The sequence below is a fragment of the Zea mays genome, chromosome 3 (assembly GCF_902167145.1).
Source record: "Zea mays cultivar B73 chromosome 3, Zm-B73-REFERENCE-NAM-5.0, whole genome shotgun sequence".
Lineage (NCBI taxonomy): Eukaryota > Viridiplantae > Streptophyta > Magnoliopsida > Poales > Poaceae > Zea > Zea mays.
The window spans coordinates 211,761,040-211,905,218 of NC_050098.1; the positions used below are offsets into that span (position 1 = coordinate 211,761,040).

The window sequence follows — 144,179 nt, forward strand, 5'->3', positions numbered from 1 at the left end:
AGTCAGCAATGAAGTCTGCCAACGCTTGGGACTGAATCGAAGATCTATGCACATAATCAATACAAAATTCATTGAGTTCCGCAGCCCATTTTCCAACCCTTCCAGTAGCTTCTCTATTTCTCATAATATCCTTCAATGGTTGTGAAGAAGGAACAATTATATTGTATGCTTGAAAATAGTGTCGAAGCTTCCTGGAGGCCATCAAAATGGCATACAGCACCTTCTCCAATTCTGTGTAATTTTTCTTTGATAAACTAAGAACTTCGGATACAAAGTATATTAGGGCTTGCTTTTTGACTTGGCCTTCAAGCTTCTCTTGGACAAGTGCTGCACTTACCGCTGAGTGCGAAGCTGCCACATATAACAACAGAGGAGCCCCTAGCGTTGGTGGAGTTAGTGTTGTTAGGTCTATCAAATATTGCTTCAGCTCTTCGAAGGCTCTCTGCTGCACTGGTCCCTATTGGAAAACTTCGGCTGACTTCAACACTTCGAAAAATGGTAAATTTCTCTCTGCTGATCTAGATATGAATCTATTGAGAGATGCTAGTCTTCCTGTCAATCTTTGAGCCCCCTTCTTTGTACTTGGTGGTTCCATTCAAAGGATAGCTTCGATTTTATTTGGATTAGCCTCAATCCCTTTTGTTGAAACTAGGCAGCCAAGAAATTTTCCTTTCTTTACTCCAAAGACACATTTTTCTGGATTCAACTTTAAACCGGCATGTCTAAAATTAGCGAAGGTCTCCTGCAGATCAGCAATGTGATTTTCTTGCCTTGTGCTTTTTACAATGATATCATCAACATAAGTTAGCACATTTCTGCCTATCTGAGAATGAAGAACATTCGCTGTCATTCTGCTGAAGTTTCCTCCAGCATTCTTGAGCCCCTCAGGCATCCGAAGGTAACAATATGTTCCACTAGGGGTTATGAAGCTGGTTTTTGACTCATCCTCCTTCATCCAAATTTGATGATATCCTGAATAACAATCTAGCAAACTCATAAGCTCTGATGAAGTTGCTGCATCAACTAGGGAATCTATCCTTGGCAATGGAAACTCGTCCTTCGGACAGGCCTTGTTGAGATCAGTAAAATCAATACACATCCTCCATTTACCATTGGCCTTTTTTTACCATAACAGTGTTAGCCAGCCATTATGGGTATTTTACCTCTCTGATAACTCTGGCACTGAGGAGTCTTTTCACTTCATTCCGAGCACCTTCGGCCTTATCAGCAGACATCTTCTGAAGCCTCTGCTTTCTAGGTCTGAAAGATGGATCAACATTGAGCGAGTGTTCAATAACATCCCTATTGACTCCGTAAAGATCATTAGCTGACCATTCAAAAACATCTTTGTTGTTGAACAAAAACCTTATCAAGGTTTTCTCCTGTTCTTCGGACAGTTGAGATCCCAATAACACCTTCTGCTCTGCTATGTCATCGCATAAGAGCATGGGCTTTGGCTGATCGGCCGAAGCAGCTTTCTCCCTTCTGAACTTGTATTGCTCACAAGCTTCAGCTCCATCTATGTTATGGATTGCTTTTGAGTCTGTCCAGTTTTCTTCGTCCCTTCTGGCAGCTTCCTGACTTCCATGAATAGCAATGGGCCCTTGGTTCGAAGGTATCTTCATGCAAAGATATGCTGGATGAAGAATTGCTTCGAAGGCATTGAGAGTACCACGACCAATAATTGCATTGTAAGGGTATTCCATGTCAACAATGTAAAACACAACTTGTTCAGTCCTTGTGTTGTTGATAAATCCGAAGGTTACTAGCATTGTGATTTTGCCGAGTGCTACAATCTGCCTTCCTCCGAAGCCACAAAGGGGATGTGTGGCATCATGGATCTTGTCTTCGGGCTCTTGCATCTGTCTGAAGGCCTTGTCGAATATTATATCAGCCGCACTGCCTGTATCAACCAAAACATTGTGGACCAGAAATCCTTTGATCACACAAGAGATAACCATAGCATCATTGTGCGGGTAATCCTTGAGCTAAAGATCCTCTTGAGAGAAGGTAATTGGTATGTGAGACCATCTTGACTTGATGAAGGGTCCTTGCACCCCTACGTGTTGTACTCTTCTCTGTGCCTCCTTCTTCTGATTCTTGTTGGCCAGCTCTGAGCATGAACCGCCTGTTATCGGGAGAATTAGCTTCGGAGCCGAAGCAGTTCCAGCTTGGTTCTTGAGCGAAGCCATCAGCTCAAAAAGTGGAAGTGAGTTCACCGGAGGTGGGCGCCAATGTTGGGATTGTTCTCAAATGCTATGAATTAAGAACAAGGCAACATAAAATGTTAAATGTCAAAGCCCTTCATCCGCTGAAGCATTATTTCCCTGAGGATTTCATGAGCTTCGGACGAAGGTCATAGATGATAAACTACGAAGGTCTTACCTTCGTAGTCAGAAGTAAAATAATGCGAAATAAAATATGAAGTATAAAACGTTAAAGAATATTGAGAATGGATAACATCATTTACTCATTTTACAATATAAACTGAGATATTAAAACATGATGTTTGATTACATTTATACCTTTGCCTTGACAAAGAACAATAATTCCAGAGTAATGCGTTAGCAGTTACAGGATTGCGTGAACAGTAAAGGAATACTGTTCACTATTTATAGGCACAGGACACAGCCTGTAAGGAGTTACAATCATACCCCTTATAAAAGTCTACAACAATGACTCAGACCCTTATGGACTAAAAGGTCATTCTATCTTTAAGTCGGTTCGATCCTTCATCTTCGGATACGCTATAACATGAAGCTTCATGAGTGGTAGCTTCGGCATCACGTATAAGCAGCTTTTGCCGAAGCTGTTTCTTCCTGCAGGACCTTCGGCGATGAAGCATGGTCCCAACACCCGACTTGTGGCCAAAGGATACTCCCAAGTCGAAGGTTTGGATTTCGGTGAAACCTATGCACCCGTAGCTAGGCTTGAGTCAATTCGTATATTATTGGCCTATGCTACTTACCATGGCTTCAAGCTCTATCAAATGGACGTGAAGAGTGCCTTCCTCAACGGACCAATCAAGGAAGAGGTCTATGTTGAGCAACCTCCCGGCTTTAAAGGTAGTGAGTACCATAACCATGTCTATAGACTCTCTAAGGCGCTTTATGGGCTCAAGCAAGCCCCAAGAGCATGGTATGAATGCCTTAGAGATTTCCTTATCACTAATGGATTCAAAGTCGGAAAGGCCGATCCTACACTCTTTACCAAAACACTTGAAAATGATTTGTTTGTATGCCAAATTTATGTTGATGATATCATATTTGGGTCTACTAACGAATCTACATGTGAAGAATTTAGTAGGATCATGACACAAAAATTCGAGATGTCTATGATAGGGGAGTTAAAGTACTTCTTGGGATTTCAAGTGAAGCAACTCCAAGAAGGCACCTTCATTAGCCAAACGAAGTATACTCAAGACATTTTAAACAAGTTTGGGATGAAGGATGCCAAGCCCATCAAGACACCCATGGGAACCAATGGGCATCTCAACCTCGACACGGAAGGTAAATCCGTAGATCAAAAGGTATACCGGTCGATGATAGGTTCCTTACTCTATCTATGTGCATCTCGACCGGACATTATGCTTTTCGTATGTATGTGTGCAAGATTCCAAGCTGACCCTAAGGAAGCTCACCTTACGGCCATAAAACGAATCTTGAGATATTTGGCTTATACTCCTAAGTTTGGGCTTTGGTATCCTAGGGGATCCACATTTGATTTAATTGGTTATTCCGATGCCGATTGGGCGGGGTGTAAAATTAATAGAAAGAGCACATCGGGGACTTATCAGTTCTTGGGAAGATCCTTGGTGTCTTGGGCTTCAAAGAAGCAAAATTCCGTAGCTCTTTCTACCGCCGAAGCCAAAGTACATTGCCGCAGGCCATTGTTGCGCGCAACTACTTTGGATGAGGCAAACCCTTAGGGACTACGGTTACAAATTAACCAAAGTTCCTCTTCTATGTGATAATGAGAGTGCAATCCGCATGGCGGATAATCCCGTTGAGCATAGCCGCACTAAACACATAGCCATTCGGTATCATTTTCTAAGGGATCACCAACAAAAGGGAAATATCGAGATTGCTTATATTAACACTAAAGATCAATTAGCCGATATCTTTACCAAGCCACTAGATGAACAAACTTTTAACAAACTTAGGCATGAGCTAAATATTCTTGATTCTAGGGATTTCTTTTGATGTCTTGCATACATAGCTCATAAATATACCTTTGATCATATCTCTTTCATGTGCTATGACTAATGTGTTTTCAAGTGAATTTCAAAACAAGTCATAGGTGTATTGAAAGGGAATTGGAGTCTTCGGCGAAGACAAAGGCTTCCACTCCGCTCCATAACTCATCCTTCGTCGTCGCTCCAAGCCATTTCTCCAACGTTGGTTAATCTTTACTCGTATTTTATTTGCCAAAGGGGAGAAAGTAGTAACAAGGGCTCTAATGATTCCGTTTTTGGCGATTTATGCCAAAGGGGGAGAGAGCATGAGCCCAAAGCAAAAGGACCGCACCACCACCAATTTCAAAAATTTTAGTCTTTCAATTGTTTTTAAAGAAGGATTTTCAAATTGGTATCTTATTTGTGATGTAATTTCAAACTAGTATACCCTCTTCAAAATTAACATCAAAACCCTCTTGAACACTAAGAGGAGGAATTTATTGAGGGGGAGTTTTGTTAAGTCAAAGGAAAAAGCATTTGAAACAAGGGGAGAAGATTTCAAATCTCGAAAATGCTTCTCAAACTTTTATTCATTTACCTTTTACTATTTGCAAAAAGAACTTTGAAAAGGATTTACAAAAGAATTTGCAAAAACAAAACAAGTGGTGTAAGCGTGGTCCAAAATGTTAAAATTAAAGAAACAATCCATGCGTATCTTACAAGTATTTATATTGGCTCAATTCTAAGTAACCTTTGCACTTACATTATGCAAACTAGTTCAATTATGCACTTCTATATTTGCTTTGGTTTGTGTTGGCATCAATCACCAAAAAGGGGGAGATTGAAAGGGAATTAGGCATACACCCATTTCCTAAATGATTTTGGTGGTTGAATTGCCCAACACAAATAATTGGACTAACTAGTTTGCTCTAGCCTATAAGTCATACAGGTGCCAAAGGTTCACAACAAGCCAATAAAAAGACCAAGAAAAGGGTTCAACAAAAAGAGCAAGGGATAACCGAAGTGTGCCCTGGTATGGCGCACCGGACTGTCCGGTGCACCAGGGGACTCCAAGCTAAACTTCGCACCTTCGGGAAATCTCAGAGGTGCTTCGCTATAATTTACCGGACTGTCCGGTGCTCCAGGGGAGAGCGACTCTGAACTCGTCAGCTTCGGGAATCCGCTCCGCTATAATTCACCAGACATGTCCGATGCACACCAGACTGTCCGGTGAGCCAGCGGAGCAACGACTACTTCGCGCCAACGGTCGACTGCAACGCATTAAATGCGCGCCAGCGCAAGCAGAGGAGCAGAGCACGCGCGGGTGGCACACCGGACAGTCTACAGGACTTGTCCGGTGCACCACCGGACAGCCAGGCGGGCCCATAAGTCAGAGCTCCAACGGTCGGAACCCAACGGCCTGGTGACGTGGCTGGCGCACCGGACAGTGTCCGGTGGCGCACCGGACTGTCCGGTGCGCCATGCGACAGCAGCCTCCACCAAACGGCTAGTTTGGTGGTTGGGGTTATAAATACCCCCAACCACCCCACATTCAAGTCATCCAAGTTTTCCACCTTCCAACTACTTACAAGAGCTCTAGCATTCAATTCTAAACACACCCAAGTGATCAAGTCCTCTCCCAATTCCACAAAAGCTTTAGTGTTAAGTGAGAGTGATTTGTTGTGTTCTTTTGAAGTCTTGCGCTTGGATTGCTTCCTTCTTTCATTCTTTCTTGCGATCATCTCATTTGTAAGCAAGGCAAGAGACACCAATTGTGTGGTGGTCCTTGCGGGAAGTTTGGTTCCCAATTGATTTGAGAAGAGAAGCTCACTCGATCCGAGGGACCGTTTGAGAGAGGGAAAGGGTTGAAAGAGACCCGGTCTTTGTGACCACCTCAACGGGGAGTAGGTTTGCAAAAACCGAACCTCGGTAAAACAAATCCGTGTGTCACACTCTTTATTCGCTTGCGATTTGTTTTGCACCCTCTCTGGGACTCGATTATATTTCTAACGACTAACCCGGCTTGTAGTTGTGATTAAGTTTATAAATTTCAGATTCGCCCTATTCACCCCCCTCTAGGCGACTTTCAGGCCCCATATAAGACTTTTTTCATCAATTATGACGCGTTGTGTAGGTATTTATGTAACTTTCTATAATGATTTATGTGTTGCGTGATTCCTATCATCCAATTTTTGGGTGTATGCAGTGGGAACGAAAATGTTATTCAAAATCTGCGCGCATGCAATGGAGACTCCCATGACTTGACATAATTTTTGGATCTACATAGAAAATAGGAACCGCATGCAGGCGCATGGTGGTTGTCATATTTTTTGGATCTGCCATAAAAATAGAACCGCAGGCATGTGTCGGGTGGGGGGACGCGTGTGCATGCATATTCGTGGTGGGGGGACGACATACAATCACGTACATATTTTTATACCTGTCTATGCCAACATCAATATGTTATAAACAACTTTCACGTTGGATCATTATTTTACACTCATAACTGCGGATTTTCATGCTCAAAACTGAAGTTTTTACGCTCGAACATGGATATGTGTACACGAGTGAACCGCATGTCAAAATTTTTACACGGTGTACCGAATTACATAAATTTCTACATGGGTACCATAATTAGTATCAGTATATATAACATAAACTGGTTCTAACGAGCCTAGCTGCATGGGTGTTGAAGTGTTCCTATGTGTCGGGTGTGATAATTAGGGGTACCTAGATTATCCCTCTAATAACACACTCAGGAGAGGTTAAGACATAACCCCCGAAGGAAAGAGGCCAAGACACCTCCTAACCCAAGGCCCCTCCCCGAGGGTCTCCAGCCTCAGGCAAATCTCCTCCTCGCCCGAAGTCACCACCGCTCCGTCCGCCTCGCCCGAGCCGATTCCAGGTAGATAGGACAAAGGCACCCGAAGGCTGGTGGGGGACACTCACATTTAATGCGCATACCTACTATACGCAAAGGCTCAGAAGCAAAGTGAATACAAGACCGCGGTCATGTCCAGCGTAACAGCATGATTACGCTCCTGCCACTGTGCATGCACGCCGCCATCCATCTCCCCTAATGGGACATCTAATACGACAGGAGAAGCAGACCGAACCTCGGGCGCAAATCTCCGCCTCGCCCAACGCTGGGCTCGTCCTCGGGCACAATCTCCGTCTTGCCCGACGATGAGCTCAGTCTCGGGTGATGTCTTCGCCTCGCTCGAGCTCGGTTTCGGCTACCTGCCCACCGTGAATCCCGCAGGCGACCACTCCGCCAACTGTGGTGCACATCAGGGAAGGCTCGGCCATCGCCTCGGAAGACTTTTGCCTCGCTCGAGTAGGGCTCTGACCTCTGACCTCGATAATCGCAATAAAGGAATCACAATGTCACCCGGCACAGGGACGCTGACACACCCCGTTAGCAGGGTTTTACCCACACCAAAGCCCTGTTACAACAACTACGGTATGGGCAACCCCTCTCCTGGGGGCTTAGGCGTACGACCAACCCCTCGGCCTCGCCCTTGGCTCTCAGCAGGAAATCATCAAGCACATGTCAACAACGCAATACACTGTCATGTCACTTACAGGACGCCAAGACATCTCCCTTGGGAATACAACGGTCCCGGGCTTTACAGCATACATCTCCTAGGTGTATAAATAGGGTATTGGTAGTTCTTCCGAGGGGCAAGCGAACACTCAGTAGTTTTCCTCCAAGTCTTTCGGTATTGGCACTTGCCTCAATCAGTTCTAGGGACCCAGGGACTTCCCTCTCCCGCTATGCTTGTAATCCCTACTACAGGCATCCCGGTGCAAGTAATATAAGTCTCATTCCCCTTTGCTGGAAGTAGGGCCTTGCATTGCCCGAACCAGTATAAACCGCTTGTGTCAACTCACACACCATCTAGATTCTGGGCACGCGATATCATTTTACTAGCTGGTTAGGATCGTTAGTTCGAACACCGACACTATGTTTATAGAGGAAATTAATTATTTAAATGAGTTTTTTTTGTTTCCACGCATGACGAGAAGGATCAAGGTTGCGCACCATGAGATCTAAATACACGCGCCCGCACTAGGGGTGGACCCACGTATTAATCATAACTGATTTAGGAGAGATTTTTATTTTTCCTACGGTGCATATAATTTTTACTACATCTATTTATGCTAACATCCACACCTTTTTACGACAACTTCATCACAGTCTTATAGTCGTCTGATCCATATTTCCTTTATCTACATGTTCAAGTTATTTACGACATCTGCAACAAGTATTCATGTCTCTTTTCGATTCCACCCCAGAAATCACATTCAAGGCATTTCGTTTTTTGCAACTTGTAAGGAAAATGACCCCGGGCCATATAGCTCAATAGGTTTTGGTGTTTGAAGATCAACATAACCTGTGGACTAATGTATTTCCCAAGTATTTGTGTGTTGTAGTTCACAGGATGCGAAGTGGATTGGACTGAGGCTCTAAGGATGTAACACCTCAAAGAAGACATTATAAGACTCATAGAAGACATTACAAAGTAATATTGAAGACACTTTATACATGCCAAGAGTCCAACACATCAAGAAGTAGATGTGGGATACAAAGCTACAAAACAAAAGTGAATTGATAAAGTCGAGAGGAAGGGCTGACTGAATTGGAAGTGTTTCACAACATCAAATCTATTCAAACTGACATGGCTTCAACCCTGAGATGTAGACAATTTTATAAGCTTTCCAAAAAGTCCAAGATCATCAAAATCGGAGTTCGGAGCTAAAAGTTATGTCCACAATACGAAGTCGGAATTGCTGAAAAACTGCACTAGCATATGGGATGTCCGGTGCACACTGGCCTGTCCGGTGTGCCAAATTTACTCAAACTGATATAACTTCAACTCGGGGATGTAGAGAATTTCATAAGCTTTCCAAAAAGTACAAGATCATCGAAATCGGAGTTCGGAGCTAAAAGTTATGGCCAAAATACGACAAGCGGACATGAGCTGTCCGGTGCACATCGGACCGTCCGGTGCGCCATGTCCGGTGCGCCATCTTCGGAAGCTCCAACGGCTACTTTTAACGGCTAGTACACGTAGCATGTCCGGTGCACCACCGGACAGTCCGGTTCACGTGTCCGGTGTGCCACAGAAAGCTGCAGAACTGCTTTTCCAACGGCTATATTTGAGTTGGGGCCTATATATACTTCACCCAACCGGCCATTTGAAGGTGTGGGAGCCCAAGCAACATACCAAGGCATATAATGCACATTTTCAAGAGCTCAAACACCCAAGTGCTTAATAGAATCACTCGGTGATTAGCGTAGGTGCTTTGCGAAGTGCTTAGGTTAGTTAGACCGCTTTAGCGCTTGCTCTAGGTGAACCCTAGATTGTTGAGTGAGTTTAGACAAACCTCACAACCCCTCGGCTCTTGCGTGAGTCATTGTAATTGTACCGAGTGGGGCAAGAGTCTTGCGAGACTGTGACAACCGCGTTTGTGTCACGGCCGCCACCGTGTACCGGAGGGAACGAGGCCCGTGGCGTTTCGGCCGGAAGCTCGATAGTGGAGACGGCGGGGAGCGTCCGAGAGGAGCCAGAAGCGGAGCACCACTTGCGCGTGGAGAAGGCCCGCGGCTCTCTACGGAGTTACTCGACCGAGGTGCTTGGCCCTCGTGTGGGCTTCCCTTTGCGTAGGGGCACCAACGAGGATTAGTCAGGACCTTGCGCGGTTCCGAATACCTCGGTAAAAATATCGGCGTCATCCACGAGAGTTTGCTTCTCTACTTTGCTCTTTAAGTTTCCGCATTTATATTAAGCATTTAAGTTTCAATCTTGTATTCATACTTATCTAGTGTAGATTGAAACTTAGCCTTTGCGGTAGAGATAGCAACACTTAGACAAAACCTAGTTTGCACATTCTAGTTTGATTATTGGCATAGGTTTTGCTCTAGGGATTTAATTGTGGCCTAGTTTAGTAAAAGTTTTAAAAGTCCTAATTCACCCCCCCTCTTAGGCTTCACCCATTTCCTTCAATTGGTATTAGAGCCTGGTTTTGGCTCATTTGAAACGCTTTAGCTTCACCGCTAAAAGAGCCGACGCTTTTTAGAGGAAGGGATGGATACCCATAGGCCACCACACTTCGACGGCACTAACTTCCCATATTATAGTGCTAGAATGGCTTGTTACCTAGAGGCCGTTGATCTAGGTGTTTGGAGAGTCACTCGTGACGGGATGAAACCCCCCAAGAAACCCGAGAAACCCACCGCGAGTGAGGAAAAAGAAATTCATTTAAATGCTAGAGCCAAAAAATGCTTGTATGAATCTCTTAGCATGGATATTTTTAATCAAGTATTTACCTTAAAAACTGCTAATAAGATTTGGTTAAAATTGCATGAGCTCCATGACGGCACATTAAATGTCCGTGAGCAAAAACATTGCCTAGTCTTAAATGAGTATAATATTTTTGCTATGAGAGATGATGAGCTTGTTAGAGACATGTATTCTCGTTTAAATCTAATCATCAATGAGCTCAACTCTATTGGCATAAATAAGCTAGGTGATGCGGACATTGTGAGGAAGATTATCTCCCTGCTACCATAACGAAGATATGGGAGCATCATCAGCATCCTTCACAACATGGAGGACTTGAGTAACATGACCCCGACCATTGTAATTGGGAAAATCGCGTCTTTTGAGATGTCACGAAAAATGTGTCGGGGAGAGGAGCCAACTTCCTCAAGGCCATATGCTTTTGCATGTGATGAAAGGAAGGGCAAAAAGAAGGCCCCCACTCCAAGTTCCTCGAGTGAAGAAGAGGAAGAAGAAGAAAGTGATGATGATGAAGATAATCAACCATGCACATTATCCTCCGAGGACGAAGAAACAATCCGACGCGTCGGAAAGGTAATAGGGATGATCCGCAAGATTAATCTAATGGGTGTGCCCCTGCAGGTCGAAGATATTCTCTTTAACATTGACAGGAAAAAGCAAAGAAAGAGAGGATGCTTCACATGTGGGGAGAAGGGCCACTTCAGGGACAACTGTCCAACTATTGCCAAACCCAAAAAGGAGAGGAGCAAAGGCAAGGCGCTAACAAGTGTCAGAACTTGGGATGATTCTTCAAGTGAAGATGACCTCCAAGAACGCGCAGCCATCGGTCCTCATCACGCTCATCACGATCATCACACAAATGCCTTATGGCAAAAGGTAAAATGAGCATTCCATCCTCTAGTGATGATAGTAGTAGTGATGATGATGGTGAGGGAAAGCCCTCTGTAGATGAACTTGCGGAAGCCGTTAAATTTTTCCAGGATGTTTGCACTAAGCAAAAAGCTCAACTTAAAACTTTGAAAAATAAGTTGATTAGCTCCCAAAATGATTACAAAGGATTGCTAGAAAAATTTGAAACTTTTGCAAACCTAAATTGTGAGCTGTCAACTAAAATTGAGCTATTAGAGTCGAGTGCTCCATCCACTGCTACTGATGATGGTCTGGTTAAAAAGGATGAAAAACTTAAGGCTAAGTTAGCTAGCTCCCAAGAAGCTATTGAAAATTTGCTAAAGAAAATGGAAATTCTTAGCATACACAATAATGAGCTAACTACTAAGCTAGAGAACATCGGTAGCACCCCAACAGCTTCTACTTCTTGCTTTGATTTAATTGATGATTCTAACCCCTGCAACCAAGTTTTTGTTGAGAATATTGTTGTAGAAACATGTTCGGATGAGGTTGCAAAGGAAAATGAACAATTAAGGTAGGAAGTGGCTCGCCTTGGCAAGGCTTTGTATGACAAGAAAGGCAAAGCCAAACAAAACCGACCTCCACAGGATAACACCACTGCGGGAGTGAACAAGCCTATGGAGGGAGAAACTGTGATTTGTAGGGTATGCCACATGGAAGGCCATAAGTCTTTTCAATGCAAGGCAACGACCGAGGATAAACAAAGGCAAAAGCTCAAGCAAAAGCCATCAAGCAAAATCTCCAACACCTACATCAAAAAGGTTGACAAAAAGGTTGCTACACCATATTTGATCAAGAAGAAAAAGAATGGAAAGGTGATAGCAATCAAGGCCAACAAGCAAGCCAACAAAGGAAAGGGGGCCAAACGCATCTGGGTGCCAAAGGAAATAATTTCAACTATGAAAAGCACCAAGAAGGTTTGGATCCTGAAAGGGAAGTGAGTGGACCGAAGGTCAACGGGAAAATTGGAGACTTGGCAAAGTTAGGATGTATATCATGGGATACATCACATTGTATCAAGTTTATTGCCAAGAGGGTTAGTAGATACTTTGGACCCAAATTTCCCCACCCATGACTAAGGTAACTAGATTTATTGTATTCCTTATTTTTAGATATGCGTATCTATTTTCTTGTATCTAGTTTTACCTCTCATGCCTAGTATTACAATTTGTACTTACTTTTTCTTAAACGCATGCATACTAGGTAAATCACATGGTAGGACTGCTTGTTTTCAATTCATACACTTAAGCAAACCTACACGGTTTAAAATGTGTATTTAAGCACGGCATAGCTTCTTTATCACTCCATAGTAAATGATACATCAATTAATAATTTTAAATGCTACAGGTAAAACACTCATATTCTACAAGTTGTATCATTTAACTTATATGTGCCAAAGTTCGGATTATAGATAATTTGCCCCTCTTGATATCAAATCAAAGTGCATGTCTCCTACAAGTATTCAAAACTTGTATGCACAAATCCAGGGGGAGGTTACTCTATAATCTAAGACTTTGAGACTAACACCTTTTCAAGTCTATTTTTATGTGATAGTCTCATTGTAAGGAAAATGAAGTCCCCGGAGAATGACAACAATCTTCCACTGCAAAATCTCCAAGAACTTTCATGTCTCACAAGCCTGCCAATGGTTTTCAATTGGTCCGCCATTGACTTTCGATTGGTATCTTTGAGACTACATTAAGTATCATTTACATGTCTTCTCCAATATTTGATTAGATTATATTTCATATCTTATACTTCCCATGTTGCTATAAATGTGTATACTATTAACTCATATTTTGTTACCTATGCATAAGGGAAGTTAGTCTATTCAAATTATGTCTTGCACCTCTATTTCTCACATGCTTTTTCCTAAGTAGAAGATCTCTGTCAGGGGGAGTTTTTCTTCGTCTCTAAAGGGGGAGAAAATTCTTTCTAAAGGAGAACACTCATTTAGGGGGAGTAATCTTTTAGTGCTTCTATTGATATTAATTGATAATTCTTTAGAGAGGGCAAGTCTTATTTGCTTCCTATATGCTTTTAATGTCTTCCTTTTCGGTGGTTGATGCCAAAGGGGGAGAAGTTGTAGGGACCAAAACAATGAAAATGTTATCAAACACCAAACACCACCAAATTAAAATTTTGATCTTTCAAGTGGTTTTTGCATTTTGGACTAAAATAGGAAGTAAGTGAATTATGGAGTTAGGGGGGGGGCTTAAGTCCATAATCTCACTCTATGGGGACAATCATGCATCCTAGCAAGTAGATTGCATATTTTCATTCAAATGTTTGTTATATTTGCTTGTTTTGGTTGTGTTGTCATCAATCACCAAAAAGGGGGAGATTGTAAGGAAAATGACCCCGGGTCATTTAGCTCAATAGGTTTTGGTGTTTGATGATCAACATAACATGTGGACTAATGTATTTCCCAAGTATTTGTGTGTTGTAGTTCACAGGATGCGAAGTGGATTGGACTGAGGCTCTAAGGATGTAACACCTCAAAGAAGACATTATAAGACTCATAGAAGACATTACAAAGTAATATTGAAGACACTTTATACATGCTAAGAGTCCAACACATCAAGAAGTAGAAGTGAGATACAAAGCTACAAAACAAAAGTGAAGTTGATAAAGTTGAGAGGAAGGGCTGACTGAATTGGAAGTGTTTCACAACATCAAATCTATTCAAACTGACATGGCTTCAACTCTGAGATGTAGACAATTTTATAAGCTTTCCAAAAAGTCCAAGATCATCAAAATCGGAGTTCGGAGCTAAAAGTTATGCCCACAATACGAAGTCGGAATTGCTGAAAAACTGCACTAGCATATGGGATGTCCGGTGCACACTGGCCTGTCCGGTGTGCCAAATTTACTCAAACTGATATACCTTCAACTCTGGGATGTAGAGAATTTCATAAGCTTTCCAAAAAGTACAAGATCATCGAAATCGGAGTTCGGAGCTAAAAGTTATGGCCAAAATACGACAAGCGGACATGGACTGTCCGGTGCACACCGGACCGTCCGGTGCGCCATCTTCGGAAGCTCCAACGGCTACTTTTAACGGCTAGTACACGTGGCATGTCCGGTGCACCTGTCTGGTGCGCCACAGAAAGCTGCAGAACTGCTTTCCAACGGCTATATTTCAGTTGGGGCCTATATATACTTCACCCAACCAGCCATTTGAAGGTGTGGGAGCCCAAGCAACATACGAAGGCATATAGTGCACATTTCCAAGAGCTCAAACACCCAAATGCTTAATAGAATCACTCGGTGATTAGCGTAGGTGCTTTACGAAGTGCTTAGGTTAGTTAGACCGCTTTAGCGCTTGCTCTAGGTGAACCCTAGATTGTTGAGTGAGTTTAGACAAACCTCACAACCCCTCGGCTCTTGCGTGAGTCGTTGTAATTGTACCGAGTGGGGCGAGAGTCTTGCGAGACCGTGACAACCGCGTTTGTGTCACGGCCGCCAACGTGTACCGGAGGGAACGAGGCCCGCGGCGTTTCGGCTGGAAGCTCGATAGTGGAGACGGCGGGGAGCATCCGAGAGGAGCCGGAAGCGGAGCACCACTTGCGTGTGGAGAAGGCCCGCGGCTCTCTACGGAGTTACTCGACCGAGGTGCTTGGCCCTCGTGTGGGCTTCTCTTTGCGTAGGGGCACCAACGAGGATTAGTCGGGACCTTGCGCGGTTCCGAATACCTCGGTAAAAATATCGGCGTCATCCACGAGAGTTTGCTTCTCTACTTTGCTCTTTAAGTTTCCGCATTTATATTAAGAATTTAAGTTTCAATCTTGTATTCATACTTATCTAGTGTAGATTGAAACTTAGCCTTTGCGGTAGAGATAACAACACTTAGACAAAACCTAGTTTGCACATTCTAGTTTGATTATTGGCATAGGTTTTGCTCTAGAGATTTAATTGTGGCCTAGTTTAGTAAAAGTTTTAGAAGTCCTAATTCACCCCCCTCTTAGGTGTCACCCGTTTCCTTCACAACTACTCCCACAAATCACGGTAATCACTAGGATATCATTAAATCTCGTGCACGACCTGGTAGGATCTAGCAGAATTATAGCAATTTAAACTTATCGAAAATAACTGGTCACATAATTTATGGCGCATGCACATGACCAAGTGAGATCTGGCGCATGACCTGGGTGGCATTGGTCTAGACTGGTCGGGTGGGATCTGGCGCATGACCGGCCAAGACTTCCTATAATTATTGACAGCTTATGCCTCCCAATATCCCCTATACACACACACACCAAAATACCCTTCTCATACACACACAAATAGATATCTACAAATAAATATATATCATGTTTAAACAACAACATAATAATCAATCATATTTTTTTCTAATTATTTTTTCTAGCAGCACGAGAAGTTGTTTTTTATGTGTATGATTACTGTATTGGTGATGCAACATAGTATATTTTTATTCTGACCTCTATTTGTGTATGTGTATATAGTAAGGGTATTTAGTCTATATACAACTAAAATCATATCTGAGATATGTGCATTATAGCATTGACCTTGGGCACTTTGACGAGTTGTGCGGCTCATATGAGTATTTTGGTGAAACCATACATTAAGGCACGCATTTTTGCAAATATCTCGTGTTTGACGTGCAATTTTGCCCCATACACACGCACGGAAATGGCAGGTCACATCACATCGACCTAGACGACCCTATTCTAAACCTCTAAAACTAATTGTTAGCCATCTAATAATTTGTTAGTTAGTTTTATTTAGGTTGAGGCAGCTAACCACTAATGATTATTTAAGAGGTATGACTATCAATTAATTAGTCCATTAGCTGATTAGTGGTAAACCTCTCAGACAATTTTAGCCACTAACTATTAGTTTAGAAGTTTAGAACATGACCCTAGCTAATGCACTAGCACACGATCAAAACATGAAAGCACGATCACGATACCAACGCGCGTTGGCACAAACACTAGGGCTTGGTGGTGTCTGTTGGCGCCGATCCGGGCACCAATCACTGTGTTGAGAACCTGCAGTGGTGCTCTCTGCATAAGCGCGGACGGTACACGACCTGTCGCAGGGCTCGGGTTCCCTACCTGACGGGCGGGACGGTCCGCGCGTGCGCTGGGGCGGCGGAGTTCGCCGGCGGCGCCTGAATCTCGCTCCTGGGAGGGATCCCGTAGGGGAGGAGAGATCCTAGGCTTCGTCTAGGGTCGGTAGGCCACCCTAGACACCTCTAATCGACGTAGAGCCGAAGATAAGCGAAGAATTTGGGGTAGGGAAAGACTAACCTAGAGCTAAACTAGAACTACTCCTAATGTATAAGTAAAATAAGAAATAGACTTGATTTGATCGATTGTTGAGGGTTCAATCCGCTGTAGACCTTCATCTATATAAAGGGGGAGGTCTGGATCCGCTACAAATTGTTTGTCGAGCTATTCCCGCAGTTTTAGCTAACAAATCCCGTGAGAAACTCGGAACCCTAACTGACTCTACGACCGTCCGGCAGTGCATTTCTGGTGCTCAACATATGCTCCACTGCCTTTTGGTGGAGGTTGACGAACCAAAAGCATATGAACTAAGCTTGATGCAAGCCACCGGCTTTTTCAATCCAATATGGAGATCATTCAATAGAGCCCCAATGCATAAAGGCTGTTTAGGACTGCATCTTTCTCGGTCGTGACCATTTGATCAATGAATCAAAAGGAATAGAATGGAGGTGCCCACTAGCCTGAATAGACAAAGGGAATATGCATGTACCATGGGTTCATCGTCGTACTATTCCATATTTGAACAGGACAATACATCGATGATGAGTAGGTGGGTGGGAAGCATCCTTGCATGACAAGATGAACAGACGATGCTTGTTGCGTCGTCTTTCGGACCGTTTTACTCGGCCATTTTGTTTTAGTGGGTGACCGGGGTTTCTTTGTTGGCTGATCGCATAGAACGACCTTCTTGCCAGCATATTTGGCTAGCAATTGATCGAATGTAGGGTCGGCTTTTACCAGCCGACCATGTGCGTCATGTTGGCTTTGCCCTTGCGTCTCTATCCTTGCTTTGTGTGGACGCTGACGCCTTTGGCCATGAGCGGACTATCTGGCTGAGTCAGCCGGACCGTCTGTCTGAGCACCAGACCGTCCGCACGTAGGTGTCGGACCGTCTGCGATGCTCGGGTCAGGTTGCCGTGCTCGACTCCTCAATTGAGTCTGCCCCCCGACGCCTCCGGACTTGCTAGTCTTCTTGTCCGGAGCCTTCCGAGCAATCTCTTGTGATATATTTGACGTGCGAGGATCGCTAATGACGATGTTTTCGCCTTTGCCTTTATCGGCCACTTCGGGCCGAATCAATACCTCTTTGCATGTGGGTTCTATGATATTGACAGTAAATGGTTGCGTGTCCACTTGCATCTCCTGAAAAGCCAACCGACCCTCATTTATGGCCGATCATTGGTGGCATGGGAAAAAGAATTATGCCACTTACAATAAGCACGCCTCTTTAATTCTTCCATAGGAGGAATAGTATGAGTTAATTTAGTGTTGCCATTTTTAGTAGTTCGTCAAATATCCTATCGCATTTGGCAACATTAAAGGTAAATTTAATCTATTCTTACCGATTCTTTCGAACCAGCTGTAAGGAAGAACATGTAGAAGATTTGGCCTTTGTTGGCCAAATAAACTCAGCGGTATATACATCTGCAGATTCATCATCTGAATTATCACGCTCTACTAGATGTACAGTACGGGTGACCGATTTTGATGTCTATTTAAATCGGCTTTCACAGGATAAAGCCCACTGATGTAGCTGAGCTATTAAAAAGAACTGGGTCCCATCTAATTTGTCTCTTAAGTAGGATAACAACCTATTAAAAGCGGCCCTGCTAGCTCTTTGTCCGCGACATGGATCCAAAAGCATCGGTTTCTAGTGTCCCAGAACCTCCGGATATAATCGTTAACCGATTCTTCGCATCCCTGTCAGACCGAAGCTAAATCAGCTAGCCCTAATTCATATTCCCGGAAAAGAAATGTTCATGAAATTTACTCTCTAGATCATTCCAGGAATTAATGGAATTAGGAGACAGGACGACGTACCATGCAAAAGCGGTACCAGTAAGGGATAAAGAAAATAAACGAACACGAAATGCTTCCCCATCGGCCAATTCGCCTAGGTGTGCTAGGAATTGGCATATATGTTCGTGTGTGCTTCTCCCATTTTCACCAAAAAAATTAGAAAACTCTGGTATCCTTGCCCCTTGTGGATATGGGAAAATGTCAAACCGGTGATCATATGGCTTCTGATATGATTGCCCCACTCTAGCTACACTAACTCCGAGCCTACCTCGAAATAGTTCAGCCATCTCTTCCCTAATTTTATCCATCGCGATCGCTGTCAAACCACCGGACCCTAGGCTGTGGGGTTCATTCGGTTGGGCATTGTTATGCCGACCTTCTTGTCGTGACTGATCGATAATGTTGATCGGCCTGTGATCGTATGGTGTGTTGTGGTTTAAATATGTAGGAGGCGGAACGTACTGTTGTTGTGATGTGTAATAATTTGGTGCGTAGTGTGCGACAGTAGGTTCTGCGTATGCGTATCCGGTCTGTACGATGGTACATCCGAACTGGCTGGTTGTGTTCGCTATTATTGGGGCACCATGCAATAGCCCTGGTGCGGTCCCGGACTGTCCGGTAGGGAAAGCCGGACGGTCTGCGTAAGGGCCGGACTGTCCGGGCAAAAGCTTGGACGGTCCGACCGTGTCCAGGGGTGCCGATTTGCCAAACAGGGATGGCAGTGGTGGTATTTTCTCTGGATATGAGTTCATCGGCATACCATATAATGGCTGGGGCTGCGAATCCCCATTTGTCGCCGATGTATTAGACATAGATATCTTGTTACTAGTTTCATATGATGGAAAACTAGAAGCAACAGACTTCTCCAACGTACACATTAATTTTCTAATTGATTCTTCTAACCCTCCAATCTGTTGTTTCATTTGATTCTGCTGATGATCTACATACTGTTTAATAGATTGAATGTCGTCGGGTTTACTTACGTTGGGGGTTTGAAGCGGAGATAGAAGAGATGCGACATCGGTCTCTCCATGTTTGACAACTTTCTTGTGGCGACCCACCGTGTATTGTGATAAGAATTTCTCCTTCGCTTGACACATGTAGTCCTCGTATTGCTGTTGTTCATTGGTCGTCGGACTATCAACAACCGGCTTCAGCATATTGTCTGGGGAGATATCGATGTGATCTTTAGAATCGGCCATTTGAGGGCCTGATTTTTAGTATATCTAGACACCTTTCCCAGCGGAGTCGCCAAAAATTGTGTTGGCACCGATCCGGATACCAATCACTGCGTTGAGAACCGGCGACGGTGCTCTATGCACAGGTGCAGACGGTCCGCAACCTGGCGCAGGGCTCGGATTCCTTGCCTGACGGGTCGGACGGTCTACGCGTGGAGGCCGGACGGTCAGCTCATGCGCAGGGGCAGCGGAGTTCGCCGGCGGCGCCTGAATCTCGCTCTCAGGAGGAACTCGTCGGGGAGGAGAGATCCTAGGCTTCGTCTAGGGTCGACAGACCACCCTAGACACCTCTAATCGATGTAGAGCCAAAGAGAAGCGGAGAATTTGGGGTAGGGAAAGACTAACCTAGAGCTAAACTAGAACTAAATAAAATAAGAAATAGACTTGATTTGATCGATTGTTGGGGGTTCAATCGACCGTAACCCTTCATCTATATAAAGGGCGAGGTCTGGATCCGCTACAAGTTGTTTCCCGAGCTAATCCCACGGTTTTAGCTAACAAATCTGGTAAGAAACTTGGAACCCTAACTGACTCTGCGCACGCGCGGACCGTCCGTGCCACCACCGCAGACCGTCCGGCCTCAGGGCCAGACCGTTTGACAGTGCATTTCTGGTGCTCAACAGTGTCGATGCTATTTGTTTGCCCAAACGCTTCAAGCCAAGGGCGAACCTTGGGACTACATAGGTCCAAGTGAGGGCTAAGCTCTCATTTATTTCTCCATTGTAATTAGTAGAGTCTAGATTTTCACTGTAAAATATTTTTCCCAATCTAATTTAGATGCTTTTGCTTTGACATGGTAGTTAGTGCTCATCTGGGTCCACCATGCTTCCAGCTACCAACTACCGCCACTGCCGACTTGCTACATGACGGTTCAGGCAAGTTCTGGTCACTTCAAGGTTGGGCCTAGCAAAGAAACTCCTGGTCAATGTGAAGCCACGTGACTTCCGTACCATACTTTCTCTAGATCGCCCGTCAGCTCAAAGCCTCAAACAGGTAGTCCACACACACCCCGCACAATTGCACGGGCATGGGCGTCTGAGATCTGACCAGTTAAAACTAGATGACTTTATAATCTAGAACGGAGAAGGCGCGAGAGGTAAAGATCCAAGCTACGTGTAAACACCATAAAATATTGATTTCAAAGATTAACAAGAGTTCTCCCGATTTTTGGATAATCATGTTTTCTAAATAAGAGATTAGAAGTCAGATTCTCCTATAAGCATTATCTTTGGTTGAATTTTATAAAGATTTAACCTAAAAAGAAGATTATAACGATATGTTTTTTAAATATGGTCTTAAAAGATGAGGAACAAATCTGACATGTTTATACTTCGTGTTTTTAAAATAAATAATAAATCATTAGCTTGGGTTAAAGTTTATTGTCTTACAAGAGAAGAGGGCATTATTAATTTGATCAACTTTAGGTTTGAATTTTGGCAATGAATTACAAATTAGAAACTCTGAAAAAAAAACCTATGGTCTTAAAAGATGAGGAGCACAAAGGATGTTACGATGAGGTTCGTGAGAGGTCTAAGTCGTCGTCTCCTAGTCAATTATGGTTGATGGATCATCGTCTTCGTATGATATAATTATATAGCTATTTTATATAGAACTCTTATTATATAGTAATAATGTGACATTCGTTTCTGTACCATGAGTTATTATATATGTGAGATTTGATCCTAGCACACATTTGATTCGCGCCTGAGTTTGCCCTTTAAATCTGGTTGTAACACTATGTCAGCAGTGTAGCGCACGCACGAGCAGAGAATTCGTTTTCGGACTTGCATCTGCAGTACACACATGTACGACTCCACTCTCTACACCCAGACGACTGACCACGACTCCTGGTTGCCTTTTGAAGGTAAGATCAACCGAGCTCAATCCAACGTCGTCCGATGTATTCGTCGCGAGCAAGACAGCAAACTAAAAACCTTGGAGGACACAAAAGCTTGCTAAACGTATGTACGCTGGTAGAAGCTGCACAAAAGGCACAACAACCTGTGCTGGTCAAACAGAACCGATCGAAGCTGGCGGGCGGCGACGGCTAAATGGTTGATGCAATCACAAAGCATTAGCTGTGCCCTAAGACCTAAGAAGGTATTGAGTCAAAGCACTAGACTTGGAGATGATATAAAGTATGTATAGACGCGCTGTCCCCTAGATCTTGCATCAGCATAGCACTTCGCGCGACTAGTCAAGTTGAACTGCAACATGTGTTCGCGGAGTGGCAAGTGGAGTGCACCATTACAAGTTGGAGTACAATTAACGAAAAGGACGACTTCTTGTTACAAAAGAGCGACAAAGGAAGAAACTTCGCGCACCTCCATTCTCGACAGATGCTAGCAAAACGAGCATGCCAGATGAGCAGAAGAAACACTTTCGCCGTAGCACAAGCACAGTCTCACCCAACATCGTACAACCTCTTCATTCCTTGAGACTTGACAGTCGAGAGTGAGAAACGAACATCCCTAGCTTTAGAACCAGGATGAAAGGGCGACGAGCCAAGGCAAGAAGAACAGTTGCGGCCTCACCAAGACGTTGAAGAACGCCTGCGACCTTGCCAAGATGCTGAAGGAGCAGAAGGCGATGTTGTACATCATACGTCGATGCATCGTCTGCCACCGTGACTCCATGGGTGATGATTAGTGATTGACACGTCTTTCAATTTGTTCTCGTCAGAGATTCGTTCTTCCAATGTAGGATTAGAAATTCTTTGGTGTACATGGAGTTGAGTTTTAGTTCATTTCATGCCCTTTCGCTAGTTCAAGCTCATAACTAATACTCTCTGCATTTTAGATTACATGTTATTCTATATTTTTAGGTACACATAATTTTTATATGCTATTTCTAGGTATACTAACATATTAGCCCATGCGTTGCTATGGGCACGACATGTTTAAGGACCGAGATTTTTTGTTGTGTACTTCCACACCAAACCAATTTAAGCTTAAGTAAAGACTCTTTTGCAACTGAAGTACAAAATTATTGCAAGATAATGCAATTATGCACAACAATATATAAGTATCACACGACACATGATACCCAAAATAAAAATGTCCACATTGCGATGAAAACGAAACGAATCACATAGCTATGTTCAGGATCTTTATAGTTGTTGTCAAGATCAACTGCATTAACATCTTCCACCTTATATATGTTGTCAAGACCAATTATGTTATAAGTTTTCATAGGATCGGGGACTATGTTTCTCTCAAAATAAATTATGTAACAATAAACAAGTCCTGTAAACCTAAAATGTATTACACATTGCACCAAAATTATAACCAGAACTGCCCCATTTCGGTAAGCAAACAAACCTGCAACATCCTTGCTACAAGAAAAGTGAAGTATATCACCGGTCCAGTAATGCAAAGAAGCTGCCATTGAGAGGTCCTCATCATTGTGGTAGTCAAGATCAGAGCATTCTATTGAGTTGCATGTTGACATAGCATTCTCCACCAAATAATTTTGAGACATGTCAAGCCAGCTGCAAGTCTGCAACCTGTTGATACAACATCTGACACGCAAGAAAAATATGTGATATGATTCTCAAGAACCGATACCACCTAGAAGGAAGATAAATGCTCGTCTGAATAACTGATAATGCCCGATCAAATTTGAAACGACCTAGATTTTGTAAAATTAAAACTCTCTTGCTATTTTGCGATAGTCCCAAGATATACTTCGATATCACAGGTATCCATCTTTCGACTGATCACAAAGCCACACTGAAAGGGAATTAGGCTTACATTTATTTCCTAATTGATTTTGGTGGTTGAATTGCCCAACACAAATAATTGGACTAACTAGTTTGCTCTAGTCTATAAATTATACAGGTGTCAAAGGTTCACACTTAGCCAATAAAAAGACCAAGAAATGGGTTCAACAAAAAAAAGCAAAGGAATAACCGAAGGCTGCCCTGGTCTGGCGCACCGGACTGTCCGGTGTGCCACCGGACAGTGTCCGGTGCACCAGGGGACTCCAAGCCAAACTTCGCACCTTCGGGAATTTTCAGAGGCGTTTCGCTATAATTCACCGGACATGTCCGGTGCTCCAGGGGAGAGCGACTCTGAACTCGCCAGCTTCGGATTTCCGCTCCGCTATAATTCACCGGACATGTCCGGTGCACACCGGACTGTCCGGTGAGCCAGCGGAGCAACGACTACTTCGCGCCAACGGTCACCTGCAGAAGCAATTAATGCGCGCCAGAGCGCGCAGAAGTCAGGCACGCGCGAAGTGGCGCACCGGACACTCTACAGTACATGTCTGGTGTGCCACCGGACATCCAGGCGGGCCCAGCAGTCAGAGCTCCAACGGTCGGAACCCAACGGCCTGGTGACGTGGCTGGCGCACCGGACACTGTCCGGTGTGCACCGGACTGTTCGGTGCACCATGCGACAGACAGCCTCCACCAAACGGCTAGTTTGGTGGTTGGGGTTATAAATACCCCCAACCACCTCACATTCAAGTCATCCAAGTTTTCCACCTTCCAACTACTTACAAGAGCTAGGCATTCAATACAAGACACACCCAAGTGATCAAATCCTCTCCCAATTCCACAAAAGCATTAATGTTAAGTGAGAGTGATTTTTTCTGTTCTTTTGAGCTCTTGCGCTTGGATTGCTTTCTTCTTTCTCATTCTTTCTTGAGATCAATACTCACTTGTAACCGAGGCAAGAGACACCAATTGTGTGGTGGTCCTTGCAGGGAAGTTTTGTTCCCGGTTGATTTGAGAAGAGAAAGCTCACTCGGTCCGAGGGACCGTTTGAGAGAGGGAAGGGGTTGAAAAAGACCCGGCCTTTGTGGCCTCCTCAACGGGGAGTAGGTTTGCGAAAACCGAACCTCGGTAAAACAAATCCGCGTGTCACACTCTTTATTCACTTGCGATTTGTTTTGCACTCTCTCTCGCGGACTCGATTATATTTCTAACGCTAACTCGGCTTGTAGTTGTGATTAACTTTGTAAATTTCAGTTTCGCCCTATTCACCCCCCCCCCCTCTAGGAGACTTTCAATTGGTATCAAAGCCCAGTGCTTCATTAGAGCCTAACCGCTCGAAGTGATGTCGGGAGAACTCGCCAAGAAGGAGATGGAGACCGGCGACAAGCCCACTACAAGCCACGGGAAAGCTTCATCGGAAGAGTCCCGCAACAAGGGGAAGGGGAAGGAGAAGAAAGCTTCTTCCCACAAGTCGCATCGGAGTGGCGACAAGAAAAAGAAGATGAGGAAGGTGGTCTACTACGAGACCGATACTTCATCACCTTCCACATCCGGCTCCGACGTGCCCTCCATAACTTCTAAGCGCCATGAGCGTAAGAAGTTTAGTAAGATCCCCTTACGCTATCCTCACATTCCTAAACATACGCCTTTACTTTCCGTCCCATTAGGCAAACCACCAACGTTTGATGGTGAAGATTATGCTAGGTGGAGTGATTTAATGCGATTTCGTCTAACCTCACTCCACAAAAGTATATGGGATGTCGTTGAGTTTGGTGTACAGGTACCATCCTTAGGGGATGAGGATTATGATGAGGACGAGGTGGCCCAAATCGAACACTTCAACTCCCAAGCCACAACTATACTCCTCGCCTCTCTAAGTCGAGAGGAGTATAACAAGGTGCAAGGATTAAAGAGCGCCAAGGAAGTTTGGGACGTGCTCAAGACCGCGCACGAGGGAGATGAGCTAACCAAGATCACCAAGCGGGAGACGATCGAGGGGGAGCTCGGTCGCTTCCGGCTTCGCAAAGGGGAAGAGCCACAAGACATGTACAACCGGCTCAAAACCTTGGTGAACCAAGTGCGCAACCTCGGGAGCAAAAAGTGGGATGACCACGAGATGGTTAAGGTTATTCTTAGATCACTTATTTTCCTTAACCCTACTCAAGTTCAATTAATTCGTGGTAATCCTAGATATACACTAATGACTCCCGAGGAAGTAATCGGGAATTTTGTGAGCTTTGAGTACATGATCAAGGGCTCAAAGAAAATTAATGAGCTAGATGATCCCTCCACATCTGAAGCACAACCGGTCGCATTTAAGGCGACGGAGGAGAAGGAGGAGGAGTCTACACCAAGTAGACAACCAATCGATGCCTCAAAGCTCGACAACGAGGAAATGTCGCTCGTCATCAAGAGCTTCCGCCAAATCCTCAAGCAAAGGAGGGGGAAAGATTACAAGCCCCGCTCCAAGAAGGTTTGCTACAAGTGTGGTAAGCCTGGTCACTTTATAGCAAAATGTCCTATTTCTAGTGACAGTGACAGGGGCGACGACAAGAAGGGGAGAAGAAAGGAGAAGAAGAAATACTACAAGAAGAAGGGTGGCGACGCCCACGTATGTCGCGAGTGGGACTCGGACGAGAGCTCCTCCGACTCCTCCTCCGACGAGGACGCCGCCAACATCGCCATCAACAAAGGCCTTCTCTTCCCCAACGTCGGCCACAAGTGCCTCATGGCAAAGGACGGCAAAAAGAAGAAGGTTAAATCTAAATCATCCACTAAATATGAGTCCTCTAGTGATGATAATGCTAGTGATGAGGAAGATAATTTACGTACCTGTCGGGGACCATAATTAGGGGTACCCTCAAGGCTCCTAATTCTCAGCTGGTAACCCCCATCAGCATAAAGCTGCAAAGGCCTGATGGGTGCGATTAAGTCAGGGATCAGTCCATTCGAGCGACTCGATCACGCCTCGCCCGAGCCTAGCCTCGGACAAGGGCAGCCGACCCCGGAGGATTTCCGTCTCGCCCGAGGCCCCCCTCCAACGGCGAACATATTTCCGGCTCGCCCGAGGCCCAGCCTTCGCTAAGAAGCAACCCTGACCAAATCGCCGCACCAACCGACCAAATCGCAGGAGCATTTAATGCAAAGGTGGCCTGACACCTTTATCCTGACGCGCGCCCCCAGCCGGCAGAGCCGAAGTGACCGTCGTCACTTCGCCGCTCCACTGACCGACCTGACAGAAGGACAGCGCCGCCTGCGCCACTCCGACTGCGGTGCCACTTGACATAGTGAAACTGACAGGCAGTCAGGCCCTGCCGAAGGCATCATAGGAAGCTCCGCTTCGCCCGACCTAGGGCTCGGACTCGGGCTAAGTCCCGGAAGACGGCGAACTCCGCTCCGCCCGACCCAGGGCTCGGACTTGGGCTAAGTCCCGGAAGACGGTGAACTCCGCTCCGCCCGACCCAGGGCTCGGACTCGGGCTAAGTCCCAGAAGACGGTGAACTCCGGTCCGCCCGACCCAGGGCTCGGACTCGGGCTAAGTCCCGGAAGACGGTGAACTCCGCTCCGCCCGACCCAGGGCTCGGACTCGGGCTAAGTCCCGGAAGACGGTGAACTCCGCTCCGCCTGACCCAGGGCTCGGACTCGGGCTAAGTCCCAGAAGACGGCGAACTCCGCTCCGCCTGACCTAGGGCTCGGACTTGGGCTCAGCCCCAGAAGACGACGAAGTCTGCTCCGCCCGACCCAGGGTTCAGACTTGGGCTCACCCTAAAAGACGACGAACTCCGCCTCGCCCGACCCAGGGGCTCGGACTCAACCTCGACCACGGAAGACAGACTCGACCTCGGCTTCGGAGGAGCTTCCACATCGCCCAACCTAGGGCGCAGACCAGCCACGTCAACAGGAGGCGCCATCATCACCCTACCCTGAGCTGACTCGGGCCGCAGGGAACAAGACCGGCGTCCCATCTGGCTAGCTCCGCCAGATAGGCAATGATGGCGCCCCGCGTACTCTGTGACGACGGCGGCTCTCAGCCCCCTTACGGAAGCAAGAGGACGTCAGCAAGGACTCAACCGCTCCGACAGCTGTCCCTCCGCCAGGCTCCATCGCTCCTCTGACGGCCACGACATCACACCAGCTGGGTGCCAAAATCTCTCTGGCTGCCACAACGGCATGTACTTAGGGCGCTAGCTCTCCTCCGCTAGACACATAGCACTCTGCTACACCCCCCATTGTACATCTGGATCCTCTCCTTACGCCTATAAAAGGAAGGACCAGGGCCCTCTTAGAGAAGTTTGGCCGCGCGGGGACGAGGACGAGACAGGCGCTCGCTTGAAGCCGCTCGCTCCCTCTCCCGCGTGGACGCTTGTAACCCCCTACTGCAAGCGCACCCGACCTGGGCGCGGGACGAACACGAAGGCCGCGGGATTCCCACCTCTCTCACGCCGGTCTCCGGCCGCCTCGCTCTCCCCCTTTCGCGCTCGCCCTCGCGCTCGACCCATCTGGGCTGGGGCACGCGGCGACATTCACTCGTCGGCCCAGGGACCCCCCGTTCTCGAAACGCCGACAGTTGGCGCGCCAGGTAGGGGCCTACTGCGTGTTGACGAACAGCTTCCCGTCAAGCTCCAGATGGGCAGTCTCCAGCAACCTCTCCAACTCGGGACGGTGCTCCGTTTCGGGAGTCTTGAGTTCATGTCCCTCGACGGCAGCTACGACATGATACTCCTTCCACCACCGCGCGACAACGACAATGGCGGCCAACAGCCCGCCCGCCGGCGGCGGAATCAACGACGTCTTCCCCGCATGGTGGAAGAACAACCTTCGAGCTCATCCCGCCCTCTTCCCCGCCGACGGAGGGGAAGGCAGGGCAACCAAGGCCAAGCAGGAGGCAGGGCCTCGTCGGCTGTCGAGCGAGTCGACAGCGCCGGCACCCCAACGGGGGGCGCACCGGGTATCGACTTCGCGCCTGAGACGAAGACGAGCGTCGTCTCCCCGCAACACGTCAATCCCGAGCAAGCGGACGACGCCAGCACGCTCGCGGAAAGCTTACTGGACGTAACCCTCGTACCTGAGACGACGGTGCAGTCAGTCCCCGACGTGACTTTATCGCCGCTCGTCGACCAAGAGGTACCGACCGATTCCCATCCCACGTCATTTGGATTCAGCCTCAACCCGCCTAGCAACCTCGCTTTGGCGGGCGCTCTCGTAGAGGCGAGTCCAAACCCTCTGGGGTTTCGCATGCGGTCGCCTTGGGACCGGCTGACGGACGTCTCGACCTACGGGCCCTCTGGGTCCGAGGAAGACGACGAGCCCAACATCTGTTGGGATTTCTCTGGACTTGGCAACCCCAGTGCCATGCGGGACTTCATGACCGCATGTGACTACTGCCTCTCCGACTGTTCCGACGATAGCCGCAGCCTCGGCGACGAGGACTGCGGCCCAAGCCGCGAATGTTTCCATGTCGATCTAGGGGGTCCCTCCGAAGGAAATCATCTCGGCATGTCGGAGGATGGTGATCTCCCTAGGCCGGTGCCCCGCGTTGACATCCCACGGGAGCTAGCTGTGGTCCCCGTTCAGGCAGGGGGCCATGACCCACAGCTCGAGCAAATCCGCGGGGTGCAGGCCAGGCTCGACGAGGGAGCAGGGGCGCTTGAACCGATCCGCCGGGACGTCGAGCAGGCATGGGCGGGCCAACCCCGGTCGGAGAAATACGTCATCTGCCCCAGGGTTTCCAGCACCGCGTCGCCGACGACGTCAGGGTCAGGCCGCCACCCGCATCTAGTGGGGTCGGCCAGAACCTGGCTGCAGCAGCGATGCTTCTCCGCGCTATGCCGGAGCCATCAACCACCGAGGGCCGGCGAATCCAGGGGGAGCTCAAGAATCTCCTGGAAGGCGCCACGGTCTGATGGGCCGAGAGCTCTGCCTCTCGAAGGCAGGGGTACCCCTCGGAACCTCATGCCGCGACTTACCGATTCATGCGGGAAGCCTCGGTCTACACCGGGCGCACGCGCAACACCGCGCCTGCGGCCCCGGGCCGCCTCGGCAACGAACACCATCGCCGCGACCGTCGGGCCCACCTCGACGAGAGGGTGCACCGAGGGTACCACCCCAGGCGTGGGGGACGCTACGACAGCGGAGAGGATCGGAGCCCCTCGCCCGAACCACCTGGTCCGCAGGCCTTCAGCCGGGCCATCCGACGGGCGCCGTTCCCGACCCGGTTCCGACCCCCGACTACTATCACAAAGTACTCGGGGGAGACGAGACCGGAACTGTGGCTCGCGGACTACCGTCTGGCCTGCCAACTGGGTGGAACGGACGATGACAACCTCATCATCCGCAACCTCCCCCTGTTCCTCTCCGACACCGCTCGCGCCTGGTTGGAGCACCTGCCTCCGGGGCAGATCTCCAACTGGGACGACCTAGTCCAAGCTTTCGCCGGCAATTTCCAGGGCACGTACGTGCGCCCTGGGAATTCCTGGGACCTCCAGAGCTGCCGGCAGCAGCCGGGAGAGTCTCTCCGGGACTACATCCGGCGATTCTCGAAGCAGCGCACCGAGCTGCCCAACATCACCGACTCGGATGTCATCGGCGCGTTCCTCGCCGACACCACCTGCCACGACCTGGTGAGCAAGTTGGGTCGCAAGACCCCCACCAGGGCGAGCGAGCTGATGGACATCGCCACCAAGTTCGCCTCCGGCCAGGAAGCGGTCGAGGCTATCTTCCGAAAGGACAAGCAGCCCCAGGGCCGCCCATCAGAAGATGCTCCCGAGGCGTCGACTCAGCGCGGCGCCAAGAAGAAAGGCAAGAAGAAGTCGCAAGCGAAACGTGACGCCGCCGACGCGGACCTTGTCGCCGCCGCCGAGCACAAGAACCCTCGGAAACCCCCCGGAGGTGCCAACCTCTTCGACAAGATGCTCAAGGAGCCGTGCCCCTATCACCACGGGCCTGTCAAGCACACCCTTGAGGAGTGTGTCATGCTTCGGCGCCACTTCCACAGGGCCGGGCCACCCGGAAGGGTGGCAGGGCCCACGACAACGACAAGAAGGAAGATCACCAAGCAGGAGAGTTCCCCGAGGTCCGCGACTGCTTCATGATCTACGGTGGGCAAGCGGCGAATGCCTCGACTCGGCACCGCAAGCAAGAGCGCCGGGAGGTCTACTCGGTGAAGGTGGCGGCGCCAGTCTACCTAGACTGGTCCGACAAGCCCATCACCTTCGACCAAGCCGACCACCCCGACCACGTGCCGAGCCCGGGGAAATACCTGCTCGTCGTCGACCCCGTCATCGGCGACGTCAGGCTCACCAAGGTCCTTATGGACGGAGGCAGCAGCCTCAACATCATCTACGCCGAGACCCTCGGGCTCCTGCGTGTCGATCTGTCCTCCGTCCGAGCAGGCGCTGCGCCCTTCCATGGGATCATTCCCGGGAAGCGCGTCCAGCCCCTCGGACAACTCGACCTTCCCGTCTGCTTCGGAACACCCTCCAACTTTCGAAGGGAGACCCTGACGTTCGAGGTGGTCGGGTTCCAAGGAACCTACCACGCGGTACTGGGAAGACCATGCTACGCGAAGTTTATGGCCGTCCCCAACTACACCTACCTGAAGCTCAAGATGCCGGGCCCCAACGGGGTCATCACCGTCGGCCCCACGTACAAACACGTGTTCGAACGCGACGTGGAGTGCGTGGAGTACGCCGAGGCCCTCGCCGAGTCCGAGGCCCTCATCGCCGACCTGGAAAGCCTCTCTAAGGAGGTGCCAGACGTGAAACGTCATGCCGGCAACTTCGAGCCAGTGGAGATGGTTAAGGTCGTCCCCCTCGACCCCAGTGGCGACGCCTCCAAGCAGATCCGGATTGGCTCCGGGCTCGATCCCAAATAGGAAGCAGTGCTCGTCGACTTTCTCCGCGCGAACGCCGACGTCTTTGCGTGGAGTCCCTCGGACATGCCCGGCATACCAGGGATGTCGCCGAGCACTCGCTGGATATTCGAGCCGGAGCCCGACCCGTCAAGCAGCCTCTGCGCCGATTCGACGAGGAGAAGCGCATAACCATAGGTGAGGAGATCCACAAGCTAATGGCGACAGGGTTCATCAAAGAGGTATTTCATCCCGAATGGCTTGCCAACCCTGTGCTTGTGAGAAAGAAAGGGGGGGAAATGGCGGATGTGTGTAGACTACACTGGTCTCAACAAAGCATGTCCGAAGGTTCCCTACCCTCTGCCTCGCATCGATCAAATCGTGGATTCCACTGCTGGGTGCGAAACCCTGTCTTTCCTCGATGCCTACTTAGGGTATCATCAAATCAGGATGAAAGAGTCCGACCAGCTCGCGACTTCTTTCATCACACCCTTCGGCATGTACTGCTATGTCACCATGCCGTTCGGCTTGAGGAATGCGGGTGCGACGTACCAGCGGTGCACGAACCATGTGTTCGGCGAACACATTGGCCGCACGGTCGAGGCCTACGTCGATGACATCGTAGTCAAGACGAGGAAAGCTTCCGACCTCCTTTTCGACCTTGAAGTGACATTCCGATGTCTCAAGGCGAAAGGCATCAAGCTCAATCCCGAGAAGTGTGTCTTCAGGGTGCCCCGAGGCATGCTCTTGGGGTTCATCGTCTCCGAGCGGGGCATCGAAGCCAACCCGGAGAAGATCGCAGCCATCACCAGCATGGGGCCCATCAAGGACTTGAAAGGCGTACAGAGGGTTATGGGATGTTTCGCGGCTCTGAGCCGCTTCATCTCACGCCTCGGCGAAAGAGGTCTACCTCTGTATCGCCTCTTAAGGAAGGCCGAGTGCTTCACTTGGACCCCTGAGGCCGAAGAAGCTCTCGGGAACCTGAAGGCGCTCCTCACAAAGGCGCCTATCTTGGTGCCTCCAGCTGCCGGAGAAGCCCTCTTGGTCTACGTCGCCGCGACCACTCAGGTGGTTAGCGCCGCGATTGTGGTCGAGAGGCAAGAAGAGGGGCATGCATTGCCCGTTCAGAGGCCAGTTTACTTCGTCAGCGAGGTACTGTCCGAAACCAAGATCCGCTACCCACAAGTTCAGAAGCTGCTGTATGCATTGATCCTGACATGGCGGAAGTTGCGACACTACTTCGAGTCCCATCCGGTAACTGTGGTGTCATCCTTCCCCTGGGGGAGATCATCCAGTGCCGAGAGGCCTCGGGTAGGATTGCAAAGTGGGCGGTGGAAATCATGGGCGAGACAATCTCGTTCGCCCCTCGGAAGGCCATCAAGTCCCAGGTTTTGGTGGACTTCATGGCCGAATGGGTCGACACCCAGCTACCGACGGCTCCGATCCAACCGGAGCTCTGGACCATGTTTTTCGATGGGTCGTTGATGAAGACGGGAGCCGGCGCAGGCCTACTCTTCATCTCGCCCCTCGGGAAACACCTACGCTATGTGCTACGCCTCCATTTCCCGGCGTCCAACAATGTGGCTGAGTATGAGGCTCTGGTCAACGGGTTGCGGATCGCCATTGAGCTAGGGGTCCGGCGCCTCGACGCCCGCGGTGACTCGCAGCTCGTCATCGACCAAGTCATGAAGAACTCCCACTGCCGCGACCCGAAGATGGAGGCCTACTGCGATGAGGTTCGGCGCTTGGAGGACAAGTTCTATGGGCTCGAGCTCAACCACATCGCTCGGCGCTACAACGAGACTGCGGACGAGCTGGCTAAAATAGCCTCGGGGCGAACAACGGTTCCCTCAGACGTCTTCTCCCGGGATCTGCATCAACCCTCCGTCAAGATCGACAACACGCCCGAGCCTGAGGCGCCCTCGGCCCAGTCCGAGGTACCCTCGGCCCAGCCCGAGGTATCCTCGGCATAGCCCGAGGCACCCTCAGCTCAGCCCGAGGCGCCCTCGGTTCAGCCCGAGGTACCCTCGGCCCCCGAGGGTGAGGCACTGCGCGTCGAGGAGGAGCGAAGCGGGGTCACGCCTGATCGAAACTGGCAGACCCCGTACCTGCAATATCTCCACCAAGGAGAGCTACACCTCGACCGAGCCGAGGCTCGGCGGGTGGCGTGGCGCGCCAAGTCGTTCGTCTTGCTGGGCGATGAGAAGGAGCTCTACCACCGCAGCCCCTCTGGCATCCTCCAGCGATGCATCTCCGCCGCTGAAGGTCAGGAACTCCTGCGAGAGATACACTCGGGGGCTTGCAGCCATCACGCAGCGCCTCGAGCCCTTGTCGGGAATGCTTTCCGACAAGGCTTCTACTGGCCGACGGCGGTGGCCGACGCCACTAGAATTGTCCGCACCTGCGAAGGGTGTCAATTCTACGCGAGGCAAACCCACCTGCCCGCTCAGGCTCTGCAGACGATACCCATCACCTGGCCTTTCGATGTGTGGGGTCTGGATCTCGTCGGCCCCTTGCAGAAGGCACCCAGGGGCTACACGCACCTGCTGGTCACCATCGACAAATTCTCCAAGTGGATCGAGGTCCGACCTCTGAACAGCATCAGGTCCGAGCAGGCGGTGGCGTTCTTCACCAACATCATCCATCGCTTCGGGGTCCCAAACTCCATCATCACCGACAACGGCACCCAGTTCACCGGCAGAAAGTTCTTGGACTTCTGCGAGGATCACCACATCCGGGTGGACTGGGCCGCCGTGGCTCATCCCATGTCAAATGGGCAAGTAGAGCGTGCCAACGGCATGATTCTACAAGGGCTCAAGCCTCGGATCTACAACGACCTCAACAAGTTCGGCAGGCGATGGATGAAGGAACTCCCCTCGGTGGTCTGGAGCCTGAGGACAACGCCGAGCCGGGCCACGGGCTTCACGCCGTTCTTCCTAGTCTACGGGGCCGAGGTCGTCTTGCCCACAGACCTGGAATACGGCTCCCCGAGGACGAGGGCCTACAGCGATCAAAGCAACCAAGCTAGCCAAGAAGACTCGCTGGACCAGCTGGAGGAGGCTCGGGACAAGGCCTTACTACACTCGGCGCGGTACCAGCAGTCCCTGCGACGCTACCACGGCCGAGGGGTCCGGTCCCGAGACCTCCAGGTGGGCGACCTGGTGCTTCGGCTGCGACAAGACGCCCGAGGGAGGCACAAGCTCACGCCCCCCTAGGAGGGACCGTTCGTCATCGCCAAGGTTCTGAAGCCCGGAACGTACAAGCTGGCCAACAGTCAAGGCGAGGTCTACGGCAACGCTTGGAACATCCAACAGCTACGTCGCTTCTACCCTTAAGATGTTTTCAAGTTGTTCATATACCTCGCAACCACGCAAAGTTTAGTCATCAAGGAAGGATCGGCCTCGCCTCGGCAAAGCCCGACCCTCCCTCGGGGGCTAAAAGGGGGGGAACCCCCTCTGCGTCGAAATTTTCCTCGAAGAAAGATCTTTTCTGCCAGAATATCTTTCGTGCTTTTTGACTACTTCGAAAAGTGGATCCTGAAAACGACGGAGTACACGTAAGCAGCCAAGGCTGACCGAGCCGAGGGACTCCTACGCCTCCGGGATACGGATACCTCACTCATCACCTTCTGCGATAAGTAACTCGCGTTCGGATAAGTGATTCCGCAGACCGAACAAGTCTTCACGTTCGGAAGCTCTTCTGCCGAAGCGATCCTTCGAGCCTTCTCGACTGCGTCGGTGACAGAGCCCCATGGACGGGTAAGAGTGCGCGTAAGCGGCAAGGCCGACCGAGCCGAGGGACTCCTACGCCTCCGGGATATGGATACCTCACTCGTCACCTTCCGCGAGAAGCAACTCTCGCTCGCACAAACATCCCTGTTACCGACAAAAAAGTCCAGATACTCGAAACAAGAGGAAAAGAGACGCAGCTTTACAACACAGCGAGGGTGTGTTTTGGCCTCGGCGGCCGCAGGAAACACACGCTACAAGACAATCTGATCCTGCAGGCTCGGGTCTTGACGCTGGAAGGGGGCAGCAGCACCCTCGGCATCGACGACACCTTCGGCGAGGTCCGACCTAGCCTCGGACGGCGACGCGATCCGAGGGTCTCCACTCTAAAGGACGACGTCATCGCCACGCCCGGGCAATCGCTGCCAGGGTCTTCTCCGGGAATCCGGCCCGAGCAGGCGGCTCGGCCGGTCACCCCGGGGCCTCGGCCAACCGTCCTCCAAGGACGTCAGCCCGACCCGAGGCCTCGGCTGGTCAACTCCGGCGTCGGTCCCGCTAACGGACGACCCGGCTAGGCTCCGGCCAACCAGGTTTCCTTTTCGAGCCAACTCTGCCCCTGTTCATGCTGATACCGCTACCCCTGGCCTCGGCTCATCGAAGAGCGGCCAAGGGGTCCCTTTAACTAAGCTAGAGAAGCCTCGGACAACAAGGCCGACTGAGCCGAGGGACTCCTACGCCTCCGGGATACGGATACCTCACTCGTCACCTTTACACGGGGCGACTCACGCTTGGTGAAGTGGTTCAGATAACCAACAGGCGAGTCTTAGTGCTCGAAAATAAGGAAAAAACACGGCTCCATGCCAAAATTACATACATGTTCAGGCCTCGACAGCCACAACGAACAAAAACACTAGCATTCAAAGTGCCATTACAAACGGAACTCCGATTCCACCTCCGCAGGTACGAACAACCCCACTCGATGGGGGTGCTGCGGAGCAACAGAAGACCGACGAACGGCGCGCCGTCGCCCGCTCCAGCAGCGGCGACGACGACGACTTCTGCTCCGGGGGGCCGAACAGCGGCAGCACTGACCTCAGGGCGGATGCTGCTGCCAAGAGGCCCCCGCCCATGCCCAAACTCGTGAGGCAAGGACGGGCAGAAGGCCGTAGAGTTGGAGGTCGGTCCGTGGGCGGCCCTGGCTATCTCGTCGGCGGAAGAACCTCTTCCAGCTGCCGTGGCAGACGCCGGCGCGGGGAGCGGCTCCGAAGCCACTCGCGTCCGAGAGCCAGGCACACTGCAGCTGCCGGCGCCACGGACGATGACCGCCCTTCCCTCTGATCACTGAGGGAAGGAGCGGGCCACCGCCCACGCAGGGGCCAACCCCAACTCGGCACACTCCCCTCCCCAGCCCTGGTGATGAAAATCCTTGAGGCTGAGGGAGGGGCAGAGGCCGCAGCCCGGCTCGCTTTCCCCCACCATCAAACTAGAGGTCACCATCTTGGGTGACCGCCGGCGGAGGGGTGCAGCCGGGCTGCATGATGAAAATCCTTGAAGCCGAACGATGGCTGAAAGGTACCAACTCCCACGGAGTTGTGTTCCTCCAACGATGAGGAGGGAAGACGGCGGGTATCCCCCATCCGGGGGCTTGGAAGGTGGAAAGACACGATGCATAAGGGAGCGCGAAGACATGGTCGCCTTCCAAAGGGGGTCACCCTCCTTTTAAAGGCGACTCTCCCTACTTGCGCCCCCAACCGTCGCGGGCTGAGTCTTCTCCAACACACTCCAAGGTCCTCCCCTGTGGCGCGGGGGCTGGGTCCCACACGTCATGCAAACCGGCTCAGAGCAGAAGAAGCCAAACCGCCGTGCGCGGTGCGCACAACCGCCCAGCGGTTACAAGTGACCCTCCACTTTTGCCCAGACCAACGGGCAAAAGGGGCGGGCAGCCATGTAGGCGGCATGCAACCGCGCCAAGTGGGCGCGCTTCTCCGACTCCCAACACGCCCAGCATGGAGGCCCAGGCCCACGCGTCATGCAACCGGCACGCCGAATGCTTCGTGCATGCAACTGCATCGCCACTTGCGCCACCACCGCGCCTCCTCGACTGCAGAACCAATACCGCGACTCGAGGCGACCCAGCGCACGACCCAGCAGCGCCAGCCTGGCGCGGCGGTCAGTGCGGCCAAAAATGGGCCGACAGTAATGCCGGTGGCAGGCGGGCAGGAGCAGCAATTACGTCGTCAGCCAAGCTCACGTCCCATCCGGGGGCAGCGAGAGAACCCTCTCTCACGGTGTGAAGACAACGCGCCCGTGTCCCGTTCCTCGAACGGCTCGCGCATGCGCAACGGCCGCCCCGCCAACCACTCGCCCCGTCGCATTAACTCCGCGGCGGGACAGGCGGCGCCTCTGGCAGGAGAAGCAGGCGACGCTTCACCTTCGCCATAATAACCGCGTCAAAAAAGGTACGCCGCGTCGTTCGATTTCGTATCCTTTTCCTTTTTCCTCTGTCCCTCTCTTGCAACAGGGACCGGGAAAGGGGGATACCCCGAAAAGGATCCTTCCCCGTGAAGGAACCAGGCTCCGAGCCTCCCTACTGATCAGAGGTTCGAAGGCTGGCCCCCGGAAGGGTTCGACAGCCGCCTCAGATCACGTGGGCCCTACACCCACTACTGGTCAGAGGTTCGAAGGCCGGCCCCTCGGAAGGGTTCCACGGCCGCCTCAGGCTACTCGGGCTCCGCGCCCATTACTGATCAGGGGTTCAAAGGCTGGCCCCCGAAGGGTTCACAGCCGCCTCAGACGCCGAGCGAGGGATGACCACGGGTACGTTCGATACATAACCAAGGCTCGGGCTACGCTCCCGAGGTACCCTAGGACATTTCCGAGACCAGCGAGAACGATCTTGTAACGGAATCCCATCAGAGGGAGGCATCGAGCCCTCGGACCCCGTCGCCAGGGGACCGGGTCCGGCAGATCACCCGCAGGTACTTTTGGGCGTGCCTCTGGGCCCCTAGCCGACCCCTAACGAACGGGGCACGGACGTCCACTCGGATTACCCGCTTGCAGCTCACCGGAGACACCATGTTCGGCACCCATCGAGGGCAATATGGCGCTTTCCCCCCCTCCTCCTTGCGGAAAGGCGACGCAGGGGCGTATGTAAAAAAGTCGAGTCTGTCCCTGATCGCCCTCTCGCCCTGTGCAGAGGCTCGGGGGCTGCTCTCGCAAACCCGGCTCCGACCGAACCGTTGACAGCGTCAACATACCAGCTCGAGAACTTGGGACCTGACCGTACACCCGGGCTACGACCAGCTCGCATGAGGGAACAACCAGACCAGCCGAAGCATTACGCGAGGCATTAAGACCTCGAAGGAGTGAAACCACTCCTCCGAGGCCTCGGGGGCTACACCCGGCGGGTGCGCTCGCGCGCACCCACCGGAACAAAACGCAACCGAGAAAGGCTGGTCCCCTTGCAAAAAAGTGCGACGAGAGCCTCCAAGCGAGTGCTAACACTCCCTTCGAGGCTCGGGGGCTACTGTCGGGGACCATAATTAGGGGTACCCTCAAGGCTCCTAATTCTCAGCTCGTAACCCCCATCAGCATAAAGCTGCAAAGGCCTGATGGGTGCGATTAAGTCAGGGATCAGTCCATTCGAGCGACTCGATCACGCCTCGCCCGAGCCTAGCCTCGGACAAGGGCAGCCGACCCTGGAGGATTTCCGTCTCGCCCGAGGCCCCCCTCCAACGGCGAACATATTTCCGGCTCGCCCGAGGCCCAGCCTTCGCTAAGAAGCAACACTGACCAAATCGCCGCACCAACCGACCAAATCGCAGGAGCATTTAATGCAAAGGTGGCCTGACACCTTTATCCTGACGCGCGCCCCCCAGCCGGCAGAGCCGAAGTGACCGCCGTCACTTCGCCGCTCCACTGACCGACCTGACAGAAGGACAGCGCCGCCTGCGCCACTCTGACTGCGGTGCCACTTGACAGAGTGAAACTGACAGGCAGTCAGGCCCTGCCGAAGGCATCATAGGAAGCTCCGCTTCGCCAGACCTAGGGCTCGGACTCGGGCTAAGTCCCGGAAGACGGCGAACTCCGCTCCGCCCGACCCAGGGCTCGGACTCGGGCTAAGTCCTGGAAGACGGTGAACTCCGCTCCGCCCGACCCAGGGCTCGGACTCGGGCTAAGTCCCGGAAGACGGCGAACTCCGGTCCGCCCGACCCAGGGCTCGGACTCGGGCTAAGTCCCGGAAGACGGTGAACTCCGCTCCGCCCGACCTAGGGCTCGGACTCGGGCTAAGTCCCGGAAGACGGTGAACTCCACTCCGCCCGACCCAGGGCTTGGACTCGGGCTAAGTCCCGGAAGACGGCGAACTCCGCTCCGCCCGACCCAGGGCTCGGACTTGGGCTCATCCCCAGAAGACGACGAACTCTGCTCCGCCCGACCCAGGGTTCGGACTTGGGCTCATCCCTAAAAGACGACGAACTCCGCCTCGCCCGACCCAGGGGCTCGGACTCAACCACGGAAGACAGACTCGACCTCGGCTTCGGAGGAGCTTCCACATTGCCCAACCTAGCAGACCAGCCACGTCAATAGGAGGCGCCATCATCACCATACCCCGAGCTGACTCGGGCCGCAGGGAACAAGACCGGCGTCCCATCTGGCTAGCTCCGCCAGATAGGCAATGATGGCGCCCCACGTACTCTGTGACGACGGCGGCTCTCAGCCCCCTTACGGAAGCAAGAGGACGTCAGCAAGGACTCAACCGCTCCGACAGCTGTCCCTCCGCCAGGCTCCATCGCTCCTCCGACGGCCACGACATCACACCAGCTGGGTGCCAAAATCTCTCCGGCTGCCACAACGGCATGTACTTAGGGCGCTAGCTCTCCTCCGCTAGACACGTAGCACTCTGTTACACCCCCCATTGTACATCTGGATCCTCTCCTTATGCCTATAAAAGGAAGGACCAGGGCCCTCTTAGAGAAGGTTGGCCGCGCGGGGACGAGGACGAGACAGGCGCTCGCTTGAAGCCGCTCGCTCCCTCTCCCGTGTGGACGCTTGTAACCCCCTACTGCAAGCGCACCCGACCTGGGCGCGGGACGAACACGAAGGCCGCGGGATTCCCACTTCTCTCACGCCGGTCTCCGGCCGCCTCGCTCTCCCCCTTTCGCGCTCGCCCTCGCGCTCGACCCATCTGGGCTGGGGCACGCGGCGACATTCACTCGTCGGCCCAGGGACCCCCCGGTCTCGAAACGCCGACAGTGCCCTTTTTGCCAACCTAAGCATGCAACAAAAGTAAAAATTAAATGAATTAATTAGTGCCATCCATGAGAAGGATGACCTCTTGGACACCCAAGAGGACTTCCTAATCAAGGAAAACAAAAAGCATGTTAAGGTTAAAAATGCTTATGCTCTAGAAGTTGAAAAATGTGAGAAATTAACTAGTGAGCTAAGCACTTGCCATGAGATCATTGACAACCTTAGAAATGAAAATGCTAGTTTAAATGCTAAGGTTGATTCAAATGTTTGTGATGTTTCAATTCCCAATCTTAGAAATAATAATGATGATTTGCTTGCTAAGATTGAAGAATTAAACATTTCTCTTGCTAGCCTTAGAAATGAAAATGAAAAATTAATTACAAAGGCTAAAGAACTAGATGTTTGCAATGTTACAATTTCTGATCTTAGAGATAAAAATGACATATTGTGTGCTAAGATTGTTGAACTTAATTCTTGCAAACCCTCTACATCCACCACTGAGCATGTCACTATTTGCACTAGATGTAGAGATGTTGATATTGATACTATTCATGATCATATGGTATTAAATAAGCAACAAAATGATCATATAGCAAGATTAGATGCTAAAATTGTCGAGCATGAACTTGAAAATGAAAAATTTAAATTTGCTCGTAGTATGCTTTATAGTGGGAGACGCCCTGGCATCAAGGATGGCATTGGCTTCCAAAAGGGGGACAATGTCAAACTTAGTGCCCCTCCTAAGAAATTGTCCAACTTTGTTAAGGGCAAGGCTCCCATGCCTCAGGATAACGAGGGTTACATTTTATACCCTGCCGGTTATCCTGAGAGAAAAATTAGGAGAATTCACTCTAGGAAGTCTCACTCTGGCCCTAACCATGCTTTTATGTATAAGGGTGAGACATCTAGTTCTAGGCAACCAACCCGTGCTAAGTTGCCTAAGAAGAAAACTCCTAGTGCATCAAATAATCATGACATTTCATTTAAAACTTTTGATGCATCATATGTGTTAACTAACAAATCCGGCAAGGTAGTTGCCAAATATTTTGGGGGCAAGCACAAGGGGTCAAAGACTTGTGTTTGGGTACCCAAAGTTCTTGTATCTAATGCCAAAGGACCCAAAACCATTTGGGTACCTAAAGTCAAGAACTAAACATGTTTTGTAGGTTTATGCATCCGGGGGCTCAAGTTGGATCATCGACAGCGGGTGCACAAACAACATGATAGGGGAGAAGAAAATGTTCTCCTCCTATGAGAAAAACCAAGATCCCCAACGAGCTATCACATTCGGGGATGGAAATCAAGGTTTGGTCAAAGGATTGGGTAAAATCGCTATATCTCCTGACCATTCCATTTCCAATGTTTTTCTTGTAGATTCTTTAGATTACAATTTGCTTTCTGTTCCTCAATTATGTCAAATGGGCTACAACTGTCTTTTTACTGATGTAGGTGTCACTGTCTTTAGAAGAAGTGATGATTCAATAGCATTTAAAGGAATGTTAGAGGGTCAGCTATACTTGGTAGATTTTGATAGAGCTGAACTCGACACTTGCTTAATTGCTAAGACTAATATGGGCTGGCTCTGGCATCGCCGACTAGCACATGTTGGGATGAAGAATCTTCATAAGCTTCTAAAGGGAGAGCACATTTTAGGATTAACAAATGTTCATTTTGAGAAAGACAGGATTTGTAGCGCATGCCAAGCAGGGAAGCAAGTTGGTGCTCATCATCCACACAAAAACATCATGACGACTGACAGGCCACTGGAGCTCCTACACATGGACCTATTCGGCCCGATAGCTTACATAAGCATCGGCGGGAGTAAGTACTGTCTAGTTATTGTGGATGATTATTCTCGCTTCACTTGGGTGTTCTTTTTGCAGGAAAAATCTCATACCCAAGATACTTTAAAGGGATTCTTGAGACGAGCTCAAAACGAGTTCGGCTTAAGGATCAAGAAAATTAGAAGCGACAACGGGACGGAGTTCAAGAACTCTCAAATTGAAGGCTTCCTTGAGGAGGAGGGCATCAAGCATGAGTTCTCTTCTCCCTACACGCCACAGCAAAATGGTGTAGTGGAGAGGAAGAATAGAACTCTATTGGACATGGCAAGGACCATGCTTGATGAGTACAAGACTTCGGATCGGTTTTGGGCCGAGGCGGTCAACACCGCCTGCTACGCCATCAACCGGTTGTATCTACACTGAATCCTCAAGAAGACATAATATGAACTCCTGACCGGTAAAAAGCCCAACATTTCATATTTTAGAGTCTTTGGTAGCAAATGCTTTATACTTGTTAAAAGAGGTAGAAAATCTAAGTTTGCTCCTAAGACTATAGAAGGTTTTTTTCTAGGGTATGATTCAAACACAAGGGCATATAGAGTCTTTAACAAGTCCTCTAGACAAGTTGAAGTTTCTTGTGATGTTGTGTTTGATGAGACTAACGGCTCTCAAGTAGAGCAAGTTGATCTTGATGAGATAGGTGATGAAGAGGCTCTGTGCATCGCGCTAAGGAACATGTCCATTGGGGATGTGTGTCCTAAGGAATCCGAAGAGCCTCCAAATGCACAAGATCAACCATCCTCCTCCACGCAAGCATCTCCACCAACTCAAAATGAGGATGAAGCTCAAGTTGATGAAGTAGAAGATCAAGCAAATGAGCCACCTCAAGATGACGGCAATAATCAAGGGGGAGATGCAAATGATCAAGACAAGGAGGATGAAAAACAAAGACCGCCACACCCAAGAGTCTACCAAGCAATCCAACGAGATCACCCCGTCGACACCATCCTCGGCGACATTCATAAGGGGGTAACCACTAGATCTCGTGTTGCTCATTTTTGTCAACATTACTCTTTTGTTTCCTCTATTGAACCACACAGGGTAGAGGAAGCACTTCAAGATTCGGATTGGGTGGTGGCGATGCAAGAGGAGCTCAACAACTTCACGAGAAATGAGGTATGGCATTTGGTTCCACGTCCTAATCAAAATGTTGTAGGAACCAAGTGGGTTTTCCGCAACAAGCAAGACGAGCATGGTGTGGTGGCAAGGAGCAAAGCCCGACTTGTGGCCAAGGGATACTCCCAAGTCGAAGGTTTGGATTTCGGTGAAACCTATGCACCCGTAGCTAGGCTTGAGTCAATTCGTATATTATTGGCCTATGCTACTTACCATGGCTTCAAGCTTTATCAAATGGACGTGAAAAGTGCCTTCCTCAATGGACCAATCAAGGAAGAGGTCTATGTTGAGCAACCTCCCGGCTTTGAAGATAGTGAGTACCCTAACCATGTCTATAAACTCTCTAAGGCGCTTTATGGGCTCAAGCAAGCCCCAAGAGCATGGTATGAATGCCTTAGAGATTTCCTTATCACTAATGGATTCAAAGTCGGAAAGGCTGATCCTACTTTATTCACTAAAACTCTTGAAAATGACTTGTTTGTATGCCAAATTTATGTTGATGATATTATATTTGGGTCTACTAACGAGTCTACATGTGAAGAATTTAGTAGGATCATGACACAAAAAATCGAGATGTCAATGATGGGGGAGTTGAAGTACTTCTTAGGATTTTGTCACACCCGGCTTTAAGGAACAAAGCCAGGTGCATCTCATACATGCGCCAAGAAGACAACATATATAATAACAGAGTGTATAGAGATAAATGTCATAAAATATCAGAGTATTTATTACATAGCGGAAGACTTATTACAAAATAAGAGAGTAAATATAAAACGCACTAAGGATCGTCGGCGCCAATGCCAACTGAGAAACGCCACCTAGGTCAGATCATACTCCTCGTCTTGTGGCTCCTCCTGAACCACCTGTTCTTCTCCTGTGGGGGGTGTGAGACAGCAAGAGTGAGCTCACATACGTTCATCGCTCAACAAGTCGTGGGGAATAATGTGACATGAACTCACCAAAGGTGGGAGCTCATGGAGTGTAAGGCTTATCAAAGAGAATGGTTAAAGCTGAGCATTGCTTTTAAGTAGTTGGTCAAAATTTTATTAGCAATTACTAAGTGTAAGTAAATACCAAACCTTAATAAATAATAGAACAAAATTAATAATAAACCCATGCATATGCAAATGACAAAATTGAATTTAAGTTCCATAATTTAATCATCAGAGAGTCCTGAGCTGCTCATGACCGTGAGCTCGGCTAGTATACCAGTTTTACACTCAGCAGAGGTTGTACCCTTTACCCACAAGTCATGCTACCCATCTGCCAAGGGGTCGCGAATCCCATACACCTCTACCTAGGAAGCGCGGCAGGGCAACACTACGAGGCCTTTACAAAGTTCCACTAGCTTCCGAAAACCCGCTACAGTTTATAGGAAGCTCCAATGCAGGGTTCTTGCCGACCGCCATCGCAGCAAAATCAACCAAGGACCTCCCTACACTGACCACTCCCCTACTGCCCTTGCCCCTTTCGGGTAAGGTAGTCTTCCACTAGCTTTCCTAATTAGTCAGCCAAGGGCGTCCCATTAAACCCTTGTGGTGGCACGTGGTTCTCAAGTTAAGCTCTATGTTCCAATTAACATTAATGATCTTGACATGAACATAAATAGAATAACAAAAGAATTGGAACATAGATATAAATGATTATCCCAAAACCATGTAAAGCAATAGCAAACTACCCAAGTGATTCAGGGGTAAACAAGGTAATGAGATAAACAATCTAGGGTGACCTATTGGGTCCCATCAAAATTAATCTATGCATGAATAAGTGACATTAAAGAACATTATTGGGTAAAAAGTGGTCAAGGGCACAACTTGCCTTCAATGAGCTCCTGCTCAGCTACTTCAACCTGCTGCTCACAAGGATCCTCAGCAACGGGCTCTTCTACTCGCCACAATACAAACAAGCACAGGATATAGAGAAAATTAACATTACACCAAGCATGTAAACAAAATACACAGAAATATTCTACATAATAAAATAAAATCCTAGGAACAGGAATCATAATTTTTGGAGTTATAGAATTTAAGTTATGGATTTTCAAAGGTTTTATGTGTTTAAAATAGGATTAAGTGTTGGATTAATTTTCTTACTGTTGTCATGATAAAACAGAGACACTAAGTGTTAGAGAATAAAATTACTAAATTTTAGGAACTCGAATGGAGTAATTTGGAGTTCATATACATTTTCTATGAATTATTGAAGTTTCTGCAATAAATTTAATACAAAAATTCATTTTCTAATTGAAGTTTCTGCAATAAATTTAATACAAAAATTCATTTTCTAATTGATTTTATGAATATTATCCACTGACTGGACCCCGCATCAAATTCCAGAGAGTCCAGGGGTCACAGCGCAAAATAATCTAGACACAGCGCACAGCCGAATGGGACTGCGGGTTGATTTTCTGATGTCATAAGGTCCCTTATGCAAAAACGGCAGGACGAAGGGGTATGGATGAACCAGATCCGTCCGATCGTGGACCGAAGGCTCGGATTAGATTGGGACTTATAATGATTCGGGACGACACTGGAACCGTCCGATCTGGAACAGATGGCCCAGATCCCACAACGAAACGGTACGCGGCAGATTCACTCACAACCGTTGATATGCCAATCAACGGTGTGCGATGATTACTCCCCAAATCTAATCCTAGGCGTTCCATTCCGATCCAACGGCCAGGAGGCCCTCTCCTATCTCAGCACCGAGCCACGGCGGCGCGCCCAGAGCCACGGCGGAGGTTCACCGACGTGCTCACGATTCTCCGCCCAAGCGTCCCCAACACTAAAATCGATTGATACTACGCGACGAGGAGGACGAGGCTAGTCGATTGGATGGGCATCTTACCAAGGATGCGCAGTACAGGGGGCCGACCACGGTGACGCACGGGCAGGCGGGTCGGATGTAGCGCCGGTGAGGAATTGGCGCACACCCGTGGCTTGTATTGCCTCCGGGGAGTCAATGGCGGACTCCGTGGCAGCTGTCGAACCCCTCTGCCCACTCGCCCAACCCCGGAAATTGGTGTGGTCACCAATCGAACGCGGCGGCTTCTCACTTCCGCGGACTCAACAATGGCGGCGGTGCTTTTGGTGCTCTAGAGAACGGGACGCGGTCAAGGTGTCGGGCGATGGAAAATGCAGTCTTTAAGACGCGTAGGAGCGCGGCCGTTGCGCAACTCCGAGGTCCCCGGAGAGCTCCCCGCGCGAGGTAGGCGCGGTCCGCGCGGCGAGCACCTCGCGGCTCGGTTGCGAACGGGAGGGGTAGCGCTGACGTGCGGGCCCCGCCTGTCGGCGCGGAAGCACAGCGGTGAGGGCGCGACAATGGGCTGCTCAGAGGAAAAGGGAAATGGGCCGGAAAAGGTGAAAACCGGCCCAGGCAAGCACAGTACCCCTTTTCTTTTCTTTTTCATTTTCTTTTCTTTTCACTTTTAAATCTCCATTTTGAATTCAAACTTGTTTGTGAGTTTCATACCTGAGTTAAATGCATAAATTAAAATATTAGTAGGAACAAAATGTATTATTTCATATATTTATTTTCCTCTATTTTGTATAATCTTTTCCTTCTCTCTTTTCTTAATTCTAGGATTATTTTAGGATTTAAATCCCCATCTGGATATTTAACATATTTCTTTTTTTACATTATTATAATATTGTCACAAAAATGCACACACAAATAAAATATTCAGCATGATGCAATGATTTAGTAGCATATCTTTTTATTAATTTTGTTTTTGGGCATGGTGTTCACATATGATGATGCATAAAGATCAAACTCACATAAAGAGAAATTGTTTCTCTATTGGTATTATTTCTAGCAAATTACATAGTGGGTGTTACAAATCCTACCCCCCTTAAAAATAATATCGTCCTCGAGATTTAAGAAGATCTAAGGAACAGGTGGGGAAAATCTATGCGAAGCTCTTCTTCTCTTTCCCAAGTTGCTTCATCTTCACCGTGGTGACTCCATTGCACTTTGCACATCTTTATAACCTTATTTCTTGTAACTCGAGTCAAAGTATCCAAAATCTTGATCGGGTACTCCGTGTAAGTCAGATCACCTTGAACACTGAGTTCTTCCATTGGTAACTATTCCTCAGGAACACAGAGACACTTCTTAAGTTGAGATACGTGGAACACGTTATGCACATCTGATAGACTATCAGGTAACTCGAGTTGATATGCCATCTCTCCAACTCTCCTAAAGATCAAGAATGGTCCAATATAGCGAGGGGACAATTTGCCCTTGACTTTAAATCTCCTCATTCCACAAAGTGGTGACATCTTGAGGTACACATGATCTCCTTCCTCAAATTCCAGTAGTCTTCTTCTATTATCCGCGTAGCTCTCTTGCCTGGTTTGAGCTACCCTCAAATTTCCTTGAATTATATGAACTTGTTCTTCTGCCTCTTGAATAAGTTCAGGTCCAAAGAACTATCTTCCCCTAGTTTGATCCAATATAGAGGAGTCCTGCATTTCCTGTCATATAGAGCCTCGAACGGGGACATCTTCAGACTGGCCTGGTTGCTATTATTATATGAGAACTCAGCATAAGGTAGACTCTTGTCCCAACTACTACCATGCTGAAGGGCACAAGCTCTCAACATGTCCTCCAATACTTGATTTGTCCTTTTAGTCTGTTCATCAATCTAAGGATGATAGGCCGAACTTCGCATCCATATTCTCATGAAACTTTTCCAAAATCTGGAGGTAAACTGTGATCCTCTTATCCAAAACGATCTTCTTTGGTACTCCATGTAAACACACAATTCGAGTCATATATAACTCTACCAATTGAGATCCCTTATAGGTAGTCTTGATCGGAATGAAATGAGCCACTTTAGTCAGTCTATCCACAATAACCCATATAGAATCACATCCTTTCGAGGTGCGAGGCAATCCAGTAATGAAATCCATATCAATCTCTTCTTACTTTCACTCGGGTAGCTTTAATGGATGCAGAAGTCCAACGGGCCTCTGGTGTTCAGCCTTAACTCTTTGACACACATCACACATAGCCACATGTGTTGCCACATCTCTCTTCAGTCCATACCACTAGTATTTCTACATCAAATCCTGACACATCTGGGTACCACCAGGATGAATAGAATAATCCGAGTCATGGGCTTCCTTTAAAATAGTCTCACGAAGGCTATCAATCTCAGGAGCTCATATCTGATCCTTGAACCATATTGTGCCTTGCTCATCTTTCGTGATTTCCGAACCTCGACCTTTAGTAATCAGATCCCTAATCTCTTGTATCTTAGCATCACCAATTTGTTCTTTGCGGATTTCTTGCTCCAAAGTAGGTTCCGCATCAATAGTTACTCCTTTAGTGTGAACAACTATCCCCCGGTTAAGTCTCCTGAAATCCTCAACAATCTCATCGAGTAGCTGGGCAACAACAGCTGAATGAACATGCTCCTTTTGACTCAAGGCATATGCAACCAAATTTGCCTTGCCCGGGTGATAGTGAATCTCCAAATCATAATCCTTAATAAGCTCCAACCAACGGCGTTGCCTAAGGTTGAGATCATTCTGAGTGAATATATACTTCAAACTCTTGTGATCCGTGTACACTTGACACTTGGTTCCCATAATATAATGTCTCCAAATCTTAAGCGCATGCACAATGGCTGCTAGTTCTATGCATGAGTGGGGTAGTTTAACTCTTGTTTCTGCAACTGGTGAGACGCGTAAGCAATCACATGTCCTTCTTGCATGAGCACGCATCCCAATCCTTGGCCACATGCATCACAATAAATGTCAAATTCCTTCTATAGGTCTGGCATAACCAACACTGGTGGCGACATCAACCTCTTCTTTAATTGATCAAAGCTAACTTGGCACTTCTCGTCTCACTTAAACTCTCTTCCCTTCTCCAGAAGCGAGGTCATAGGCTTAGCAATCTTAGAAAATCCTTCAATAAATCTCTGATAATATTCTGCAAGTCCCAAGAAACTCCGAATCTCTATAACTATAGTGGGTATACTCCACACCACTATCTCCTTGACTTTAGCAGGATCCACTAATATCCCTCCATTAGAAATAATATGACCAAGAAATGGCACCTCGCCAATCCAAAACTCGCATTTGCTATACTTGGCGTAGAGTTGATTATCTCGTCGCTTCTGTAGCACTAATCTCAGATATTTCTCATGATCACTATCACTCTTAGAATAGGTAAGAATATCGTCGATGAACACCACGACGAATCTGTCCAAATACTCCATAAACACCTTGTTCATCAAATTCATGAAATAAGCCAGTGCATTGGTTAATCCAAATGACATAACAGTAAACTCATATAATCCATATCGGGTTGAGAAAGTCGTCTTAGGAATATCTGATGGTCTAATCTTCATCTGATGGTATCCCGATCGGAGATCAATCTTCGAGAATACCCTGGCTCCTCTCATCTGATCAAACAAATCCTCAATGCAGGGTAATAGACACTTGTTCTTCACAGTGACATCGTTAAGGGTCCTATAATCCACGCACATCCCTTGCGATCCTTCTTTCTTCTGTACAAATAGAACCAGCGTTCCACCAGGTGAAGAATTCGAATGAATGTACCCAGCCTCTTGTAACTCTATTAACTGCTTCTTAAGTTCTTTTAACTCTTCTACAGACATCCTGTATGGCCGTTTAGAAATAGGGGTAGTTCCAGGTAAAAGATCAATGACAAACTCAACTTCCCTATATGGTGGCATCTGTGGTAACTCTTGTGGAAAGACATCCGGAAAATCCCTAACCACACGGATGTTGTCACCAACAAACTCCTCAGCTATAAAGAACATCGCACGTTTGGAAGAGGTGGTTACTGCAATTTGAACTTGAAATCTTTCTCCTTTAGAACTGGTGAGTTCTATGGTTCCCTTAGCACAGTGTATATACTGCCTTTGCCTTTCTTAACCATGACATACCAATGATCATGTCTATAGTGCTCTCTTCTAACACTATAGGGGTAGCCCATCTAGGTTAGAGATACAGGGTAAGAAAGGAAGAATTGTAGACAAGGCGAGTAATTATGAGGAACGTTACTGCGGGGGATTTATTAGCTAAGGAGATTAATATTTCACCTACTAAAGCTAATTCAATACCTTATGTTGGTACATGCTAAGATGCCCGTCTATACTATTTCAATCAATCAAAGAAGCAAATCAGGCATTGATCATCAGAACAATCAACCAACATTTTTAATAGAGAAAATAGTTTTAATTTTGTCTTGGGTTTCCTATCTCAAAAAAAAGTTCATAAATGTAGGATTCCAAGGTGAAATCCATCTTGTCTTAGAATAGAGGAGGTAAGAATGATTAGAGTAGAACAGCAAAAGGTGAGATAAGATCAAGATGAGATGAGTACAGAATGAGTCAGAGTAAGGTAAGTAGGAAAGAGTCTGTCCATTTCAATCTAGGTTTCGTCCTACAGCCAACATTTCCTCTGATACCACTTCTGTCACACTCGGCTTTAAGGAACAAAGCCAGGTGCATCTCATACATGCGCCAAGAAGACAACATATATAATAACAGAGTGTGTAGAGATAAATGTCATAAAATATCAGAGTATTTATTACATAGCGGAAGACTTATTACAAAATAAGAGAGTAAATATAAAACGCACTAAGGATCGTCGGCGCCAATGCCAACTGAGAAACGCCACCTAGATCAGATCATACTCCTCGTCTTGTGGCTCCTCCTGAACCACCTGTTCTTCTCCTGTGGGGGGGTGTGAGACAGCAAGAGTGAGCTCACATACGTTCATCGCTCAACAAGTCGTGGGGAATAATGTGACATGAACTCACCAAAGGTGGGAGCTCATGGAGTGTAAGGCTTATCAAAGAGAATGGTTAAAGCTGAGCATTGCTTTTAAGTAGTTGGTCAAAATTTTATTAGCAATTACTAAGTGTAAGTAAATACCAAACCTTAATAAATAATAGAACAAAATTAATAATAAACCCATGCATATGCAAATGACAAAATTGAATTTAAGTTCCATAATTTAATCATCAGAGAGTCCTGAGCTGCTCATGACCGTGAGCTCGGCTAGTATACCAGTTTTACACTCTGCAGAGGTTGTACCCTTTACCCACAAGTCATGCTACCCATCTGCCAAGGGGTCGCGAATCCCATACACCTCTACCTAGGAAGCGCGGCAGGGCAACACTACGAGGCCTTTACAAAGTTCCACTAGCTTCCGAAAACCCGCTACAGTTTATAGGAAGCTCCAATGCAGGGTTCTTGCCTGACCGCCATCGCAGCAAAATCAACCAAGGACCTCCCTACACTGACCACTCCCCTACTGCCCTTGCCCCTTTCGGGTAAGGTAGTCTTCTACTAGCTTTCCTAATTAGTCAGCCAAGGGCGTCCCATTAAACCCTTGTGGTGGCACATGGTTCTCAAGTTAAGCTCTATGTTCCAATTAACATTAATGATCTTGACATGAACATAAATAGAATAACAAAAGAATTGGAACATAGATATAAATGATTATCCCAAAACCATGTAAAGCAATAGCAAACTACCCAAGTGATTTAGGGGTAAACAAGGTAATGAGATAAACAATCTAGGGTGACCTATTGGGTCCCATCAAAATTAATCTATGCATGAATAAGTGACATTAAAGAACATTATTGGGTAAAAAGTGGTCAAGGGCACAACTTGCCTTTAATGAGCTCCTGCTCAGCTACTTCAACCTGCTGCTCACAAGGATCCTCAGCAACGGGCTCTTCTACTCGCCACAATACAAACAAGCACAGGATATAGAGAAAATTAACATTACACCAAGCATGTAAACAAAATACACAGAAATATTCTACATAATAAAATAAAATCCTAGGAACAGGAATCATAATTTTTAGAGTTATAGAATTTAAGTTATGGATTTTCAAAGGTTTTATGTGTTTAAAATAGGATTAAGTGTTGGATTAATTTTCTTACTGTTGTCATGATAAAACAGAGACACTAAGTGTTAGAGAATAAAATTACTAAATTTTAGGAACTGAAATGGAGTAATTTGGAGTTCATATACATTTTCTATGAATTATTGAAGTTTCTGCAATAAATTTCATACAAAAATTCATTTTCTAATTGATTTTATGAATATTATCCACTGACTGGACCCCGCATCAAATTCCAGAGAGTCCAGGGGTCACAGCGCAAAATAATCTAGACACAGCGCACAGCCGAATGGGACTGTGGGTTGATTTTCTGATGTCATAAGGTCCCTTATGCAAAAACGGCAGGACGAAGGGGTATGGATGAACCAGATCCGTCCGATCGTGGACTGAAGGCTCGGATTAGATTGGGACTTATAATGATTCGGGACGACACTGGAACCGTCCGATCTGGAACAGACGGCCCAGATCCCACAACGAAATGGTACGCGGCAGATTCACTCACAACCGTTGATATGCCAATCAACGGTGCGCGATGATTACTCCCCAGATCTAATCCTAGGCGTTCCATTCCGATCCAACGGCCAGGAGGCCCTCTCCTATCTCAGCACCGAGCCACGGCGGCGCGCCCAGAGCCACGGCGGAGGTTCACCGACGTGCTCACGATTCTCCGCCCAAGCGTCCCCAACACTAAAATCGATTGATACTACGCGACGAGGAGGACGAGGCGAGTCGATTGGATGGGCTTCTTACCAAGGATGCGCAGTACAGGGGGCCGACCACGGTGACGCATGGGCAGGCGGGTCGGATGTAGCGCCGGTGAGGAATTGGCGCACACCCGTGGCTTGTATTGCCTCCGGGGAGTCAATGGCGGACTCCGTGGCAGCTGTCGAACCCCTCTGCCCACTCGCCCAACCCCGGAAATTGGTGTGGTCACCAATCGAACGCGGCGGCTTCTCACTTCCGCGGACTCAACAATGGCGGCGGTGCTTTTGGTGCTCTAGAGAACGGGACGCGGTCAAGGTGTTGGGCGATGGAAAATGCAGTCTTTAAGACGCGTAGGAGCGCGGCCGTTGCGCAACTCCGAGATCCCCGGAGAGCTCCCCGCGCGAGGTAGGCGCGGTCCGCGCGGCGAGCACCTCGCGGCTCGGTTGCGAAGGGGAGGGGTAGCGCTGACGTGCGGGCCCCGCCTGTCGGCGCGGAAGCACAGCGGTGAGGGCGCGACAATGGGCTGCTCAGAGGAAAAGGGAAATGGGCCGGAAAAGGTGAAAACCGGCCCAGGCAAGCACAGTACCCCTTTTCTTTTCTTTTTCATTTTCTTTTCTTTTCACTTTTAAATCTCCATTTTGAATTCAAACTTGTTTGTGAGTTTCATACCTGAGTTAAATGCATAAATTAAAATATTAGTAGGAACAAAATGTATTATTTCATATATTTATTTTCCTCTATTTTGTATAATCTTTTCCTTCTCTCTTTTCTTAATTCTAGGATTATTTTAGGATTTAAATCCCCATCTGGATATTTAACATATTTCTTTTTTTACATTATTATAATATTGTCACAAAAATGCACACACAAATAAAATATTCAGCATGATGCAATGATTTAGTAGCATATCTTTTTATTAATTTTGTTTTTGGGCATGGTGTTCACATATGATGATGCATAAAGATCAAACTCACATAAAGAGAAATTGTTTCTCTATTGGTATTATTTCTAGCAAATTACATAGTGGGTGCTACAGATTTCAAGTGAAGCAACTCCAAGAGGGCACCTTCCTTAGCCAAACGAAGTATACTCAAGATATTCTAAGCAAGTTTGGGATGAAGGATGTCAAACCCATGGGAACCAATGGGCATCTCGACCTCGACACGGAAGGTAAATCCGTCGATCAAAAGGTATACCGGTCGATGATTGGGTCTTTACTCTATTTATGTGCATCACGACCGGATATTATGCTTTCTGTATGCATGTGTGCAAGATTCCAGGCCGACCCTAAGGAAGCTCACCTTACGGTCGTAAAATGAATCTTGAGATATTTAGTTTATACTCCTAAGTTTGGGCTTTGGTATACTAGGGGATCCACTTTTGATTTAATTGGTTATTCGGATGCCGATTGGGCAGGGTGTAAAATTAATAGAAAGAGCACATCGGGGACTTACCAGTTCTTGGGAAGATCCTTGGTGTCCTGGGCTTCAAAGAAGCAAAATTCCGTAGCTCTTTCTACCGCCGAAGCCGAGTACATTGCCACAGGCCATTGTTGCGCGCAACTACTTTGGATGAGGCAAACCCTTAGGGACTATGGTTACAAATTAACCAAAGTTCCTCTTCTATGTGATAATGAGAGTGCAATCCGCATGGCGGATAATCCCGTTGAGCATAGCCGCACTAAACACATAGCCATTCGGTATCATTTCTTAAGGGATCACCAACAAAAGGGGGATATCGAGATTGCATATATCAACACTAAGGAACAATTAGCCGATATCTTTACCAAGCCACTAGATGAACAAACTTTTAACAAACTTAGGCATGTGCTAAATACTCTTGATTCTAGGAACTTCTTTTGTTGATTTGCACACATAGCTCATTAATATACCTTTGATCATGTCTCTTTTATATGCTATGACTAATGTGTTTTTCAAGTATATTTCAAAACAAGTCATAGGTGTATTGAAAGGGAATTGGTGTCGTCGGCGAAGACAAAGGCTTCCACTCCGTAACTCATCCTTTGCCGTCGCTCCGAGCAACTCTCCGTTTTGATATAATCTTCACTCATATGTTTTATTTGCCAAAGGGGAGAAAGTAGTTACAAAAAGGGCTCTAATGATTCCTTTTTTGGTGATTTATGCCAAAGGGGGAGAGAGCATGAGCCCAAAGCAAAAGGACCGCACCACCACCTAATTTTAAAAGGAATTTTTCGATTGGTATGATTTTCAAATTGGTATCTCCTTGTGTTCAAAAAGTGGAGAGAGTAGTATTTTGAAAATCAATATCTTAAAACCCTCTTGAACACTAAGAGGAGGAATTTATCAAGGGGGAGTTTTGTTTAGTCAAAGGAAAAGCATTTGAAACAGGGGGAGAAAATTTCAAATCTTGAAAATGCTTCGCAAAATCTTATTCATGTACCTTTGACTATTTGCAAAAGAACTTTGAAAAGGATTTACAAAAGAATTTGCAAAAACAAAACATGTGGTGCAAGCGTGGTCCAAAATGTCAAAAAAATTAAAGAAACAATCCATGCATATCTTATAAGAATTTATATTGGCTCAATTCTAAGTAATCTTTGCACTTACATTATGCAAACTTGTTCAATTATGCACTTCCACATTTGCTTTGGTTTGTGTTGGCATCAATCACCAAAAAGGGGGAGATTGAAAGGGAATTAGGCTTACACCTATTTCCTAATTGATTTTGGTGGTTAAATTGCCCAACACAAATAATTGGACTAACTAGTTTGCTCTAGTCTATAAGTTATACAGGTGCCAAAGGTTCACACTTAGCCAATAAAAGACCAAGAAATGGGTTCAACAAAAAGAGCAAAGGGATAACCGAAGGCTGCCCTGGTCTGGCGCACCGGACTGTCCGGTGTGCCACCGGACAGTGTCCGGTGCACCAGGGGACTCCAAGCCAAACTTCGCACCTTCGGGAATTTTCAGAGGCGCTTCACTATAATTCACCGGACATGTCCAGTGCACACCGGACAGTGTCCGGTGCTCCAGGGGAGAGCGACTCTGAACTCGCCAGCTTCGGATTTCCGCTCCGCTATAATTCACCGGACATGTCCGGTGCACACCAGACTGTCCGGTGAGCCAGCGCAGCAACGACTACTTCGCGCCAACGGTCACCTGCAGAAGCAATTAATGTGCGCCAGAGCGCGCAGAAGTCAGGCACGTGCGAAGTGGCGCACTAGACACTCTACAGTACATGTCCGGTGTGCCACCGGACATCCAGTCGGGCCCAACAGTCAGAGCTCCAACGGTCGGAACCCAACGGCCTGGTGACGTGGCTGGCGCACCGGACACTGTCCGGTGTGCATAGGACTATCCGGTGCACCATGCGACAGACAGCCTCCACCAAACGGCTAGTTTGGTGGTTGGGGTTATAAATACCCCCAACCACCTCACATTCAAGTCATCCAAGTTTTCCACCTTCCAACTACTTACAAGAGCTAGGCATTCAATACAAGACACACCCAAGTGATCAAATCCTCTCCCAATTCCATAAAAGCTTTAGTGTTAAGTGAGAGTGATTTGTTGTGTTCTTTTGAGCTCTTGCGCTTGGATTGCTTTCTTCTTTCTCATTCTTTCTTGAGATCAATACTCACTTGTAACCGAGGCAAGAGACACCAATTGTGTGGTGGTCCTTGCGGGGAAGTTTTGTTCCCGGTTGATTTGAGAAGAGAAAGCTCACTCGGTCCGAGGGACCGTTTGAGAGAGGGAAGGGGTTGAAAAAGACCCGGCTTTTGTGGCCTCCTCAACGGGGAGTAGGTTTGCGAAAACCGAACCTCGGTAAAACAAATCTGCGTGTCACACTCTTTATTCACTTGCGATTTGTTTTGCACTCTCTCGCGGACTCGATTATATTTCTAACGCTAACCCGGCTTGTAGTTGTGATTAACTTTGTAAATTTCAGTTTCACCCTATTCACCCCCCTCTAGGCGACTTTCACACACAACATCACAATCTCTACTACTCTATAAGCATGTAATGTGGGCGTGCACAGGGCTTCACCATGCCCCCGTCCGTGCGTCCCCTCCATGCGCCCGCAGACCCCGCCTCCGTCCTAGCCCTCGTCGCCGCAACGACATTGACGGCGTCCTCCATGCGCCCGCAGCCCTCGCCCCGTGATCATGACCCTGCCCCGTCCTCGGCCGGTCGCTTTAAGTGACCCAAGCACCTGCGCCCCTCCTTCTCCTTTTCTCCCCTTGGTCCCTGTCCCTCTTAGCCCCTATGACCTCTTCCGCTTCCCCGAACCCTAGCCCCGTCCCCGTCCCCACTCCGATCACCGCCGCGAACGAGACCACCTCATCACTGAAGGATCAGCCGCCGCCTCCGCTATCGCAGCAGCAGCAGGGGGCGGCCAGGAGGAGGCAGATGCGGCAGATGGGGGAGGCGCCGAGGCTGTGGAGGCAGGAGTATTAGCTGGTGTTGTGATCGAGGCTATGGAAGTGGATGGGGGCTCTGGCGTGGGGGATGCGGAGGCGGGCAACTCAATTAGGGGAGGAGTAGGCGTTGGGGCGGGTGGAGGAGCGCAGCAGGCCTCGCCGGTGACTGTGTTTCGGATTCGGCTCAAGCAGTCGCCTGCGAGCCTCCGTCACAAGATGCGCGTGCCCGAGCTGTGCAGAAACTTCAGGTGAGCACCCCTGCGCTTCCGTTTTTATTTTCTTTGTTTGTGTCAAAATCGAGTGTTTTGTTTTGAGCTCAGCTCGTTGGATCAGTGTTGGATGTGAATCTCTACTGCTCTATAAGCATGTAACATTAGCGTCCATAGGGCTTCACCATGCCCCCGCCTACCCGCGCGTCCCCTCCGTGTGCCCGTAGACCCCGCCTCCGTCCTAGCCCCCGTCACCGCAACGACATTGGCGACGCCCTCCCCACGCCAGCAGCCCTTGCCCCATGACCATGACCTACCCCCGTCCTCGTCAATCCGCTCCGCCAGCAAGTATAGGAAGCGACGTCCCATTCCACAGTGCTTCCACCTCGTCCGCCTAACGGGCTCCCACACCCATTCCCACCACCTCGCCTTGCTTCTATTGCTGCGCTCCACCATGAAGCCCTAGGTGGAGCTACGAACTCTGTGATCCCCGGCGACGCGGCATCGGAGCTTGGCAGCGACAGCGGGCACGTCCCCCTCATGCCCTAGGTGGAGCAACGAACCCAGTGAGTCCATGCCCGCACCCTCACCCCATCCTCTCGCGATGTCCCCGCCGCCCTCCGCCCTCACCCGACGCAGTGTCGATGCCCTCGGCCGAGGAGCCTCCTTCCTCCGTCGTCCCACTCTCGTGAATCAACAGGCGAGGTCGTCCTCGCCCCCAGCCTATGGTGGCAGACCGTGCTCAGCATTGCTGCCAAGAACGCGACTCTCCTCGCTGTGCTGCTCTATCTCGGGGACCTCACCTAGCACTGCCCCCTGCCCCGCGTCAACGAGGTGGAGTCCTCTCTCACCCGCACCTTCCGGATGATCCAGGTGCTACTCGAGGTTGTATGTGTTGGGTGGGGGAATAAGGGATATGCAGCTGCTTACATTTTGAAGAGATTTGATTATACCTTAAGCACGATTGCAACTAAAACTTTGATTGTGGGTGATGGGTTCTGCTATTTTGGTATGTTATCATTCATCTCTGCTAGAGCAGATTCAAAATGGTGAGTTTGGAAGTGGTTGATTGTTTCAGTTTGTTAGAATTTTTCAAACGAAAGTTGTCTCAATTTTATTTTGGATCATTCTTGGTTTCATGACGACTTGGTGAATGATAAAAGTCTGCTAAATATATAACCGAATGCCCAAACTATAGATTATCTAATGGTCAAACTTAACATTTGTTTTTTTGGCAAAACAAATGTCTAGAAAATTACCTCTTTCATGTTTTGTTCAGCGGCGGTCCAAGCGACTACCAATAGCTATGATACAGGTTTTGCTATTCTTTTATTTATTAATTGGTTCAATTGGAGAATTACCTTAACTTGTTGGGATTAATGTGCTTTATTCTTTGATGACCCCTTACTGAGTGAGAAATCAAACGAGATCTGTGCTGGTACCCAAATCTGCCATGTTTATACTTCATGTTGATTCAAAGCAAATATGCCATTATGTCACAAAGTCAATAGCATGGTATGCACTTTCACATTTATCTTCATTCAAGGAAAACATGAAACATGTTCATAGCTACTGGAACATGAAGGTGGTGTTTGGTTTCTAGGGACTAATTTTTAGTCCCTAAATTACCAAATTAATTTGAGGGTATTTGATTTCTAGGGTGTTTAAGGTATAATCAAATCTCTTCAAAATGTAAGCAGGGACTATAGCCCAAAGCCCCAAATCGAATTAATTTGGGGCTTTGGGCTATATTGGCAATTAATTTTTATCCTTAAGAACATTGATTAGACTTGTTGCAAATTTCTGGCTAGCATGCATTTTTATTATAGAAAATATATCATGGTAGTGTTGAGGATGGATTGGTGTCTTTCAATCTAATCTAATTATTATTTGTTCATGGCAATTACTATATGCTTCTTTAATTCTTCCTGTGTGAATTTGAGTTAGGTCTATCAAGCCTATTCTATTGCCGGTAGCTCACATTTTTGTATTCCATGGCCAGATTGATCTCCATGAAGCTCGTCAAAGCATTGAACAACATGAATCCCCATAGAATATCTTTCGCGTTGTCCTTGAAACTGCTGCTTAGGCCCATGTTAGTCTGTGCATTTGTTAGTCTGCTCGGGCCCATGCAAAACTTTTGCTCAGGCCCATATCTACCCTTGTTAGTCTGTGCATTTGTTAATTGACATTATTTACTGGACATGCTTTTTTATCCCCTGAGGTGTCTGACAACATATGTTAAAACTGATTCATTTCTGTGTACTAATACAATCTGTTGTCAATCAGAGGTGAAATGGTATATTTTAGCATGGATGGCTTGATGAACCCTTGGGTAAACACCGATGCTCTACATGGTATTCAAGATGGTTATAGTCTTGCAATATCAGATTACCTTGGTTCTGATATGTCATACTACCAATCAATACAAACAAAACTTCAAGGTGGGATGAACCTAAATGGCTCAAAGCTGAGCTTTCCTGCTATTTTTTGCTATCACATATAGCCTTATGATGAAGATTCCAAATCAGATATTGCCTTTATTTCTGTCATCTGTAATGGAGAACTTACATCATTTTATTAACTGTTTGTATTGTTTCTGCAGGGCATAACTGTGATGAATCATTTTATTATCTATTTTTATGGTGAAAAATTGAAATGCATGAATCTCAACTTAATGATGTTTCTTTCCCATTTATTTTGTAGTAGTTCTCTGCACTTCCTGGAGTCAAACAATGATTGTGGACTTAGAGGCTTTGACATGGAAAAATTTCAAATATGTAACCACTTCAATTTTGCTAGGTCTGTGAATGTAAGCCTGCAGCGTTGTCTATTTCTAATGCTCGAAATGTGGCATAGCTTGTTGAATTTCCAATTTCCTGTCTAAATCTAGTTGCTGAAGTCAATATTTCTGTTTTGTCCACGAGTGTGGGGGACAGATATCCCCCGGGTCCACTAGAAGGATAAAAGACCTCACGAAAGGCCCAAGGGCCCAATAAATCGTAAGGTCACTCCTTCATGGGCCTGGGGAGGAGCGACCAGTGAAGCAGATCGACATAAGGCCGGTTTGGTGCAAGCCCGGATGGCCCCACAGCGTTGAGCAAACGACCGCAACAGAAGATCCGACTTTCCCGCGCTGGAGCCCCGTACGACGTAACCAAGCGAGGATAAGTAGGCAGAATCATAGGAAGATAGACAAAAACGGTTCACTATCTTTTAGGTGCATATCCACATGTATTGCCTCACGATCGAATATATAAGGCCTAGGGGGCACCCCTTCAGAACGATCGATCCCACTACTCTGCCACCCACCTCAACTCTTTATGAGAGCTACCTTGTAACCCATTACACAAAGCATACTCACCAGGACGTAGGGTGTTACGCATCTCAAAGCGGCCCGAACCTGTAAACATTGTCCATTGTTCCTCGTGCATCGGGCACGAACCATTTAGCTACAGTCGGCGACACCGTCCTACTCCTAAAACACCATGAGGGGCAACCCCGGGTGTGCGGTCGGACCCAAAACACCGACAGCTGGCGCGCCAGGTAGGGGGGTGTCGCCGATCCAAGCTAGCTCAATGGCCGTCACCTTCTACAGCAAGATCACCCTCCGACCCGGATCCGTATTCTGCTTTGGGATGATCTCGTCCATAGCAGATGAAGAGGGAACTATATACCGCATTGCAGATCCACCGAAAAAGAAGTCTCCCCCAACAAACTCCGAGAATATCGGAGAAGCGCAACTTCCAGCTTTCCGAAAAAAGATCGCCTTCAGAAAGCCAGGGGCCGAGGGCCCGATGACCCGGAGAACTCCCTTGTCTACTTCCCCGACGAAAGAATGGACACAGATCGCAAGGAAGAAAGAGACCGGGAGGAAGCAAGTCGTTCTTTCCGTTCCCCCGCCCTCAAAGGAGAACGGGAAGAAGATCGCCACGACCGCCGCACCATTCTACCCCGACATCCTCTTCATCGGGAGAGTGGAGTCGCCCCCCCGTCTCCGACGACGAGCCGACCGTACCCAGAGAAGAACCACCTCAGCGGGAATCCCGCCGGCGGAGAAACCGGCGCCGAAACATTCGGCGACATCATGAGGCCGGAGAACGGGATCCGGAGCAACCTGTTTTGCGGGACGAGGTCTCGGAGATAGGAGAAACTATGGAGGAACGCGTCTTCAGAGAACGAAGGAATTCCCGACGACGTGATCGCCGACGAGCTCAGGAACAAGCCGAGCAGGACACAAGGCAGCACCGGGAAAATCCACTCTTCGGGCGCAACCTGAATCCCGACTTCGCCCGAGCCATGAACACGCCGAGTGAAGTCGAAGGGGTACTAGCTCGGATAGCTGATGGACTCCCTCGGACTCCCGACGCCGAGGGCTATCGACGACTGTTCACCCAGGCAGCCAACCATCTTCTACCGCTCGCTCACCCGCCGAACGATCTACGACACGCCATCAACAGTCGTCGGGACACGCGAAGCTCCATCAAAGCTTCGCGTGAACGACGACATGAGAACGAGATCCGCCGCTGGGAGGAGTACGACAGGGATCATGGCATCCCAGCTCGGAGTCAGGCAACCAGAACCGAGTCAGCAACAGCCTCGACTGGCGGTACTACCCGGGGTCGGTCGAGGAATCACAACGACTACTCCCCTCCCCGGGACAGACATCATCCCCAACGACAGGAGGACACGTGTGGAGTGACAGCCCTTACTCCACGCCTTAGGGCCATTCAGTGGCCCCCTAACTTCAAGGTATCCAATGTCGACAAATATGAACCTAAGCAGGATCCAGGAGGCTGGTTGGCCGTATACACCACTGCCGCCCGAGCCGCCGGAGCATCCGAGGATGTGATGACTGCGTACTTACCCATTGTCCTCGGGCAAGACGCACTGCAATGGCTGCGACATCTACCTCGACACTGCATCGACGACTGGAACGACTTCAGTCGACGCTTCACCGCCAACTTTTAGTCCCTCTCCGACAAACCAGTGCAACCATGGGACCTCAAATCCATCAAGCGCCGGGGGACGAAACTCTCCGGTCGTACCTCAAAAGGTTCCAGACCATGAGAAATCGAATCCCCGAGGTCACGGAGGCAGCCATGATCGAGGACTTCTACAGAGGATCCAATGACTCGGCCTTCGTCCGAGCCATACTGCAGAAAGCGCCGACTACCTCAGAGCAGCTGTTCCGGGAAGCCGACCTCTACATCACCGCCGACGAGCGAGCTCAGGACCTCATCGGGGGAGCGAAGCCCGCGCCGGCAGCGCCACGACGCGACGCGAACCAGCAACCCGACAAACGCTGGGATAAAAGACCTCGCGAAGAGGTGCACGCCGCCGGACCACCTGCCTCTCATGCCCGGGGAGGACCTCGCGGAGGCGAGCGCACGCTGGACGACATCCTCGACGCCCAGTGCTCGTACCACAAGGACATGCGCCACACCCTGCGGAACTGCAGGGACTTCAAGCACTCCATCGGACATGACCGACCCTTCCAACCCCTACCTCCTCCTCCACCGCGGGGAGGACTAGAAGAACCACGACAACACCAGCAACATGAGGAGGGGGAAGGAGGAGCCTTCCCACACGTTGACAGTGAGGTCAACGTCATCTTCGGCGGACACGGGTCGCAGGAAAATAGAAGACAACAAAAGCTCAACGATCGCCAGATATTGGTGGCGACCACCGGTCCTCCCGCTCCGTACCGGTGGTCGGAGCACCCGATTACCTTCACTCGGGCAGATCAATGGCTCAACTTCGACCACCCAGGCAAGTACCCGCTCCTCGTCGATCCGGTGATCCGAGAGAGCAGGGTGAAGAAGGTGTTAGTGGACGGGGGAAGCAGCATCAACGTCACCTTCCCCCGGACACTCCAAGGCTTGGGAGTTCACCTCAAAGAACTCCGCGAGTCGGACACTCTTTCTTCGGCATCGTGCCGACCGAAGGGGAATACCCGCTGGGCCACATCTACATGTTCGTCACCTTCGGAACTCCGGAGAATTACAGAACCGAGTTCCTGAGGTTCGAAGTGGCAAACTTCGATTACGGGTACAACGCCATCATCGGGAGGCCAGGATTGGCAAAATTCATGGCCATCCCGCATTACACGTACATGATACTGAAGATGTCAGGACCACAAGGAATCATAACTGTGCGCGCTGACTTCCAAGGCGCCGCAGAATGTTTCCGAGTGGCCATCCAAGCGGCCCTCACCACCAAACCGTCGGCGACTTCTTCAGCGCAGGCGAACTCTAAGCCTGAGGAAGACCTTATAGCACCGGCAAACGAAGCTCAAGCCACAGCCTCTATGCGGCCGACTGAAGAAACTAAAAGGATCAACCTGGGGTTTGCTGATGAACGCAAGACTGCCATCATCAGCTCCAGCCTGGACGATAAATAGGAAGGCGCGCTCGTCCGATTTCTGCAAGACAACCGGGACGTATTCGCATGGCAACCTGCGGATATGCCGGGAGTCCCGAGAGAACTGGCCGAGCACAAACTGAAGGTCTACCCCCAAGCAAGGCCGATCCGGCAAAAACTACGTCGCTTCACGCCCGACAAAAGAGAGGCCATTCGCGCTGAGTTGGCTCGCTTGGTCGCGGCTGGGTTTATTAGAGAGGTGTTACATCCCGAGTGGTTAGCCAACCCTGTTCTTGTACTCAAAAAGAATAAAATGGATTGCGCATGTGCGTCGACTATACAGATCTCAACAAACATTGTCCAAAGCATCCCTTCAGGCTCCCTAGGATAGATCAGGTGGTAGACTCCACCGCTGGATGTTCTGTGCTGTCTTTTCTAGACTGCTATTCCGAATATCATCAGATCAGTTTGGCAAAGGAAGACGAGGAAAAAACAACGTTCATCACTCCATTCGGTGCTTTCTGCTATACCTCCATGCCGTTTGGCCTCAAAAACGCTGGAGCGACTTATCAGAGAGCCATTCAAACATGCTTAGCCGATCACTGGGGCAAGCGTGTGGAAGCCTACGTGGATGACGTAGTAATCAAAACAGAGAACTCAGAAAACTTCATCGAAGACTTACAGCTGGTTTTCAACAGTCTACGGCGATATCGATGGAAGCTTAATCCCGAAAAATGTGTCTTTGGGGTGCCGGCAGGGAAGCTACTCGGATTTATTGTTAGCCACCGGGGAATTGAAGCTAATCTGGATAAGATTGAAGCTATCATGAAAATGGAAGCTCCACGATCACAAAAGAAGGTTCAGCGACTTACCGAATGTATGGCAGCCCTGAGCAGATTTATGTCCAGGCTGGGAGAAAAAGGTTTACCATTTTACAAGCTACTCAAGAAGGTGGACAAGTTTCAGTGGACTTCAGAAGCACAGGAAGCCCTAGATGCACTGAAGAAATTCTTGACAACCCCACCAGTACTGAAACCACCGCGGCGAGCCACATCAACTCAACCAGCTGAAGATCTGCTGCTGTATATCTCTTGCACGACTCACGTGGTAAGCACCGCGTTGGTAGTCGAGCGAGCAGAAGAAGGACATGCCTACCCAGTGCAGCATCCTGTTTATTTCATCAGTGAAGTTCTGGGTCCCTCAAAGAAAAAGTATCCTCAAGTTCAGAAGCTATTATACGCAGTACTTCTAACTGCCCGCAAGCTACGTCACTACTTTGACGACCACAAAGTCATAGTAGTCACTGGTTTTCCGATAGGGGACATCCTTCACAACAAGGAAGCCATTGGCCGAATAGCCAAGTGGGCCTGCGAACTGGGATCTCATGACATCGAATTTCGACCTTGCACTGCCATTAAAACTCAAGCATTGGTTGACTTCGTATCAGAATGGACTGAACAACAAGTACCAGAAAACCCAGAAACTGCAGAAGTATGGCGGATGTATTTTGATGGCTCGCTGAAGCTGCGGGGAGCAGGCGCGGGAATTCTCTTCATCGCACCTGGAGGCGAGCACCTCAAGTATGCCCTCCAGTTGTTATTTCCAGCCTCCAACAATGCAGCCGAGTATGAAGCTTTGATCCATGGACTAAACATCGCCATATCATTAGGCATCAAGAGACTAATGGTATACGGAGATTCTTTGGTAGTCATAAGCCAGATAAACAAAGAATGAGACTGTTCGAATGATTCAATGGGAAAATATTGCACTGCCGTCCGAAAACTAGAAGATAAATTTGAAGGCCTGGAATTTCATCATGTAGAAAGAGATCGAAACACGACAGCTGATGTATTGTCCAAGCTAGGATCCAGTTGAACTCAGGTCCCACCCGGAGTCTTTGTACAAGAAATACCACAACCAAGCATCTCAATGGATCAGGCAGAAGAGTGTAATATCGTGAATCAACCAGAGTCAAGCTCTGATGACTGGAGAAGACCGATCATCAGATATATAAAGAATGAAGAGGAGCCAGATGATAAAAATGCAGCCTAGCGTATCGCCAGACAGTCGGCTCACTACACACTCATTGGGGAGACAGTATACAGAAGGGGCGCATCAGGCATCTTCATGAAATGCATTTTATCGTCTACTGGGAAGCAACTTCTGGAGGAGGTTCATGCTGGACAATGTGGAATACACGCAGCGTCCAAGACACTAGTCGGGAAGGTCTTCAGGTCGGGATTCTATTGGCCAACAACAAAAAGTGATGCCGCCGAGTTAGTTCAGAGGTGCGAAGCTTGCCAGTACTTGTCGAAACAACAACATCTACCAGCACAGCAACTACAGACCATACTGGTGACTTGGCCCTTTGCATGCTGGGGGCTAGATATGATTGGACCTTTCAAGAAAGCTCAAGGAGGATACACTCACGTGTTGGTAGCAATCGACAAATTCACTAAATGGATAGAGTTCAAACCCATTGCTTCTTTAACCTCAGCTAAAGCCGTGGAATTCATACAAGACATAATATTCAGGTTTGGAATACCGAACAGTATCGTAACCGACTTGGGGTCCAACTTCACAAGTTCAGAGTTCTTCGATTTCTGCGAGCAAAAAAGCATTCAGGTCAAGTATACTTTGGTAGCACACCCGAGAGCCAACGGGCAGGTTGAACGAGCTAACGGGATGATATTGGAGGCACTCAGAAAAAAGGTCTTCGATAAAAATGAGAAGTTCACAGGAAAGTGGATAAGGGAACTGCCTTACGTCGTTTGGAGCCTAAGAACTCACCCTAGTCGAGCCCTGCATGGAAACACTCCTTTCTTCATGGTCTACGGGTCAGAGGCAGTACTGCCCGCTGATCTCAAGTTTGGGGCGCCAAGGTTGATCTTTGAAAGCATAACAGAGGCCGAAGCGACCAGGCTGGAAGATGTCGATGTACTCGAAGAAGAGCGACTGAACGCAGTAATTCAAGCGGCACGGTACCAGCAGACTCTGAGACGCTATCACGACAAGGCTGTGCGACAATGATCCTTTTCAGTAGGAGATCTCGTCCTCCGCCGAATTCTAACGGGGGAGGGACGGCACAAGTTATCGCCCTTATGGGAAGGACCATTCATAGTAGCAGAAGTCACTCGGCCGGGATCATATCGTCTCACTCAAATGGACGGCACAGAAATTGGGAACTCCTGGAATATAGAACACCTCAGGAAGTTTTATCCTTAGCCGTATTTCAAAAGCTATCGAGACAACGATGTACTCTGTAAAACAGGAAACGTGTCATCAATAAAAAAAGGCTTCAAAGATACTCAGTTTGTTCATGATTGACTTGCATTCTTACTTAACTCGGGGTGACCACTATGCCCTGCTAACGGAGCAATCGGCTTAAGTCGGCAATGACTTAAGACGATGCAACATGCTCGCGCTTGCTTAACTCGGGGTGACCACTACGCCCTGCTAACGGAGCAATCGGCTTAAATCGGCAACGACTTAAGGCGGTGCAACATGCTCGTGCCTGCTTAACTCGGGGTGACCACTACGCCCTGCTAACGGAGCAATCGACTTAAGTCGGCAACGACTTAAGGCGGTGCAACATGCTCGCGCCTACTTAACTCGGGGTGACCACTATGCTTTACCTAACGGAGCAATCGGCTTAAGTCAGCAACGACTTAAGGCGGTGCAACATGCTTGCGCTTACTTAACTCGGGGTGACCACTATGCCCTACCTAACGGAGCAATCGACTTAAGTCGGCAACGACTTAAGGCGGTGCAACTTGCTCGCGCTTACTTAACTCGGGGTGACCACTATGCCCTGCTAACGGAGCAATCGGCTTAAGTCGGCAATGGCTTAAGGCGGTGCAACATGCTCGCGCTTACTAAACCCGGGGTGACCACTATGCCCTGCTAACGGAGCAATCGGCTTAAGTCGGCAATGGCTTAAGGCGGTGCAACATGCTCGCACTTACTAAACTCGGGGTGACCACTATGCCCTGCCAACGGAGCAATCGGCTTAAGTCGGCAACGACTTAAGGCGGTGCAACATGCTCGCGCTTACTTAACTCGGGGTGACCACTATGCCCTACTAACAAAAGCGATCGATTCAAGTCAGCAACGACTTAAGACGATTTCGCATGCTTACGAATACTCATATAGGGGTGACTTCTATATCCCATAAGCAAGTTCCAAAACCATCACATAGCACTTTACTACTGCAAATTTACGTACCGTCGAATTCCGAAACAATAGGAGAGTAACAATATCATTCGAATGTTGAACCGGTGTCCTCTAACAAATATTCGATCATGCTAACCGCGCGCTCAAAGCACGCAAAAGGTTTCTCTATTTCGCAATATCTTTCTCAGGAGCAACCGACGAAGAAGGGCGACTTGAGGAATCAGGAGCAGCGTTCACGTCAGCCCTTATGTCTTCAGGAACAACCACGCCGGGTCTCCTCATCAAAATTCGCCCTGCGCGAATGGCTTTATCCATGGCTCTGTCGCGCTGAGCTCTCAGAGTAATGCAAGTTTCTTCAGCAACTTTGGCAGCCAATTGAGCGGTCTCTAGCTCCTGGGCGATGGATTTCTTGGAAGCACGAAGTTCTTTGATAGCAGCATCCTTAGCCGATATCAACTGCCTGAGACGGATCACATCATCCGTGGATTCCTGCAGCTTACAACGATGATTGTCTAACTCCTCCATGGTAAAGCGATGACTTCTCTCCAGGATGGTCAACGAGTTGCTAGAATCACGATACAGTCTGTCAAGATTGTCGCGAGAAGCGACAAGGGCACTTTTTCCTTCCTGCAAACAAGAATCAACTCCTTCAAACATCAAGCGGGCAATAAGAACACAGTAATACAAGGCACAGTTTCATAAGTCACCTTTTTAGAATCAAGCAGAGCGCGAAGAGCAGAGTTCAGCGTTTTAGCGTCATTTAGAGCAGCAGAGACCTGGGCCAGTTCAGTCTGGCTTTGAGAATACTTTTCCTCAAAGTCAGAACACCGCTGGACCAGTTCAGCCTGGCCTTGAGAATGTTTTTCTTCAAGAATGGAAATCTGCCGAGCCATATCTAGCAAGAGACAATCAAGCAAAAAGAGTCAAAATGTAAAGCAGTTCAATAAGGTAGACAAAGAGAAGCAAAAGAGTATTAACCAGCATTCATCGCCTCCAAATCAGAGACACGATGTTGGAGCAACACCGGATTCCAACGTGCCAGAGATGAAGCTCCTTCTGGAACGGAAGCACCTTGCAACCTCAGCTGACTAGCCATTCCGTCCACCAATGCCTGATATGGAGAACATATGAGCGTGTTGGCAGCAGTTCATATGGTGTAAAAGTCAGGCCAGAATACACCACAGTACCTGGAGATTGGAGAAGAACGAAGGGACTCCCAAATCGTGAGAAATCAATTGACGACCTGGCGTAAGGTTGCCACCCGAAGCAGCTTGCAATGAACCAGCAGGAACCAACTCGGTACCATCAACAGAGCCCAAAACTTGGTCAGCGGGAACGCTAGCCTCTAAAGCGACTCCCTGACCCAAAGCTTGGGCTACCACCATGCAACCGGAGCGCGGAGAAGATCCTGCGTGAACATCAATGGAAGTACAAGAGGGAGACCCCGCTCGGACACCCTCGGGGGCTGGGCTATAGTTTGCGCTACCCACTTGAGCCGGATCATCTCCGGCAGTACCCTCGGGGGCTAGGCAGTGGCTTGTGTTTCCCACCCAAGCCGAGTCATCCCCGGCAACATCCTCGGGGGCTGGGCAAGTGTCAACACCATCCTTGAGGACCAAGTTCTCCGCAGTAGCCGCCTGTAAGGCTGAGGGTCCCTCAATTACTTCCATGGGAGCAAGACGATCCAAGTCAGTTTCCTGACCCTCGAGACCGCGCTCTAAGGTCGACGAGGCGCGGGACGCTGCCCGGGATGATCCCAACCCGACGTCGAGCACATCAGCACAAACCTCCATCACACCATCATCCGCTGGCTCTGACAGCAGGTCTTCTAGAACCATATCTTCAAGAGTCTGATCAAAGTTTGCCAGGGACAACTCTTGTAGACCAATGAGGGCAGACAGAGCAGGAGAAGGAACTCCACTACTTTCCCCACTGGCGACATACTGTCGACTGTTCTTCCGAGTCAAAGGGACCTCATCTTCTTCCTCCCCGTCGTTTTCATCAGCAACACAGACAACACACCCATTGGGGTCAGCAGCAGATGGAGCACCCCCATTGGGGTCAGCAACAGGTGGAGCACCCCCATTGAGGTCAGCGTCAGTAAATTCAGGAACAGGCACTTCTTCAGCAGCAGGAACCGAAGGACCAACATCCCGATCCAAACTAGATACTCGCTTGAGACGTCTCTTTTTCTTTTTCTGCTCGTCAGCAGGAGGATCAAGTTGATTGGCTCGGGAAGGGCGTCTTGGGCGAACACTGACAGGCTTCTGAATATCCAAGGTTGTATCAGTTTCTGGGGGAGGTGCCACCACCAACGTCCCAGCAGGAGCAGCATTAGAAGGGTCCTCAGCCAGCAAATCAAGCATAGCACTTATTTCTGCGTCACTAGGATCCAAAGGTACCTCAAAGTGGACTTGCCGCTCATCATCAAGAATTTCCCCGAGCGAGGCAACCAAGGCGTTAACTTCTTCAGCAGAGGGTCGCACTCTAAGGCCCAAACTGCCATCAGCAACAGGTGAATTCGAAACAAAATGAGTGAAGGCTTTGGAAGGAGGCAGGTTCCAGGCCGAGTATGCCACTGGGGCACCAACGTTTGATACCTTGCCTCTAAGAATCATCTCAAGTTGGTTCACCAAGTCTACGGAGGGAATTCTTCTGTTGGTAACCCGAGTTGAGTCAGCTAGGCCTCGGTACAGATAAGCCGGGTAAGCCCTGTCCTTCAACGGCTAAATGTTCTTGAAAACAAAATCAGCAACCACAACCTCTGCAGTCAGACCCCTCTCCTTCAGCAGTCCAACTTCAGCTAGCAAAGCCCCAGCCTCAGCCACCTCCTGATCTGTGGGGGACTCGGTCCAACTCGGAGTACGAACGTCCGGCTGTCTCCCCGAGCGAGGGGGAGAGAATTTCCGTGGTTTTCAACGATAAACCACTCCAAGCGCCATCCCTTAATACTGTCCTTGAGAGGGATTTCAAGATAATCAGACTTCCTCCCGCGGCGCATCTCTAAACTAGCACCCCCAACCAGCTGATGCTGCCCCCCGGCCATTCCAGGGCGACAGTGATACAGATACTTCCACAATCAAAAATGTGGCAGGACGCCAAGAAAAGCTTCGCACAGATGAACATAAATGGAAACTTGCAGAATGGAATTGGGATTCATATGGGTCAAATTAAGACGATAGAAATCAAGGAGGCCGCGGAAAAAGGGAGAAATGGGAAGACCGAGACCATGGAGAAGAAAAGGAACATAAATTACGGATTCGTGGGTATCCTCTGTCGGGACAGTGACCCCATGGCAAATCCGCCAAGAACAAAGTTCCCTCGAGGGAAGGACCCCGATGGATACGAGGTGGAGAAGGTCAGGCTCGGAGACAACAGACATATGGTTACCTGCGAAAGGCAACTGGCTGTTGGGATCGATGGGGGGAATCACCACAGCGGATGAACTCGAGGCCTTTCGCTTGGGCGCCATCTCAACTCTACTGGCGAACAGAGCGAGAGACGAATTGTAGAGAGGATCTGGAGGCAGGAAAGCAAGAACTAGGGCACGGAAAGCAGAGGCAGCTGAAAAGCGCAGTGCATATGGGATATTCCCGAGTCAGATACCGTTTCCAAAAGCGCCCAGTCAGCACCCGGCAATTACTTCTAAAAACACCGGCGTGCCACGTTGTCACTCGTCGGTTACTTCTAAAACCCCGGCAGGCCACATCATCACTCGGCTATTATCCTCAAAGTGGCCGACACAACCCGTCTAGCTCGGCTGTTATTTCTAAAACACCGACGTTATCACCAGTCGCTCGGCATTTATCTCTAAAGCGCCGACGATGTCTTCAGTCGCTCGGCGGCAATTTCTAAAACGCCAACGTTATCACCAGTCGCTCGGCATTTATCTCTAAAGCGCGGACGATGTCTTCAGTCGCTCGGCGGCAATTTCTAAAACGCCAACGTTATCACCAGTCGCCCGACATTTATCGCTAAAGTGTCGACGATGCCTCCAGTCGCTCGGCATTTATCTCTAAAGTGTCGACGATGTCTTTAGTCGCTCGGCGGCTATCTCTAAAGCGCCGACGATGTCCTCAGTCGCTCGGCGGTTATCTCTAAAAAACGCTGGCGTCGTCACAAGTCACTCGGCTGTCACCTCTAAGATCGCTGACGTGGTCAACAGTCATTCCGGCGCTGACATGATTTCGTCGTCACTCGGACTCTATTCCAAATGCATAAATGTCGACAATAATAGCTCGGCCATCACCCCTGAGGCGGCGATATGATGCCCGAGTTATTTAGATACTATTCCGAATGAATCAACTTCACAAATAAGAGATCAATTTACTATGAAGCAAAGTAATTGACACAGGAGGAGACAAAGTCATTCTTCATTAAGGAAAGTAACAATACTTACAAATCAACTCATTATGAGTTGATACTCCCCTACTACTACTACTACGCTACACTGTACTACTCTACACTACTAATACTACTACATTATTTCACTATACTACTTCTAACCTATACTAATATCTAAAAACCAGTGTCATTTAGCCACTGGCCTTGTTGCTGCCCTTGCCGCTGTCGCCGCTGCCGCTCCTGCTGCCGTCGTTGCCGCCCCTGCTGCCGCCGTCACCGTCGTCGCTGTCGTCGCCTCCGTCGTCGTCGTCGTCGTCGTCGTCGTCGTCGTCACCTTCGCCGTCCTCCTCGGGCGAGTCCTCCTCGTCCGAGGAGTACTCCGACTCATCCGAGCCCTCGAGCCCGGAGCGCTCGACGGCCCGGATGTAAGTCCAGACCTCCGCAGCAATCCCCTGAGAGTCGTCCGAGTCATCGGACGACGCTGGGGGAGAGACGGGAGCCGGAGACCCCTCGGACTGAGAGGAGAACTCCTCCTCTGAGTATTCCGAGTCGCCAAAGTCCTCTGATGGAGGAGTCGGCTCGCGCTTGCGTTTGTTGTTTTTGCCCATGGTGGAAATGCAAGGAGAGGAAGAAGGCAAGCAGCGGAGAACAACAAGAGATGTGAAAAAACCAGAGAGGCAAAGGAACTATTTATAGAAGAAGAAGGCAACCGCTCACCTCCAACCACGGTCACTGAACAGTCGCGAAGCATTCAATACACACTTCAACCCGTCTGAAGACACGTCAGGTGGCTGACGCCGTTTCACGCAACGCAACACCCATTGGGACTCCAGTCAACAACGCGGATGATATGATTACACCCGCCGTCACATCACATTACTACTCAGAAGCAGCCGGCTAAAACACTCAGCGTACCAAGCCGTCCCTTGCCCACACCCATTGGGGGGGACGCCCAGGAATTATCAGTATATTTTTCAAAACTGTCACATCCGTGCAGGGCATGCAATGAATACCTCAAGACAAAAGTGAGATATCAGTAAGGATCAGAGGAAAGCCAAATATAGCCGGTGAAGTACAAAATCTGACCGACAGAAGCGACGTGAAGACTAGCCAAAGAACGTCCATCAAATGTCCAATCAGTCACAGAGCAAGTAAATTACACCACCTAGCAAGATATGGGCGGATCGCAAACTCGGCTGCAAAAGACAAAATGTATGCTGACCTCTAAAGCATAATATTGATGACACAATGCTGACCTCTAAGGCATTCGGAAAAGAAAGGGTTACTCTCAGCAAAAAGACACGAAATGAAGACCTTCGAGCGGATTATCTTCAAAAACCCACTCGAATCTCGGGGGCTACACCCATTGGGTGCACCTCCGGTGCACCCAATAAATCACCATTTCGAGAGAAAGCAACGCCAGTTTCCAAGGCATAAGACAAAACTGAAGGCAAGATTTCTGATGAAGACCTTCGAGTGGATTATTTTCCAAAATCCACTCGAAGCTCGGGGGCTACACCCATTGGGTGCACCTCCGGTGCACCCAATGAAGTTCAGGGTCCTACAATATGAAATGCCGACTTCTAAGACACAAGCATGAAACAAGGCTCCAGTCCACGAGTGATCAAAGCAGGAGGAGACAGTAAAAAATCGTTTTTGCCAAACTGCTTGGAAAGCATTTCTCGTCATAAACAAAGACTGCAAGCTGGAGCTAGGATCTTTGGGCTGATTATCTCAAAATCAGCCCGAAGATCGGGGGCTTGTGGGGGACAGATATCCCCCGGGTCTACTAGAAGGATAAAAGACCTCACGAAAGGCCCAAGGGCCCAATAAATCGTAAGGTCACTCCTTCATGGGCCTGGGGAGGAGCGACCAGTGAAGCAGATCGACATAAGGCCGGGTTGGTGCAAGCCCGGATGGCCCCACAGCGTTGAGCAAACGACCGCAACAGAAGATCCGACTTTCCCGCGCTGGAGCCCCGTACGACGTAACCAGGCGAGGATAAGTCGGCAGAATCATAGGAAGATAGACAAAAACGGTTCACTATCTTTTAGGTGCATATCCACATGTATTGCCTCACGGTCGAATATATAAGGCCTAGGGGGCACCCCTTCAGAACGATCGATCCCACTACTCCGTCACCCACCTCAACTCTTTATGAGAGCTACCTTGTAACCCATTACACAAAGCATACTCACTAGGACGTAGGGTGTTACACATCTCAAAGCGACCCGAACCTGTAAACATTGTCCATTGTTCCTCGTGCATCGGGCACGAACCATTTAGCTACAGTCGGCGACACCGTCCTACTCCTAAAACACCTTGAGGGGCAACCCCGGGTGTGCGGTCGGACCCAAAACACCGACAACGAGCGTGTCATATTATATGTCATCACAGTGCACGGTCATACAAATTTGCATATCATATTAATGTTTTTCGTTCTATATCTATGTTTTATACTTTTTTTAAATTTCGTGGCAACGCAAGGGCACATACCTGGTCCATAAATAAGGTAATTACAATAGTTTGAATACAAGCCCTTTGAGCTAAAAGCAGAATCTGTTTGGTTTCCGAACTAAAGTTTAGTTCATATCACATCAAATATTTGAGTACCAGCTATCAGTATTAAATATAAACTCAATTAGGTTTAATAAATTCGAAACATCCTTTAACCTTTATTTGTATAACTAGTTTCATAATTATACTATGTTTAATACATGTAATTATTATCTAAACATTCAATGTTACAGTGACTAACATTTCCTTCGAACCAAAACACGGGTAACCTAATTGTAGTAGCGAAAACTTGTCGAATATTATGATCGAGAGGCATCCTTTGTATATAGGCGGAGTCTTTTAAATATAATAATAAAGATAATAGAAAATATAGATAGAAAGAGAAAAAATGGGGAAATTGTTGGAGCTAGTGTCAGGCCCACGATTCCAAACCCGACGGCCCTGTAGAGTGTAGAACCACAAATGGTCCCACGTGTCGGTGCCCGACGGCCCTGTAGAGTGTAGAACCACAAATGGTCCCACGTGTCGGTGTCCTTCACGATATAACATCGTGCACACCTGTGGCAAGTCATCCCGTTGGCCTGGCCCCTTCGCCCCCTATCCCCCGTCGCCTGAGCGGCCCTCCTGGCCGCGCCCTGCCCTGCTCCTCCCGCCGCCGCGTCGCCTGCTTTGGCGGCCTGCGGCCACCGCCGAACACAAACCTATCCCAACCCAGTCGCTGCTGCTTACTTCTCCCAGTCGTGGTTTCGTGCCCTAGCTATCCCTTCGCGTGTCCGCGTGGCCCTGTGCTCCCTGAGCTAGGGTTTAGGCCCCACCCATGGAATTCGGAGCAGGCGGCTCCCGGTGGCCGTTGCCGCGAGGCGATGCTGCCGAAGCGCGGCCGCCGCCACCGCCGGGTGACCGCGAGGAAGTCGCCTCGCCCCGCTTCGATTCGTCTCGTGCCCTAAGGTGAGCCAGGGCCTTCCTTCCTGTACTTTCGTATCCGTATGGAGTGATGCCATATCGTAGGAGCTCTGGCAAAATTGTTTCATATGGTTAGGTCCGTTATCTCCATGAATTTCGGGACTCGTGACTGTTTTTAGTTCAGTAGTGATTCACGTTGTTGAAATTGTTATATTAGTAACCTTCGTAGATCTGACATGCTTCGTTCTGCATCCGTGTACCTGATACTGTTTCTGTGAGATTTTTATGAGCTTGGGCTTGACCTAAGTTGTGATTTTTGTTAGTTGCACAACTGGCATCCTGATGGGTCTCTAGGTACTTGGTTGTCTAATTTGGAACTTGATATCAGCAACGGCATGGACAAACTAGCGTTTATTTTGCATAAGCTCACAATATGCTAGAGGAATGCTCAGTGGATTTAGCTTGACTTTGCTGATACCATTTGGTATGAGGTAAACACGATGGTGTCAAAGTTTGTTTAATTTGTTGAAGGATGGAGCTTTGGAATGATGGAGAGGGAAAAAATCATGCCTGTGGGGGTATCCAGACATTCGAAGTTTTCATGATTCATGATATGATATATAACATTATTTGGTCAAACAAAGTATGTTTCAAGGACATTTTTAAATCCGTATGTTGGTTTTGATGGCTTCTGATTTGAGTTTGTATTCTTTAAAGTGCCACTGATCTGCTGCAGGGGCAAAGCCAGACATCAGAGTTATTGGGCCAGCTCCACTAATCATCACACAAATACACCAACAGTAAATGTGTTAGAATCTGCTAAATTTTATAGGGGTCAGCTGACCCCAATAAGATCATGTAGCTCCACCCCTGATGGCCTGATCTACAGTGGATAACTTGCTGAAATTTTAATGGGGTGGTGATATACACTATTTGGAACATCTGGAAAGAATGAAATAGAAGGATCTTCAACGGCATCTTCTAACGGCGGCACAAGTTGCCTCTAGAATAAAAGAGGACATTGAGCAACGGAAACGGGCTCTAACCTGGGAAGTGTAGATCTCTCTGTGTGTGTGGGTGGGTGGGTGGGTTGAACACTGCTCCCTCGTGTCCCTGGGTGCACTGTAATTTTTGACCTGTGCTTACGCTCTTTTCCTATCTTAATTGAAAGGCAGAGCTCCTGCCATTTCGTTTAAAAAAACTTGCTGAAATTCATTGGAGTGAAAAAACGGACATAATGTTTAGCTCAGCATGAATTAGCAAAAATAAACAGTGTTTATTTGTGCGTTCCTTGCTTTCTGCATGGGAAAATTATTGTGGTGGTTCTCATGTATCTGCTTGTTTCTGACAGATTGCTGAGAGAGCTTGGCACAAATGTTACAGAAGATTTGGTTGTGCTGATGCCAAATTTGCTGTCATTTTTGAAGCATGATGATCCTGCGACTGTTAAGCAATCTATAGCTAGTGGGACAAATTTATTTCCTGCTGTATTGGAAGAGATGACACTACAGGTTGTTCTTTGTAAAACAGATATTTATTAATGAATAAATCCACTGTTGTTGTAACTACCTACCGTTGTGATGTTGCTATGGCCATTTGACGAAGTTGCTTATCTTAATTTTGTTGGGAGCGTATCACAAAGTTCATCCGATTGAAAAACTACGCTGCAAGAAATGCTTATTTGCCAACATAAAACCTTGTTTTCATACAAAGAGTTTATAAGCTCCAAATGACAAGCATTTTGCTGCAATGCATGTTCTAGTTGACTTAATATTGAAGACGGTGTAAAATCCAGCATTTGTTGTTTTTACCTGTTTCTATTTCGTCAGTTCATGCAGGAAAGTAACAGGCATTGCTATCATAAAGTGCTGCTGAAATCACTCTTGTCTGTTCTCGACTGTCGACATGTCGAGTGCATGCATCTTCTGTGATCATAAAAGAACTTACTGTGCTACCATTAAAATATCAAACATTTCAGTTATTTGTAATGACTTCATGTCCAATGACCAAAACCTCCAAATCCTTGTGAACTCTCCTTCCACCATTCATTCATTATAACACTCATTGTTATGCCCAGCTGTTTTCATATGTGCTACTGTCTTATGAAAAACACTGGGGGGGCAAGAGCAGACCTAATCCAAGAAAATGCTGGAATAGTAGGGGCAGAGACTTGCATGACAATTTGGTGTTCTTTTCAGCATCTGTGAAAAGTCAATAAAAAAACTGACCTTCTTGCCTTAACTCAACCATATCAAATAATTATACTGGCATTAAAGTGCTTATAAATGCACTGTAGTTTACTCACTATTCATGTTGCCATGAAAAAGAAATACATCCATCTTCATCTAGCTAAATATTTGAAGGAGTATCATAAATTCTTATATGTTCAGCTTATTTTCTTGTTAGCTATAAAGTGGTGCTTCCCAGTGGTATGCATGATCATATCCATGCATTAATAGGATTGTCAGAATTGGGTAATGGTATAAGAGTAACATATTCTTTTTGAAATGTGATTCTGAGCTTGTGTAGATAAATGTTCCTCATTGAACTATGAATTACACATCAAGCTCTAAATTTACATGTTGTGCTGTTGAGTCTAAACTACATGCAACGATTGTAATTGAACTGATTTCTTACCTTGCAGCGTCTAGAATCCCAACTATCAAGAACCATTAAAATTTTATCAACAAATTGAGGCACACAGTACCAGTAGGTTAGACTGTTTGCTATATGTTTTGGCTAATTTACAAGAATGATTTGTGATGAACCCTGCAAGTTAAGGCTTGCTGTGACAATGTTTTAAGTTGGGCTTTGGTTCAGATGAAACACATGGCATTGTTCCCTTCTCTTTGGAAAATATGAAGCACTATGTATAAATCTGAACAATTGCTTTTCTTGGCATATTTGTCCTGCTTTGATTTGATGTTACATATAATGTTAACTTATAAATATATGTAATTCACTACAATCTTTCCTAATATCCACTCTTCTACTGTAATGGTAAATCTAGGTTAACAAGTGCGGAAAACTTGAAACTTGGCTTGAAGACATGTGGGCTTGTATGAAGCAGTTCAAAGATGCAGTCTGTGGTGTGATGAATGAGGTTTGTTTTATTGTAGTTTGTGCTTTATGCATACAATGTGTGCAATTGCTGCTATTCTGTTGTGAGAAGTTGACACATCATGGAATTACTTAAAACTTTTCAAGTGTGAGGTCTTAATTGTTTTATTCCCCTTCGTTTTATGCAACATCTCAAGTCCCTAGATGATACTATTGTACTTTACTGCAGTGCTACCTGAGAGCATAATCAATTTTACAAAAAAAAATGACATATGTGAACACGTGCAATGGTTGGTGCTGTGATTTCTTTGTCTATATTCTTTGTTAACTGTTACTGGTACTGGCTGATACTATTGTTTGTGACATGTAACAGCCAGGCCCTATTGCAACTAAACTACTTGCTCTAAAGTTTGTGGAAACATGGATTTTGTGTTGCACACCTCAAGCCAACAGTGACCAAGTACAGCCAACTGAGGGTACCATTTTCCAGTTTAAAGTTAACAAGTGAATGGGCAATATTTTTTTGAAAGAGAATGACTTTCACATTGACAAGTACACCTTACATACAGGAAAAAACTGGAGATTTGATACTTCACGATCATCTCAATTTCATCCTAGCCTTGATCCTGCTATTTTGGAAGCTGATGCACATCGAGCTCTCCTCCTCCTCCTGGATATTCTGCGAACAGCTTATGCCCATCGAGGGTCCTTCCTAGTTGGCACCATCAACTCGTAAGAATTTCTACCAACTTTATCGTATATGTTGAGCAGAAGTGATTTGTTACACTCACTATCCTGCCATTTCATCCTCTCTTTGAACTAGCTTTCTCTGTGTATGAAGATGAACCTGAATTTATTTAATGAATGGCATCAGTTCCTAGCTATCTACATGTTTATCTTGACTTATAAATATGCTAACATTATGGAGCAATTGAATTACTTTAGGTGATCAACTGGTATCCTACCCTTTTTGTTACACAACCTAGGTTCTTTGTGATCCACTGACATTATTTTGACCTTTGTGGGCTTGTGTGTTTGGCTCCTTGCTTGCTTGCTGCGAGCCCAGGCCCAGCTATGCATGCAGGTGTAGCTATCTTTGAAGCTTGAGACAGTGTATCATTTTGTGCTGTTTATCTTGCAAAGCCGCATAGCTGTCTGAGATGTATTTATTTGTGTTCTGAAATATAATATATGGCACTTGTCAGTCTTGCAGCAGTTGTAAAGATCCGACCGATTTACTATGACCGCGTGTTGCCAGTTTTGCTTGATTTTGACCCTGGCTTGGAGACTGCAAAGGGGGCACATTCAGCAAGCCTGCGGTATGCTGTAAGAGCAGCTTTTTTGGGGTTTCTACGGAGTCCCCACCAGGCAATGATTGAGGTTAGCTCATCTACAGGTTACACATGTAGATTATGGTTCAGTTGTCATTAATAAATTATCTGATTTAATTTACATACTTCATGCCTCGATACAGCTCAAAGATTCTTAAACTGTTGCTATAATTGAATTTTGCTTGCGAGGAAGTATAACTTGGCTAGCATGTTAATGTGTTCTTACACCAGGTTATGATCAATTAACGGATGGTAGTACAAATATGATTGTTGATAGTAAATATGCCTTGATGCATGAAGCTCATATGTAAATTGAGGACTCGATTCAGCCCTAGTATATATGTATTATAATTTAGAAATCTATGTGGATTTTGTCAAAACTTTAAAGATGATTTTTTAAGCAGATCTTTACAACCAAGGATGTTGCTCCTTGTCATGGGGTGGCAGCCAAGGGCATGAGGCCCATAGGGATAGGCTCAGGGTTAGGATTAGTGGATAAAGATTAGATAAGATTGAGTTACTTACTTGGGATTAGATTAGATAAGATTGAGTTAGTTACTTGGGGGGCAAGTCTTCCTATCTATATAAGGATGAGTTGTACCTCCTTAAGGGGGAATCAATCAATGAAGAAGAATTAGTCCCATATCTCTCTAATAGTCTAGTCCCCCCCCCCCCCCCCCCCCCCCCAAGCCGACTCCGCCTGGCTATCATTCCCTTATGAACTAGGAACCATAACACTCCTCAATCTTAATATGGATTCGTGCGGTAAAAAAGTGATACTAACGAAGTCGGAGTTATGATAAGAAAGATGGAATCATGCACTCACTATAGGATTTGAATGTATGACATTAGGTTTTTGTAGACTACTAGACTCATTCTACCAAACTCAAACCAAGATTTTTGTGGCAACGGTATCTGGTCTGAGCTGTCAAGTTTCCTTTCAGGGAGCCACTCCTGTGAAGACAATCCCTACTCCCCTCTCTTTTCTTCTCGATCTGGTTGCTTGTTTGTGTTTGTTGTTGTAACTTAATAAAGGACTAATTTTTGGAGACATCTTGTTTTCTTTTGAGAAATTGTACATCAATTCTGCATTGCTTTTCCTAAATGTGTGTAGGATTTACATATTCATATTTGTTTTTTGATGTATATTGCTTGTCAAGCTAACCAGACTTCCTTCTCTTGACAGTCTAAAGACATATTGGTAAGGCGGCTGCGTGTTCTCAGCCCTGGTGAGGCAATGGAACAAAATATTAGGCAGGCAGAGAAGATGTCTAGAAATATAGAGCGTGCTTCTCGTGCTAGCAAGGTATTATTTGCATGCTTATACAGTTTTGCCCAACGGATTGCACATGTATACCTTTGAAAAATATGCTTCCTCAATAAGTATATATATTTTTTCTCTCGAAGAATTGTAGTTCTTTTCTTATGCTACAGGATGAGTCTACATCATGGGAGATGCCTTATGGAGATATAAATCGGAAGAAACCTGCTGTTCGATCAAGTGATACTTTTACTACGTCTGATGGCATAGCTAAGAGAGCAAGATTTGACATGTCTGCCACTTCAAACCTGCCAGTTCTGGGATTGTCTGATTATTCTGATATGCAGGCTGACAATGATGCCAGTGTGGGTCATTCATCCGATCCAGCTATATTGAATAATGAAGTGTCTCCTGTCGAGAAGATGATTGAAATGATTGGCGCTTTGCTTGCTGAAGGAGAAAGAGGAGCTGAATCCTTGGGTATTCTTGTCTCAACAGTAGAGGCAGATGTCATGGCCGACATTGTGATAGAAACAATGAAACATCTACCGGAAGCTTCATTTCATTTAGCAACAAATAACGGTGTCCAGCAACTGAATTTTAAATATTCCTCTGGTCTCGTAACACAAAACCTTCCAGCCAATTCAGACTCCACACTATTCACTGCACAATCTACACCCACAGCAGATGGAGTCAGCATCTCACCATCTGATGCCTTTGTTATGACTAGCGTTCATGATGCTAAGCGTGATCCAAGAAGGGTATGATCTATCTTTTGGTGACTTTCAGGTTGTGTTTTATGAAGTCAACAGAAAAATGCTTATTCTGAGGATGCTGATGTGTTGCAGGACCCTCGTCGCCTCGATCCGCGTCGGATAGTTTCATCTTCTGCTGTAAATTCGATACAGGTGAAGATGGAAACCAATAGTGTGCATCAAACAGATAATTTGTCGAACACACTCTACTCCAATTCTCGGAAGGCTGAAAACTATTCAGACTATCAAGGAGATTTACACAAAAATGAAGGTGAACAGCAGTCAGCTTCTCAACCTAATCAAACAATTGCCAAAGACAAGTTGGAGCTTCTGGATGTTGTCACTGAACCGGAGCCAACATTTGAAGTCGAGGCACCAGTGGATGTCAGGATTCATTCTTCTGATGTTGATGAAGATATAGTGAAACCCATGTCTTCAGTGGTTAATTCACTTGACGAATCCGATAGCATGGATTTAGAGGTTGACCCCTTTTTACCAGCTCCAAAGGCACCAACACCAGACGACACCAATGATGACTTGCCAATTATTACATCTCAGTTGGAATTAAGTGAAAAAGGGAAAATCTCAATTAACAAACTAGCCATTGGCCGGATACTTGATGATTACAAGAAAAATAGTTTCAATGCCAGATTTTCTTTGCTTGCTCATTTGATCGCGCAGGTATCCTTTTGATATTGTAATCTTTAGTCTAGTATAGATACTCTATAATGAGATGCTTAGTAACTGCATTTTTAAAAATCTCTTTTGTTTACTTGCTATATATATTTTCTGCGTTGCTTGAGTATTTTTTTTAACAAACTAACACTGCTTTTCCCGTAATTTTTATTCGCAGAGTGCTGCTGATGATAACATTATGGATTTGATTCAGAGGCACATTATCTTTCACTCACATGATCAGGAGGTACTTCACTAATAATGAATTATATCCACTGTTTGGTGTTACCAGCATTGATATAACTACAGCGGATACATCCAACTTTTCATTCAAATTGCTAGGATTTTGCATTCGGCTGACTTGAAGATCTGAATTAGTTATTGTTTGTTGAGATTTAATGCACACACAAATTATATTATTTCATGAGATGTAAGTTTGGACGTTAAAATTGGTACTGTATTAGTGTATTTTATTATTATTATTATTTTTGGAGCGAACACGGCTTGAATACATCATTGACAGGTTGGTAATTATTTTCATATACATATGTCAATTGTTATGACTAGGGTTCACTTGTTGAAGTGATTTTGTTTGTTGTTTACCCATGCGCCCTTTTCTGCTGACCTTGAGCTAGTTTCTGCATTCTGCGTTCATTAAGTTAATGCTCCTAAGTCCTAAGGCACAGTTTGTTTCAGCTCCTGGTTGGCTTCTCTTAGCCAAATTGTTTACTCCCACAGCAGTTCCCCTAAATCTCAACCTCCTATTTTTTAAGGTAGGGTGGACTGGGGAGTGACTCAGATTTGAAGTAGAGGGTGATTTAGGGTGCCATTGAATTTATTGTGTCGGGTAGTGGCATTCTTGGAGAAATGGTGATACAAAGTAGCAGCTATGTTTGTGCTGTTCCAATTTGCTCTGTTCGTCACGTGAACTGCAATTGTCAATGCCCAGATCAAGCATGGGTCCCATCATGATCATATAAGCATATTAGTTGACTGGTACTTTACACCTCCTAAGATATTTATGAGGCTCATGTGTTTTTGTAGGGGTATGAACTGGCAATGCATGTGTTGTATCAGCTGCAGAGTATCAGTGTTGCTAATTCACCAGAAAGCTCTACCTCCACCTCTAAACATTACGAGAAGTTCTTTATATCACTTGTAAGCCTGCTCATAATAGTATTGTATTGTATCTTATTAATGTTCTTTCTGAGAGTTGAGACATCTTTTCATGTCTTTTGTTCTCATCTCTAGGCGAGGTCCTTGATTGATTCACTGCCTGCTTCAGACAAATCTTTTAGCAAACTTTTATGCGATGCACCATATCTACCTGAGTCTTTGTTTAGATTACTGGAGGATCTTTGCATGTCAGAAGACAACAGCCAACAATTAAAGGATGGAGATGGGGACCGTGTTACCCAAGGCCTGGGAACTGTATGGAGCCTTATCTTGGGTCGGCCTCCGCTTCGCCATGTTTGCTTGGATATTGCTCTGAAGGTTAGCTTGTTTCCTTTTCCACTGTTACTAATATAATCAGAGATTTTTCTAAGTTGCAGTAATATAATCAGAGATTTTCTAAGTTGCTTATCAATGTTTGAGTTCACTTATGTTATCTTCATTTCTGTGTTGTGTAAATATCTTCATTAACCTCAAGTGCAGGCATGCGGGATGCATGGCTTACATATTGTTGTATTATATTTTCAGTTTATGAGAATATCAACCATAGTTCAGATTAATGGTACAGGTTCTTTTTATGTGGCTGGTACATTGGTCTGTTGGGTTTCAACTCTAATACTCCAACTTGCTTGGGACTATAAGGCTTTGTTGTTGTTGTTGGTGGTGGTACGTTGGTCCGTGCTGCACTTACCTTCTGTTGTGTATTTACAGTGTGCTGCCCACTCTCAAGATGAAGTCAGGGGAAAAGCAGTTAGATTGGTATGAGAGCAACATTACCTTATCTTTTAATCGTTTTGGCTTTGATATAATACTGCGCTATGTAATGCTGATACATGCATTCTTTTTGTAGGTTGCAAAAAGGCTCTATGATCTAACATATGCAACAGAAAAAATAGAGCAGTTTGCCATAGAGAGCCTTGTGGGAGTTGCTAATGAGCATACTGTGGACACAGATATTAATTCGAAATCTTTGAAAGAATCGACAGCTGAGGTAACTCTAATTTTTTTTGATACTCTGCGCAATTGACCTCATTTGTTTTGTCAGTTTCTGCTAGGGGATGAATAAGAGATCCCAAACTATTCAAAAACCTTATTAGAATTCAGCAATGTATTGGGATTTCTTCTTGAAATTGTAGTTTATGTTCCCTTTGACATTGTATTTCATTTTAGAGTGAAATATGGATATGAGTCTATCTGAAGCGCTTGTCTTATGCATTAGTATTTGAATTTTAATTTAAGAAACTATTATAGACATTTTTTGTAGCATGTTTTTTTTTTGGTTTAAACCAAGGATTATCTAAAAAGCTGATGTATAATATTACTTGGTTATGGGACCTCTAGTATCTTCATTGTTTACTGAACATCTATTGCATTAGATGGCAGTACCTGACTTGTTTTGCCATCTAGCAATGTAGAATAGGGGCTGGGTTTCTTAGAAGTTAATTATTTGCAGCCTTCCTCTAATTTCTGTAGTAGTGTTGTACTTCTATTTTATGGTGTAGGGAGAATGTTCTAATATTCTTTATGGTGTCTTAAGAGCTCATATTATTCGCAATAGTTACTGTATTTTGTTTTCTTCATTGACGAATGGTCTTTCATGAAGCAGATTGAGGTAGGTAGTCAGGGAACTTCAGTAAGTGGCTCCCAGATCCCAGATACTGAGTTCTCTGAAAATGGGCCATTCAAGACATCATCGGTTTCTACAAAACAGTCAGCAGTATCTGTATCTGAGGCAAAGCGGCGTACTTCTTTGTTCTTTGCACTTTGCACCAAGGTATCCATATGAAAATAGTACCTTGCTCTTTTCCTGTCTTTTGGGCTGTTGTAAAAACATTTTTTTTTCTTCCAGAGATCTAGTCTTCTTCAACATCTGTTCAATGCTTATGGAAGGTCCCCAAAAGTTGTCAAGCAGGTGCTGCCTTTTTTTTTTGCAACGTAGGTTGATTAATATTGACTAGTTAATACCTCACTGACTGCTCATCATGGTGCAAATTTGTGCAGTGTATCCATTGGCATATGCCCAACCTTATAAGAAATCTGGGGCCCTCGTGTCCTGAATTGCTGAACATTATTCATAATCCACCTGAAGGCAGTGAACATCTTATTACCTTGGTACCATTTGGTTTCTGACTTCTCTTTGTAAATTATTCAATACTTCCTCCGTCCCAAAATAAATTAATTCCTAGAATCACCCTAAGTCTTAAACTATTTTTAGTCCGACCAACTTTATAGGAAAGGTAACATCTATGACACCAAATAATTATATTATGAAAATATATTTCATGATGTATCTAGTGATATTAATTTGATGTCATAAATATTGGTGCTGTTTTCATTTGGTAAAATTTAAAATAATGACTTTGAGCACATGTAGGAGTTGATTTTAATTTGGGACAAAGGAAGTACAAATAGGTTCCATAATCTCATTGTTTGTTTTCTCATTTTAAAGACACTGCAAACATTGACTGAAGATTCAAATCCCTCAGCTGACCTAGTTGCTGCTGTTAAACAATTATATAATACCAAGCTGAAGGTATGCATAAATTCTGCTTGTGCTGTGTACTGCTTCTTATTCACTTGTTCGCACCTGCAACATGTTTGATGTCTCTTATTTAATGTGTTTGCTGAATCTTTTGACTTTCTCTGGCAGGATGCATCTATTCTGATTCCCTTACTGCCTTCATTTCCAAAGGAGGAGGTACATGCTTCAATCAATATTGCTCGAGGATTGATACACTTTCCTGTTTGATAGCGACTTTGGGTTATTTAGTGTAGGAAGAAGGATTGCGTATAATGTGTTGGATGATATTGCATTGAGCCTCTAGGAGGAATATATAGGAGTACATGACTTGGAGGGCAAGAAGCCTATCCTAGAGATAAGGAAGGTTATGCTAGATACAAGGAAGGTTATCCCGAGATTACAATCAATCCTAAGCCAACCATACCGAGTTGCCTAATATACTCATGCCTAATATAACATCCCCTCGCAGTGGACGAGGCGTGCTCCAGTTTTGCCATGCCTGGAAATGCGTCCTAAACGAATGCACGTGTTGGTGTTGCTAGTACCGCACATACTAGGTAGAAGGCCCCAACCAAGTGTTAGTGTCTGAAGGGACCAGTAGAGAAGACCTCCACGATGGTTGTGGTGCAGTATGGCGGGAGTGCCGTCGCAGCTCACAGTTGTTAGAGCGGAGTAGATGAAGTAGTCGAGGATGAGACGACGACACTGACAACAAGGTTGTGCTGGAAGAAGGCGAAGAGGTAGGTGTGGCGACGCATCGAGGATCCTGGAGTCACAGTGGCGAGAGCCACAACACATAGGAAAAAGAGACTCGAGTACTCGACGGTGCCAATGGAGCGCGACGACGGTACTTGTCGGCGAAGAACTCAATAACAAACGTAGTGCAGACCAACGACGTAGGGTGTCGACGCAGCATGTAGGTGCAACGCAGATCGACGGGTGTGTCGACACAGCTCGCAGGTGTCGAACAACTTGTAGACCGTGCGTAGAGATGCGCACCGACGGAGTCGACTGCTATGTAGATGCAACAGTGGGGGTCGACGATAAACGACGATGCTGCTGTACGAAGAGGCGTCGCATCGACAGGGACGACGACAAGCCATGCTGCTACCGAGGAGGCGCTGCAGCGGTAGAGTCGATGACAGGCCACACTGCTGCCCGAGGAGGCCATGCAGTGGCAACCCTCGTGCTCGGTGAAGAAACTTTTTTTTTTCGAAAACGCAGGAGAGCTGCGTATCATTATATTAAGAGGAAAAAAGGTGAGGATAAGAAACCTCATACAAACCAAACTAACCCACACACCCACACACACTCAAGGATAGCTAGGAGTACAATGAAATTATGACCAACTGCCCTCATGACCAAGAAAGAAGGACGCCGATTAGTGCGTTGGAGCGGAAAGGATGCTATCTAATCCACTGGCTCCAGCCCTACACCAATTGTGAGACTCCTCCTTGACCCACTTGATGACCATGGTAGAACAAGGCTGCTCCCCATTGAACTCGGTGAAGAAACTCGCGTCAGACGATAGACGTCATGGGAGGGTGAGGTCGCGCGCGCGATCGGTTGGCCAGACTGACGGCGTGTGAGGAGAGGACGACGATGGTGATGTCGATGGCAGAACCTCCCGGTCAATAGTGGTGACGATGAACCGACATAGATCGATGTGCCGGCGAAGAGGCGCGGAAACAGCATACGGGCATCCCCTGGCACGCCGCTAGCCGTGCCATGCAGCATAGTCGGAGAAGATGAAGGAGCTACTTTGTCGATGTCGACGTCGATGACGCACGAGCCGACGAGCGATGGGCGATGGAGACGCAAACCCGATCACTGATCGGAAAATCGATAAGACGCAACAACAACAGATATGGTACATCACTGGGGTACCCCAGCGCGGGGAGAAGACGAAGGGCGACACGACGCTAAGGCCGCCGCGAGCGGAGCTCGCAGCGCGAAACTGGGGCAGAGCGAGACCTGCCCCGTCCTCCCCATGACGTGCCGATCCCGAGGACTGCCCAGCCGCGGTCTGGCCGACAACGGAGGTCGCATCCGCCTCCATGGTGGCGTGCGATGTTGCCGGCGGCAGTGATACAACCCCATCACAGCCGCCACCACGAGGATATGCAATGGGCTAGATCCGGTTGGGGTAGTCGATGGGAAGGTGGACAGAGGCTGCCGACGGGGCCTTGATGGCGAGTTCTGATCTGGTGCTATGCTTGACGACGCGACGACGGACACAGTGGATCACATGGATCCACATTGCATCCTACGAGGGCGCTGCCCCCCGGCGGAGAGCAATCTCCCCGGCGGCGGCAACGAAAGACGAAGACCAAGGGTTTAAACCTAGACTCATGATACCCTGTAGGAAGAAGGATTGCGTATAATGTGTTGGAGGATATTGCATTGAGCCTCTAGAAGGAATATATAGGAGTACTTGACTTGGAGGGCAAGAAGCCTATCCTAGAGATAAGGAAGGTTATCCTAGATACAAGGAAGGTTATCCCGGGATTACAATCAATCTTAAACGAACCATATCAAGAGTTTCCTAATATACTCAAACATTTAGATTGTGATAAATGTAAATTTATTTAGAAGTTTGAAGGCAGCGTCGAATGACAAATTTATCTGCTCATGATAAAATAAAAGTATGTTTCGGGTAATTTTGAGAAATCATTATTCATTACTGATCTTATTGCAGTTTCTTTATCGAACATTTCAGACTGATTTTAACAAATGCAATTATGTTATGTCCATCATGTTTTAAAGTTTTTTTTCCTGCGGTTCTCATCAATACAGATTTCAATCTGTTTTGGTTAATGATATAATTGACAAGATCTTTTATTGCACTTAACAATTTTTCTTATATACTGGCTCAGGTATTGCCTATATTTCCTAGGCTAGTTGATCTCCCGCTTGAGAGATTCCAAGACGTACTTGCTCGGATATTGCAGGTGATTTTATTGTGCTTATCGCAGTTCGTTGATAGTGTTGATCTGAATCTGATGCACCATATTTATGTTTTCAGCATGGCTATTTATTTTTATGGTTGAGACAATGTTGCCCGCACAATCTATTTTTGAAGCAAGTCACAATTTTTTCTCTAATCTTTCGTTCTTTTATATTGGACAGGGAACTGCTCATACTGGTCCAGCATTGACTCCTGCTGAAGTTCTCATTGCAATTCATGATATTAACCCTGAAAAAGATAAAGTTGCCCTAAAAAAGGTAATGTCATTTACTATAATTGTTTTAATATTTTCAGAATATTTTGACATGCTATACACAATTAACATGGCTTTGAGTACCTTGTATGTTGCACTACAACAACAACAAAGCCTTTTAGTCCCAAGCAAGTTGGGGTAGGCTAGAGTTGAAACCCAACAAAAACCAAAAGTTAAGGACTTAAGGTTCAACCACATGGATAGTTGTTTTTCATGCACTTCTATTCAGGACTAAATCTTATGGTATATTTTATCCTTTCTAGTCTTCTTTTACTATCTCTTTCCCATGTCAACTTGGGCCTTCCCCTATTTCTCTTCCTATTGCTATTGCATCTTAGGTTCACACTGCACACTAGTGCTTCTAGAGGTCTCTGTTGGACATATCCAAACAATCTTAACCGGTGTTGAAGAAGCTTTTCTTCAATTGGTGCTGTTGAAGTGTATAAGTGGATTGACTATCTTCTCTCATTAGCTTAAGCTTTTGGGTTGAACTGGTTAGTGCGTTAACATGGTATCAAAGCCAAAGGTCTCGAGTTCAAATACTTTATTTGTCTCCACCCATTTATTTTCACGTTTGCGCCTTTCTTTGTGACTGCACATGAGTTGGGGGTGTTGAAGTGTATAAGTGGATTGACTACCTTCTCCCATCAGCTTAAGCTTTTGGGTTGAACTGGTTAGCGTGTCCACTATAACAGGTGCTACCCCCAACCTGTATACCATCGTTTCAGACTCGATCCTTTCTTGTTTGGCCACAAATCCAACAAAGCATACACATTTCCGCAACACTTATCTGCTGAATATGTGGTCTTTCTGTAGATCATCATTTTGCACTGTACAACATAGTAGGTCGAATCATTGTCCTATAAATCTTTCCTTTTAGCTTCTATGATACCCTCTTGTCATGTAGGACGCTAGAAACTATCTCCTTCCTCAATTGTAGTAGTGCTGAAGTCACGGCCCATGTATTCATTTGATATCATATAAAACGAGCCGAGCTCAGCACGGCTTGCTGCATGTCTTTTCTCGAGCCAGAAAAACAGGTTCGACTCGTTTTAAAATATGTTGACCTCATATGCTGCGTGTCCTTCTGCCGAGCTCGGGCTTTTTTTTTTCAAACCTACTTGACCTCATATATTGCACTAGCATCCCAAAATGAGTTCTCGAGAGAAGCATATTTTGTTTTGGAACATTGTTTGAATTCCAGATTTTGTACCTTGCTGCATCCTCATGGATTTGTGTAAATGTGTGTCCTGTGTTTTTATTTATTGCATGAATTTCTTCAGCTGCTGATGGAGACTCATTTCAGGTCACGGATGCTTGCACGGCTTGCTTTGAGCAACGCACGGTATTTACTCAGCAGGTTTTGGAGAAGTCACTTAATCAATTGGTACATACATTACCGCTGCTATTGGAGTTTTGCGTGTCTTTATTTTCATCTTGCCTAATAAGCTGAACTGTCTTGCAGGTTGACAGAATACCAATTCCTCTTCTTTTTATGAGAACAGTTATTCAAGCGCTTGATGCTTTTCCTGCTTTGGTATGCTGATTTTTATTTTGAGTTAATACACAACGAATTTTATCTGTTTATATTTGTTGGTAAAAAGCTTGGTTGTAGTTCATCTATTTTTTTGTAATCAATGTGTCCAGACAACTCATTTTTGCCAGTTCACATAGTTTTTCGTTTTCCAAATTATTATAATTTGGCACATACGATCAGTTTGAAGAACTATTGTTTTTGTTCATCTGATCATTGTTACTTATTCAGGTTGATTTTGTCATGGGAATACTCTCCAGGCTCATCGATAAACAGGTCTCAAAATTTCTCGTGTATCACACAGTCATACTTTATTGGGAGAATTATCCGTGGCACATTGACAAAGAGTGGTTTGAGCTGTAGGGCACTGAAAATAGCACACAACAACAATTAAAATTTCCATTTCCGGCAAGACTTTGTCTGCAAGGTTTGCCCTGAAATAGAAATTTTAATTGTTGCGGTGTGCTGCTGATAATATCCAACGTTTCTCAGTGTATTCTGGATAAATAATGTTGTTTCCAGTGTACCACAACTAAAACCACGCCATAGATAATTTTTCCTACTTTGTTTTAGGACCTGTTTAATTCCTATGCTGTTGTTGATTGAGCAAACAATAACCCATTGCTATATCAAAGCTTAACAAAATCCCATAAGGTTGTTTCTATTGGTTTATTCTTAAAGTTATTTGTGTCACTATATTCTTACCTAGCGAAAGAAGCTATACCATTCAAGTGTTCTAACTCAGGTAGTGTACGATGTACCAAAGCTCAACCAAAATCTCAGTTGTTTCTGTTGCTATATATTTACCCCGTGAAAGAAGCTAGGTTAACATATATATACGATACAATTGGAGTGTTCTACCTCATTTCATGTGCAGTTTACTTTTTTTATATATGAAACTTGTGAAACCTCATATAGCCATTATGCCTTGTTTAGCTGATTAATTGTCATTGATGCATGCTGATATAGCACATAGTTTGAAATACTTTTTTGGGTACACACAAAACAAATTATTCTTGTTTAAGATCACAAAGAAACTAAGGAAGGCCATTAAGTAGGTTTCCTGTTCTCACTTATTGTCTCATTGAGCTCTGAGCCTTTGGATTTATTTTTCTTGCTGCAGATATGGAAAATGCCGAAGCTCTGGGTTGGGTTTTTAAAATTGTCATTCCAGACTCAGCCACGTTCTTTTGATGTCTTATTACAGGTATACCTTGTTATGCAACTGAAACATTCATGTATATCCATTATTCAGTTTTACTGATATCCGTTCATGCTGCTACATGTAGCTACCTCCACCACAACTTGAATTTATGTTGAATAAATATCCCAATCTTCGGACACCTCTTTCTTCCTTTGTTAATCAGCGGAATATGCATAACACCTTGCCCAGGTACCTTTACAATATTTATTTTAGTGTTACAAGCTTACTCAATTTTCATACATCCTTTTGATGGATTGAGATATTCCAGCCTCTAGTTAAGGTGCTATAAACTCAGTCACCCACACTATTACCGGCTTCTTTGTTTTTATTGGTTTGCTGTGTAAAATTGCTGAAAATGCAAATTGCGGGTGGTAGTGCTGCTGTTATTGATAAGTCAAGGCCCTTAGAGAGCGGAACTACTACTATACAAACAGACCGTAGGTGCAAGCATGCCTCCTGATCCTTTAGATCATAATCTAACCGTAGATGATGTACATCCAAAAACTCTAAGATGGTCATAGCGAGGAGTTCCAAAAAGAACTTCACCATTGATGAGGTAGACAGCGGTAGACACTGCTTCACACCAAAAATGCGAGGGAACAAAAGAAGATTTTAAAAGGGTGTGAGCAGTTTCTATGACATGACAATGCTTGCGTTCAACAACACCATTTTGATCATGTGCACCAGGGCACGAAAGCTGAGCAAGAGTACCCTCTGATTCTCTGAAGTTAGAAATTGTCGAAAATAATTGGATAAATATTCACCACCAGGATCAGAGCGGAAAATCTTAACAGGAGTATAAAATTGGGTGTGAATCATGTGAGCAAATGACCTATAGATAGAGAGCAACTCAGAATGACGTTTCATGAAATAAATCCAAGTATAACGAGAATGATCATCAACAAAAATAACATAATATTTATTTCCACCTTTGAAACCAAAGGAGCTGGGCCCCAAACATTAGAGTGAACAAGATCAATGGTCTAGCAGAACGAGTCACTGGTAAAATAAGGAAGTTGTATTTGTTTTCCAAGATGACAACTCTTACAATGAAAGCTAGACTCAGATGACGTATAATCTAAACAATCTTATTTTATTAAGGTGGATAGACGCGAGCCACACAAATGACCTAGACGTTGATTCTATTGGGCAAAAGAGGCAGCACGAACCGAGGCTGCACCACTGCAGAAAGCACACGGGCCGTAGATGATGAAGTGGACGAAGAAGGCACAAGCTGTCGAGGATGTGGAGGCGAGGAGTAGTGCTATGGCGCCGGCCAGTCCCAATCACAGCCCCTGTGCGCTGCAGAAAGCACACGGGCCGTAGATGATGAAGTGGACGAAGAAGGCACAAGCTGTCGAGGATGTGGAGGCGAGGAGTAGTGCTATGGCGCCGGCCAGTCCCAATCACAGCCCCTGTGCGACGATGTGCGATGATCCTGTACAAAACAAGTTGAGTCATCAAATCCAACAAAGCAATTGTGTTCTATAATTTGTTCAACGGAAAGAAGATTCATGGACAACTCAGGGACAAAAATATATTAGGAACAATAATCTGAGGAGTGCAAAGAGAACCCTTGTGGGTTATATGGCATAAAGTACCATCTGCGGTCTGAACAGAGGCATTTTCTATGACAGGTGTAGAAGAGACTAACTGTGACTGATCAGATGTCACATGAAAGGAAGCCCCTGAGTCAAGAGCCCAAGACGATGGCGAGGCTGTAGTTGGTGAAGTAGATGCAATATCAACTGAACCTCTAGATGTAGAACCTGTGCCACGACCACAAGCTGTCCGTCATGTACGGAAATCGGTCGGCTTCTCTGGAAATTTAACAAAACAATTTTCAGACCGATGAGTGTTCTTGCAATGCTCAGAAGTCCTTACCACATAGGACTTCTGAGCAGCAGCCAACACACTGTGAGAGCTAGAACAAGCAGCATAAGACAATGCTGAGGCCGAGTCTCTTCAGCAAGTAGTTCAGACAATGCCTTTGCCATTGTGAGAGTATTAGAACTGTGGAGCAGTCGTGCACGAAGAGAGTCATATTCAGTTCGAACCCCCTTAACAAATCTGTATGTAAAGAACTTTTCAACAAACGGATGAGCCGGACATGGATTAGTTGCACAGGCTGGCACAATAGATAGCAAAAGAACTCATCAAACGATCAAGAGCAGAATAGTACTCATCAATAGTCACATCATTCTGCTCAATAACATGTGTTTGCTGCATAATAGTGTCTAAGAGAGCACTACTGTCCTGAACAAACCGGCCCTTCAAATGAGACCAAATAGCTTTAGCAGTGGTGAACTTGGACAATGTCATAATCATGGATGGTTTAGTGCTATTAACTATGGCAGCCATCACCTTGCCATCATTGGTCTGTCAAGTTTTAAAGTCTGCAGGATTTTTACGATCCTCACGTAAAGCAAGAGGATCATCAGTTAAGTGAAAAGCAGACCATGACCACGTAGAGCAGTTTGAACACAAAAAGCTCACTCTGGATAATTCTGACCATCAAGGATGATATTAACCACAACAGCATTGACTGACATGATGATCGATTGATATGACGTACAAAGGATGCAAACTAGTGAATAATGCAAACCAGTGAAGAGGTAACCTTCTCTGTTCCAAACCTGACCCTCTGGCGGGAACTGTGCGGAGGGGCATTGATCTAGTCAGTCTGGAACGGACGACGTGTGGATCCTAGACGGGCAGGTCCAGCGCAGACGGTAGATGGCGGGCTGGGCTGGCTGGAGGCAATCTCAGATCCGGCGCAGAAGGGCAGTCAACGGTCCAGGCAGGCAGGTCTTGGCGGATTCGGCCGAACTGACGTCCTTGACGCGGCTAACTGGAGGTGGGCGCGGATTAGATGTAGCGGACTGGAGGTGGCATGGATCCGGCATGGGAGCACGCAGGCGGACTTGAGGTGGCACGGATCCGGCGTGGGCGGCCGCCGGACGAGGCCAGGGAGAAGAGGCCGCGACGGCGGCTTGAGAAGGGCGGTTTGGAAAAAAAGAGATTAGGCCCTAACCCTAACCTGCTTTGGTACCATATCACTAACCTTGTATTAGAGAGTGCAATTAGTCCTTAGGACTTGATAGAATATATATAGGCACAGTAATATGGGCCATTATGGGCTTTAACAGATGCAATCATAGTTTGTTAGTTTTTTTTAATAAAGTTGTGTGGGCTGGTGGTGGAGGGATTTAAGTGTTAAATGACATACGGTTGGATTATGATTTAAAGATCTAGAAAAGATCTAGAAGACTCGCTTGCACACTTGCAACTAAGATCTGTTTACACAACAGTTGTTCCCCTTAGAAAGATCCTTTGATGTTCTACATCATTCTTTGGTTTAAGCACACAAATATAGAAGTGATTCCTAATTTTCTTTGCAAGAAACAATTCAAAATTGTAACAAATATCACATCGAGCATTACACATGTTATACTGCCAGTGCCAACTTTGTGTGCCCTAATGATTTCAAACTGTGTCATGTTACTTCTAGTTACTCCCTTTTTTTTAGTTATTTCAGTATTCCATCAATGAAGTGATCAATAGTATCATAGTTGTTGGCTTATTGCATTCTTTGTGTTCTTATATCTGACGTGCCTTGTGCGGTGTTTCCCATAATTGCAGACAGATTTTGAACATTCTGGGTATTTTTAGTGAAACACAGCAGGCACCGATGGCATTTGTGACAGCTACATTACAAACAGCGGATGCAACCACCTCTCTTCCTGGTGCAACTCTGATGTGAATATACTGTGGAAGCCATCAGATGCAAGAAAGGTCGATGCACATACAGATCTTTGTAGACATTAGTACGCAGAACAGACAGATCTGTGTCAATGAAGATTGCCGCCCCTCTGATGTATACTATTTTGCAATGACGGGTTGATTATAAGCTACTCCGCATGGAGAAAGAGATGTTGACAGAAGCCACCGAGGTGATTGTATGGCGTGAGATCCTGTCTGTCCTGGAGATTGGAGAGTTTGCTCCAGCGGAACGGAAGTCATCCAACTTGTATAGTAGCTTTACTGCTGTGGCAAAATGTAGTCCCGTCGTCGTGGTCCTGGGAGTCTGGCCCTTGCAGGCAGAGACGAAGAAGACGCAAGGAGGATGATTACAGGAAAGTCCATATTACCCCATCTTAACTGTTTTCCTAAGTCAGATTACAGCTGCTGCATTCCTTTTATAGGGAGCAGGCATTTGACCGATTTAGTCTAACCATTGTTGTAACAACTTCTGTACATTAGTTAATTGAGTTTTGCTACTAGTGTTAGCAAACACATAATCGCTGTCGTTAGCAATTTCCTGCGGTGACCTGGTAATCAAGGAAAATATTTTACATCGGGTCAATGCATCATATTTGTTTATTTCTTTGATTTCATTTTCCGGTAGGTTTCATTGGAGTTTGTAATGATCCAAATGACCATTAGTAAGTTAATAATAAGCATTACGCGAGCTACATCTACTGGACGTGAATAGCATTTAATGTGCTGTTTGGTTTATATATTTGTAACGTAATAAGTAATTGATAATGTTAAACTATGTTTGAAGTCCAACTGTAATTAGATATCACACTAGAATAGATATCGACCTATTCAAACCAGCGCTGCCGGACCGTCGCCCCCATCGTAGCTCGTGTCCAGGCCGCCGACCTCTTCCCTAGCCCCGCGCAGGTGCCTCCGTCGCTGTTGTATTGCTCGAGTGCGGCTCGCTTGCCAGCTCCATCACAGTGCCACGTCGGTCTCCCCTCCTGGCCATGGTTGCAGCCTCGCCTGTGCTGGCCCGCTTCCCCTCGACGGCCCTTGTGCTGGAGGGCTGTGCTTCTAGCACTATTGCTACCCTCCTCGACGACGCTCTCTCTGCGTCTGTGGCCACCTCCTTTCCGGCCACTTCGACCTCCCGCGTCGCCGTGCTGCCCCCTATGTCGTCTCGTCATCCCTCCATCTACTTCCCTGCTGCCGACGCCCCGCACATGGCCCACTCCCTCACCAGAGTGTCGCCTATGCCGATCACTGGTGGCCTGACGCCTCCCGTGGCTCCTATCGTCCCTGGCCGCTGGCGCCACTGAGAGCACCTAGAGGGGGGTGAATAGGTGATCCTGTAAAACTTGAAAACTTAAGCCACAAAAACTTGGTTAAGCGTTAGCACAGTAAATGCCAAGTGGCTAGAGAGGAGTCTCAACAAAACACAATAACCACAAGAAATCAATCACAGAGATGGCACGATGGTTATCCCGTGGTTCGGCCAAGACCAACGCTTGCCTACTCCACGTTGTGGCGTCCCAACGGACGAGGGTTGCAATCAACCCCTCTCAAGCGGTCCAAAGACCCACTTGAATACCACGGTGTTTTGCTTGCTTTTCTCAATCCCGTTTGCGAGGAATCTCCACAACTTGGAGCCTCTCGCCCTTACACTTGAAGTTCTCAAAGAAACACAGAGCAAGGGAGGATTAGCAACGCACACAAGACACAAGAATCAGAGAATCAACACGCACACAAGTCGCAACAAGAGCTCGCAACACAACTCAATGAGTTCACAACTCCACTAGAACTCTATATGCTATCACAATGAAACAAATGCGCGGAATCGAGGTCCGGACACTGTCCGGTGCCTGATTTCTTTCCTTAAATGGCGAAGCCGACCGTTGGCAGACTTTGAGCCGTTGGCGCACCGGACAGTCCGGTGCCCCCTTCTAGCCGTTGGCTCGGCCACGTGTCCCGCGCAGATCGCGCGGCCGACCGTTGGCCCGTCCGACCGTTGGCTCACCGGACAGTCCGGTGCACACCGGACAGTCCGGTGAATTATAGCCGTACGTCGCCGGTGAATTCCCGAGAGCGGCCAGTTCGCTCGAGCCAGCCTGGCGCACCGGACACTGTCCGGTGCACCACCGGACAGTCCGGTGCTCCCAGACTGAGCAGACTTGGCTGAACAAAGCCATCTCATTTCCAATTCGATTTTTCCTGTTTCCAGCACTTAGACACAACACATTAGTCCATAAAACAATGCACTAAGTCTGAGAAACATACCTTTATCCTTGGTTTGTACTTTGTCCACCTTTTTACACTTAGGCACTTGTGTTGGGCACTAAATCACCAAAATACTTAGAAATGGCCCAAGGGCACATTTCCCTTTCAATCTCCCCCTTTTTGGTGATTTATGCCAACACAACATAAAACAAGTAGAACAAGTACAGAATCAATTCAAATAAGAACTCAAATTGTTTTGATTCAAATTTGGCATATATGGATCACTCTTTGCCACCACTTGGTTTGTTTTTGCAAATCAAACTCAAATCTCTATCTCTAAGTCAAACACACATGTTAAGACATAAAGAGAGTCATTCCAAGAGAAATTGATTCAAGATTTCAAAAACTCCCCTTTTTTTCATAATCAACACTTCTCCCCACAAGAAGCCAACTTTTGACACGAGACGAGAGACAATAAACTCCCCTTTTTTTTTCATAATCAACACTTCTCCCCACAAGAAGCCAACTTTTGACACGAGACGAGAGACAATAAACGAGAGACAATAAAAGAGTTCAAAAGCTCTATTCTACTATTTTCAAAATCTCTCAAGTGTGGTAGCTGATCCATTTATTGCTTTGGCCTTTATTTTCTCCCCCTTTGGCATCAAGCACCAAAACGGGATTAATCTTGGCCCCTGAACCCCATTGCCTCACCAAAATCTTCAATAAGAATACAAAGGCAATAAGAGTACATGAGATGAACTTGGAATAAGTTACCCTCTCATCGGAGTGCAGTGGAAGTCTTTCATGGTCCAAGTCCACCTTTTCCCTTTCAAACCTCCTTTGAGACTAAATCAGCAAACTCAAGCACATGGTTAGCCTCAAAGGGTCAAGTTGTAACACATCTCCCCCTAAATATGTGCATCACTTGCAACAAGGACTTGTAAGGCCCGGGGAGTATTTGTACAACTTGAGCACCATCAATAAGCAACAAAATGCATAAGGAACATGATCAAAGGCATCAACACATGTATGCTATAAATCAATCCAGGTTTCGCGAATCTAAGACATTTAGCTCACTACGCAACCTGCAAAAGGTCTTCTCATCTAGAGGCTTGGTAAAGATATCGGCTAGCTGGTTCTCGGAGCTAACATGGAACACCTCGATATCCCCCTTTTGCTGGTGATCTCTCAAAAAGTGATGCCGGATGTCTATGTGCTTTGTGCGGCTGTGCTCAACAGGATTTTCCGCCATGCGGATAGCACTCTCATTGTCACATAGGAGTGGAACTTTGCTCAGATTGTAGCCAAAGTCCCTGAGGGTTTGCCTCATCCAAAGTAGTTGCGCGCAACACTGTCCTGCGACAACATACTCGGCCTCAGCGGTGGATAGAGCAACAGAGGTTTGTTTCTTAGAGTTCCATGACACTAGGGACCTTCCTAAGAATTGGCACGTCCCCGATGTACTCTTCCTATCGACCTTACATCCAGCATAGTCGGAATCTGAATATCCAATCAAGTCAAAGGTAGACCCCTTTGGATACCAGAGCCCGAAGCAAGGCGTAGCAACTAAATATCTAAGGATTCGCTTCACTGCCACTAAGTGACACTCCTTAGGATCGGATTGAAATCTAGCACACATGCATACGCTAAGCATAATATCCAGTCTACTAGCACATAAATAAAGTAAAGACCCTATCATTGACCGATATGCCTTTTGATCAACGGACTTACCTCCTTTGTTGAGGTCGGTGTGTCCGTCGGTCCCCATCGGAGTCTTTGCGGGCTTGGCGTCCTTCATCCCAAACCGCTTCAGCAAGTCTTGCGTGTACTTCGTTTGAGAGATGAAGGTGCCATCCTTGAGTTGCTTCACTTGGAACCCAAGGAAGTAGTTCAACTCGCCCATCATTGACATCTCGAATTTCTGCGTCATCACCCTACTAAACTCTTCACAAGACTTTTTATTAGTAGAACCAAATATTATGTCATCGACATGAATTTGGCACACAAAAAGATCACCGTCACAAGCAATTAGAAAGTCTCTAAGGCATTCATACCATGCTCTTGGGGCTTGCTTAAGGGTGTGTTTGGTTTGGCTTTTGGCTTTGGCTTTTGCCCCCTAAAAGGCAAAAGCCAACCAAAGGGCTAGATCTAGAAAGCAGCTTTTTCTAAAAGCCGACTTTCTCGTAGTGCAAAATTGAAAGCACCCCTGGACCTGCTTTTAGTGGCTTTTGGATGGAACTGTGAAAACATATATCGAAAAACTTTTAACGATTTTTAGTGGTTTTCACCAAACGATTTTTAGTTTTTTAACAGCACACAGCCTACAACAGCTTTTTCCACAGCTCACAGCCCACAACAACTTTTTCCACAGCCACAGCCCAACCAAACAGACCCTAAGTCCATAGAGCGCCTTAGAGAGCTTACACACATGGTCGGGGTACCGTTCATCCTCGAAGCCAGGGGGTAGCTCTACGTACACCTCCTCCTTGATTGGCCCGTTGAGGAAAGCGCTCTTCACATCCATTTGGAACAACCTGAAAGAATGGTGAGCGGCATATGCTAGCAAAATACGAATGGACTCTAGCCTAGCCACAGGAGCAAAAGTCTCCTCAAAGTCCAAACCTGCGACTTGGGCATAACCTTTTGCCACAAGTCGAGCCTTGTTCCTTGTCACCACTCCGTGCTCGTCTTGTTTGTTGCGGAACACCCACTTGGTTCCCACAACATTTAGCTTAGGACGAGGCACCAGCGTCCAAACTTCATTCCTCTTGAAGTTGTTGAGCTCCTCTTGCATGGCCAACACCCAGTCCGGATCTAGCAAGGCCTCTTCTACCCTGAAAGGCTCAATAGAAGAGACAAAGGAGTAATGCTCACAAAAATTAACTAATCGAGATCGAGTAGTTACTCCCTTGCTAATATCACCCAAAATCTGGTCAACGGGATGATCCCTTTGGATCGTCGCTCGAACTTGGGTTGGAGGTGCATGAGGTGCTTCTTCCTCTTCAACTTGAACATCTTGTGCTCCCCCTTGATCATGCGCCTCCACTTGAGGTACCTGTTCGTCATCTTGGGTTGGGGGATGCACCATAGTTGAGGAAGACGGTTGATCTTGCTCCAATTGTTCCCGAGGCCGTACATCTCCAATCGTCATGGTGCGTATCGCGGCCGTTGGAACGTCTTCTTCATCTACATCATCAAGATCAACAACTTGCTCTCTTGGAGAGCCATTAGTCTCATCAAATACAACGTCGCTAGAGACTTCAACCAAACCCGATGATTTGTTGAAGACCCTATACGCCTTTGTATTTGAGTCATAACCTAACAAAAACCCTTCTACAGCTTTGGGAGCAAACTTAGAATTTCTACCCTTCTTCACTAGAATGTAGCATTTGCTCCCAAATACACGAAAGTAAGATACATTGGGTTTGTTACCGGTTAGAAGCTCATACGACGTCTTCTTGAGGAGGCGGTGAAGGTAGACCCTGTTGATGGCGTGGCAAGCCGTGTTCACGGCTTCCGACCAAAAACACTCGGGGGTCTTGAACTCTCCAAGCATCGTCCTCGCCATATCGATGAGCGTCCTGTTCTTCCTCTCTACCACACCATTTTGCTGTGGTGTGTAGGGAGCGGAGAACTCATGCTTGATCCCTTCTTCCTCAAGGAACTCCTCCACTTGAAGGTTCTTGAACTCGGACCCATTTGTCGCTCCTTATCTTTTTCACCTTGAGCTCAAACTCGTTTTGAGCTCTCCTTAGGAAGCGCTTGAGGGTTCCTTGGGTCTCAGACTTATCCTGCAAAAAGAACACCCAAGTGAAGCGAGAAAAGTCATCAACAATAACTAGACCATACTTACTTCCTCCTATGCTCAGATAGGCGATGGGTACGAAGAGGTCCATATGCAGCAGCTCCAGAGGTCTTGAAGTGGTCATTACATTCTTGCTGTGATGTGCTCCTCCCACTTGTTTACCTGCTTGACAAGCTGCACAAGGTCTATCTTTTTCGAATTGCACGTTAGTCAAACCTATCACGTGTTCTCCCTTTAGAAGCTTGTGAAGGTTCTTCATCCCCACATGTGCTAAGCGGCGATGCCACAACCAGCCCATGCTAGTCTTAGCGATTAAGCATGCATCTAGACCGGCCTCCTCTTTTGCAAAATCAACTAAATAAAGTTTGCCGTCTAGTACACCCTTAAATGCTAGTGAACCATCACTTCTTCTAAAGACAGACACATCTACATTTGTAAATAGACAATTATATCCCATATTACATAATTGACTGACAGATAGTAAATTGTATCCAAGAGACTCAACTAAAAACACATTAGAGATAGAGTGCTCATTGGATATTGCAATCTTGCCTAAACCTTTCACCTTGCCTTGGTTCCCATCACCGAATATGATTGAATCTTGGGAATCCTTATTCTTGACGTAGGAGGTGAACATCTTCTTCTCCCCCGTCATATGGTTTGTGCATCCACTGTCGATAATCCAGCTTGAGCCCCCGGATGCATAAACCTGCAAGGCAATTTTAGGCTTGGGTCTTAGGTACCCAACTCTTGTTGGGTCCTACAAGGTTAGTCACAATTTCCTTAGGGACCCAAATGCAAGCTTTATCACCCTTGCATTTTGCCCCTAATTTCCTAGCAACTATCTTCCTATCCTTTCTACAAATAGCAAAGGAAGCATTTAAAGCATGATAAATTGTAGAGGGACCATTCATAACTTTTCTAGGAACATGAACAATATTCTTCCTAGGCACATGATGAATATTTTTCCTAGGCATATCTCTACCATGCATATAGGAAGAACTAGAAGCATACATAGCATAAGAGTCATAGGCATGTGAATCAAAAGTATTACAACTCCTATGAGACTGTCTTCTATCATTGTACATCAAAGCATGGTTCTTTTTAGTACTATTTGCCATAGGGGCCTTCCCTTTCTCCTTGGCGGAGATGGGAGCCTTATGGCTTGTTAAGTTCTTGGCTTCCCTCTTGAAGCCAAGCCCATCCTTAATTGAGGGGTGTCTACCAATCGTGTAGGCATCCCTAGCAAATTTTAGTTTATCAAAATCACTTTTGCTAGCCTTAAGTTGGGCATTAAGACTAGCCATTTCATCATTTAACTTTGCAATAGAAGCTATGTGTTCACTACAAGCATCAATATCAAAGTCTTTACATCTATTGCAAATAACAACATTTTCTACACAGGTTGTTGATTTACTAGCTATTTCTATCTTAGCATTCAAATCATCATTAATGCTCCTTAAGCTAGAAATCGTCTCATGGCAAGAAGATAATTCACAAGAAAGCATTTCATTTCTTTTAACTTCTAAAGCATGAGATTTTTGTGCTTCTACAAATTTGTCATGTTCTTCATACAACAAATCTTCTTGTTTTTCTAAAAGCCTATTCTTATCATTCAAGGCATCAATTAATTCATTAATTTTATCTACCTTGGTTCTATCTAGGCCCTTAAATAAACATGAATAATCTATTTCATCCTCATCACTAGATTCGTCCTCACTTGAAGAAGCATAAGTAGAGTTTTGACTACATACCTTCTTCTCCCTTGCCATAAGGCATGTGTGACGCTCGTTGGGGAAGAGGGATGACTTGTTGAAGGCGGGTGGCGGCGAGTCCTTCATTGTCGGAGTCGGAGGAGGAGCAATCCGAGTCCCACTCCTTTCCTAGATGCGCCTCGCCCTTGGCCTTCTTGTAATTTTTCTTCTTTTCCCTCTTGCTCCCGTGTTCCTGGTCACTTTCATTATCGGGACAGTTAGCAATAAAATGACCAATCTTACCGCATTTGAAGCATGAGCGCTTCCCCTTGGCTTTGGTCTTGCTTGGCTGTCCCTTGCGACCCTTAAGCGCCGTCTTGAATCTCTTGATGATGAGGGCCATCTCTTCATCATTAAGTCCGGCGGCCTCAATTTGTGCTACCTTGCTGGGTAATGCCTCCTTGCTCCTTGTTGCCTTGAGAGCAACGGATTGAGGCTCATTGATTGGACCGTTTAGAGCATCGTCCACGTACCTCGCTTCCTTGATCATCATTCGCCCGCTTACGAATTTTCCAAGGACTTCTTCGGGCGACATTTTGGTGTACCTGGGATTCTCACGAATGTTATTCACCAAATGAGGATCAAGAACGGTAAAGGACCTTAGCATCAATCGGACGACGTCGTGGTCCGTCCATCGCGTGCTTCCGTAGCTCCTTATTTTGTTGATAAGGGTCTTGAGCCGATTGTATATTTGTGTCGGCTCCTCGCCCCTTATCATCGCGAATCATCCAAGCTCGCCCTCCACCAACTCCATCTTGGTGAGCAAGGTGACATCGTTCCCCTCATGTGAAATCTTGAGGGTGTCCCAGATCTGCTTGGCGTTATCCAAGCCACTCACTTTGTGATATTCATCCCTGCACAATAAAGCTAGAAGAACAGTAGTAGCTTGTGCATTCTTATGAATTTGCTCATTAATGAACATGGGACTATCCGAACTATCAAAGTGCATTCCACTCTCTACAATCTCCCATATACTAGGATGGAGAGAGAACAAGTGACTACGCATTTTGTGACTCCAAAATCCGTAGTCCTCTCCATCAAAATGAGGAGGTTTACCAAGTGGAATAGATAATAAATGAGCATTTGCACTTTGAGGAATACGAGAGTAGTCAAAAGAAAAGTTCGAATTGACCGGTTTCCTTCTCTCGTAGTCGTTGTGGTCGTCGTCCTTTTGGGAGGAAGTAGACTCATCGCTGTCGTCGTAGTAGACGATCTCCTTGATGCGCCTCGTCTTCTTCTTCTTCCCTTCTTTCCGTCTATGGCCCGAGCCGGAGTCGGTAGGCTTGTCGTCCTTCGGCTCGTTGACAAAAGATTCCTTCTCTTTATCGTTGATCACGATACCCTTCCCCTTAGGATCCATCTCTTCGGGCGGTTAGTCCCTTTGTGAAGAGAACTGCTCCAATACCAATTGAGAGCACCTAGAGGGGGGGGGGGTGAATAGGTGATCCTGTAAAACTTAAAAACTTAAGCCACAAAAACTTGGTTAAGCGTTAGCACAGTAAATGCCAAGTGGCTAGAGAGGAGTCTCAACAAAACACAATAACCACAAGAAATCAATCACAGAGATGGCACGGTGGTTATCCCGTGGTTTGGCCAAGACTAACGCTTGCCTACTCCACGTTGTGGCGTCCCAACGGACGAGGGTTGCAATCAACCCCTCTCAAGCGGTCCAAAGACCCACTTGAATACCACGATGTTTTGCTTGCTTTTCTCAATCCCGTTTGCGAGGAATCTCCACAACTTGGAGCCTCTCGCCCTTACACTTGAAGTTCTCAAAGAAACACAGAGCAAGGGAGGATTAGCAACGCACACAAGACACAAGAATCAGAGAATCAACACGCACACAAGTCGCAACAAGAGCTCGCAACACAACTCAATGAGTTCACAACTCCACTAGAGCTCTATATGCTATCACAATGAAACAAATGCGCGGAATCGAGGTCTTGGTGCTTAGAGATGTTGTAGGAATGCTTGGTGTGCTCCTCCATGCGCCTAGGGGTCCCTTTTATAGCCCCAAGGCCGCTAGGAGCCGTTGAGAACAATCCAGGAAGGCAAATCTTGCCTTCTGTCGCGTGGCGCACAGGACAGTCTGGTGCACACCGGACACTGTCCGGTGCCTGATTTTCTTTCCTTAAATGGCGAAGCCGACCGTTGGCAGACTTTGAGCCGTTGGCACACCGGACACGTCCGGTGCACACCGGACAGTCCGGTGCCCCCTTCTAGCCGTTGGCTCGGCCACGTGTCCCGCGCAGATCGCGCGGCCGACCGTTGGCCCGTCCGACCGTTGGCTCACCGGACAGTCCGGTGCACACCGGACAGTCCGGTGAATTATAGCCGTACGTCGCCGGTGAATTCCCGAGAGCGGCCAGTTCGCTCGAGCCAGCCTGGCGCACCGGACACTGTCCGGTGCTCCCAGACTGAGCAGACTTGGCTGAACAAAGCCATCTCATTTCCAATTCGATTTTTCCTGTTTCCAGCACTTAGACACAACACATTAGTCCATAAAACAATGCACTAAGTCTGAGAAACATACCTTTATCCTTGGTTTGTACTTTGTACACCTTTTTACACTTAGGCACTTGTGTTGGGCACTAAATCACCAAAATACTTAGAAATGGCCCAAGGGCACATTTCCCTTTCAGCCACCTCCTTCCTGGCCCCGCCAAGTTCTATCGGGAACACTGTGCGTGTCCTCTAGTATGATGGCCAGCTTGTCCGCGCCATTTTCGTGGCCATCGATCGGGCCATGAACCCTGTTCTCTATTACTGCGTAGAGCTCCACCCTCAGGCGGGTCGCCACATGCCTGGACTGCTTGTCTTCTCACGTGCTGTGATTGCCTCCCTGGCGATTGAGACCTCGCTATTTCTCTCCCTTCCTAGTGGCTATGTTGGAGCACCTCCCCTAGCTCTCTCCTCACACACCGTGCCTTCACCATCACCTCCCTCTCTCATCGATTGGGTAGTTGACTCTAGAGCCTCCTTCCACACCACTCCTACCACCAATTCATTATCCCTCTACCTTCCTGCACACCCCTCGCATCCTTCCTCTATCATGGTGGGGAGCAGTTCCACCCTCTCGATCACCTCAGTAGGTGCATCGGTTCTTCCCGGACCCTTCTACCTTAACTACATTCTTGTTGCTCCCCATTTGACTCATCATCTTCTCTCGGTTCGTCGCTTCACTAGTGACAACCACTGTTCTATAGGGTTTGATCCCTAGGGGCTCACCATACACCACCTTCCCACTCGTGTCGTGCTTGCTCCCTGTGATAGCTCCAGCCCCCTCTACTCTATTCACTTGCCATCCACTTCCCCCACCAGCGTATCCTCCCCCATGCTCTTTCTACTACCACCACCTCCACCATTTGGCATCATCATCTCAGGCACCCTAGACCTGATGTGATGTCCCAACTCTCCTGTCAATTGGATATCTCCTGTAGCCGGGGCTCCTTTGAGCACCTCTGTCATGCTTGTCAACTCGACTGCCACTCTCGTCTTTCTTTTTACACCTCCACGTCTAGAGTTGCTTAGCCTTTGATCTTGTTCATTGTGATCTCTGGACTTCTCCTGTCCTCAGCCTCTCTGGTTATAAATACTACATAGTAATTCTAGATAACTTCTCTCATTTTCTTTGGACTTTCCTACTTCAGTTGAAGTCCGACACATTTTTACCCTCACACACTTCTTCGCCTGGGTCTCCACCCAATTTCTTCGCCCGGTTCATGCCCTTCATTGTGATAGCGACTGAGAGTTTGGCAACACTGCCTTTCGCTCCTTATTTCTCTCCCACGACGTTCAGTTGAGCCTCTCACGCCCTTACACTTGTCCCTAGAACGGCCGGGTGAAAGTGCATCCATCCCTTTTGTTGGTTTTGGTGATTTAGATAACAACACACTTAAAGGACTAATCAATTTGCTAAGTGTTGAACAAGAAAGTTGAAAAGGTAATCATGATTGAAAATAGTCAAGAGACATGGTTGATATTTAAATGTCTCATATACATGGATTGCTCATAATAGAAAAGTATAAAAGATCAACATTAAGCAATGATGAGGATATCTCATAAGTAAGGTCATTTGGATATATGGAGATGGGATGTTCTGTGAAGATCAAAAGACAAAAAGTCATCTATCAGATAATCAGACATCAAAAGAGACAATACAAATGGATATAATATGGTCTCTATATTGGTTTGAATATATGGACAAGACTTGAGAAATCACTATGCATAAATATGATCAGAATAGAGATTGAAGTGATTAAGAGGATTGATCAAGCCAAAATGAATAAGATATGAGGAACCATGAATTGTGAAAGTCGCCTAGAGGGGGGGGTGAATAGGTGGAAACTGAAATTTACGAACTTTAAACACAACTACAAGCCGGGGTTAGCGTTAGAAATAAAATCGAGTCCGAAAGAGAGGGTGAAAAACAAATCAATGTAAATGAAGCGGATGACACGGTGATTTGTTTTACCGAGGTTCGGTTCTTGCAAACCTACTCCCCGTTAAGGTGGTCACAAAGACCGGGTCTCTTTCAACCCTTTCCCTCTCTCAAACGGTCACCTAGACCGAGTGAGCTTTCTCCTTAATCAAACGGGTCACTTAGACCCCTCACAATAACCACCACAACTTGGTGTCTCTTGCTTTGATTACAAGTGTCTTGAGAACAAGAATGGAGGAAGAAGAAAGCGATCCAAGCGACAAGAACTCAAATGAACACGAAAATCTCTCTCTCACAAGTCACTAAGTGTTTGGAGTGGTTTTGGACTTTGGAGATGATTTGATCTCTTGTTTGTGTCTTGGAGTGAAGTCTAGAGCTCTTGTATTGAATGCAATATACTGGAAACTTGGATGCCTTGAATAGAGGTGGTTGGGGGGGGGTATTTATAGCTCCAGCTGCTGTCGATGGGCGCACCGGACAGTCCGGTGCGCCAGCCACGTCACCCAACCGTTAGGGTTCTGACGGTTTCGACCGTTGGAGCTCTGACAGCCTGGGCCACCGGACAGTCCGGTGTTGCACCGAACAGTCACTGTTCACTGTCTGGTGCGCCTTCTGGCGCTGCTCTGACTCTGCACGAACTGTCCGCGCACTGTTCACGTTGCAGGCGACCGTTGGAGTCGACCGTTGCGCTTGGGAGTGAAAGGGAAATGTGCCCTTGGGCCATTTCTATAAGATTTTGGTGATTAAGTGCCCAACACACATTAAGGGAATGAGTATATGCCAAAGGGTGGTCAAAGTGCAAATAAATACAAAGGTATGATTCTAGGCTTAGTACATTGGTTTTTGTGTACTAACATATTTGTCTAAGTGCTAGAATCAGAGAAAATACAATTGGAAAAGACTTGGCTCGAGCAGCCAAGACTCTGCTCAGTCTGGGTGCACCGGACAGTGTCCGGTGCGCCAGGCTGGCTCTGGTGAAAAGGCCGCTCTTGGGAATTCTTCGGCGGCGTACGACTGAAATTCGCACACCGGACAGTCCGGTGAGCCAACGGTCGGCCGAGCCAACGGTCGGCCGCGCAATCTGCGCGTGACGCGTGGCCGGGCCAACGGTCTAAAGGGGGCACCGGACAGTGTCCGGTGCGCCAACGGCTCCAAATCGCCAACGGTCGGCTACGCCAAAACAGGAAAGAAATCCGCACCGGACAGTGTCCGGTGGTGCACCGGACTGTCCGGTGCGCCAGTCGACAGAAGGCAAGAATTGCCTTCCTGAAATGCTCTCAACGGCTCCTAGCTGCCTTGGGGCTATAAAAGGGACCCCTAGGCGCATGGAGGAGTACACCAAGCATCCTTTGAGCATTGTTGATCATTCACACTCCATTCTTGCGCACTTGTTCGACATTCTTAGTGATTTGAGCTCCGTTCTAGTGAGAACCTCGTGATATTCTTTTGAGCTCAAGTCTTGGCCTTGTGTGTGCGTATTTGCTGTGAATTTGAGTGTGTTTCTTCCCTCCCTTACTCTAGTGCTTCATTTTGATTCTTATTGTAAGGGCGAGAGACTCCAAGTTGTGGAGATTCCTCGCAAACGGGAAAGAGTAAAGTAATGAAGAACACCGTGGTATTCAAGTTGATCATTGGATCACTTGAGAGGAGTTGAGTGCAACTCTCGTCCGTTGGGACGCCACAACGTGGAGTAGGCAAGTTTTGTACTTGGCCGAACCACGGGATAAATCCTCGTGTCTCTTGTGCTTGTTCTTACTGTGTCTATTGTGCTTCACAAGAGCTCTTCTCTCTAATCACTTGATTTCATTGTTCTAACTCCTAATCAAGTTTGTGGTGTTAAGTTTTAAGGTTTTACAGGATCACCTATTCACCCCCCTCTAGGTGCTCTCAATTGGTATCAGAGCCGTTCTCTTCACGTAAGGGATTAATCGCCCGAAGAGATGGATCCTAAGGGCAAGGGGATGGTGATCAATGATAAGGAGAAGGAATCCTTCATCAATGAGCCTAAAGACGACAAGCCTACCGACTCGGGCTCAAGTCATAAGAAGAAGGACGAGAAGAAGAAGAGGCGCATCAAGAAGATCGTCTACTACGACGACAGCGACGAGTCCTCTTCTTCCCAAAAGGACAACGACGACAACGACTACGAGAAAAAGAAGACGGTTAACTCGAACTTTTCTTTTGATTACTCTCGTATGCCGCATAGTTCAAATGCACATTTGCTTTCCATTCCTCTTGGCAAACCTCCACACTTTGATGGAGAGGACTACGGATTTTGGAGTCACAAAATGCGTAGTCATTTGTTCTCTCTCCATCCAAGTATGGGAGATAGTAGAAAATGGAATGCAATTTGATAGCACGGATAGTCCCTTATGCATCAACGAGCAGATTCACAAAAATGCACAAGCTACTACTGTGTTGTTAGCCTCATTGTGCAGGGATGAATACCATAAGGTGAGCGGCTTGGATAACGCCAAGCAGATTTGGGACACCCTTAGGATCTCTCATGAGGGAAATGACGTCACCATGCTCACCATGATGGAGTTGGTGGAGGGCGAACTTGGGAGATTCACAATGATCAGGGGAGAGGAGCCAACTCAAACGTACAACCGGCTCAAGACCCTCGTCAACAAAATAAGGAGCTATGGAAGCACACGATGGACGAACCACGACGTCGTCCGCCTAATGCTAAGGTCTTTCACTGTTCTTGATCCACATCTGGTAAACAATATTCGTGAGAATCCTAGGTACACCAAGATGTCGCCCGAAGAAATACTTGGAAAGTTTGTAAGCGGGCGGATGATGATCAAGGAGGCAAGATACGTCGATGAGGCGTTGAATGGCCCAATCCATGAGCCTCAAGCCATTGCTCTCAAGGCAACAAGTAGCAGGGAGGCGCTACCTAGCAGGGTGGCACAAATTGAGGCGGCTGGGCTAAATGAAGATGAAATGGCCCTCATCATCAAGCGCTTCAAGACGGCGCTCAAAGGTCGCAAGGAGCATCCCAACAAAAGCAAGACGAAGGGAAAGCGCTCCTGCTTCAAGTGTGGTAAGATTGGTCATTTTATCGCTAATTGTCCCGATAATGATAGTGATCAGAAACAAGAGAAGAAGAGGAAAAGAAGAAGGCTTACAAGAAGGCTAAGGGCGAGGCACACCTTGGCAAAGAGTGGGACTCGGATTGTCGTCGTCCGACTCCGACAACGAAGGACTCGCCGCCTCGGCCTTCAACAAAACATCCCTCTTCCCCAACGAGCATCACACCTGCCTCATGGCAAAGGAGAAGAAGGTAAACACTCGAAAGTCTACTTATGCTTCTAGTGATGATGAATCTAGCGATGATGAAATAGACTACGCTAGTTTGTTCAAGGGCTTAGATAGAACTAAGATTGATAAGATCAATGAATTGATTGATGCTTTGAATGATAAGAATAGATTGTTAGAAAAGCAAGAGGATCTTTTGTATGAAGAACATGATAAATTTGTAGAGGCACAAAAATCTCTTGCTTTAGAAGTTAAAAGGAATGAAATGCTTTCTTGTGAACTATCTACTTGCCATGAGACCATTTCTAGTTTAAAAAGTGTTAATGATGATTTAAATGCTAAACTAGAAGTAGCAAATAGATCTAACTCTTGTGTAGAACATGTTGTGATTTGCAATAGGTGTAAAGATTTTAATGTTGATGCTTGTAGTGAACACCTAGTTTCTATTGCAAAGTTAAATAATGAAGTGGCTAGTCTTAATGCCCAACTTAAGACTAGCAAAAATGAATTTGATAAACTAAAATTTGCAAGGGATGCCTACACCATTGGTAGACACCCCTCAATTAAGGATGGGCTTGGCTTTAAGAGAGAAGCCAAGAAATTAACAAGTCATAATGCTCCCATTTCCGCAAAGGAGAAAGGGAAGGCTCCTATGACTAATAGTAGTCAAAAGAATCATGCTTTCATTTATGGTGATAAGAGATATTCTAGAAATATTCATTATGGTAGGAATTGTAATGTTTATGATTCAAATGTTATGTTTGCTTCAAGTTCTTCCATTATGCATGATAGAAATTTGGCTAAGAAAAATGTTATGCCTAGAAGAAATATTGTTCATGTTCCTTGAAAAGTAGATAATGAACCTTCTACAATTTATCATGCTTGCAATGTTTCCTTCGCTATTTGTAGAAAGGATAAAAAAGTGGTTGCTAGGAAATTAGGAGCAAGATGCAAGGGAGATAAATCTTGCATTTGGGTTCCTAAGACCATTGTTACTAACCTTGTAGGACCCAACAAGAGTTGGGTACCTAAGACCCAAGCCTAATTTGCCTTGCAGGTTTATGCATCCGGGGGATCAAGCTGGATTATCGACAGCGGATGCACAAACCACATGACGGGGGAGAAGAAGATGTTCACCTCCTACGTCAAGAACAAAGATTCCTAAGACTCAATCATATTCGGTGACGGGAATCAAGGCAAGGTTAAAGGACTAGGAAAAATAGCTATTTCTTCTGAGCATTCTATCTCTAATGTGTTTTTAGTTGAATCACTCGGGTATAATTTATTGTCCGTTAGTCAATTATGTAATATGGGATATAATTGCTTATTCACAAATGTAGATGTGTCTGTCTTTAGAAGGAGTGATGGTTCATTAGCTTTTAAGGGTGTACTAGACGACAAACTCTATTTAGTTGATTTTGCAAAAGAGGAGGCCGGTCTAGATGCATGCTTAATTGCTAAGACTAGCATGGGCTGGCTGTGGCATCGCCGTTTAGCACATGTAGGGATGAAGAACCTTCACAAACTTCTAAAGGGAGAACATGTGATAGGTCTAACAAATGTAACCTTCGAAAAAGATAGACCTTGTGCAGCTTGTCAAGCAGGTAAACAGGTGGGAAGCTCTCATCATACCAAAAATGTGATGACCACATCAAGACCTTTGGAGTTGCTTCATATGGACCTCTTCGGACCCGTCGCCTATCTAAGCATAGGAGGAAGTAAGTATGGTCTTGTTATCGTTGATGACTTTTCCCGCTTCACTTGGGTATTCTTTTTGCAGGATAAAACAGAAACCCAAGGGACCCTCAAGCGCTTCCTAAGGAGAGCTCAAAATGAGTTTGAGCTCAAGGTGAAAAAGATAAGGAGTGACAACGGGTCCGAGTTCAAGAATCTTCAAGTGGAGGAGTACCTTGAGGAGGAAGGAATCAAGCACGAGTTCTCCGCTCCCTACACACCACAGCAAAATGGTGTGGTAGAGAGGAAGAACAGGACTCTCATTGACATGGCGAGGACGATGCTTGGAGAGTTCAAGACCCCCGAGCGATTTTTGGTCGGAAGCCGTGAACACGGCTTGCCACGCCATAAACCAGGTCTACCTTCATCGCCTCCTCAAGAAGACTTCGTATGAGCTTCTAACCGATAACAAACCCAATGTTTCATACTTTCGTGTATTTGGGAGTAAATGCTACATTCTAGTGAAGAAAGGTAGAAATTCTAAGTTTGCTCCCAAAGCTGTAGAAGGGTTTTTGTTAGGTTATGACTCAAATACAAAGGCGTATAGGGTCTTCAACAAATCATCGGGTTTGGTTGAAGTCTCTAGAGACGTTGTATTTGATGAGACTAATGGCTCTTCAAGAGAGCAAGTTGTTGATCTTGATGATGTAGATGAAGACGACGTTCCAATGGCCGCAATACACACCATGGCGATTGGAGAAGTGCGACCACAGGAACACCAAGGGCAAGATCAACCTTCTTCCTCAACAATGGTGCAACCCCCAACTCAAGATGATGAACAAGTTCATCAAGAAGAGGCATGTGATCAAGGGGGAGCACAAGATGATCACGTTATGGAGGAAGAAGCACCTCAAGCCCCTCCAACTCAAGTTCGAGCGACGATTCAAAGGAATCATCCCGTCGATCAGATATTGGGTGATATTAGCAAGGGAGTAACTACTCGCTCTAGATTAGTTAATTTTTGTGAGCATTACTCTTTTGTCTCTTCTATTGAGCCTTTCAGGGTAGAAGAGGCCTTGCTAGATCCGGACTGGGTGTTGGCCATGCAGGAGGAGCTCAACAATTTCAAGAGAAATGAAGTTTGGACACTGGTGCCACGTCCCAAGCAAAACGTTGTGGGAACCAAGTGGGTGTTCCGCAACAAACAAGACGAGCACGGAGTGGTTACAAGGAACAAGGCTAGACTTGTGGCAAAAGGTTATGCCCAAGTCGCAGGTTTGGACTTTGAGGAGACTTTTGCTCCTGTGGCTAGGCTAGAGTCAATTCGCATATTGTTAGCCTATGCCGCTCACCATTCTTTCAGGTTGTTCCAAATGGATGTGAAGAGCGCTTTCCTCAACAGGCCAATCAAGGAGGAGGTGTACGTAGAGCAACCCCCTAGCTTTGAGGACGAACGGTACCCCGACCACGTGTGTAAGCTTTCTAAGGCGCTCTATGGACTTAAGCAAGCCCCAAGAGCATGGTATAAATGCCTTAGAGACTTTTTAATTGCTAATGCTTTCAAGGTTGGGAAAGCCGATCCAACTCTTTTTACTAAGACATGTGATGGTGACTTATTTGTGTGCCAAATTTATGTTGATGACATAATATTTGGTTCTACTAACCAAAAGTCTTGTGAAGAGTTTAGCAGGGTGATGACTCAGAAGTTTGAAATGTCGATGATGGGCGAGTTGAACTACTTCCTTGGGTTTCAAGTGAAGCAACTCAAGGACGACACTTTCATCTTCCAAACAAAGTACACGCAAGACTTGCTAAAGCGGTTTGGGATGAAGGACGCCAAGCCCGCAAAGACTCCAATGGGAACCGACGGACATGTCGACCTCAACAAAGGAGGTAAGTCCGTTGATCAAAAGGCATACCGGTCTATGATAGGGTCTTTGCTTTATTTATGTGCTAGTAGACCGGATATTATGCTTAGTGTATGCATGTGTGCTAGATTTCAATCCGATCCAAGGGAGTGTCACTTAGTGGCCGTGAAGCGAATTCTTAGATATTTAGTCGCTACGCCTTGCTTCGGGATCTGGTATCCAAAGGGGTCTTCCTTTGACTTAATTGGATACTCAGACTCCGATTAAGCTGGATGTAAGGTCGATAGGAAGAGTACATCAGGGACGTGCCAATTCTTAGGAAGGTCCCTGGTGTCTTGGAGTTCTAAGAAACAAACTTCTGTTGCCCTATCCACCGCTGAGGCCGAGTATGTTGTCGCAGGACAGTGTTGTGCGCAACTACTTTGGATGAGGCAAACCCTCCGGGACTTTGGCTACAATCTGAGCAAAGTCCCACTCCTATGTGATAATGAGAGTGCTATCCGCATGGCGGATAATCCTATTGAACACAGCCGCACAAAGCACATAGACATCCGACATCACTTTTTGAGAGACCACCAGCAAAAGGGGGATATCGAAGTGTTTTATGTTAGCACCGAGAACCAGCTAGCCGATATCTTTACCAAGCCTTTAGATGAGAAGACCTTTTGCAGGCTGCGTAGTGAGCTAAATGTCTTAGATTCGCGGAACTTGGATTGATTTATAGCATACATGTGTTTTATGCCTTGATCATGTTCCTTATGTATTTTGTTGTTTATTTATGGTGTTCAAGTTGTACAAACACTCCCCGAACCTCACAAGTCCATGTGTGAGTGATGCGCATATTTAGGGGGAGATGTGCTACAACTTGACCCTTTGAGACTAACCATGTGCTTGAGTTTTCTTAATTTAGTCTCAAAGGAAGTTTGAAAGGGAAAAGGTGGACTTGGACCATGCAAGACTTCCACTGCACTCCGATAAGAGGGTAACTTACTCCAAGTTCATCTCCATGTCTCTTATTGCCTTTTTGTTCTTAATTGACAATTTTGGTGAAGCAATGGGGTTTAAGGGCCAAGATTGATCCCGTTTTGGTGTTTGATGCCAAAGGGGGAGAAATTAAGGCCAAAGCAATAAATGGATCAGCTACCACTTGAGAATTTTGAAAATAGTAGAGTTAGGACTTTTGATTTGTCAAAATTCTAAATGTCTCTTTTTGTCAAAAGTTGGTCTCTTGTGGGGAGAATGTTTGATTATGGGAAATAGGGGGAGTTTTTGAATCAGTGATCAATTTCTCTTGGAATATCTTTCTCTATGCCTCAACAAGTGAATTTGACTTAGAGATAGGAAATTGAGTTTGATTTGCAAAAAAAAAACCAAGTGGTGGCAAAGAATGATCCAAATATGCCAAATTTGAATCAAAACAAATTTGTGTTCTCATTTGCATTGATGTTGCAATCCTTTTAGTTGCTTTTTGTTATGTTGGCATAAATCACCAAAAAGGGGGAGATTGAAAGGGAAATGTGCCCTTGGGCCATTTCTATAAGATTTTGGTGATTAAGTGCCCAACACACATTAAGGGAATGAGTATATGCCAAAGGGTGGACAAAGTGCAAATCAATACAAAGGTATGATTCTAGACTTAGTACATTGGTTTTTGTGTACTAACATATTTTTCTAAGTGCTAGAATCAGAGAAAATACAATTGGAAAAGACTTGGCTCGAGCAGCCAAGACTCTGCTCAGTCTGGGTGCTCCGGACTGTCCGGTGGTGCACCGGACAGTGTCCGGTGCGCCAGGCTGGCTCTGGTGAAAAGGCCGCTCTCGGGAATTCGTCGGCGGCGTACGGCTAAAATTCACCGGACTGTCCGGTGTGCACCGGACTGTCCGGTGAGCCAACGGTCGGCCGCGCAATCTGCGCGTGACGCGTGGCCGGGCCAACGGTCTGAAGGGGGCACCAGACTGTCCGGTGTGCACCGGACAGTGTCCGGTGCGCCAACGGCTCTAAATCGCCAACGGTCGGCTACGCCAAAACAGGAAAGAAATCCGCACCGGACAGTGTCCGGTGGTGCACCGGACTGTCCGGTGCGCAAGTCGACAGAAGGCAAGAATTGCCTTCCTGAAATGCTCTCAACGGCTCCTAGCTGCCTTGAGGCTATAAAAGGGACCCCTAGGTGCATGGAGGAGTACACCAAGCATCCTTTGAGCATTGTTGATCATTCACACTCCATTCTTGCGCACTTGTTCGACATTCTTAGTGATTTGAGCTCCGTTCTAGTGAGAACCTTGTGATATTCTTTTGAGCTCAAGTCTTGGCCTTGTGTGTGCGTATTTGCTGTGAATTTGAGTGTGTTGCTTCCCTCCCTTACTCTAGTGCTTCATTTTGATTCTTATTGTAAGGGCGAGAGACTCCAAGTTGTGGAGATTCCTCACAAACGGGAAAGAGTAAAGTAAAGAAGAACACCGTGGTATTCAAGTTGATCATTGGATCACTTGAGAGGAGTTGAGTGCAACTCTCGTCCGTTGGGACGCCACAACGTGGAGTAGGCAAGTTTTGTACTTGACCGAACCACAGGATAAATCCTCGTGTCTCTTGTGCTTGTTCTTACTGTGTCTATTGTGCTTCACAAGAGCTCTTCTCTCTAATCACTTGATTTCATTGTTCTAACTCCTAATCAAGTTTGTGGTGTTAAGTTTTAAGTTTTTACAGGATCACCTATTCACCCCCCTCTAGGTGCTCTCAGGGAGCCGTTGCTCCGTTGGCACACCGGACAGTCCGGTGAATTATAGCGTAGCGCGGCCTCAGAAAACCAAAGGTGATGAGTTTGAAGTCGATCCACCCTGGTGCACCGGACACTGTCCGGTGGCACATCAGACAGTCCGGTGCGCCAGACCAGGGTTCACTTCGGTTTCTTTTGCTCCTTTCTTTTGAACCCTAACTTTAATCTTTTTATTGGTTTATGCTGAACCTTTGTCACCTGTAGAACATATAATCTAGAACAAACTAGTTAGTCCAATATTTGTGTTGGGCAATTCAACCACCAAAATCATTTAGGAAAAGGTTTGACCCTATTTCCCTTTCAATCTCCCCCTTTTTGGTGATTGATGCCAACACAAACCAAAGCAAATATATAAATACATAATTGAACTAGTTTGCATAAGGTGAGTGCAAAGGTTGCTTGGAATTAAACCAATTTATACTTTTATTAGATATGCATGGATTGCTTTCTTTCTTTTAACATTTTGGACCACATTTGCACCACTTGTTTTGTTTTTGCAAATTCTTTTGGAAAATCTTTTCAAAGTCCATTTGCAAATAGTCAAAGGTATATGAATAAGATTGCAAGAAGCATTTTCAAGATTTGAAATTTTCTCCCCCTGTTTCAAATGCTTTTCCTTTGACTTTAAACAAAACTCCCCATGAATTGAAATTCTCCTCTTAGTGTTCAAGAGGGTTTTACCAATTAAAAGAAGATTAACTATACCAATTTGAAAAATACTAACCAATTGAAAAATCCTCTTTTAAATATTTCATCGTAAGATACCAATTGAAAACTTCATTTTTAAACCTTGAAATTAGTGGTGGTGCGGTCCTTTTGCTTTGGGCTAATACTCTCTCCCCCTTTGGCATTGATCGCCGAAAACGGAAACTTTTGAGAGCCCTATTTACTGTCTCCCCAATGGTACAAGTAATAAGAGTGAAGATTATACCAAAGTGAGAGAGCGGTGCAGAGTGACAGCGAAGGATAAATAATACCAATAGAGTAGAGTGGAAGCCTTGTCTTCGCCGAAGACTCCATTTCCCTTTCAATCTATGACTTAGTAGAAATTCACTTGAAAACACATTAGTCATAGGCATAAAAGAGATATGATCAAATGTATATAAATGAGCTATGTGTGCAAAGTTTCAATCAAAGTTCCGAGAATCAAGAATGTTTAGCTCATTCCTAAGTTTGGTAAAGGTTTTCTCATCTAGTGGTTTGGTAAAGATATCGGCTAATTGTTCTTTGGTGCTAACATAGGCAATCTCAATATCCCCCTTTGTTAGTGATCCCTCAAAAAGTGATACCAAATGGCTATGTGTTTAGTGCGGCTGTGTTCAACGGGATTATCCGCCATGCGGATTGCACTCTCATTATCACATAGGAGAGGGACTTTGCTAAATTTGTAGCCATAGTCCCTAAGGGTTTACCTCATTCAAAGCAATTGCGCACAACAATGACCTGCGGCAATGTACTCGGCTTCGGCGGTAGAAAGAGCTACTGAATTTTGTTCTTTGAAGACCAAGACACCAGGGATCTTCCCAAGAACTGACAAGTCCCTGATGTGCTCTTTCTATCAATTTTACACCCTGCCCAATCAGCATCTGAATAACCTATTAAATCAAAAGTGGATCCCTTGGGGTACCAAAGACCAAACTTAGGTGTATGAACTAAATATCTCAAGATTCTTTTCACGACCCTAAGGTGAACTTCCTTAGGATCGGCTTGGAACCTTGCACACATGCATACGGAAAGCATAATATCCGGTCGAGATGCACATAAATAGTGTAGAGATCCTATCATCGACCGATATACCTTTTGATCTATGGATTTACCTCCCACGTCGAGGTCGAGATGTCCATTTGTTCCCATGGGTGTCTTGATGGGCTTGGCATCCTTCATTCCAAACTTGGTAAGTATATCTTGAATGTACTTGGTTTGGCTGATGAAGGTGCCCTCTTGGAGTTGCTTGACTTGAACTCCTAGAAAATACTTCAACTCCCCCATCATAGACATCTCGAATTTTGAATCATAATCCTACTAAACTCTTCACAAGTAGATTTGTTAGTAGACCCAAATATGATATCATCTACATAAATTTGGCATACAAATAAATCATTTGCAATGGTTTTAGTAAAGAGTGTAGGATCGGCTTTTCCGACTTTGAAACCATTAGTGATAAGTAAATCTCTTAGGCATTCATACCATGCTCTTGGGGCTTGCTTGAGCCCATAAAGCGCCTTTGAGAGTTTATACACATGGTTAGGGTACTCACTATCTTCAAAGCCGGGTGGTTGCTCAACATAGACTTCTTCCTTGATTGGTCCATTGAGGAAGACACTTTTTACATCAATTTGGTAAAGCTTAAAGCCATGGTAAGTAGCATAGGCAAGTAATATGCGAATTGATTCAAGCCTAGCTACGGGTGCATAGGTTTCACCGAAATCCAAACATTCGACTTGTGAATATCCTTTGGCTACAAGTCGGGCTTTGTTCCTTGTCACCACACCATGCTCATCTTGCTTGTCGCGGAATACCCACTTGGTTCCTACAACATTTTGGTTAGGACGTGGAACAAGATGCCATACTTCATTCCTCGTGAAGTTGTTGAGCTCCTCTTGCATTGCCAACACCTAATCCGAATCCCTTAATGCATCTTCCACCCTGTATGGCTCAATATAAGACACAAAAGAGTAATGTTCACAAAAATGAGAGACACGAGATCGAGTGGTTACCCCTTTATGAATATCGCCGAGGATGGAGTTCACAGGGTGATCTCTTTGTATCGCTTGGTGGACTCTTGGGTGTGGCGGTCTTTGACCCTGTTCTTCTTGATCATCTTCCTTTTCTTGAGCATTATCATCTCCCTCTTGATCATTGTCCTCCTCTTGAGGTGGCTCATTCTCTTGATATTCATTTTCATCATCTTGAGCTTGGTGGAGATGCTTGATTGGAAGATGACAGTTGATCTTGTGCATGAGTGGGCTCTTTGGATTCCATAGGACACACATCCCCAATGTACATGTTCCTTAGCGCGACGCAAGGAGCCTCTTCATCATCTAGTTCATCAAGACCAACTTGCTCTACTTGAGAGCCATTAGTCTCATCAAACACAATGTCACAAGAAACTTCAACTAATCCAGTGGATTTGTTGAAGACTCTATATGCCCTTGTGTTTGAGTCATAACCAAGTAAAAAGCCTTCTACAACCTTAAGAGCAACTTTAGATTTTCTACCTCTTTTAACAAGAATAAAACATTTGCTACCAAAGACTCTAAAATATGAAACATTGGGCTTTTTACCGGTAAGGAGTTCATAAGATGTCTTCTTGAGTATTCGGTGAAGGTAGAGCTGGTTGATGGAGTAGCACGCGATGTTAATCGCCTCAGCCCAAAACCGGTCCGGAGTCTTGTACTCATCAAGCATGGTCCTCGCCATGTCCAGTAGAGTTCTATTCTTCCTCTCCACTACACCATTTTGTTGAGGTGTGTAGGGAGAAGAGAACTCATGCTTGATGCCCTCCTCCTCAAGAAAGCCTTCTATTTGAGAGTTCTTGAACTCCGTCCCGTTGTCGCTTCTTATCTTTTTGATCCTTAATCCGAACTCATTTTGAGCTCGTTTCAAGAATCCCTTTAAGGTCTCTTGGGTTTGTGATTTTTCCTGTAAAAAGAACACCCAAGTGAAGCGAGAATAGTCATCCACAATTACAAGACAATACTTACTCCCACCGATGCTTATGTAAGCGATCGGGCCTGTCGGTACCCTGAATCAGGGGTACCCTCTTCTACAGTATAAAGACGCTACACCCGTACGACACCTCCAGGTCACACGGAGAGCGGCACCCGACCCCACCACATGGGCAGGCCTAAGGGCACCACGTGGCGAGGAACGATAATGCATCCCAGGAAGCACCGTCGGGTCCGGACCTCCGTAGAGGAACATCAGACCCCTATGAGTACGAGTCCAGAGCTCCCGAGGAGACATGTCGGGTCCCCCGGGTGGGTCCCAGGTCCCCCCCGAGAGAGGTCCGGGCCTCAGCGAGGTCCCGGGACGGGGAGGACCCTAGCACATGCAAGGGTCCGGTGCCGACACGTGTCCAGACTTCGCTCTACGCTCCCCGCTCAGGCGGAGACCCGCCGCGGTTGCGTGGCTTGTGGCTCATGACATAAGCCAACGGGCCGAGCCTGACAAAAGTCCCATACGGTTGTGCAGTCTTTGCATTTATTGCGGAGAGGACGCGCCGCCTGCCACCATGCTGACGGGCGACGCGCCCTCTCAGCATTTAATGTGTCGTGTCCAATCCGTCGGCAGACGGCGTTAGGGTCACCCAGCAGAACACACATGACCAGTCTGTCGGGGAATAGTGCATGCCCCCTTCAGCTATAAAAGGGGAGGCATGCGACGTTACACACATGCTCAATCTTTCATACGCAACCTCAGACACTCACAAGTTCATACAAGCTCTCAAGCAATACATCACACAGTGGAGTAGGGTGTTACGCTCCGGCGGCCCGAACCACTCTAAATCTTTGTGTGTTCTTGTGTTCTTCCTGTTTTCCAACCAACAAGCAAAACGCCTAGGCCCTTCCTCATATTAGGATTTAGGGCGGGTGCACTCCGCCACCCGGCCGGAGATTTGCTCTCCGACATTTGGTGCGCCAGGTAGGGGGCTAGGCTTTAAGTTTTTGCTTGTCTCCTTGCTCAAGCATGATGGTGCAAATCGTTGAGCACCGTCCCGAGACTTTGGTGGATTTAGCGGTGGAGTAAGAGGATGCTTCCTCCACGCCGCAAGTTCCCAACCGCCCCGTGCCAGGCACTGCTGCTGTGCACGCTGCACGGCAGCACACGGCTGCGCAAACATCCCGGACTCCATCAAGGGCTTCTCCGGGGCACTGACGGTAGCCAGGGAGTTGTTGTGACACCCTCCAAGCTCCACGGCCTCACCAGGGGGCCATGAAGCAATGGCGGGACAACGTCGACCGACTACTCAGTATAACACATTCTACTTCGATCAGGTGAAGGACGCGGTCATCCCGGCGCCAACGCGAGGCGTCAGCGTCTGTGCGCTCACCCTCAGTAAGGGGCACACAGACCAACGACCTCTGGGCAGAACTCAACCGCAGGCGTGCTGGAGAGGATGCCCGGGTATCTTTGGAAAGGGCGCGCGAGCGCCGCCAAAACATAGATGGTCGCAACCTTGATCAAGACTTCGCGGCGGTTGCACCGCAGATACCAATGGGCACCCGGTCCCAAACGGGTGTCCCCTTGGCCGGTGTGGGTTGCGCCGCCCTCGCGGATCATCTCCGTGCGGCGTCATGGCCACCCAAGTTCCGGCCGCACCTACCGGAAAAGTATGACGGAACATCGAACCCGTAGGAGTTCCTGCAGGTGTACGTCACTGCCATCACGGCAGTAGGTGGAAACACCACTGTGATGGAAACATACTTTCATGTGGCCTTGTCTGGACCTGCCTGGACCTGGCTCATGAACCTTACCCCGGGGTCAGTCTACTCCTGGGAAGAGCTCTGCGCGCGGTTCGTGGTGAACTTTGCCAGTGCTTACCAGCAACATGGTGTGGAGGCCCACCTCCATGCGGTGAGGCAGGAGCCCAGGGAGACTCTCCAGAAGTTCATCTCCCGTTTCACTAAGGTGCGAGGTACTATACCTCGTATTTCTGATGCTTCCATCATCACGGCCTTTTGACAGGGAGTACGTGATGAAAAAATGTTGTAGAAGTTGGCCACACATGACGTGGAAACTGTCCCCACACTCTTCGCTCTGCCCGACAAATGCGCCAGAGCCGCTGAAGACCGAGCATGGCACTCAGCCCCACAAACCGAAGCTGCCCAGTCGGGTGGCTCAGGTGTCGTCCTCCGAGACAGAAAGAAGAAAAAGAAGAAGGACCGCGACTACCAGAGGCCACGGTCCACCGCTCTGGTGGTCGCAGCCACGACTGGAGGCTAGGGCGACCGCAACAAACGCCCACGGCCGCATAGGGGTAACAGTGGCTCATGCCCTGTGCACCCCAATGGTCGCCACAGCGCTGCGGAGTGTCGCGAGATCATCGACCTCGCGAAACGCGTCAGTGAGCGACGCGAGCAGTCTTCCAAAGACGGCTCTCCACCTCGCCGCCGACCTGGCAAAGAAAAGGTGGACGACGGTGAAGTGGCCGCGGCTGAGCGGGACCTTGGGTATCAATCGCCCAAGGGGGACCTGAAGGATGTCTTCGCCGGAGGCCCCTACTCTGGTGAAGACAACTAGACAGACCCTAGAGGGATCCCGTGCTCCCCGATCTACGGAGCTGAAGCATGCCTTCCTCCGGAAACCCTTCTGGATTCCCCACGGGTCCAGGATTCCATCAGGTACATACAGAAGTGGCCACAGCAAAAGACAAGGACTCCCGTGTCAAATGCAGATGGGGACCCAGGGTCAGGACCTAGCCCTACGACAAGTACCAAACCAAGAAGGGCTATGCAACTCTCCCCCCAGCTGGGAAGGACCCTTCAAGGTAACGGGAAAACACCGACCCAGGGGAAACCATCTAGCTACTACTAAAGGAATGCCTTACCCCGATGCCGAAACATCTCTGTAAGTTCTATCCATAGGGAAAGGCTAAGGGGTCAAATCTGTTTCCCTTTTTGTAACTAGGTAACGCATACGTGTACGACAACCCGGTGGGGTCTGTCCCCATAAACCCGGTCTATTGGTCTGCACACATGCAAGACGAGTTATAAAGAAAAACTGCCCCCTCAGTTGTGCCCCTATGATAGATCCACCTCACTACTCCATGGTCTTACCTTGCAGTTTTTTCAGATAATGCTTTTTATCTAACCCACCCGTATGGTTCCTATTGGTCCTAACGTTACGATGTCTGAATTGAGCAGCCAGGCTCGCAGTCTAGGGCCCTCGATACAAAAGTTGGGAGGCCCGACAGCCTGGGAGCTGGCCCTAAAGAACGGGACCCCGTTCCATAAGGTGGTCCGGAGCCCGTGTAGCCGCTCAGCCTGGTCCCGTACCGTGGGCCTGCATGCTCCACCACTCCGTGATGGGTACTTAGTATTTGGGGCTATAAGTCCTACGGGTCCGACAACCTCGGGACCGGAGCTAGAGAATGGGCATTAGTCTCCTGGGGTGGTCCGGAGCCCGTGTAGCCGCTCAGCCTGGTCCCATACCGTGGGCCTGCACGCTCCACTGCCCTGCGACAAGTGTCCTAGTATCTAGAACTGCGACCCAAGGGGGTCCGGACACGCAACTTGGCCACCCGGACTAAAACCTGCGAGTCCCGAGCATGTATCAAAGGACGGCTAATGTTAGACATGGAACCCTATGAGGTGTACTACTAATGCTTTCTAGCTAAAGCTGTGTACAGATCCAGATCCCGGCGAAGTTGCCTCCCGAGAAATGTTGACAACCTTTTCAGAAACGCTGGTATCCAACCTCAACAAATCAAGCCTGCATCCCAGGCGGGGGGCCAGATACTATCGCACACAGCAGGAACAAGTTGAAAATAGATAAGTGCTAATACTGCTTAACAAATAGTACTCTTGAGTACCTTACAAAAAGCAAAAAGTATTACATCTATTTTCAAGTGGAGCCCTAGTTCCATCTCTACTTTGCAGGAATAAACTACCTCCACACCAGTAAGGACCGCGGGATAGCTAGCTCCGAGCGGCTCGCCAGCGGAGGCGACCACATCAGCACCAATGGCGGTGGCCAACTCTGCACCGACAACTCGCCAGCAGCGGCGATCACCTCAGCATGTACGCCGCTGCGGAAAGGTCCTCGCCCCCGTCTACCCACAGGGGGGCGACAACGAGGCCATTAAAGCCAAAGAGCCGGTGGTTCGGTAGCAGGTGGCACTAACGGTATCGCCAGCGGAGGCAACCACCTCTGCAGTGGGCAGCCTCACCAGCGGCAGCGACCACCTCAGCCCCACCAGCGGTAGCAACCACCTCTGCACCGATGGGCGGCGGCTGCCCCAACACGCGCGAAGAGGTCCTCGCTCCTGTCCTCACTGCAGGAGTGAGGACAAGACCATCCAAGAACGCTGTCACCGCCCCCGCGGCGTACGACGTCTTGTGCGACCCTCCGGTGCGGCCGGTCGCGCGGGAGAAGCCGTGGATGTGGCCGACCTGTGCACGACGCAACCGTCGCCCGTGCGGTGGACGGACAACCACGCCCCATCCAAGCGGCAGGAGGCAGCACCGGAGGCGGCACCAAGGCCACCCAAGCCGAGGAGCCAGGCACGCGACAGCTGACAGCGCCTCAGACGGCCGACCCCGTGTAGCCGAAGTTCACCTCCTTCGCAGGGCTGGCAAACACCCTTCTCCCCCGAATGCTGGAGGAAGAAGCGGGCCGCCAGCCCACGCGAAAGGCGGAGCCCCGACTCGGCTCGCCCTCCTCCCCAGCGCGGATGATGAACATCCTTGAAGCTGAGGGCAGGGGGAGGCCGCAGCCCGGCTCGCTTTTCTCCACCACAAGGCTGGTAGTCATCCTTGTGGATGACCACCAGCCGGAGGTTGCGATCGGGCTGCGTGATGAAAATCCTTGAAGCCGAACGATGGCAGAAGAATTGAAAGGGAAATGTGCCCTTGTGCCATTTCTAAGTATTTTGGTGATTTAGTGTCTAACACAAGTGCTTAAATGTAAAATGGTGGACAAAGTACAAACCAAGGATAAAGGTATGTTTCTCAGACTTAGTACATTGTTTTATGGACTAATGTATTGTGTCTAAGTGCTGGAAACAGGACAAATCCAATTGAAAATGTCTTGGCTCGAGCAGCCAAGAATCTGCTCAGTCTGGGAGCACCGGACTGTCCGGTGGTGCACCGGACAGTGTCCGGTGCGCCAGGATGGTTCGAGCGAAGTGGCCGCTCTCGGGAATTCACCGGTGACGTACGACTATAATTCACCGGACTGTCCGGTGTGCACCGGACTGTCCGGTGAGCCAACGGTCGGCCGGGCCAACGGTCGGCCGTGCAATCTGCGCGGGACACGTGGCCGAGCCAACGGCTAGAAGGGGGCACCGGACTGTCCGGTGTGCACCGGACATGTCCGGTGCGCCAACGGCTCTCTGGCTGCCAACGGTCGGCTGCGCCAGACAAGGAAAGAAATCGGGTACCGGACAGTGTCCGGTGTGCACCGGACTGTCCGGTGCGCCAGTCGACAGAAGGCAAGATCAGCCTTCCTAGATTGCTCTCAACGGCTCCTAGCTGCCTTGGGGCTATAAAAGGGACCCCTAGGTGCATGGAGGAGTACACCAAGCATTCCTACAACATTCCTAAGCACCAAGACATCGATTCCGCGCCTTTGATTCATTGTGTTAGCATATAGAGCTCTAGTGGAGTTGTGAACTCATTGAGTTGTGTTGCGAGCTCTTGTTGCAACTTGTGTGCGTGTTGTTGCTCTGATTTTTGAGTCTTGTGTGCGTTGCTAATCCCTCCCTTGCTCCATGTTTCTTTGTGAATTTCAAGTGTAAGGGCGAGAGGCTCCAAGTTGTGGAGATTCCTCGCAAACGGGATTGAGAAAAAGCAAGCAAAACACCGTGGTATTCAAGTGGGTCTTTGGACCGCTTGAGAGGGGTTGATTGCAACCCTCGTCTGTTGGGACGCCACAACGTGGAGTAGGCAAGCGTTGGTCTTGGCCGAACCACGGGATAACCACCGTGCCATCTCTGTGATTGATTTATTGTGGTTATTGTGTTTTGACTCCTCTCTAGCCACTTGGCAATTATTGTGCTAACGATTAACCAAGTTTTGTGGCTTAAGTTTTCAAGTTTCTCAGGATCACCTATTCACCCCCCCTCTAGGTGCTCTCAATTGGTATCGGAGCCGTTCTCTTCAAGAAGGGACTATTCGCCCGAAGAGATGGATCCTAAGGGAAAGGGGATGGTGGTCAACAACAACGAGAAGGAGTCTATCTTCAACGAGCCGAAGGATGACAAGCCTACCGACTCGGGCTCGAGCCACAAGCGCAAGGACGGGAAGAAGAAGACAAGGCGCATCAAGGAGATCGTCTACTACGACAGCGACGAATCTTCCTCTTCCCAAAAGGACGACGACGACTACGAGAAAAAGAAAACGGTCAATTCGAACTTTTCTTTTGATTACTCTCGTATTCCGCAAAGTACAAATGCTCATTTATTATCCATTCCACTTGGTAAACCTCCTCACTTTGATGGAGAGGACTACGGATTTTGGAGTCACAAAATGCGTAGTCATTTGTTCTCTCTCCATCCAAGCATATGGGAGATAGTTGAGAATGGAATGCATTTTGATAGTAGTGATAGTCCCATGTTTATCAATGAGCAAATTCATAAAAATGCACAAGCTACTACTGTTCTTCTAGCTTCTTTATGCAGGGATGAATATCACAAAGTGAGTGGCTTGGATAACGCCTAGCAAATTTGGGACACCCTCAAGATCTCTCATGAAGGGAATGATGTCACAATGCTCACCAAGATGGAGTTGGTGGAAGGCGAACTCGGGAGATTCGCTATGATAAGGGGAGAAGAGCCAACTCAAACGTACAACCGGCTAAAGATCCTCATCAACAAGATAAGAAGCTATGGAAGCACGCGATGGACGGACCACGACGTCGTCCGCCTAATGCTAAGGTCTTTTACTGTCCTTGATCCTCATCTTGTGAACAATATTCGTGAGAATCCTAGGTACACCAAGATGACGCCCGAGGAGATACTCGGAAAATTCGTGAGCGGGCGAATGAATATCAAGGAAGCAAGATACATGGATGACACATTGAATGGTCCAATCAATGAGCCTCAACCTCTTGCTCTCAAGGCAACAAGAAGCAAGGAGACGCTACCTAGCAAGGTGGCACAAATTGAGGCTGCTGGACTTAATGATGAAGAGATGGCCCTCATCATCAAGAGATTCAAGACGGCGCTTAAGGGTCGCAAGGGACAGCCAAGCAAGACCAAAGCCAAGGGGAAGCGCTCATGCTTCAAATGCGGTAAGATTGGTCATTTTATTGCTAACTGTCCCAATAATGAAAGTGACCAGGAACACGAGAGCAAGAGGGAAAAGAAGAAAAATTACAAGAAGGCCAAGGACGAGGCACATCTAGGAAAGGAGTGGGACTCGGATTGCTCCTCCTCCGACTCCGACAATGAAGGACTCGCCGCCACCACCTTCAACAAGTCATCCCTCTTCCCCAACGAGCGTCACACATGCCTTATGGCAAGGGAAAAGAAGGTATGTAGTCGAAACTCTACTTATGCTTCTTTAAGTGAGGACGAATCTAGTGATGAGGATGAAATAGATTATTCATGTTTATTTAAGGGCCTAGATAGAACCAAGGTAGATAAAATTAATGAGTTAATTGATGCCTTGAATGATAAGAATAGGCTTTTAGAAAAACAAGAAGATTTGTTGTATGAAGAACATGACAAATTTGTAGAAGCACAAAAATCTCATGCTTTAGAAGTTAAAAGAAATGAAATGCTTTCTTGTGAATTATCTTCTTGCCATGAGACGATTTCTAGCTTAAGGAGCATTAATGATGATTTGAATGCTAAGATAGAAATAGCTAGTAAATCAACAACGTGTGTAGAAAATGTTGTTATTTGCAATAGATGTAAAGACTTTGATATTGATGCTTGTAGTGAACACATAGCTTCTATTGCAAAGTTAAATGATGAAATGGATAGTCTTAATGCCCAACTTAAGGCTAACAAAAGTGATTTTGATAAACTAAAATTTGCTAGGGATGCCTACACGATTGGTAGACACCCCTCAATTAAGGATGGGCTCGGCTTCAAGAGGGAAGCCAAGAACTTAACAAGCTATAAGGCTCCCATCTCCGGCAAGGAGAAAGGGAAGGCCCCTATGGCAAGTAGTACTAAAAAGAATCATGCTTTTATGTACAATGATAGAAGACAGTCTCATAGGAGTTGTAGTACTTTTGATTCACATGCCTATGACTCTTATGCTATGTATGCTTCCAGTTCTTCCTATATGCATGGTAGAGATATGCCTAGGAAAAATATTCATCATGTGCCTAGGAAGAATATTGTTCATGTTCCTAGAAAAGTTATGAATGGTTCCTCTACAATTTATCATGCTTTAAATGCTTCCTTTGCTATTTGTAGAAAGGATAGGAAGATAGTTGCTAGGAAATTAGGGGCAAAATGCAAGGGTGATAAAACTTGCATTTGGGTCCCTAAGGAAATTGTGACTAACCTTGTAGGACCCAACAAGAGTTGGGTACCTAAGACCCAAGCCTAAATTTGCCTTGCAGGTTTATGCATCCGGGGGCTCAAGCTGGATTATCGACAGCGGATGCACAAACCATATGACGGGGGAAAAGAAGATGTTCACCTCCTACGTCAAGAATAAGGATTCCCAAGATTCAATCATATTCAGTGATGGGAACCAAGGCAAAGTGAAAGGTTTAGGCAAGATTGCAATATCCAATGAGCACTCTATCTCTAATGTGTTTTTAGTTGAGTCTCTTGGATATAATTTACTATCTGTCAGTCAATTATGTAATATGGGATATAATTGTCTATTTACAAATGTAGATGTGTCTGTCTTTAGAAGAAGTGATGGTTCACTAGCATTTAAGGGTGTACTAGACGGCAAACTTTATTTAGTTGATTTTGCAAAAGAGGAGGCCGGTCTAGATGCATGCTTAATTGCTAAGACTAGCTTGGGCTGGCTGTGGCATCGTCGCTTAGCACATGTAGGGATGAAGAACCTTCACAAGCTTCTAAAGGGAGAACACGTGATAGGTTTGACTAACGTGCAATTCGAAAAAGATAGACCTTGTGTAGCTTGTCAAGCAGGTAAACAAGTGGGAGGAGCACATCACAGCAAGAATGTGATGACCACTTCAAGACCTCTGGAGCTGCTGCATATGGACCTCTTCGGACCCGTCGCCTATCTGAGCATAGGAGGAAGTAAGTATGGTCTAGTTATTGTTGATGACTTTTCCCGCTTCACTTGGGTGTTATTTTTGCAGGATAAGTCTGAAACCCAAGGGACCCTCAAGCGCTTCCTCAGGAGAGCTCAAAATGATTTTGAGCTCAAGGTGAAGAAGATAAGGAGCGACAATGGGTCCGAATTCAAGAATCTTCAAGTGGAGGAGTTTCTTGAGGAGGAGGGGATCAAGCACGAGTTCTCCGCTCCCTACACACCTCAGCAAAATGGTGTGGTAGAGAGGAAGAACAGGACGCTCATTGATATGACGAGGACTATGCTTGGAGAGTTCAAGACCCCCGAGTGTTTTTGGTCGGAAGCCGTAAACACGGCTTGCCACGCCATCAACAGGGTCTATCTTCACCGCCTTCTCAAGAAGACCTCATACGAGCTGCTAACTGGTAACAAACCCAATGTATCGTACTTTCGTGTATTTGGGAGTAAATGCTACATTCTAGTGAAGAAGGGTAGGAATTCCAAATTTGCTCCCAAAGTTGTAGAAGGGTTTTTGTTAGGTTATGACTCAAATACAAAGGCGTATAGGGTCTTCAACAAATCATCGGGTTTGGTTGAAGTCTCTAGCGACGTTGTATTTGATGAGACTAATGGCTCTCCACGAGAGCAAGTGGTTGATCTTGATGATGTAGATGAAGAAGATGTTCCGACGGCCGCTATACGAACCATGGCGATTGGTGATGTACGACCACAGGAACAAAAGGAGCAAGATCAACCTTCTTCCTCAACTATGGTGCATCCCCCAACTCAAGACGATGAACAGGTTCATCAACAGGAGGCGTATGATCAAGGGGGAGCACAAGATGATCATGTGATGGAGGAAGAAGCGCAACTGGTACCTCCAACCCAAGTTCGAGCGATGATTCAAAGGGATCATCCCGTCGACCAAATTCTGGGTGATATCAGTAAGGGAGTAACTACTCGATCCCGATTGGTTAATTTTTGTGAGCATTACTCCTTTGTCTCTTCTATTGAGCCTTTCAGGGTAGAAGAGGCCTTGCTAGATCCGGACTGGGTGTTGGCCATGCAGGAGGAACTCAACAACTTCAAGCGAAATGAAGTTTGGACACTGGTGCCTCGTCCCAAACAAAATGTTGTGGGAACCAAGTGGGTGTTCCGCAACAAACAAGACGAGCACGGGGTGGTGACGAGGAACAAGGCTCGACTTGTGGCAAAAGGTTATGCCCAAGTCGCAGGTTTGGACTTTGAGGAGACGTTTGCTCCCGTGGCTAGGCTAGAATCAATTCGTATCTTGCTAGCATATGCCGCTCACCATTCTTTCAGGTTGTTCCAAATGGATGTGAAGAGCGCTTTCCTCAACGGGCCAATCAAGGAGGAGGTGTATGTAGAGCAACCCCCTGGCTTCGAGGATGAACGGTACCCCGACCACGTGTGTAAGCTCTCTAAGGCGCTCTATGGACTTAAGCAAGCCCCAAGAGCATGGTATGAATGCCTTAGAGATTTCTTAATTGCTAATGCTTTCAAGGTTGGGAAAGCCGATCCAACTCTTTTCACTAAGACTTGTGACGGTGATCTTTTTGTGTGCCAAATTTATGTCGATGACATAATATTTGGTTCTACTAATAAAAAGTCTTGTGAAGAGTTTAGCAGGGTGATGACGCAGAAATTTGAGATGTCGATGATGGGCGAGTTGAACTACTTCCTTGGGTTCCAAGTGAAGCAACTCAAGGACGGCACCTTCATCTCCCAAACGAAGTACACGCAAGACTTGCTAAAGCGGTTTGGGATGAAGGATGCCAAGCCCGCAAAGACTTCGATGGGAACCGACAGACACACCGACCTCAACAAAGGAGGTAAGTCCGTTGATCAAAAAGCATACCGGTCAATGATAGGATCTTTACTTTATTTATGTGCTAGTAGACCGGATATTATGCTTAGCGTATGCATGTGTGCTAGATTTCAATCCGATCCTAAGGAGTGTCACTTAGTGGCAGTAAAGCGAATCCTTAGATATTTAGTTGCTACGCCTTGCTTCGGGCTCTGGTATCCAAAGGGGTCTACCTTTGACTTAATTGGATATTCAGATTCCGACTATGCTGGATGTAAGGTTGATAGGAAGAGTACATCGGGGACGTGCCAATTCTTAGGAAGGTCCCTGGTGTCATGGAACTCTAAGAAACAAACTTCCGTTGCCCTATCCACCGCTGAGGCCGAGTATGTTGCTGCAGGACAGTGTTGCGCGCAACTACTTTGGATGAGGCAAACCCTCAGGGACTTTGGCTACAATCTGAGCAAAGTCCCACTCCTATGTGATAATGAGAGTGCTATCAGCTTGGCGGAAAATCCTGTTGAGCACAGCCGCACAAAGCACATAGACATCCGGCATCACTTTTTGAGAGACCACCAGCAAAAGGGAGATATCGAAGTGTTTTATGTTAGCTCCGAGAACCAGCTAGCCGATATCTTTACCAAGCCTCTTGATGAGAAGACCTTTTGCAGGTTGCGTAGTGAGCTAAATGTCTTAGATTCGCGGAACCTGGATTGATTTATAGCATACATGTGTTTATGCCTTTGATCATGTTCCTTATGCATTTTGTTGCTTACTTATGGTGCTCAAGTTGTACAAACACTCCCCGGACCTCACAAGTCCTTATGCAAGTGATGCACATATTTAGGGGGGGCTGTGCTACAACTTGACCTTTTGAGACTAACCATGTGCTTGAGTTTGCTTTGTCTTAAAGGAGGTTGGGAAAAGGTGGACTTGGACCATAAAAGACTTCCACTGCACTCCGATGAGAGGGTAACTTATTCCAAGTTCATCTCAAGTACTCTTATTGCCTTTGTATTCTTATTGAAGATTTTGGTGAGGCAATGGGGTTCAAGGGCCAAGATTTATCTCGTTTTGGTGCTTGATGCCAAAGGGGGAGAAAATAAAGGCCAAAGCAATAGATGGATCAGCTACCACTTGAGAAATTTTGAAAATAGTAGATTAGATTAGAGCTTTTGGGTGTCAAAACTCTTTTATTGTCTCTTATGTCAAATTGGCCTCTTGTGGGGAGAAGTGTTGATTATGGGAAAAAGGGGGAGTTTTTGAAATCCTTGTTCAAATTTCTTTGGAAAACCTCTCTTTATGTCTCTACAAGTGGATTTGACTTAGAGATAGGAATTTGAGTTTGAATTGCAAAAACAAACCAAGTGGTGGCATAGAGTGATCCATATATGTCAAATTTGATTCAAAACAACTTTGAGTTCTTAGTTGAATTGATTTTATACTTGTTCTACTTGCTTTATGTTGTGTTGGCATAAATCACCAAAAAGGGGGAGATTGAAAGGGAAATGTGCCCTTGTGCCATTTCTAAGTATTTTGGTGATTTAGTGTCTAACACAAGTGCTTAAATGTAAAATGGTGGACAAAGTACAAACCAAGGATAAAGGTATGTTTCTCAGACTTAGTACATTGTTTTATGGACTAATGTATTGTGTCTAAGTGCTGGAAACAGGAAAAATCCAATTGAAAATGTCTTGGCTCGAGCAGCCAAGAATCTGCTCAGTCTGGGAGCACCAGACTGTCCGGTGGTGCACCGGACAGTGTCCGGTGCGCCAGGCTGGTTCGAGCGAAGTGGCCGCTCTCGGGAATTCACCGGCGACGTACGGCTATAATTCACCGGACTGTCCGGTGTGCACCGGACTGTCCGGTGAGCCAACGGTCGGCCGCGCAATCTGCGCGGGACACGTGGCCGAGCCAACGGCTAGAAGGGGGCACCGGACTGTCCGGTGTGCACCGGACATGTCCGGTGCGCCAACGGCTCTCTGGCTGCCAACGGTCGGCTGCGCCAGATAAGGAAAGAAATCGGGCACCGGACTGTCCGGTGCGCCAGTCGACAGAAGGCAAGATCAGCCTTCCTAGATTGCTCTCAACGGCTCCTAGTTGCCTTGGGGCTATAAAAGGGACCCCTAGGCGCATGGAGGAGTACACCAAGCATTCCTACAACATTCCTAAGCACCAAGACATCGATTCCGCGCCTTTGATTCATTGTGTTAGCATATAGAGCTCTAGTGGAGTTGTGAACTCATTGAGTTGTGTTGCGAGCTCTTGTTGCAACTTGTGTGCGTGTTGTTGCTCTGATTTTTGAGTCTTGTGTGCGTTGCTAATCCCTCCCTTGCTCCGTGTTTCTTTGTGAATTTCAAGTGTAAGGGCGAGAGGCTCCAAGTTGTGGAGATTCCTCGCAAACGGGATTGAGAAAAAGCAAGCAAAACACCGTGGTATTCAAGTGGGTCTTTGGACCGCTTGAGAGGGGTTGATTGCAACCCTCGTCTGTTGGGACGCCACAACGTGGAGTAGGCAAGCGTTGGTCTTGGCCGAACCACGGGATAACCACCGTGCCATCTCTGTGATTGATTTATTGTGGTTATTGTGTTTTGACTCCTCTCTAGCCACTTGGCAATTATTGTGCTAACGATTAACCAAGTTTTGTGGCTTAAGTTTTCAAGTTTTGCAGGATCACCTATTCACCCCCCCTCTAGGTGCTCTCAAGAATGCCAACCCCCACGGGGTTGCACTCCGCCAACAACAACAAGAAGAAGACAAGATCGGTGGCACCACCACGAGCGTGATTTCTTCGGCGATGAGTTCGCCAGAGGCGACGACCCTGACGCGGATCCCTTCAGAGAACACCGGCGCACCACATCTGGAGGCCCGGAAGGTGGAAGGGCGCGATGGATGCAAGGGGAGCGAGGCATGGCTACTACCCGGGAGATCGACCCCTTTTTAAAGGCAGATCTCCCCACTCGCGCCCCAGAAGCGTCACGGGCGGAGTCTTCCCCGACGTGCACCAAGGTTCCCACCTTATGACATGGGGACCAGGCCCCACGTGTCATACAGACTGACCCGAAGGAGGAGCGTGCAACTGCCCCACAGTTATGCGCCCCTCCATTTTCGGGGCAATCAGCGGTCAGGAAGGCAAACCGCCGCACAAGGGGCATGCAACCGCCCCGCGGTTAAGCGCCCCTTCACCTTCGCCGTAACCAGTGGTCAAAAAGGCAAACCGCCACGCAAGAAACGTACAACCGCCCCGCGGCTGTGCGCCCCCTCAGCTTCGCTGCAACCGGCGGTCCAACACGAGGGCCCAGGCCCACATGTCATGAAACCGGCCCGCCGATTACCGGGTGTGGAAAAACTGCACCGCCGCTTGTGCCAATACCACGTCTTCTCAGGGCTGTCATGGAAGTCTGAAAAGATAAGTTTTTCAGAACCAGTGCAGCGACTCGAGGCACCCCACGCGTGGCCCAACAATGACATTAAGTACGATGGTCATGGGCCAGTCAGCCATGGGAATAGGCGTGGTAGTCAGGCATGACCATAGGCGGGCCGGTGGTAATTGCGACAACGGGCGCACAGGAGCAGCATGACAACCGCAAATCAGACTCTGGCTCCACCTACAGGCTCGCACCCTCCCCTGAGGCGGGCCCGGGGGCCACTGTCGGTGCCCTGAATCAGGGGTACCCTCTTCTACAGTATAAAGACGCTACACCCGTACGACACCTCCAGGTCACACGGAGAGCGACACCCGACCCCACCACATGGGAAGGCCTAAGGGCACCACGTGGCGAGGAAGGATAATGCATCCCAGGAAGCACCGTCGGGTCCGGACCTCCTTAGAGGAACACCAGACCCCTATGAGTACGAGTCCGGAGCTCCCGAGGAGACATGCCGGGTCCCCCGGGTGGGTCCCAGGTCCCCCCGAGAGAGGTCCGGGCCTCAGCGAGGTCCCAGGACGAGGAGGACCCTAGCACAGGCAAGGGTCCGGTGCCGACACGTGTCCAGACTTCGCTCTACGCTCCCCGCTCAGGCAGAGACCCGCCGCGGTCGCGTGGCTTGTGGCTCGTGACATAAGCCAATGGGTCGAGCCTGACGCAAGGCCCATACGGCTGTGCAGTCTTTGCATTTATTGTGGAGAGGACGCGCCGCCTGCCACCACGCTGACGGGCGACGCGCCCTCTCAGCATTTAATGTGTCGTGTCCAATTCGCCGGCAGACGGCGTCAGGGTCACCCAGCAGACGGCGCGCATGACCAGTCTGTCGGGGAACAATGCGCCTGTGCCGAGCGGTGCACAACACTCATCATCCCTTCTACAAGAAGTTTCCCTGCACGCCGAGGATATGGAGATCTCGGGCGTCAGGGCACAAGAAGGTTGCCCTAGCAGCAACATTTGTAGCTCCAAGCGCTATATTCTTTATGTCCCTGGGCCCACATGTCGGGGCCCAGTACTTTTGTGCATGCCCCCCTTCAGCTATAAAAGGGGAGGCATGCGACGTTACACACAGGCTCTATCTTTCAGACGCAACCTCAGACACTCACAAGTCCATACAAGCTCTCAAGCAATACATCACACAGTGGAGTAGGGTGTTACGCTCCGGCGGCCCGAACCACTCTAAATCTTTGTGTGTTCTTCCTGTTTTCCAACCAACAAGCAAAACACCTAGGCCCCTCCTCATATTAGGATTTAGGGTGGGTGCACTCCGCCACCCGGCTGGAGATTTGCTCTCCGACAGGGCCGAATAAATCTATGTGGAGTAGCTCAAGCAGCCTATCGGTCGTCATGGTGTTCTTGTGTGGATGACGGGTACCAACTTGCTTCCCTGCTTAACATGCGCTACAAACCTTGTCTTTCTCAAAATGAACATTTGTTAGTCCCAAAATGTGTTCTCCCTTTAGAAGCTTGTGAAGATTCTTCATCCCAACATGGGCTAGTGGGTGATGCCAGAGCCAACCCATATTAGTCTTAGCAATTAAGCAAGTATCGAGTTCAGCTCTATTGAAATCAACTAAGTATAGCTGACCCTCTAATACTCCCTTAAATGATACTGAATCATCACTTCTTCTAAAGACAGTAACAGCTATATCCGTAAAAAGACAGTTGCAACCCACTTTGCATAATTGAGAAACTGAAAGCAAATTGTAATCTAAAGAATCTACAAGAAAAAACATTGGAAATAGAATGGTCAGGAGATATAGCAATTTTACCAAGTCCTTTGACCAAACCTTGATTTCCATCCCCAAATGTGATAGCTCTTTGGAGATCTTTGTTTTTCTCGTAGGAGGAGAACATCTTTTTCTCCCCTGTCATGTGGTTTGTGCACCCGCTATCAATGATCTAACTTGAGCCCCCGGATGTATAAACCTACAAAACAATTTAGGCCTTGTTCTTAGGTACCCAAATGGTTTTGGGTCCTTTCACATTAGAAATAAGCACCTTGGGTACCCAAACACAAGTCTTTGAGCCCTTGTGTTTGGCCCCAACATATTTGGCAAATACTTTGCCTGATTTGTTAGTTAAAACATAAGAAGCATCAAAAGTCTTAAACAAAATGTTATGATCATTTGATGCAACAGGAGATCTTTTTTAGGCATTTTAATATGGGTAGAATGCCTAGAACTAGATGTCTCATTCTTATACATAAAAGCATGATGAGAACTAGAATGAGACTTCGTAGAGTGAATTCTTCTAATTTTATGCTCAGGATAACTAGCAGGATATAAAATGTAACCCTCGTTATCCTGTGCCATGGGAGCCTTGCCCTTAACAAAATTGTACAATCTTTTAGGGGCATTAACCTTGACATTGTCTCCTTGTTGGAAGCCAATGCCATCCTTAATGTCAGGACGTCTCCCATTATAGATCATGCTTCTAGCAAATTCAAATTTTTTATTCTCTATCTCATGCTCATTAATTTTAGCAGTTAGTTGAGCTATATGATCATTTTGTTCTTTAATTAAAGCTAGGTGATCATGAATAGCATCAACATTAATATCTCTACATCTCATGCAAATACAAACATGATCACCAGTGGATGTAGAGGGTTTGCACAAATTTAATTCATCTATCTTAGATTTTAGCATGTCATTTTCATTTCTAAGACAGGAAATAGAAACATTGCAAACATTTAAATCCTTAGCCTTAGAAATTAATTTATCATTCTCAATCTTAAGGCTAGAAATTGATTCATTCAATTTGTCGATATTAGCAATTAAACTAGCATTATCATTTTTAAGATTGGCAATTGAATCATCACAAACATTTCCCTTTTCAACCTTAGCGATCAAATTAGCATTTTCAATTTTAAGGTTGGAGATAGTGTCATGGAAAATGCTAAGCTCACTAGTTAAATTTTCACATTTCTCTATTTCCTGAGCATAAGCATTTTTTATTTTAACATGTTTTTTGTTTTCCTTAATGAGGAATTCCTCTTGGCTATCCAAGAGTTCATCCTTCTCATGAATAACACTTATCAATTCATTCAATTTTTCTTTTTGTTTCATGTTTAAGTTGGCAAAAAGAGCAAGCAAATCATCCTCATCTTCACTAGAGCAACCCTCATCACTAGATGTTGTATATTTAGTGGAGGCTCTAGATTTTACCTTCTTCTTTTTGCCGTCCTTTGCCATGAGGTACTTGTGGCCGATGTTGGGGAAGAGGAGGCCCTTGGTGACGGTGATGTTGGCGGCACCCTTGTCGGAGGAGGAGTCGGTGGAGCTCATGTCGGAGTCCCATTCCCGACAAACGTGGGCATCACCGCCCTTCTTCTTGTAGTACTTCTTCTTTTCCTTCTTCTTCCCTCTCTTGTTGTCGCCCCTGTCACTGTCACTAGAAATAGGACATTTTGCTATAAAGTGACCGGGCTTACCACATTTATAGCACACCTTCTCGGAACGGGGTTTGTAGTCTCTCCCCTTCCTTTGCTTGAGGATTTGGCGAAAACCCTTGATGATAAGCGCCATTTCCTCGTTGTCGAGCTTGGAGGCGTCGATGGGGAGCCTACTTGATGTAGACTCTTCTTTCTTTTCTTCCGTCACTTTGAATGCGACGGGTTGCACCTCGGGTGTAGAGGTGCCGCCTTGCTCGACGATTTGTTTGGAGCCTTTGATCATCAACTCAAAGCTCACAAACTTTCCTATAACCTCCTCGGGAGACATTAGCTTGTATCTAGGATCACCATGAATTAATTGAACTTGCGTAGGATTGCGAAAAACGAGTGATCTTAGAATAACCTTGACCATTTCATGGTCATCCCATTTGGTGCTCCCGAGGTTGCACACTTTGTTCACCAAGGTCTTAAGCCGGTTGTACATGGCTTGTGGCTCCTCTCCTTGGTTGAGGATGAATCGACCGAGCTCCCCCTCGATCGTCTCCCGCTTGGTGATCTTGGTCACCTCATCTCCCTCGTGCGCAGTCTTGAGCACGTCCCAAATCTCTTTGGCATTTTTCAACCCTTGCACCTTATTATACTCCTCTCGACATAGAGAGGTGAGGAGTATAGTGGTGGCTTGGGAGTTAAAATGCCGGATTTGGGCAACCTCGTCCGAGTCATATGCTTCATCCCCCACGGATGGTACCTGCGCTCCAAACTCAACAATGTCCCAAATGCTAGAGTGGAGTGAGGTTAGATGATGCCTTATTTTATCACTCCACATACAATAATCTTCACCGTAAAAACCGGTGGTTTGCCTAATGGGACGGAGAGTAAAGGAGTACGTTTAGAAATGCGGGGATAGCGTAGGGGAATCTTACTAAACTTCTTGCGCTCATGGCACTTAGAAGTGACGGACGGAGTGTCGGAGCCGGAGGTGGAGGGAGACGAAGAATCGGTCTCGTAGTAGACCACCTTCTTCATCTTCTTTTTCTTGTCGCCACTCCGATGCGACTTGGTATGTGAAGGGGCTCCCTTCATTTTGTTGCCGGACTCCCTCGATGGAGCCTTCCCGTGACTTGTTGACTTGTCACCGCCGGTCACGATCTCTTTCTTGGCGTGTTCTCTCGACATCACTTCGAGTTGCTAGACTCTAATGAAGTACCAGACTCTGATACCAATTGAAAGTCGCCTAGAGGGGGGGGTGAATAGGTGGAAACTGAAATTTACGAACTTTAAACACAACTACAAGCTGGGGTTAGCGTTAGAAATAAAATCGAATCCGAAAGAGAGGGTGAAAAACAAATCAATGCAAATGAAGCGGATGCCACGGTGATTTGTTTTACTGAGGTTCGGTTCTTGCAAACCTACTCCCCGTTGAGGTGGTCACTGTTGGAACTTGCTCTCCCGAGCAAGTTGATCCAACGGGGGAGTGAGAGCAACGTAAACAAGGTTTCAATTCGAAATGGCAAAAGCTTTGTTTATCTGGCCTCTCAAGGGCACTGTGCGGGGGTATTTATAGGTGTCTGAGTGCCCAGCGTCAAGGATTAAGGACACATGTGCCCTCAGGTGCCTAGGTTCCCCCTGGAATATTCTCATTAAAGCAGGGTTACAGACTGTAATAACAGAAAAACCTTTACAAATTAGGCCCGTACTGCGCAGTGATAGCGCGGGGCCCGTTATGACGGGCCGGATTGCACGTGGGCTCCAGTGTTGGGCGACGCCGTGGGATGGGGCGACCTCGCCATAGGTCTTCGTCCTTCGGCGTGCCGGGCGAAGGGTAGCGTCTTCGCCTTCGCCCCAACAGTCACAAAGACCGGATCTCTTTCAACCCTTTCCCTCTCTCAAACGGTCACCTAGACCGAGTGAGCTTTCTCCTTAATCAAACGGGTCACTTAGACCCCTCACAATGACCACCACAACTTGGTGTCTCTTGCTTTGATTACAAGTGTCTTGAGAACAAGAATGGAGGAAGAAGAAAGCGATCCAAGCGACAAGAACTCAAATGAACACGAAAATCTCTCTCTCGCAAGTCACTAAGTGTTTGGAGTGGTTTTGGACTTTAGAGAGGATTTGATCTCTTGTTTGTATCTTGGAGTGAAGTCTAGAGCTCTTGTATTGAATGCAATATGCTGGAAACTTGGATGCCTTGAATAGAGGTGGTTGGGGGGATTTATAGTCCCAACCACCAAAACAACTGTTGGGGAGGGCTGCTGTCAGTGGGCGCACCGGACAGTTCGGTGCGCCAGCCACGTCACCCAACCGTTAGGGTTCTAACGGTTTCGGCCGTTGGAGCTCTGACAGCCTGGGCCACCGGATAGTCCGGTGTTGCACCAGACAGTCACTGAAGTCGATCCACCCTGGTGCACCGGACACTGTCCAGTGGCACACCGGATAGTCCGGTGCACCAGACCAGGGTTCACTTCGGTTTCTTTTGCTCCTTTCTTTTGAACCCTAACTTTAATCTTTTTATTGGTTTGTGCTGAACCTTTGGCACCTGTAGAACATATAATCTAGAGTAAACTAGTTAGTCCAATATTTGTGTTGGGCAATTCAACCACCAAAATCATTTAGGAAAAGGTTTGACCCTATTTCCCTTTCAAATTGGCTTGACCATATTACTATCAATCTATATATGCTTCTATGAGAATCAAACTAGATCTTGATCGATCTTGGCATTTACATCTACATGACATTCAAGCAAGGTTCACAATATTGAAGAAATAATTCTCTCAATGGATGCTCAATATGATGTGACTCAAGAATGGCTTGATAGAGTGAAGATAGCGAGGAAAGGGCTTAGAGGGACCAAGCAAAGGTGAAGGCCAAACGATAGCTTATGGACAGAGGTACCATGGCTAAGGTGAAGAAGAGAGTACTTGCACTAAGTTGATGAACTAATCAGCTATGAAGAGTTATATTATGTTGATACATCAGTAAAGTGACTTGAAGCCATGAGTTGAACTCATATATGGTGAAATGGTTCAAGTCACAGGATCGATTTGTGTTTGATTTAAAAGGTGAGACAAAGATGTTTGTGATCCTTATGAAGAAACACCATGGTGAAAACACATATAAGACACTAATGACTCAAGAAGTTTACTTAATTATATTTATTTAACTTGAGTATAGAAATCGTTGTACTATAAAGGGGATCCAAAAAGAAGGTTGGTGTTGGTACTAAGGCTCAAAATCATTGATTCAAAACTTCTATTTTACCCTTGTTAATCCTTAGTGGAAGTATGTAGTACAACTTTTTAAGTTTATCTCGACCAATACTGCTCTCTAGAAAATCTTGGTTCAGCCGAGATTCAGGCTGGTTCAGCCAGGATTCAAATCCTAGTTCAGCTGGGATTCAGGCTAGTTCAATAATCGAGATTTTCCTCATCGACCTTGGTACTCAGTCGGGAGATCAATCGAGTTCTTCTTTAGTAGATCTCGGTTCAGCCGGGTTCGAACTCGGTTCAACCGAGTTTGTCCTGGTCCACCTTGCTACTCAGCTAGGACTTGAGCCGAGATCGACTTTAGTGAAAGCCGGTTCAGCCGGGTTTCATCTCTGTTCAACTAGGTTTTGCGTAGACTTCACCCAAACAACTAGATTTGGAGCACCACCTATATATACTCACACCTACCTCTCTCCTCGATACAAGAGCATGCATAGAACTCCATTTCTAACTAGAGAAACACTCTCGACGCTCTCTCACACATCTCTTGCCTCTTTCATTTCAAATATTTGGAGAGAATTCTTTGAGTGAGATTGAGGGCTATAGTTTTTTGTGCTTTATCTCCAAATCCTTCTTGTTTTTCTTGATTCAAGCTTTAGTACTACATCGAGATCTTTGTGGATTCATTACTCTTAGAGCTTCTATCTCCTAAACGATTAGGTGTCGCTTGTGAGTCTCCAAATTTTGTGGAAGACCACAAGAAAGTTTGTATTACCCACTCATTTGAGCAAAGATTAGTGTGGTCACCTTTGTAGTGTGACCCAACTCTTTATGGTCGGCGAAGGGAGGATTAGGGTTGAAAGAGACCCAACTCTTTGTGGGTGCCTCAACGAGGAATTAGGGCCCCTTTGTGGTGTGACCGAACCTTGGGATAAATCTTGTGTCTCTTGTTCTTGCTCATTGTATTTGTTCGTGTTCTTCGTTCTCTCACCATTTCATGAAAGAATTGTTTATATCTTTTTGGTGTGTGGATTTTGAGAAGTGTCCTTCTCAGATCTACTACTTTGAACCCTATGGGTCATCTAGGACATTCCATTTGCAAAGTTAACTGGGTAAATTTCGAGATCAATTCAGTTTAATATCTCATTCTTTAGTTGGACTCGTGCAGAGCGGTTAAACCGGTTTTGACACCGTTTGAACCGATTTTACCCAGTTCGTTTCTAGTTTTTATTGAAAAAAATCCCGCTTGCCTATTCACCCCACTCTAGGCAACTTTCATCAGGCTAAACGAATCAGTCGCACCACACCAACATGATTCGATGCCTCCTATTTCAGGTGTCTCTCATTGCCAGCTGGGTAGAGGCCCTGAACACTGCTACCCATCTTCTCAACTGCCTTGCCTCGAAGGCGGTGAGCCACCCCACTCCCCACTTT

The 144,179-nt window shown here is 47.0% G+C and overlaps 1 protein-coding gene across 4 annotated transcripts; it reads left to right on the plus strand.

The window, feature by feature from the left end:
* The first annotated feature begins 75,331 nt into the window (after positions 1-75,331).
* LOC103651305 (uncharacterized) lies at positions 75,332-96,907 on the plus strand. Of its 4 annotated transcripts, XM_035966074.1 has the most exons (28): positions 75,369-75,742; positions 76,229-76,340; positions 77,049-77,208; positions 78,708-78,800; positions 79,131-79,233; positions 79,327-79,489; positions 79,963-80,137; positions 81,275-81,394; positions 81,523-82,110; positions 82,198-82,785; positions 82,958-83,026; positions 83,824-83,937; positions 84,031-84,273; positions 84,664-84,711; positions 84,803-84,943; positions 85,556-85,726; positions 85,802-85,864; positions 85,954-86,064; positions 86,402-86,485; positions 86,603-86,650; positions 89,350-89,424; positions 89,603-89,698; positions 91,001-91,081; positions 91,160-91,231; positions 91,460-91,504; positions 92,352-92,435; positions 92,518-92,621; positions 96,075-96,907. In XM_035966074.1, exons 3-28 carry the CDS (start codon positions 77,098-77,100, stop codon positions 96,193-96,195), a joined length of 3,711 nt encoding a protein of 1,236 aa, XP_035821967.1. In that variant the 5' UTR covers positions 75,369-75,742; positions 76,229-76,340; positions 77,049-77,097; the 3' UTR covers positions 96,196-96,907. The 4 variants fall into 4 exon arrangements, with proteins under 4 accessions (XP_020405622.1, NP_001315618.1, XP_035821967.1 ...); XM_020550033.3 differs by lacking the exon at positions 76,229-76,340 and having other exon boundaries at positions 75,332-75,742; NM_001328689.1 differs by lacking the exon at positions 76,229-76,340 and having other exon boundaries at positions 75,365-75,742; positions 85,559-85,726; positions 96,075-96,728.
* The last annotated feature ends 47,272 nt before the right edge of the window (positions 96,908-144,179 follow it).

Excerpts from the sequence above, each read along its gene's own strand:
- LOC103651305 (XM_020550033.3), top strand. The coding sequence starts at position 75,612 with ATGGAATTCGGAGCAGGCGGCTCCCGGTGGCCGTTGCCGCGAGGCGAT. Across the intron at positions 77,209-78,707 it reads TGGAAGAGATGACACTACAG|GTTAACAAGTGCGGAAAACT; the intron begins GTTGTTCTTTGT and ends TGGTAAATCTAG. Across the intron at positions 83,938-84,030 it reads AGAAGTTCTTTATATCACTT|GCGAGGTCCTTGATTGATTC; the intron begins GTAAGCCTGCTC and ends TCTCATCTCTAG.